Consider the following 132,621-nt stretch of genomic DNA (forward strand, 5'->3'; position numbering starts at 1 on the left):
AAAAAAAGCCTGTTTCTTGATGACACATCCCTGATTCAGTTGATCCGGAAAGGGAAAGAGAAAGAAAAAAAAAAAAAAAAAAAAAAAAAGAAGCAGGAGGTTTCTTTGCCTGAACCTGCCAGTGGAAATCTGACACCGTTTGGTGGTTACAGTGAAACGCTTTATTAAACTTCAATCGCTCTTTGAAACCGAATGGTTTCGATTGCCACACGAAATGAAACTGCTGTCGTCTGCTCGCTGCTGGGATGTTGGCGAGACAATCCATTGAAAAATGCACTGTGGCTGCAGAGAACAGATAGCACCGTGTTTATAACCAGTAGCCTGATTTTCACCTTAAATAAGCACCTGCTCCTCCCACTGCCTCCCTCTTTCAACCTGTAAAAAAAATATAATTTAAAATAAACCACAAAATTCCCAAACAAATCTTGCTTAATAATAGTAGTAGTCTTGCTTAATAATAAAACAGATGGTGCCCCTACAGAAATGGTCTCCTGCCTCTCACTCACCCTTTTTCCAGTGTAAGTTTGGCAAAACTTTTATTGCTAATATGAATAATTTCTCTTGGAAATGTAATAATCTGCTAATACGTAATAATTTGTTAATATGTAATAATTTCTCTTGGAAATGTAATAAATTTTGCTAATATGCAATAGTTTCTCTTGGAAATGTAATAATCTTTGCTAATATGTAATATTTTCTCTTGGAAGGCCTATGGAAAAAGTGTAAAATATCCTTTTCACTGAATTTTTTTTTTTTTCATAGAAGTCAGCTGCCATTTAATGTCTTTTTTTTTTTAATCTGCCATGACATTACACCAATACCTGCCTAGGACCGGGCACTGCACAGAAGAAATATTTGATAACAATTTACTTTGAAAATCAGTCAGTCTGAAGGGTCAGGAAGACAGAGCACGCACAAAATGCTGGATAACTGAAATAACCACAAGCTCAGCAGAAGCCAGGGCCTTTCCAGGAATTTTGGAGACCACATCTGGGCATGCATTTGTCAAACTTGTGTGTCCAGGTGCCTTGGCAAGGGCCTTTCTTGGGGTCTCAGCAGCACAGAGCTCTGAGCATCTGATATGGAAAAAAACCCAGAAAACAAAAAACAAAACCAACAAAAACAACAAAAAAACCCACAAAACCACAAAAAAACCCCAAAAGACCCCTCAAAAAACAAAGAAAAAACAAAAAAAAGCCCACAAAAGAAAAAACAAACAAACAAACAAAAAAAAAACCCACAAAAAGAAAAAACCCAAAAACCAAAACAAAAAGACAACAACAACAAAAAAAAAAACAAAAAACAAAAAAAAAACAAAAAACCCCCCTTCAAAAAAAAAAAAAAAGGAAAAATCGGGAAAAAAAACCAAAAACCAAAAAGCAAAACAATCCAAAAAACAAAAACTAAAAAAAAACCCCAAATAACAAAAACAACAACAAAAAAAAACCACAAAAAAAAACACAAACAAACCAACCCGCCCCAAAAAACAAAAAAGCCCACAAAAAAAACCACCAAAACCCAAAAACCAAAAAAATCCAAAAAAAAACCAAAAAAAAAAAAAAAAACAAAAAAACACAAGCCCCCCCGAAAAAGAAAAAACAGGGAAAAAAATAAAAAACAAAAAAACCCAAAAACCAAAAAACTCTAAAAACAAAAACTACCAAAAAAAAACCCACAAAAAACCAAAAAAAGGAAAAAAATACCAAAAAAACCAAAAAACAAAAAAAAAAACCAAAAACATTAAAAAAATATACAAAAAATAACCCACAAAAAAAACAAAACAAAGGAAAAAAAAGCAAAAAAAAGAGAAAAAAACCAACAAAACGCCCCCCCAAAAAGAAAAAGCAAAACAAACAAAAAAAAACAAAACAAACAAAAAAAAAAACCAAAACAGATAATGTTCAGCAGTTGTTAAGTGATGCCACCAAATCCTGCAGCATCTGGAAGCTCCACTGAGGCCGCTGTCCTGACAGGGGCAGCTCCGTCCTCTGCATTGTCTGGGGCTTGCTCTGTTGCAAAATGAAAATGTGACACTGACAAAAGCTTTATTGCAGGTCCGTGAGACAAAAGCTGCAGCTTTACAGACAGCCACTGCTTTTGTCTGCGATTTGACACCAATTACAGCTTCTTGCCCTGTTTTCTGCCTCTCAGACAGTTTTTGAACTGCGGCATTGTCTTGTGTTTCATCTTTCCACTGCTCGGTTTCCTCATTAGTCTCTTGAACTGTGCTGAGAGCTGGAATAATTATGATGATGCTGAGTCCTCCTTTCAGCTGCAGAAGGGCATTGGAGGGCTGAAAGGGAGTGAAATCCCTCCCAGGGAAATCGTGCTGGTTTGTCCCTCTCACACTTTGGTTATATGAGTGGGCAAACCCCAAACTGAAAATGTGTATTTTTGGATGTGTGTACCAAAGTAAAGGTTTGAAAGTCTTCGTCTACACAGGGACAGCAAAACTAGGGAGCAAAACCAGAAAAATATCTTTTTATTGCTATTCATAGTTGGTGCACCGAAGTCTGGCACTTTTTATTATTAAATTACCCTTTAAATAGTTTTTTTTTTCATATTTTAGTCCAGACAAAGAACAATCTTATGAAATCAATGTCTTCAGAAGAGTTTGTTACACTGGGACAAGAACATATTCCTGCAACACAACATCTCCCCAAAATTGTCCTAGCTGTATTCCATAAATAAAGCAATAGAAGAAAATGGAAGGATGTACTCTGGAGAATGACTTTTGGACTCTTTTCTACTCAAGAGGGTCCTAGCAGGAAACTTTATTTGCAATAATTGACTTGAACTCTATTGAAGAGTACTGGAACTCACCAAAAAAAAAAAAAAGAAAGAAAGAAAAAGAAAAATCAACATTTCCAGCTAATCGGGGCTCCTTCATCCTCCACCTCAATGAAAATTTTGATAAAAACATCAATAGGCCTGACAATAAATTACTCAGAACTGCAATTTTTTTTAAAATAGCAGGAGTCAGGATCACCTGGGCTATGTAAGAACCACTGTGTTTCCCAGCTCTGGAATTAGGCTCCTCAGGAGTCCCTGCTCAGTCACTTTGGAGCCAGCCCCGGGATTTGGTGGAGGCTGCTCAAGACTGAACAATTCCAGCAAGATCCTTTGGGCTCATCAATCAGCCTTTCACAGTGAAATGTTTTTCATCTGTTTGGTTCCAATCAGCTGTAATAACCTACAAAGGCAGAGATGAAAGCCCTGCATGTCAACAGAACAACTACTGCAAGTGTTTTAAAAATACTTACATTAACAAATGTTAGCAGAAGGCTTTCAGGAGGAAATATTTCTGCAAAAGGCACAAAATCGTGACTGCAGCTAAAGCAGGATGATTGGGCTGAACAGAGTTTCATTGCCTGCTCTTAGCAGGGTGTGTGCTGATGGCTGTAATTTAATTCTGGAGCCAAATCAAGGCAACTCATCATGATACATCTGCTGAGTTTTGAGTATGTGTGGAGCAAGCGTGTGTGCTTTCCTGAAAGCTTTTCCTAGAAGCAAAATGCAAAGATTTATGCATCTGTTTTTGTCATCTTTTGACACGGCTGATGAAAGCCAAGGCATAGCCCCACGCAGGAATTTTGGTTGGGGCATAGGTACTGGCAGAAGGGGAGAGAAAATATTGAGAACTTCCATGGTGAATTATGAGGCAATATTTGGCAAATAGCAATTTCCAGTCACAAATATATTTATTTTTTAAATGTCTTGAAAATTGTTCTTCTTTTTCTCTATTAACTAATCCCATTCTTTGTATAATAAAAATAGTGGATGAGTGAGTAGTATGAGTCCTTGATTATTTTGATGTCAACCAACAATGCAGATTTGCAGGTATTTCCCTTTTTTGGGGGTGGTTGTTGGTTTTTTTAAATTATTTGTACTGGTGGTAGCAGTGCAAATAAGTTTGGAAGTGACCTAGACAATAGAAGTAGAAGGACATTTTAATGTCCAGCCTATCATTACCTGCTGATTGCTTTTTCTCCACAGACAGGAAGCCTTTCTAAATGTCAGCTTCAGGCTATCTCAGCAGGAATTGGGGATCGTAATTAGACACAGCCATGTGTTTTCAGTTTGAAGAATTCAATTATTAGAAAATGTAGCATCAGAAAACAACGCAAAGGCAAGCATTCCCAAAAATGTGATGTCCTGCAGAGGAAGGAGGTGACAGATGTGACCAAGGCCAGGCCTGAATAAGTAATGCTCTGTGGAAACTGTGTGAACAGGACTTGATGAATACATAATTTCCTCCTAGCTAATGTTGCTCCCTTGCATTTTGGGTTGTCATTTTCTGAGCCACAATTTAGTTGCACTTGGAAATGGACCTTGGCTTTGATGGAGGACACATCTCCTGAGGTGCAGGACCAACACGTGGAGACCAGGGCAAGCCAAGGCAGCAGGAACCACTCATCTCATCTTTGCCAGAAAACAGGAGAAGGCACCAGCTAGAGGACTTGGCAATCAACAGAAAATGGGCAATTAGGGATAGCTAATGCACCTCTCTCTCCTCCTCCATGTGGTGTTAGGGAGGGCTACAGTCCTGACACTGCTGTGGCTGCTGCTACAAGATTTAAATCAGTTTGTATTTCATATTCCCTCAGATGAAAAATGGGCACAGCCCTGGTGGTGGAAGAATTTCAGAGCCATGTTAGGACTTTTCTCCTTCTTTTGTGCACCAATGACCTTGCAGAGAAAATTAATATTAAATGTTCAAGACACGACATAAAACCACCATCCAGGTGGGCTCAAAGAAATCTTGAAATGTTGGAGATTTCCAGTGCAAGTGGAGGCCAACCTGCAAAGATAAAACTTGTCCTTGATCTTGCTTGATTTCGCCCTCATGGCGTTTCTTAAACTACAGTAAACAAAGCATTTATGTTTTACAGGGTGCAAATTTCTGCGTCCTTCAGCAGCTGCTGCTACTGTTCCCAGCACAAGTTTGGCTATTTCAGCGTGTTTCTCCAGGCAAACTATAATAATAAAATGAATGTGCTACGTGTATTTCTGTAAACAAACACACATATGCATGAATCTAGTCCTATTAGCCATTGTGCAGGAATGTATTTCTCTCAATTGGTCTTTAACCATGCTGGGGATGAAGTGGTGGATCTGACAGGAGTCTCTTGTGTGTGTTTTAGCTGTTCCTGTTGCTGTTCCTCAGCTGGTGGAATATCTCCAGAGCAAACATTGCCAGTGAAATGGTTCCTTTGCATCCTCCCGAGAAGGAAAGATGAGGAAAGCTGACTGTTACTTGTTAAATATCAAGGAGACAAAACTATTTTTCCTCCTCTTTTGTCTCTTTTTAAGGAGGAAAGGAAAACCACCTTCACTGAGTGCTTCAGCCCCCTGTTTGCTAGGTCATATTACATTGGATCATAGTGCATTAATCTCCAGGATTTAATGGCACAGTTTCCTTTCAGCATAGGCAGTAGCTCCTGCCCATTTGGATAATTCCTCGCTTATTTCCATTTCACATTTTTCTTTCCTGCATTACACAGCACACCTGTTTCCCTGTACCTGAAGGAAGGAGCTGTTTCTCACCCTGCTTTCAAAGACAGAAGGCTGTTGAACGCCAGAAATTAGGGAGGCTGGCACGGAACATGGTCATAACTTCTCAGGACTTCTGCTGCTCAGAGTGACCCCAAGATGTGTCAGAAAGTCCACTTTTCCAGCCCAGCAGTTGAAGAAGGAGTCAGAGATCTTCAGTTCTCGTTCTCAAGGTTGTTTCTTGTTTCTTATCTATAAAATATTTTCTCCTGGCCTACTGAGGTCTGCTCAACAGGACAGGCCGAGGCCCTCTGCCTGTCCCAGGGCAGTGTTATCATTTTGTACTAAAAACTGTACAATATTTTCAATTACTTTCTAATACCCATTACCTATGTTAGACAGTGAGCTTCTACTTTAAACTAATCTTAAAGTTCCAGCGCCACAACAGAAGATGGAGGCCAAGAAGAAGGAGAAAGGCTGGACATGCTCAGATTCCTCCATCTTGCCCCCTGAACCCCCATTCTAAGAACCCCCAAAAAATCTACTTTTCACCCCATGACAAACTAACCATTATTCTACTTAGACTTTCATGGCTTGCAGATCCTCATGTAAGGTTGGTAATTTTTTTCCATGGGTCATAATCACAGTCACAGGTGCCTTGGGCTCTGTGCCAGGGTCTCTGAGCCCCCAGGGCAGCCAGAGGGATGTCCTGAATTCCAACAATAACTCCAAGTGACCAAGTTGAAGGTTGTTTTGCCTCACCTGGAGGAAGGAAGGAATCAGTTTGGAGGCACAAGGTTTGGGAAGACAAGGCATTCCTACATTGATATTCCACAACTTACTGACTACTTCATTCACAAAAGGCATTTTTCCTTCATGCCACTACAAAGTGAAGGGGCAGAGGAGAGGTCCAATCCCTCAGATATTTAAAGCTCAGCCTTTATTGCTCAGACATTCCTGCTGCCTTCTGAGTCAGCCTTACACCCATTTTGCCATGCAGGACTGACCATTATGCAGAAATTACCAGGTTCTTCAGCCTCGGGAGACTGAAAACAATTTAGCTACACTAGCACGTTGTTTTCCCCTCTGTAATTAAATATCTGCTGCGCTGACACTTGAAAGATCATTCACTTGCCAAGGAAGAGCAGTTCTCTAAAAATATTTGCAGAGAACTCGTTTCTCTGCTGCTCTGCAGTGAAATTTGTTATTTTTGCCCTGCTTTTCTTCTGAACCCTTCCACCCTCAAGACAGAAGACAAGGGGAAATCACATCTCCTAATTACAGGCTTTCTGTGGTGCCTGTATCATCCTTCATGCTGGTACATACTGTGCTAAAACAAACATTATTCTGTTAGCAAAAGAAGAATTTGAGCCGTTAACCACCTCACCCCATAATCTGGGGAGTACAGATTTGCAAAGCAGGCTGAGGGCAGGCTGAATTTGTGGAAAACCTGTTTGCCTAGAAATTAATTCTGGGGAAAAAAAAGCTGGTTTTCCATGCAATTGCTCATGCATTACTGCCATCTCGTGGTTCCTTCTGCTGCAGCTCTGCTTTGACAGCAAAAAAAAAAAGCAGGTGGGAAGAGCCTGCTAATCCCAGCAGAAAGACTTTGTGCTGTTAAACTCCTATCCTGCCAAATGCCTACCTGGCTGCATGAGTAGGCTGTGCTTAGGTCGTCTGCCAAAGCCTGTGGGAAGAAGATTTAGGGCAAAAAGGAGTCCTGTAAACACATGGATTTAGGGAACTTCCAAAAGGAAGTTTATCCTGCAAAGGCAGCAGTCCAGCTGTATGTTCAAACAGAAAATGAACAACAAACTACTATCTTCACCTTAGAAAAAAAAGAAAATCCAAACACAAAATACAAAATTAAAGAAAAATTTTAAAAAATCAAAACAAACAAAATCCAAACACAAAATACAAAAGCTAAAATAAACGGGCAATTAAAGAGTGGTTGGATTAGGAAGGGGGCACAAAAGCAATTTAAAAGCTGTTGGGGTAAGTGATTTGTGAGCAGCCTGACTGATTCTCAGTTTAGCCTCTTCCTCCTTCCCCAAACACCCAGAAGCTGTAAATGCTTGGCCCCCAGAGCTTCCACTGCTCAGAATTTCAAAAGCATGGAATCATCATCTCTCTTACAATGATAGGGGGTGTGTAATGGGATTTGAGCTGTGTGGGATCCTCCACTGGCAAACTCCAACAGAGCCAGATTACAGCTGCAATTCCACAGGTTTATGAATCACCTGCTGAAATCAATGGGACAACCAACGCGCTCAGGATTGCACACGTGCTGACGTCTCTCCCTGAGTCAAGGCTGCACGGGGGAGAATAAATTACCCAGCCAGATACAGCTGACTTATCAAGGGAGATGCAAGTTTGAGATTGGGGCATCTTGATTGCCCCAAGATGCTGAAGGTGCTGTTGGGACAACACGCAAATAATCCATTAAAAATCTTTTCATCTCTCAGGCTGGTTTGCGAGTTGTTGACATCAGAGTGTTGCTGCACAAATATTGTTTAAGACTGAGATGTGATTTCTGTCAACAGATTTGGGGGATAAACTTGTGCCCATACCTGACTGATGACCCCAGAGGATGTTCAAGTAGTGCTGGTGTTTTCATTTTGTATGGGCTGAATTTTTTTTGCTATCATCAAAAGATTTGGGAGTACATTTGCCATGCTTCCACCAAAGCATTCCACTATGCATTTCTCTGAAGACAAAACTTAGATTATTTTTTTTAACGACATTATTATTGGCAATAGGATAGAATATATAGAATATATAATACAATATAATAAATATAATTAATATAATATAATATAATATGATATAATATAATATAATATTATATTATATTGTATTATATTATATTATATTATATTATATTATATTATATTATATTATATTACATTACATTACATTACATTACATTACATTACATTACATTACATTACATTACATTACATTATATTATATTATATTATATTATATTATATTATATTATATTATATTATATTATATTATATTATATTATATTATATTATATTATATTATGTTATATTATATATAAAGTTATATATATAGTAATATATATATAATTTTTAATATATATATATATAAAGTTTTGCAATTTATGGTGATTTTTAGAAAGAAAATCTTCTCCTGGCTCATGCTTCACTTCTCAATTGGCTGAGAAGGCTTTGAAGTGTAATAGCTATGCACTGGCAAAAAAAACAAAAAAGTGATCTCTAGGCTTGAAATAGTATTTTGACCTAAAGGATTGGGTTTCCTTTTTGTTTGTTGGTCCAATGACAGGCCATTCACTGCCTTTCATGTAGCAAAAAGCAGTTTTCTGTACCACATAGCCATCACTGCACTGAACACTTATTTTGCTGCAGGTAGGAAGTCAAATGTAAGAACTTAATACCTTACAACAAGTGCTCTGCGCTCCCATGAAAAGGGGTTTGTTTTTTTTCAGTTTCTTAACATAATGTAATATTTCCCTTGACAATTTGTAGATTAAGCACCCATTTTCCTCTGGCTCTGAAGCAGAGAACGTGCAGTGAAGAAAAGGCAAGTCTGTAATTTTATGTTGAAATGTCAAGCTACTCTGGAGCTGGGTATTTTTGTTTGTTTTCCTGTTTCTCACTCTATATATACTCTTTTGTTGTTTGTTTTGTGTTTTTTTAATTCACTTCACAATGTTCTCAGGAACACTTCTTAGGAAACTAGGTGAGTTCCCAGAACTGTGTGTACTTTTTAGTTCCAGTTTGGACCACTGCAGCTCTTGAAACATCTGTGGATTGAACGAACCCTCTCCTTGAACCAGGAGTCAAATGTCAGTTGCAATAAATAAAAAATACTGACCTTGGGGAGCGGAAATAATACTGCATCATGTAATTATTTCTTAGGTTTTTCTCAAAAAATCTTTGTGGTACCAACTAAGAAATTAGCTCAAAATGTGCTGAGCTCCAAAATGCCATCAGAAAGACTCAACTTCTGTCTCAAGGAGTCTGCCTGTAAAAGAAACGGCTTGGGGAACAACAACTCTCCCCAGAAATATGTAGGGATATTCTGTAGCTCATGGCTGCTTCACCATGACCAAACTGAGCTGATTCTGCAGAAACTCCAGCCTGAGTGACTCCTGTGCTCATGACATCCTTCAAAGGACAGCTTTTTTTTTCCCAATAACAAACAATTACCAAACACAGAAGGCAGGCGTCTTCAGTTTGTAGGAGTGGCATTTCTCAGAGCATCTGCATGGATGCTCCTGAAAGCATTTTAGCATATCAAAATTGCACCAGGAGCCCTCGTGAGTGAAAGAATGTCACATTTTCCTCCTGCTGGTAATCACAATGGTGCCTTCCCCTGCCAGGCAGGTGATGCCACATGGTTTTGCAGAGCTCTGCAGCCTCAGATTGCAGAAGAGATGATCCTATTAAAAAAACAAACAAAACAAAACAAAAAAAAACAAAAAAAATAAACCACACCCAGGGAGTGGCTGGGGAAGAGCTGTAATGAGTCATGGACTGCAGCAAGGTACTTCCTGCCCATCAAGCCTGATGGGACAAACGCAGGAGATAAAAAATTTGAGGGCGAAATGAAAAAATATCGTGATAAAGAAAAAACACACTGATCATTGCAATTTTGTTTGGATTTGCAAAAATAAAGGTTAATTCAAATGATAATAACAGCTATTGGCATTTACGACGAATTAAATTTATAGTGACTACTGCATTCAGGCATACTTAAATAAAATTAATATCTACAGTTGCTTTCTATGTCATGTGTTGAAAAGGGAGTGCTTTGTTCTCACCTGATTTTTGTATGTTCCACAGTTTTTTGCCTTATGCTTTGCTGGAGGAGATGAAGGGATTGATTTGCAAGACATAACTTGCCAAGATTTGCAGAGACAAAAGAAACTGAGCTAATTATAAGGGCTTTGAAGGTAATTCAAATAATTCCTCAAACCATATGCTGGGATATCAGAGAGTAATGGCAAGCTGGAAACATCCAGCAAAATCCTGAGGCTGTTAGAAATGTGATACCACGCTCTGAATCCTGCCAGTGGCCTCATCTGAAGGTAATTTTGAGCAGCACTGAAACACCCCAGGTTTCACCACGTCCTTAGAGCAAGGATGGAAACCCAGCTTGTCACGTTTTTGAGTCTGTCTGCCTGCAACCCGGGCTTTCATTCCCCTTTCAGCTCCAGCAAATATCAACATTGTGCAAGGGATTTATCTAATCAAACCTGTTCAGCACATGCTTTTGATGTGTTTATGCAGGGGGCTGCCAGGTGATCTCACCTGCGCGTTCTGCGCGCGTTGGGGGTGAAGCTCCCCTGACTCACGTCCTATAAATCACATTTTTCATGCCTTCAGCTCAGCCTCCTGGGTGAGTTTAGCCAAAGTTTGTCAAGTGTGGCTACTGGAAGTGGAGCTGGCTTTAGGAGAAGGGGTGTGATTTCAGAGAGTGTTACGCAGCTCCGCATCACCATGCAGGTGGCAGAAGATGCACTGGCTTGTTGTTTCTGGAAAAGAGTGAAATCTCCTTTTCAGGGCAGACTAGAAAGTGCTGGTTTATTTGGATAAAAGAGTCATGGGAGGGAAACCCATAGATTATGTGCCATTAGACAGGCTGGTGTCTGTTGTGTGGAAATTCTGACTGTAAACTACTCTCATCATTGAGGAGAAAAACACGTAAATTTTATTCACTTCTAAAACTTGGGAAGATATCCAGAAAATGACTGTTGCAAATTTCACCTTTTATAAAAGATCATGTGTAAAATGTGTCTATCTATACTGTTTAAATTAGGGGACTTCAAATCTATTTATATACTCTTTTCCCAAGTAGCAAGTGATAAGAAATAACCTCAAGCTGTGGCTGGGGAGGTTTAGATTTACCTTCAGGAAAAGATTCTTCACTGAAAGGATGGCCAAGAATTGGAACAGTGGTTGGGTCACTATTCCTGGAGGGATTTAAAAGATATTTAGATGGGGCACTAACATGGGTTAGTGGTGTCCTTGGCAGTGCTTGATGATCCCAAGGGTATTTTCCAACCTAAATAATTTTATGGTTCCATGATTTTACACACAGGGCGATGGATACAGATAAAATTGTAATAATATTTTTTTTTACTGACTGCAACTCTGAAACAGCAAATGTAAAATTATGAAATGCCATAATATTTAGGTAGAGAGTACCTAAACCTCAAAAGTTTATATGGATGTGATGAATTAATCAGTTCACTGTAAATAAATGATTAGGCATGACAGTACTGCAGCCAGCTTTAGAGCATTACAAGAAGTAATTTGTTCAAAGAAATACATAAAGATATGTGTGGTTAAAAAAAAAAAAAAAGATAGAGATGCAGTGTCTAGAAATTTCCTTGGATACTCTCTTTCTGTCTTTGTCAGAGAGGGTATGAGGGACCACAGCATCAAAAAATATATTTATTTCCTTCAAGATGCTCAAAAGGCTTCTGAGGAAAATTTGGAATACAGTGGTGTTACTGAGACCATTATTTCCTGGAAAAGTGTCTCATCAGAGAAGAGAGTGTCCTGAGAAAAGCGTGTTTGAGACCACCTGGGGAACCTAAATACACAGGAGTCCCAAGAACCCTGCAGTGGCCACTCCACTCTCTGTCATATTTGCAAAGTTATGTCAGTCAAATAAAGTGCCAGGTGGCTGGGGAAAAGGGAATATCACACCCATTTTTGGAAAAAGAGAGAAAGGGAACAAAATTCTTGCCTGTCTTGGAGAGACATGGGATGGATGGATGGATGGATGGATGGATGGATGGATGGATGGATGGATGGATGGATGGATGGATGGATGGATGGATGGATGATGGATGATGGATGGATGATGGATGGATGGATGGATGGATGGATGGATGGATGGATGGATGGATGGATGGATGGATGGATGGATGGATGGATGGATGGATGATGGATGGATGATGGATGGATGGATGGATGATGGATGGATGGATGATGGATGGATGATGGATCGATGATGGATGGATGGATGATGGATGGATGATGGATGGATGGATGGATGGATGGATGGATGGATGGATGGATGGATGGATGGATGGATGGATGGATGGATGATGGATGGATGATGGATGGATGATGGATGGATGATGGATGGATGGATGATGGATGGATGGACGGGTGGATGATGGATAGATGAGGAATTTTTTGGATGGTCACATTCTGGGAGTGGCAGTTCATGTCTCAATGTCCAAGTGGAGGCCAGGAATGAGTGGTGTTACTGAAAAATCAGCCCAGGGACAAATATTGTTCAATATCTTCACTAAGGACCACAGAAGAGCCACCAAAATTATCACAAGGCTGCAACACTTCTCTGGTGAAGAGAGAATCAGTGTTGTTCATCCTCAGCACAAGAGGAGCTTGGGAAGAACATGCTCCAGATTTTCAGTATATTAGAGGGAAAGAAAGAAAGATGGAGAAAGATTTTTTTTGCAGCACATGTAGTGACAGCACAAGCTGCAGTGATTTTAAAGTGGAAGAGGGTAGATTTAGGCTGGATATAAGGCAGAAATTTTTTTTGAGTGAGAGGGGTGAGGGCACTGGAACATGTTGTCCAGAGAAGTCATGGGTTCATCATTATTGGGAATATTCAAGGCCAGCTTGGATACACCTTGAGCAACACAATCTAGGGAAAGACATCCCTGCCCATGGCAGGGTGTTTGGGTTAGCTGATCTTTAAAGGTCTCTTCTAACCCAAACCATGATATGCTTCTGTGATTCTGCCTGGCTTTTTCAGACAGCATATGCCTTTAATAGTATTCAAGCATTGCCTTAATGTTTATTATAAAATTGTGGTACTGCTCTGTGGTCAGTCAGTCAACTACATTGAAAATATTTTCTCTATGTTTCTCGAGCTTATTGATATTATATCAATAATATAATAATTATTTTCTCGATGTTTCTCAAGCTAGATATTATATCAAGCAGATGCATGGATGCAAATAATGATGTTAGCCAAATAAATGTTTGTAAATTACATTGGTTTTTTCGGTCTTTCTGAATTTCCTAGAGTGCTAAATGGACAGATTTTAGAAGCTTCAATATATTATTTTCTGTGCAATTTAATGGCATTTCAACAGGGGTAAGACAGAAAGCACAAACAAATGGAAGGATAATAATTAAAACCTATTTTTGTAGTGCATGTACACATATACACACATGCAGGTGTGAGGCACGTTATTTAGAAGTTCATACACTCATGCACATACTTTAACTGTAATATTATCTAAGAAAAATAGATCATTATACACATCAATTTTCAGGAGAAGTTGGTGTTTTCTGCCTTTGAAAATTTCAATCATGTGTCTGCCACTCAAACATTCACTTTTTTGGCACGTTTCTCCAGGGATGTACAGGGAAGATCTGAGGGTCTGCTGGCCTTCCCATAGCACATCTCCTCATTGGAATTGAGTATTTCTGCTGGAAATTAGGGTAAGTAGAAGAAATTTATTAAGCTGAACAGTTTTTACTGCTTTTGCTACCTCTGCAAAATTCTGTTTGCGCCAGCATTTTTCAAGGGAGGCCTCACTTGCCATTCTTTGTTTACTTAAAGTGCAATTATGGTTTACTTTCAGGTTTATGTGAGGAAAGAGCAAAACATTAAACTAATTATGTTAGTCATATATTGAAATAATATTGGAACACATTGTTCAGTGATGCTGGAGGGAAGAGGAAGAAGGGAGGAGGAATTTTGTGGAGCTGAGAAAGTCCCAAATTGCTTGCAGTAAGGATTTCTTAGCAGGCCTGTTCCTCTGCTTTCTCACTGATCACACCAGGAACCTGCTCCCTGAACCGGAGTTTTTATTTGGATATTTGTGTTTTTAAAACTCCAGCTCAACGTGTATTTGAAATTATTTTTATCTATGATAAGCCTCCAGGGTAGAGGACTCTTTTCCTTTCATATAAGAAAGTGTTGACATAACATCATGGATGTTTGGGAGGCTCTGACTCACTCTGCAGAGGATAATGGGTGGGACTTGGATTGAGACCAGAATCCTTTCATTGGAGAGGGTTTTCAGTCAGTTTGCAGTCTGGGACAACACTGTGAAAAGCTGTTGACATCTCACTGTCTTCCAAAAGCAAATTTGCCCCTGGATGAAAGGCAAGCTATCATATTAATGTATTCTCCCCATGTGCTCAGATTAGGTCAAGTCTAGCTTGGTCGTAGGAGATATTTATTTATAAATAATTTTTTGTACTTTGGATGTTTAGACTGCTCTTCTTGAAAGTAATATGGTGTTTGTAAGCTGTTTTCAGGAGGATTTCCATCCTTTACATGCTGTTTCCCTCCTCTTCCCCCACAGAAATCCCTTCCTGATCTAAGCCCTCTTGCTGATAGTGTCCCTCCTTCATTTGCATCCACCTGGGGCAACAATTCAAGTTGTTTCACTACCTGTAAGTGTGCCTGGCAATTTGAATAATCTCCCTGCACAGCAAACAGCCAAGGACACCCAAACCCTACTTAAGGTTTGGTTAATTAAAAGATTGGGCCCAAGCTGCTCCGAGCAGGATAATGGAGCAGATCCCATCTCCCTCTGTCTCTTTGGTCCATCACCAGTATCTGCACTGCTGGAACCACTCAGAGTCAAGAAGTCTGACAGAAATGAGCTTCACCTGCTGCCAGGGTTGCAGCCAGTTGGCACAGCACTATCAGCTGCTGTTGGGTTCAAAGCAACCAGCTCCAACCTGTTCTGGAAGGTTGCTCCCCCACTCCACCGCTGTCAGGTTGTTCTCCTTCTTCCTCTCTCTCAAAAAATGTCTTTTTCCCTTCAGCTACCTCTGATGATTTTAGGAAAACCTAGGCTTTTCACTTTCCACAGCACACGTGTTCTACAGAATAAGTAGCCTGACATCTCTAAATTCAGTTTTATCTCCACTCTGCTGTTGCAGGTTGCAGGTGAATTCAGCATAGAGATGCTGACAAGTGACACTGATGAATTCTTATAACAGAAGAGGCAATAAATACTGGAGGAGGTACACAAGAAGTTGTATACCTTGCAGAAATTGTTTTAAAAACATGAGCAGCCTCCGCCTAACCACACAAAGAGAAGGACCAAACTGCCAGGAAAATAGTTTGTGTGCTAAACTGACTTCCACAAGCAACATATTCTACCTTGGTCAAGCAATACATGAAGGAAGGGAAATAAGCTGCATTTTTATTCCATTAAAAAAATGAGGGAGAAGAGGGGTAGAAGGTGCAAAAAGCTAATTTCAAGAGGAGAGTCTGCAAGGAAACTTGGTAAGGAAGGCTGTGAAAATGGAATGTGAAATGTGAAAATGGCTGTGAAAATGTGAAATATTTAAAAATAGCAGATGAGATGGGATTCCAACCTCCAGAGAAAAAAAGGAAAGACATTTTGGTTATAGTCTTTGGAAATTAGGGCAGGACAGAAGATTCTGTCAGGTGAAACAATAAATCTGGTGTGAATTAGGAGGACTGAAAACTTAAACTGGGAGGACTAAAAGTAATTTGTGATAGGGAAGGGAAAATGCGTTTGCACAATGAGGAACAATCGAGAACAGATGGAAAGGGCACGTTACAAAACCGTAATATTTATTTAATTAACGCTCAATATTTATTCATTACTTTCACACCTGACAAGTTGTAACAACTTTCCACTAACTGGAGGTTGAGAACTTAAATAAAAATGTAAAACAATCTATGCAGAACTGTTTTTTCACACACAGAGACTCCAAAAACCTGTCATGGCATGGACCTCTGGATTTCTTTTCTCTCTTTGGCACAAGTATCTCTTTGTAGCCAAGAACCAGTGAAAGATAAAAATAATATACTGCATAAAAAAACAACAGGTTCACTAAAATCATACCAAAGCTGCTGCAACTACTTGGCTGGCAAACAGGATTCTCATTCAAACAGAAAAACTGTGATAGTTCATTATATTTAAAAATTAATTAGAAGTGTGGTTGGACAATCACAGCCTGTTGAGCTGGCACGTTTAAAGAAATTGCAGTCCTTGATCTGTGTGTTACCACCTCTAAGCAGAAACAGAGTAAAATAATTATTTATCCTTTGTGTTGATGTTGTCATATGAAATAAATTTCTTCATGCTGTGAAATCAGTAATGTTGCAAACATAAGCTTTTGTTGTTATGTCTGAAAAAAAATAATTTTGGAGAATATTTCCTTGGAAAAATAGAGACAATTGGGGAAGAAAAACAAACAAATCAAGTCTGACACATTATGCAATGCAGATTCCCTTGGGTGTCAATAAACATGGCAAAGCCAGGGAGGGTTTTATGGATCAGAAGTCTAAAGAACAAAGCTCAACATTGCACCTTGACAAAAAGTGTCTCATAATGAAGAAACTAAATTAAATGTTTCCTCCAGTGAGCCCCAGTAACCAAAGCAAACAAGGGAATAATAATGAGCCTTGGAAATATTACCCATGAAAGAGGATCATGTAGTTTCTTTGATGAAAATTGAAAATCACCCCAAATCAAACAAGCCTCTGCACATCGTCACACTGAGCTCTCACATTTTTGGCTGCAGGCACATTTCATATGTAACCTGGTTTGACAAGTTGTACTGGAAGAATGCCAGGGCTAGAAAATCTACCTCTTTCAAACTGCATAACTGCTATAAATATTAACTTTTTTGCTCTGATTTTTTCTTTTCTTCCCCATTGAAATACTGAATGTTGAGGTCCTTCCTTTCCTGGACCAAGCCTGAACACTCTTCTCCAAAACCCTTTGTCCCAGAGGTGAGCAGAGAATGATGAATGTTAAAATGTATATAAAACAAAACTTGACCTGGACAGCAAACTCCAAAACTTAATTTGAAGGCTGTGTTTTGAGGGCTGTCAGGATAAATTCTGCCTCTGCCATATTTTGTGCAGTCAGCTGAGTTCAGCAGAATTGCACAGGATGTATACAACAAAGTTTGCTCCAATAGCTTCTGCCATTATCTAACCTTCTTCAGTTTTGGGTGTAATCAGCTTACAGTCGATTAAATCCTGTGCCAGCAGATCCACAGAACCTCCAAATTCCTCAGGACAGCCTTTTTATTCCAGGTTATAAATATATACCCTGCGCAGTTGGGGATAAACATCTAATTTCCTAGCAGAGGTTTTCCAAGAAGTTCTAGTTCATGGAACATTTTGATTATTTGAATAATGATAATTATACAAAAGAGCAGTGCTGATGAGTGATGGACAGAGCAACACAGACTTTTGAAGTAGACTAAACTTTACCTTAATTGCCACTTCTGTTTAAATGGGAGTGCCATTTTGCTAAGGTTGGCATGTAGTTAGTATTTTCCCCTTATGTTACTCTCAAGATTTTAATATTGGGCTGCTTCTGATTACCCTTGAAATCAGACAAGGGGAAATGGCCTCAAGTTGTGCTATGGTAGATGTAATAAAAATTGAATGTTAATAAAAATTTCTTCATTGAAAGAGTGGTCAAGTATTGAAAGAGGCGGCTCAGGGAAGTAGGAAAAGGGACTTAAAATGTGGATGTGGCACCTGGGGCCATGGTTTAGTGCTGGGCTTGGTTAATGGTTGGATTCACTGATCTTAAAGGTCTTTTCCAAATTAATCAATGTTTTCATTCCATTATTTGATAGCTACTGAAGTTCGAAAAGAAGAAAGCAGAGGTGCACTAGAAAAGAGACTGTACTGAATTTGATTTTTCAGTGTTGTGGGTGAGTTCCATGGACACAAGAGGTCGGTAAAATTGAGTAAAAAAAATTGAGTAAAAAATCTGTATAAAACACTGAGGACTGAGAATGGTGGTGAGGTCTCAGACAGACCCCTCGTTTCCACAGTTGATGTCAGATTATTTTATTGCCCATGTTTATGTCTCCTTCTTTAGTGGTTTGGTCTCCCCATGAAGCCATTACTCTTCCCAAACAGTTTATAGAAATACTGGATACCTCACACAGTCCTCTGCATGAAGGTGACACATTAGAGATCAGATAATTTAACACCTACATTTTGGATCATTAAACCTTTTAGCAGGAAATTTTTTAACTTTGTTCTTCAACTGTGGGACTGGGGAGCAGAGCTGTGTCTCAAGTCACTGTGTCTGCAAGTGAAAACCACGTGAAAAATGCCATTTTACAGCACACTGCACTTGGGGAAATGAGCATGAAAATTGTATTTTATTTATGTGTTCAGAGGAAGCTCTTCAGAGGTCCGTGACTCAAGTCAAATCATAAGTAATTTCACCAAAATACCTCAGATTTCTTCAAGTCCAGCAGTCAAGGCTTCTCAATGAATGTGGAAAATTTAAGTGGATTCTGCTTAGATGTTCTAGTACCAGAAATCTTGAAGAAAAAAGGTTTTATCTGCTGGAGGAGACTAAGCAAGCAAAACAGCCCAGAAGCACTTGGGAAAATACAATGCTTGGATAAAATTGTTTTGAAAGGGAGCACAGAAAAAATGAGACTAGAAATCATTCTGCAATGTCAGCTCCATGACTTCTGTGTGCCTTCTGCTCGACAATTTTCACTTTTAAAGTAGTAGATGTAGGGTGTGGAAAATGTGTTTCTTTGGAGAAATAGACAATGGTAACTGAATTGCTACCAAAAAAATGAAAGGGAAAATAAGAAAGAAAAGAAAAGAGATTATTTTGGGGCCTGAGATTTGTGTAACGTACATTTTTGTGAAGTTGGCAAGACTTGTGGGTGCCTGATGATAATTGCAAGGGGCCCTACAGGCACAAGATCAAGCCAGGACTTACCCCTGTTAATCACAAAAGATGTAAAAGGACAAACGTGGCACTCAATTAAGGCAGGCTGTTGGAGAAGAGAAAACAGGTCACACAATTGGAAGATGCTCCTTTCCTCTTCATGCCTCTTGGCAAGGCATGGCACCACAGCAGGCAACAGTGGAAGATGCCCTAGAAAGGTTGCACCAGGTCAGCATGAATAAAATTAGGGCTGGGTTAAGAAAAGATGGATGCAGGAGTCAAAAAATCCCATGCCAGGATGAGTATTAATCACAAGACTGATGGTATTCAAACAATTTTGGGAGATTCAAAGCAGAGGTTCATCTTCTAGGAACAGAGCTGACAGATTTGTCTGAAGGTTGGATTACTCATAAAACTTAATAAATCATGGAAATGTAGGAAATCTGTCAGAACATAACCCACAGAACAAGAGGGTAAAAAAAAAGACTCCCCTGAAATGTCATGGTTAGGTTTTCAGAATTAGCTTTTCAACACATGAACTTGCATTCAAAGAGGGCCTGAATTTAGAGTACCAAGAGTTGGGAATCCAACCAAAACATCACCTTTGAATTTAGGGTTTGCACTGAGAGTTTTTCTCACAAATAAGAAATGGATCATTTGCCTTCCCTTAAAGCTGCAATGATCCCATCTCTGAATCAGCTGGCTGGAATCTGCTTCCAGTAAAGTCAGCAATGGAAGCCAAAATATCCAAGGAAAAATGAAATCAACTGCAAAAGAACAAAAAATCAGTGCCTTTAAAAGTAGTGCGGGATGAAGGATTTTTATTTTCTGGCCAAAAGGCTGTTGTTGAGATAAAGAATTAAGAATTAGAACCAGGAAGCTTTCAGAGCTGCCCTGAAGTTATCAGAGCCCAGAGTACCCCTCTTTTAGCTGAGATGCCATTTGGAGATGGATGAGACCTTACAAAGGTTCTCAGACCTGTAAATGGCATTAAAACTGGAAATGTGAGCACTCACAAGAGCTTGTAAGACTGTGAGCACTGCCAAATGTGTACCCAAACCTTCAGCTTAAGTCTTCCAAATTCAAGTCTTCCAAATTTAAGTCTTCCAAAGCTAAAGTCTTCCAAAGCTTAAGTCTTCCAAACAGGCTAAATTTGACTTGCAGCTAAACATTTCTGGTCAGCCTAATCATCAGGAAAGACAACTGGCTTTGTACAGAAAATCTATAAAAATAAAAGTGCAGTGGTAAAAGGGATCTCATGCAGAGGAAAATCTTGAAAGGTTGCATCCAAAAATCTAAGCCACTGGTCCTATTCCATCACCCTTGAAGAAAAGCTCAAATTACTAAATAGGACACAGCACTGGGAATTGTCTGGAATCACACAAGTTTGCATAAAACAAAGGAGTTTTGCTGAAATTTAGATTTCAGTATAAGTTCTTAAAACTGCAGTGAAAGAACTCTGGATTTGTGTAATAAGCCAGTTGTGTTCACAGAGGACACCTGGTGTAATTTCGTGTTTGGCACCCTCAGTCTGTCTTTACATATTCAAGTTCAATATTTATCATAACTCACTCCACAATTTACTCCACTCCCAGTAAAAGGAGAGGAGACTTCTCAATTCACTGGTGAGGAATAAAAAAAAATGGATCTTTAGGTGTAATAATTTAATCAGCATGCAAAATTGGCAGAAAATCCAACATTTGCAATGCTCTTATTTTGCAGTTCTGAAGCACCATGATCACATTTTTAAGAGACCAGTTCAAAAGATCTTTATTCTGGGGAAAAAAAAATCAGCAATCAGTTCAAGAATTAATGACATTTCCATGGAGGAAAAATTCAAAGTTCTGGAGGTTTGGTTTAACCTGTGAAGGAAGCGTTTACTCAGGGTTTTAGAAGAAAAGCAAAAGTGCAATGAAGGAAGATGATTCATGGGCGAGGAAGTGTCAAGCCTCCTCTTAGAAGGCAAACCTGGAATAAATTCATAGTGAAGAGAATTTGGCAGTGAGGAAAGCAAGGAAACAAGGCATCTGCAAAGAGGAATTTAAATCTCTACAGGCTGTGGATCAAAATTAGTTGTAGCAATACATTTAAGGGTGGAAGACATCACAGTGAGTTAATCCAAAGCTGTATAAAGTGTCTGTAAGACTCAAAATATCACTAAAAGTACGAAAATATGAAGTGAAGCTGACTCCAAAAGGGCATGTCCCAATGCTAAATAAATCATACAAAACTCAGATTAGCAGCAAGCCAGCAGGAATTTACCCATTTTGAGAGGTGAGTGAGCTATTTTGATAGCATTTCTCCCAAAGAGGTGTAAAGATTTAAAAAATCTGGCTGCCGAGTCAGAACATCGTAAATGGAGTTTATTTAGATATCTTGGAGCAGGATGTGTTTTCCTGTGCCTGTTAGCACAATACAGAGGATTAACCCAATTATAGCTCCTCTCACCTTTTTGCCCATGGGCAAGGGCAATGAGAGAACATATGAAATTAAATTTACTTAATATGTGAAAACCCAGAGTGTCTCCTTTTTCAGTTCCACCTGGGTCCATTGTGCTTGTATCAAATTTATGTCCACAAGGTGATATCTTGAGCCTTCTCTCTGAAAATTATTATAAAATTTACACATAAATCTACTATATTCTGGTGCTGTTCTTGCTCTGTGCTGATCCCAGGCTGGTTGAGTTGGAGGGAAAGGAAAAAAAACACCCTCTATGAGCTTTTCATGAAATTTATAACCAGAGAAAATTGTCTTGACTAGATAAAGAGATACAGTTCAAACTAAGAGTTGGGATTATGACACTACTAAAGGCAAAAATACGGAGAAAAAAAAATATGGCAAACAGAGAAAATAGCTAAGATATCTAAATAAACACTGCAGATGGTTCTGTGTCCTGCACAGAGGCACAGAGAGTTCATGAAATGGAAGGAGGCATCTGCCCATCTGTGCATGGATGGATTAAATGGGCTGGAAAGGAAGAATCAAGATCTGATGTTCAATTCCCGAGAGAAATTTTTGTCCATTACTCCCTTCATGATGGGCAAAGGTTCTCTTTAGACTTGGGATTTTCACCAATGGTGTTTCCTCCCTCTACAGCAGGGTCACCAGGGGTTTGTTAAGCACTAGGTTTTAGCAGATTGTCGAGTTTGCTCTGAGGTATGACCTGGAAAGAAAGTGAAATTGTCACTCATGGCAAGTTCTACTAATGCCACACAAGTGTTTTTATTTTCTTGGCACCTGGGCTTTTAGAGAAGGGAAAGTGAGGATTAACAAAATAAAATCAATTAGAACTCTGCCTATAATTAAAGATTACAGATTAATGTTGACAAACTCATCCCTTGAATTATTTCAGAAGAGTTACCAGAGGTCAAAACAGTAATAGTCTCTGTATCACACCATATCTTATCAGGGATTAATGTGCTTTCAAAGAAAAGTTCATAAAAGCCTCCTTTCATCCTGAGATTTGCTTCTAATCAGTTTCAATCAGATGAACTTTCATAACGAGTGCCCTTAGTAGTTAGACATTTTCCCAAACAACAATGGGTCATTTGGTCTAATTGCAGTATTTCCCTTGGTGCATGAAAAAAAAGGAAGCTTGCCATGACAAAAACAGAATTTTACTTAGTAACTCAGAGGAGAGTTTTGTTCTGTGGAAGTAAAAACAGGGTCTGGGTAGCACCAGAAGAAAGTGTATCATGTTTAAGATAAAAGTAATCTATTTTGTGCTTTCAGCACTCTTTCAGAATAGATTTTGAAAATTTATTTGTGGCATAGGTAGGTCTTAAGGAACGAGCTGTAAATGTAAGTGTGGCCCCACAGGATAAATACAAAACACCAACAGGAGTTTTTACATAGCATTCAGCCCAGGATTCCTGTGACCCAAAAATGGGCATGATTAAGGAAATGATGGAGACACAACAGACACCAATTTAATGTGAATCTAGCAAAGGTAACCCTTTGAAAACATAATTTAATGAACCAAGATGGTTAATCCAGGTGCAGAATGTGCAGTGTCCAGCCAGATGCGTCCCTATCAAGAGATGCACTGTAGGGTTAAACTCCCTTTTTTATCTGCTGCAAACAGACACGGTGTTGGGGAGAGTGGCAGGCAACCCCAAGCCCTGGGGAGAGTCATTCCATCTCTTCCCATCTCTGACATGCTCCTCAGTATTGCTCACATCTAATTTCACAGGAAGTGGTTGGACAGAGGATGTGTCATTCCAGATGCATTTGCACATGAGTAACTGAATCTTGTGACCTTGACTGGCATCCTTAGAAATACCAACAATAAATAAGCCCACATGTACTGCAAGAACACAGTTTGTTACCCAAGCAAATGCATTTTTTTTTTTTGAGAAGCATGGGCTTTTCAGCATCTACTCCACAGTCTATTGCATGAACAGCAACCAGAGAATGGAAAATATGTACTGCACTGTCATCCTGTGTTTTAAAGTCTTTTGTAAAGTATTATCATCTCAAGGTGGAGCCACAGTGACTGCAGCATGTTGACTGACTCAAGTCTTTCCAGCATGCCCTTTGTCTCATTCCACTTAACTCCTCTGATTCACTGCAATTTAGATTCTATTAGCACCAAAAAAAAAAAAATAGAATAAAATGTGCAGGCTCTGAGTCAGCCTGCCTGAACAGAACCATTTTCCTCATTGGTGCTTCCCAAGAACCAGGAGGTTTTGATTCTAGAACAAAACCCTAACCCAGTTCCCAGAAAGAGAGTGATCTTCACACTCATTTTCCCAGTGTGCTTCAAAAAACAGGTTTTTAAGTATATATATGCACACAGCACACATCCACATTCCCAAAAGTATTCACAGATCAGAAATTAACTTGACATTAAATCCAAAAGTAGTTACTGCAATGTAAGAGCAAGAATATGTATGTTGCAAAAGTGGGTTTAAACCACTGTAAATTCCATAATAATCATGTCAGTGGAGATGTAAGCTTTGACTTGGAAAACAGGATCACTCACCTTGAATTCACAGAATTTCATTAAAAGCTAAATTGGACTGCTGTGGGGAGGAGTGGGAATTGATCACAATCTGAACCTGAGTCTGAAGTACACAAGCAGAGCTGTGTCTTCTCTGGGGAGAATGTATTTGGCATTGAGTTGATTCTCAGCTTCTTTGGAAACCCTTCCCAGCCCACATCTGTAGAGATACTTTATATAAGAATACCTCCATAACTCTGGGGAATTTTAGAGAGCTGGATTTGTCATTCCTGGTTAACAGTGGACAGCACCATAAACGTCCTTGAATGTTGCAAGGAGTCAAGGTCATCTGCCATGGTTCATGTTGGGTCAGCACTGATTGATTGGAATCAATGAGGAATCAATGATCTCAGAGGCCTTTTCTAACCTTAAAAATGTCCTTCATACCTCCTTCCTCCTTCCTCCTTCCTCCTTTCCTTTCCTATTTCCTTTCCTTTCCTTTCCTTTCCTTTCCTTTCCTTTCCTTTCCTTTCCTTTCCTTTCCTTTCCTTTCCTTTCCTTTCCTTTCCTTTCCTTTCCTTTCCTTTCCTTTCCTTTCCTTTCCTTTCCTTTCCTTTCCTTTCCTTTCCTTTCCTTTCCTTTCCTTTCCTTTCCTTTCCTTTCCTTTCCTTTCCTCCCAAAAAAATTTAAGCCCAAACAAAAACAGACCTAATGCTAAGAAAGTAGTTTTACTGTGCACAGTCCACGGTACACAAATTTCTGTGACAAAAATGCTCATTTTGATATTACAGTGTGGCACATTGAGTCAGTAAGAAACATCTAGAAGTTCTCAAACATATATTTTATAACCCATGTTTTTAATAGCCCCCAAATGCTAATAGAAATATCATTCCCTTGCAACTCCTTCCAAAACTGTTATGAGATTGTATTTGATAGACTAATCCCCCCACCTTCTAAGCATTTAAATAGCAATAAAAACTCTTCTTTTTTTCCTTATAGCACGAAAGAGAACAGGACCACCAACATTTTTTGCCTTCTGGTCATCTGGAACCAGTGCAATTTCTTTCTCTCTTTTTTTTTTCTTTATCTTTTTTCTCCTTCTCTTGTGTTGAAAACTGTTGGAGTTTTACCACCAGCTTTTAAAGACTAACTTCACAATACAGTAGAAGAAAGATAAAAATGCAACAGATTAAAAGTAATTAAAAAAAATTACCTCACAAAAACCAGAAAGTTCACAGCTCAGGAGCTCCCTTCATAATTATATTCAGAGTATTTGGAAAAATGTGTGTATTAAATTGTTCTAGTTTCTATCAAAATATTGAAAACATTTATATGGTAACAGCAGTTATTTACCCCAATATTAAGGAATGTGCTGAAAGAGTCTTTAAAGGCAGCCAAATAGGAAAATTTTCACAAACTGAGTTCCTAGTGAATTAACAAGAGGAGGCCACATTTGCTTTAATAATCTGCAACATAGATCTTGAAACCATGCTGCCAACAGAAAATGGTTTTTTCCCTGTAAAAAGTGCAAACATATTCTGAGAGAATACCTTAAAAATTCTAATCAAATTTATTTTTAAACTATGAATGAATAGGAAATTTTATGACAGGGTGACTTTAGGAGCCCTAAAGATTTAAAACAGCAGATACCATCAATCTGGTTTTCCATATCTAGTAGTTTAAATATTTATTGACGCTGCTGATTAACACAATCTACTTTTAAAAATAGGTCCAAAATTCTGTTGTTCCTTGTCTTGTACTCTCCAAAAAATCAGTGGGGTTTTTGCATTTTAAGATGTTATTGGTTGGAAAACATAAGGTTTCTGCAGCTCTTTGTGGTGTAATTATCTATCAAAAAACCAAAACAAAATAAAAAAAGAGCAAAGAAAGCTGCATTTTCCTGTTTGCTAGTCCCACCCAAGGCACTTTTCTCACCTCTGTCCTATGCTGGAAATTATGACAGCTCACTCTGCCTTTGATGAGCAGGATAAAAGTGAATTGACGCAGAGTGCCACTCGGTTTCACGGCTATGACAAAACTCATGGCGTAACGTGAGCAATTACCGACAGCTTTTGAGTGCTGTGAGTAAACTTCTTGTTAGAAGAGGGTTTGTCCCTCCTGAGAAGCCAATCCTGCAGGCTGGAACCCCTCACTGGGTGTCCTGAGCCTCTGGTTATTTGTGCACCACAAATAACCGCGTCACCCCAGCGCCATCACCTCCAAAGGAAGCGCTGCTCTGTGTTGCGTTTGTGTTTCCCCCAGATGAAGGGAGAAATGATAAATCTGATTCCATGTTCTTATAAGGCTGATTTATTATTTTGTGATACTATATTATATTAAAGAATGCTATACTAAACAATACAGAAAGAATACAGAAAGATACTCACTGAACGCTCAAAAGATAATAATGAAAACTCATGATTCTCTCTCCAGAGTCCTGACACAGCTTGGCACTGATTGGCCAAAGAGTGAAAACAATTCACACCAGAATCAAATGAAACAATCACCTGTGGGCAGATAATCTCCAAACACATTCCAAAAGAGCAAAACATAGGAGAAGCAAATGAGATAAGAGTTGCTTCCCTTTTCTCTGAGGCTTCTCAGCTTCCCAGGAGAAAAATTCCTGGGTGAAGGGATTTTTTCAGAGAATGTGAATGCGACAGCTCTGGCCTTGCCAGCACCTGGAAATGAGGACCTGATGATTGGGAAACTCCTATGACCCAGGAGAGCACCTTGTCAAAGTGTCTGAACAGAGAGCTTCTGGGGAACAATTTCACATGAAAACTTGAAGTTCTGGAAAGATTTTCTGCCAAATGCCCATATCCTCTGTGGAACACAGTGATTTTTTGACGTTGTTGATTCAGAAGGCTGCTTGCTACCACACTGGAAATCCAGGTTTTGTGTTTCTCCCCCTACTAAGGACATGTTATCTCTTTTCCTGATTCCTAGATTCCTGATCCCTCCTTTTTCTTCCAAATGCCTGCTGTTTACACGAGCTGAAGATGAACAGAATGGCATCTAATCTTAACGTGTCAAATTTTTATTTATATTGTGGAAAAGGATTGTAGTTTTGGCAGCTGCAAACCATTGTCACAGGATCACAAAGCAGACATTGATTTCCAACAATTTACACTCTTCAAAGTGTGGTGGTGTAAACCTGGAATAAGTTGACTCAAATGGAACATTGTTGGGACAAGAGCATTGGCACCTCAGTAAAAGCTTGCTGCAGGTTAGACCCTAAAACACAGCCAGAAAAATGTTCTCATTACCTCTTGAGCTCTTAAGTGATCCAGAGGATACAGAGGTAGAAATAGTGTTTAATTTCTTTCCTATGCACACTGACAAATGCTGGCAACACCAAAAGTGCTTTTAAGGTTGGATCAATTTTTTTGTGCAGTTTAAAACATTTTAGTCTATAAAATTAAACTTCAGATGCTTTTCTGCAGGAAAATTTCCTTTCCCAAAAAGTCTTTGTTTTTATACTCTCAATCTTAAAGAGGGGCAAGTTGATCAAAATTTTTTAAAATCCAAATATAAAATGAATAATTTTGTTTCAGGTCAAGCAAATTGTGTGGGTTAATCTGCAGTGTTTTGCTCTTGTCTCAATTGAGAAAAACAAAAACATTTTGAGATATCCTGTTGCTGAATTCAAATTCAATCAGGAGAGTGCTTTTCCCATTAACTGCCAGGCTGATTCATAAAATTCAGAGAGGCATCCAAAATTCTCTCATTCCTACCCCCAGAAATGCTCAAGGGCCATCTAGGCTGAGAAGAACTGCACAAAAAAAAAAAAAAAAAAAAAAAAAAGTGGTGAGATGATCTTTAGAGGGGAAATGCAATCTGTACCTGGGCAGATTTGTGATTCTTGGGTAGTGTTGAAAGGGGTCACTTTGAAACCAGGCCAATGTGTGACTCAGATTCCCTTGGTGGGCATCACCATGGAAATTTTGTGGGTTTAGACATTCTGATTATTCACTTTGAAAGGAATTTATTTGCAGGCTGGGACAGGATGGCTTCCAGTGTCAGTCCTGTTCTTAAAACCCAAAACAAAGCAATAACCAAGGCTTGCAAACAAGCTGTCTCTGGGGCTCTTTTCAACACATACTTGTAAAAATCAGCATTCCAAGGGCATCTAATTTTGACGTGGGGGCCATGTTATATTCCTGAGTAAGGTGGGATGCCAAGGCTTTCTCAGAAGCACTGGCAGGAGATACAAGGGAAGCAGCATTTGTTATCTGTGCAGGAGGATTTCCACCACGTGGGAGGAACAGCGCTGCCATTGTCCCTCAACTGGCAGCAGAGTGCACCCAAAATGCAAGCCAGCAGGAATGCCACCTTCCTTTGGCACCGGCAGGATGTTGCTGCTGCTGCCACGTGGCCAAACACACACCTGTGTGTGTGTGTGTGTCCATCTGTTATGAATAAGAAGCTTGACTAGGCCAATATTCAAGCAGAAATCAATTTATTAATTAATATGGTAAAGTATGAGCAATACAGCGCTGGGTACAGTGGGGGAAGTTTTCCCTCCAACTGCACACCGATAGTTGAGGCTCACAGGTATTTATAGGGGTACTCATCAGCTTTCTCAGCAGTTTCTATTCTAATTTTTACTCATCAGTAGTTTTTATTTCTTAATTTTTACGTCACAATTCTATACACTATTGTGATTTGGTTTTTCTCAGGATGCAATCCAGAAAGGAGTATCCCCAGACGGTGGTGGTTTGGTTTCTAAAAGAAGGAAGACGAATCTCATCTGGTGAAGTCCAGCTTCCTAGATGTGTGTCCACCTTTTAATTGCAAGGACTATAAATCTCATAACAGTGATGTCCAGCTTCCCTTGGTCGAAACCATAAATCTTTGAGGTGATGTTCATCTTTCTATCTCATGATGTTTTTCTCTGCTTCAATAAGGTGTGAGATAAGCATATTTCTTTTATATATATTCTAAAGCTATAGTTTCAAGGACACAAGCAATATTCTAAAATTATACTTCAAAAGGTTATTATTACAGAACTCTTTAAGGATTAACTACAAGCAAAAACCAACATCTTTAACGCTTTAATTCTAATGCTCTTAAATTAACTAAGGTTAATTGCAAACAAAGAACAGGTTCATAGGTTTTCTTCCGCGCTTTATTTTCCTCAGTTATTATTAGAATCCCGAACTGTCCCATTGTTGGTCTCCACACACATCGCAATCACAAATACACGCGTTGCCTGTATGTGCCTGACACGGAACACAGCCTGGCACTTCACACACCCAGCCTGCTCTGCTCTCCAGGCAGAGGGTGGGAAGGCGAGCCTGGCGTGCCAGGCGGGCGGGAGCAGCCAGCCGCTGCTGGCTCTCTCACCTTGGAGGGCTTCTCTCACCTGCTTGCCAGGCACCACAGCAACTGCCAGCCACAGCCTGCACGCAGCCACGCGGAACGCTGCTGTTTGTGCCCCGCTGCCATGGGCTGGCAGCCCCTGCGTGGTGGGAGGAGGGCCTGTGGCTGCGCGCAGCTGGTCCTGGCTGATGGGCACCCACCGAGGGTACACACAGCCTGGGGCTGTGCCCACCCAGGGCATGGAGCCTGCTCTGGGAAACACAAATCTCGAGGAAATCAACCAAATTGTGTTAATTTAGCCACCGTAATTTAATTTATTACAGTGGCGAGGGAACAGCGCGCTTCTGGCTGTGTGAAATTTGGGTGTAAATGGAGCAGATTTAGGGCTGGTCTTTGCCTTCAGAGCAGACCCACAGATGGTTTCGGCTGCAAGGTGCTCGTGTGGGAGCAGTGGTGCTGCAGGTTCCTGCTCCCTTCTCCATTTCTGAGTCATCTTTGCCTTTGTGTCTCACAAGGTCGCTCACCTGTTGGTAGCACCTGAGCACACCTCTGCCTTTCTTAGGGACTAAGGAAACACACAGGGAGGTGTTACTGGCAGTCAGGTCAAGAATATTTGCTTCATCAGACTGAAGAGGAGAGAAAATATTTTTTTAAGAATAAAATAAGTCCATGAAAGTAGCATGTATACGTTTTTAAAACAGTGGCTCTGTTTAAAAAAAAAAAAAAAAAAAAGAGATGTCTTTTAAAAAAAAAAAAGATGTTACAGACATCTTTTCATGAAAATCCTTTCCCTGGGATTTTTCCTCCTGAGAAGATGGGAGGCCTCAGGAACAAAATGTAAACAATGGTTATCTGCTGCTGTGGAATGCAACAGGTGCATCTGTGATTGGCCCATGTTGGATGTTTGGAATTAATGGCCAATCACAGCCTAGGTAGCTTGGCTCTGTGTCCGAGCCACAAACCTTTGTTATTCATTCCATTCTATTCTATTCTTAGCTAGCCTTCTGAGATGAAAACTTTTCTTCTATTCTTTTAGTATAGTTTTAATGTAATATATATAATAAAATAATAAATCAGTATTCTGAAACATGGAGTCAGTTCCTTGTCTCTTCCCTCGCCTGAAAACCCCTGTGAACACGGTCACAGTGGCTCTAATCTTTTGAGACAAGATGTATGGGTTGGGGGATTCTGGTTTCTCTCTGTGGTGCTCAGGTGAGTGGCAAGGATGAAAATGTAAAAAGTAACATATTTTGTCTTTAGGAATGAACCCTGGGAGTGAGTGTTACAGAATGTTGTACTCCTCTTTAGACTTCATAAGAAACCCCTGACCTAAGTGTGCCTAAGATTTTTGCATGTACTGACAATTACATCTTCAGCAAAAAGAACAGTTCATGAGGCTGTGATTAAATCCAGAGCATCTTCCTGTCCATGCTGACATTTTAGGCCAGTACCAGCTTGGAATAAGGAGAACTTTCTGTTGAGCTGCAATGGGTAAATTAAACCCATGAATCTTTTTTTTCTTTTTTTAAATAAACCTGCGGTAAATGGGCAATGCTTTCCCTCAGGGAAATGTTCTCATCAGCTTGATTCATGGAAAGTTACTCATCTTCCTACTTAAGGGAAAGAATATGTATTTAATTCCTGAGAATAGACTATTACATCACATGAGCAAAGATGGTTTAACAGGAGGCAAAGCTGTGAGAACTTCCAAAGGCAGCAAAGTTTGCTATGCAATGAGATGCTCTTCAGACGGGTTTGTGTAACATCTATAGGAAATACTTCCCAATTAGTGTATTAAAAACATTCTTGTCCCATGAGATGACCTAGTACTACTGGCCTTTTCCACCGCATATCTTGCTTGAAGTGCAAGTTACAGCAGATATTCTTGCATTACTTAACTAATTGTCATCACTTGCTTGAGTCATTCCATTATATTATTTGTGGTGTCCCATGAAAGTCTTGTAAAAGTGCGCTTGCACATCATTATTACGGGGTACTGGTGCTAAACTGGGGAAGTGCCATGAGGCAAATGCTTAATAAATTGTTGACCTCTGAGAAATGCATGTTACAAACAGGTTATGTGTATTGGAAATATAACATGGATGAAGAAGTGCCACCTGAGCTCGTGTGCTCTGGTTATTGACAGAACAAACTGGTACGACAATAAGTTTTCTGACATACAGGACAAAAGCTGACACAATTTTTTTGGTGAACAAAATTCACTGTGACTGAAGCCTTTTCATGTGGCTGAGCACTGTTCTCACCTGACACTGCCCGCCCTTGTCTGATCTTAAACATGGATCAGAAAATCTTGCTGAGGGGTTGCCTGGAGTAGCAAGATCATCTCAACATAATATAGTTTTAACATAAAGGGTTTGTTGACTTCTAAGTGCATGATTGTTTTTCTTTAAAAAAAAAAAAAAGGCTTAAACTGGAATCTGCAGAAACTGGATTTTCCTCTGCCCCTCTGCGGCTTAGGAAAACTTAAACTGTAAAGGCTGTTAAAAAAAACCTACAGCTGCAAAGGCTAAAAGAATGACTAAGGTGTGGGATTAAGAGTAGGAAGTTTTCGCCCTTCGATTTTGCCTTATGCAGAACACTTTCTTAGTCTGAAGAATGAGAATAAACCTCTGCTGTGCCAGCAGCTCCTTATGTGTCTTCTGGGAAGTCATTTAGACACAAGCAGATCCAGCAACTTGGTTTGTTCTTGGAGGAGGCTGGATGTTACAGGGAAGGGGGAGACCTGTGCTGACAGGGTGCTGTGCTTGGCCTAAGAAGCCCTGTTCTCACAGGCTGGGTTTGTTAGGCTGAAAATAAAGTCATGGCAACACAGCCACACGTGGCACCTCTCCAACACGTGGCTCACAGGAGCTCGGGTCTGTCCACACATGTCTGTGTTTTTTAGCAAGTTTTTTGCTTTTTCTGGTCTGGCTGCTCGTGGTGAACATCTGTGTTCCAGGTCCACAGCTGACACATTTTAGTGCCACAGATCCAAACCTGATTTTCTCAAAGTCCTTTTCCAGCTGCGGCGTCACCCTGGAGAGGAGAGCCATAAAATCTCCTGGCTCCTGAAGGTCTGCTTGGTGTGCCCAGGACTGCTTCACACTTGAAAACACTGAGCTAGAAATTTCCTTCTCCATCCAAGCTGCAGAGCTGGACCAGTGGGTGCATTCAGCACATTCCTACCCAAACAGTCCCTGCCCAAAGCAGTGCTTGTGACAGCTTTTTCAACCAGAGCTTTGCTGGTTCATGTACTGGTTAGAAAAACAGACTGTGCACCTGATTAAAAACACAGTGGTCACCAAAAAGCAGGTTTCCTGTCCCTGTTTTATCTCATGGTTTGTCTTTTGTAGCATTTATTGCAGTGGGGATGGATATGAAAAAGGGTTGATCAGGTAAGGCAGAGCCAGAAGGAAGAGCATGGCATTGAACATGAGGATTTCTTATGAAAACTCAAAGTAAAAAGAAAAAAAAAAATCATGATATGATTTTAAAAATTCAAAAATAATAAAACAATTAAAAAATAATTTACCTGAAGGGGAAAAAAATATATGTGCTTAACTTAAAAAGTCCTTTAGAGGAGGGAAGACCTTCCCCTGCAAATCAGAGTAATGGGGATTTAATTGTGGCTGATGTGGATTCAGGAAACATCCTTCTCTTCTTCTCTGTTTACTCCCACCCATCTTAAGAAATTTCCAGCACAGTTAATCACCTCCTAGCAATCTGCACTGCAGTGGGAGAGTGGCCCTTATCTTGGAAGGCAAGACACTAAGTAGAGCAATATGTTCTGCACTCTCATGTCAGAATTACCCCTGGGGTTTCTCCCTCCCTGTCAGGTGGCAACGACAGCTCCCCCTTATCACACAAGGGTATGGGAAGGAAGGATGCTTCTTCTGTTATCTCTGTTATTACTGAATTCATAAAGAAGGAAGGAAAACTGACACCACAGGAAAGGCCATTCTGGTTGCAGATTCTTATGACAGTTTGCATTTTTCCTCAAGAAGAAGCTACCAGGAAAGGTGGCCTAATGTGGGCTAAAGTCTGAATAAATTTGGGGTTTCTTTCCTTCTCTGTCCTGGTCATTTAAACATTTAATAGTTTAATACAGCAATAGAATCTGAAAAATATACAGAATCTGTATGAAGAATATAAGTTTTTTATGTCCCTTGCTGTATCATTATTCGGAATATCACTGTGGTTATTGCAACAAAAAGGTAGATTTTCTTTTCCATTTGTAACTTGGCAGAATAGTGGATAAATATTTATTACATAACATAGAAACCAAGTCTCCAAAGTTCTTTAAAACAAATAGTTGCTGATGGAGTGCACGCTGCCCAACTGATTTTCATGTCCAAAAAAAATTCATTAAATGGATTTCATTCATTTTTATGTTAATTTTGTGTTCCAACTAAAAAAAATATTTTAAACAGAGCTTGCAGATTTCTCTTCTTTTCTTCTGATCGCATCACATCTAGGGTCTTTCTGCACACAATATTGTTCATCAAAGCACAAACACTCCTGGGATAGTCAGATTCAAACTGATTCAATTCTTGGTGAAGGAAAAGGAAAATCCAACCCAGAAAGCACTGAGTAATCTAAAATTAAACAAACAATACCTTGACATGGCAAAACTGTAATTCTTTCTTGACAAGATTTCATTGGGCTCTCGTTCTCCAGCTAATATTAATGTTTTTCAATTACATTTGCTTGGTCAAAATATCAGACAGACAAATGCATTAGTTCCACATATGTGGGGATCCTGCTCTGATTCCTAGGGACAGCTAGACTGACTCTCAGCTAATTGGATCTCGTGGGTGGTTTTATCAAGATCTACTTCCAAATAATCATCTAGACAACACCTAGTCTGACTTTGGTGGGTGCATCCCCTGAGCCATCAGCTGGCTGCAAAGATTTCTGAAAGGAGCAATAGGAATGAAACAAAGGAAGGAGCGTGTAAAACTTGCAGAAAATCTTTGTATCTTCTCATTTAGTATTATGTCATAGCTATGACAGTAGTTTTCCACCTCATTCCTTAAACTGCTAATTAATCATTCATCATTAAACCCACTCAGGAGCACTCTAAGAAAGGACCTGTGACTCTTCTGGCACAAAAATGACAAACAAAACATCCTGTAAAAAAGAAAAAACAAAACTCTGACTGGAGACAGGGGAAGCCCTACCCCAAAAGGAACAATATAATTAGATCTCTTATTATGGTGTGCTTGTGTAATTCCACCAATGAACAGGAAGGAAGTGCAGGGTAAATAGCAGCTGGCAGCCACTAGATCTGGATATTTGATGTTTGCTCCCAAAGAGAGCAGCAATGGCCCAGGTGCAATAAATGAGAACAGCTGGGCAGCACCCCACATGCTGTTCTGCTCTACTTGTGAAAAGCATCTGGAATTCAGCAATTTTGCATTTTTACAGAGTTTGAAATTAAGGACAGTCTTAATGGAGTCGCTTTCTGAGAGATTTTTATCTTCTACATTATTATTTTCTGCACAGCACATTTTTCCCTTTTTTTCTCCTTTTTTTTCAATATACAAAGTCTTGTATGAACCTGCATTTGACTGAGGGGGATTAGTCAAAAAAGGGGCAAATTTATGTCAATGTGTTTCCCAGTTGGAGCAACTGTGAATCCTCAAAGATGTCTCTATGCAAAATAGAAGAATAATGACATACGCTGCCTAATTCTTGGCTTCTCTGAATTAGTGCTGTTGATTTGGGATTCTAGGCTGAGCTTTTTCATGTCCAAAAATTGAGCTTTGTGTGCTTGAGCCTGTGAATGAAACAGAAGTCATGCCTGTTATTTTCAGAAATATTTCTAGATCTGCAGTGTCTGAAGAAAGAAACTGAAACAAAAAAAAAAAGTGCAATAACAAGGTATTACTCCCTTTGAAAGTATTCTTCAGCCTCTTTGTGGAGCAGGTCTGTGCACTCTATTAGTGCTTTTGGCCCTAATTATTTATGCCAGCTGTTTGTCCAGATGAATGCACTTACCAAATCCCAAAGGAGAAAAAATTAGCCATTTGCTGAAAATCTTTAATTTTCCTTGTGTTTTTGTTGTGTGTGACAATTTCCAGGTCCTTCTAGAAACAAGGATTTTGATGTACATTTCCAGGATTCCCTCCTGTGATAAGATTCCAGGTAAGTTATACATAAAAAAAAATCTCAAGGAAATTCAATGTTTCAGTGCTTTTTCATGCAGTTGCTATAATCCTAGAATAATTAAATGTTCCTTGAAGCTGGAAGCCTGCAAAAACGTTGCTATGCACCAGACATAATTTCAATTACAGCTTGGTCTTCCTAGTCTCCATAGTTTGTCTTCTAAGCTGTAGTTTATTATGCTGTCTGCTATTTTTTTTTTTTCCTCACAACTAGATCCAGCTTAATGTGCTGTAATTAGAGTGTTTGCCATTTAAGGGCTGGAATGAAGAGCAGCTGTGGACTTCAGGTTTGTCTAGCTAGAAGAAAAGGAGGCTGAGGGACAACTTTATGCCCTTGTCTGTCTAGGCCTGTAAGAAGCAAGCCCAGGGTTAAATATGGGACAGAAAAAGGGCAGAAATTCTCCTCAGACTCCCAGAAGTGCAAGGAGCTGAGGTTTGCTGTTAATTGACCTGACAGATGCAGGCTCATCCTGGTTATATTTGCCCATCATCACCTTTGAACCAAAGCTCACAGCACAAGAAACACCTGAGCAGGTTGTGCATAATCCAGTCCAGCCCAACAAGCAGTATTGCTGGTTTATTTCTGGTTTATCCCTGATTATCAAACCCTTACAAAGTGTTTTTACCTCTGCAAGATGGTGAGCGTCTTGCAGTGGTACAAACTAAAAATCACTTCACGTGGACATTGAGGAGCATGAGTGAAAGAGCTTCATGTAACTCAGATAAATAAATCATGCCACTTCCTCGGAAGGAATAATTGTCCCAACAGTGTGGACATTCACAAAATAAAACATCAGGGACGGAAACACTGCAGAAAGATATGAAAGATCCCATGAACTAAACCCCCCCGTTAAAAAGACACAAGACTCTGATGGTCAGAACATTCATCCCTTGAAAACAACCCATGCAATCTTATTATAGTTAAATCAGTAATTGATCTTAAAGTTCTACTGTATTTGCATGTAGAGAGAAGATTTCCAAATTTTCTCTGTCACAGAGTGCTGATAGTTAAATTAGGATGTTCTGATTTGATCTTTTTCATTTTCACTTCCAAAATAAATATATTTTAGAATTACATGCAGGTATTGAACACACCATTACTTTTTTATTTTCTTTTTTTTTTTGTTCCTTGTTTCTTTTCTTTTTTTTTAAGTATTTACTTCAGATTTTAAGGCAATAGACTAGACTTAAGGTTGAAAACATGGATTTTTTTTCCAAAATATTCAGAATTCCTGCCTGTCAGTATGAAAGCCAATGGGAACTGATATTTATCAGCTCACCTGACAGACTAAGTTATGTGTCTTTGACCTGTGGACGAAAATGGAATATATGGTGCCTCTGCTTTTTGAACTTGAGAATTATATTGTCTAAGCTTAGATCTCCAGCTTAAAAAAAAAAAAAAATGGACACAATATGGGGTTCAAAGTGTTAATAAACACAAATTTGGAGGAAAAGTAAAGCTCACTGGCAAGCGGGAATGACTGTCATTTTATCTGGGACAATGAGACTCACATTATCCCAAATCTGCTTCTGCCTCAAACTGGTGAACTTCAGCAGCACTGGAGTTTCTCTGCCACTCCCAGAATCCAAGCTGGTCGCTTCCTCAGTGGAAAATTGTGGGAAAGGGTTTGCTTTTCCCTTTTGGAAATCTCAAATCTCTTGAGCGCGGTGCTAGGAAGCCTTGCGGCTCCCGAGTGACACCACAGACCTTGCTTGTCCTGGTTTGACCTCATTTTCTGCCAAAATCCTTCTGCTGTTTGCTCTCCAGGTTCCTCCTGGCTGTTCCCCGAGCCACATTTTGGGTGCCAAACGTGCTCATTTCTCAGCATGCAGGGTTGCCGTGATGAACCACAATACAAAAATTTAACAAACTGAAGGCCCAAGCCCTCATGTTTTCCAGGCCTGAAAGAAAAAAACCAAACAAACAAACAGCACTTAAATTCTGACACAACCCATCCAGAAGACCAAGAGGAGAATCAAGGAAATAAAGACCAGATAAATTTTGGCTCAAAAAGGAGGAGTTAATGTTTTGTTCCCATTTGACTGGAATAAGGATACCCTGGGCCTGAGTAACCTGGTTTAGGCCATGGAGTTCCTTTTGTTTGGAAATAGCTGTATTCACAGGAAATATCTTTTGAGAAGTGTTCAGCAGCCATTGTACTCTGTAGAAAACAGCTATAAATCCTCTAAGCCTCATTTTGATTTCCTTCCACCAGTTTTGGGTGCCCATGCATGGCTGCAGCTTCTCTTTGGTGTTCACAAGGCCCTAAAAGCCAACCTTTCATTTCTTTGAGAAGATTAAATGAAATGAAATGCATTTCATGGCAATGAAATTTTACATTTGTATGCAAAATGGAGCTTTTTAAGAAAAAAAGACAGCCGCCACTTTATTTTGCAGATGCATGCATTACAATATAGATTGTTTTAGTAATGTTGGGATCTGGTTAGTTAGTAATCTTCATACAATCTGGCTCTATCAGTACCTGCCATGAATGATCACTCTCACCATTTCAACAATGTGCTCACAAGAAGGCCATTTTCTGGCAGCATTGTGAAAAATCTATTCTTTTAAGCATGAAAGGAAAAGATCAGCAAAATGCAACAGCCTATCTGCCTCTTATTCTTCACTGTTGTGAGGTCTAAGCCAACAGATTTCCTCTTTTCACAGTATATTTTAAAGGATAGTTGTTGGGAGCCAGATGAGGTATTTTGGTTTTTTTTTAAATACTGTACCTCCAGGTGTTTAAGGAGTTCCACATTCAGGTGAAAGAAAGCACATTATTGCACAACAAACCTGACAAATTCCTTTTATTTGCTTTAAAAAGAGGCATTTGAAATCCCAGATAAATTTTTTAAAACCAATAACAAAAACAAACAAAAATATTCAAAATTACAAAAATTTAAAAAAAAAACAAAAAGCCCCACAAAAAAAACGCCAAAAAACAAAAAACAAAAAAAAAAAAAAAAAAGAAACAAAAAAAAAAAACCCAACCAAATACATCCAAAGGTGAATATCATTCATGTCAGTGAATTATGGGGAAAGTTGTGTGCAAATATGCAATAGAAACATGTGCTGTGTAGGTGCCCTAAGGCCTAAATCTGCACCCCACAGGCAATCAAAACCAGCAGCACCATAAACTTTTCCCTGCACTTCAGGTGCATTTGGATCATGTCATGTGTGGTGTGGCCTTGGTTCAAAATAGTAGCAATAATGTCCTTAATTAACATTTAGCCCTGGAGGGGAAGCAAAAAAGCTGTCCCCCGTTACCAAAATTGAAAAAATAACATTCATGCCTCTACAAAGGTATTTGTGCTTTTAGTGACTTTTTATATAGCAAAAGATGAGTTAACAGGGTAAGAATTCAAGTTATACCTCAAAAAAAAACACCTGGCAAATGACTGGCACATCTAGAGCACACCACAGTATTTAAATTACATTTGGCTCGTCACCCTGTCCTTTGCAGCTGTTACGGCACAGAGGAGGATAATTAAAAGCAGCAGATTACCATGGTATTTAACGGACTGCTGCTGAACTATTTGTGTGTTTGTGATCCAAATGAAAACTGTTGGGCAAGTTATGGCTTTGGAGCAGGAAGCTGTTTATGAGTGACAGTGAGTTTATTGAGAGTGTTTATTTACCTGGTGATCTGGGGCAAGAAGCAAAGATTTCAGGACACTGAGAAGCTGTAGGGATCATGGTGTAGTTATGTTAGGAATGTACTTTAAGCAGAACAAATTGTGTCTTGACTAAAGGAAAATAAAGAATACATACATTACCATGCCACACTATCAGCTATATCAGCTGAGGCTCTGAGTCACCACATACAAAAGTAAAAGAAAACTGGTTTCCAACTAAAAAAAAAATAAAAAAAAAAAAAAAAAATAGAAAAAGTCATAGGAAGGAAAGAATTAAGGCAATGAGTTGTGGTAATTTGACTGCTTTTCTGATGCACTGAGCTCATCCCACGGCTCAGGTACAGACAGGTTTGCAGGCGACTGTTACTGCTATTGATTGGAAATTGCTGTCTCGACTATGAGCTACTGTTAGTCAGCTTGGAGTTAAAAGTGAACCAGCCAAGGACAGAGTGTTTACCTGTTATGAGAAGACTGTCTGAGAATCATACTGTTTATAAAAATGTGCCTGAGAACCAAGTTATTTACAGAAATAGACTTGGAAACTGCTGCTTTATGGCTGCCTTTTACTTTTCCATCAGCTGTATATATTTTCATGGCTTCTTTCTTTAAGCCATGTTTGAACCAAGTTCTCCATACAGGTTCATTTCAGGACTGCAGGTGACGCACAGCAGAGATTCCCCTTCAGCCTCCTGTGATGTTGCTTGCCACTTTGTATGTCAGCACACAAATGGTGAAAAATCGATTTTTTTTTTTTTTATGTGGACAACCATCCCTCCTTCTTTCCTAGCAACTGTTTATGACCACATTCCTGGAGAGAAAAGCAACCTTTTCAAATGTGATGAAGACCTATTGTGATTTCCCCTAACCATGCCAGGAACTACATGGAAATTCAAAGACTTTTATCACTTTCTAGTGTAGTCCAAATAGATAGTGGTAAGTAATGTCTGGTTAATGTGTATAAACTGAAAAAATAAGAATTCTTTGGAGTTTCCATTCTGTCTTCCCTTATTTTGATCATCATCTAAAAAACATTTTGTCTCAAGCTCATAAACACTTCACATTTCTTCTGTCCTAAAATCTCGGGTTAATTGGAAGCAATTTCAACCCACCAACCACTTTAACCCACCAAGTGTTCAGGTATTGTGTATTAGGTTGTCTTTTTCCTGAAATACCTTGAAACAAGTATGATTTTGAAGTGTGGCTTGAAATCTTTATGTTTCCTTATCTTCTGAAGGCAGGAAACACATTTGCGTTAAGCGTTCTTGCAGGTTTTTTTTTTTCCTTTTCCATAAAAATGTAAGTAAGAAACTTATTTTTGTTACTTAAGATAAATCATATCTTACTTAAAACAAAAAACAATGGCTCTCACTTATGCACCTGTCCCCAGAAGCTGAAATTTAAAAAACAGTGGGTGAGAAGTTGTTTCAGCCCTGTGATCTGAAAGCTCCAGAGCAGTAGAAAACCACAGCAATATGAAAAGTGCCAACATCTGAAAAATTCCTGCAATAATGGCTAATGAAGCAGATTTTTGGAGTTAGTTAGAAAGCACTAAACAAGTGTGAGCTCTCTGCATTGTGAGTGGCAAAGATTTCTTCCTCTCCATGGCAGGGAGGAAATTAAACAGAGGAGATGGGCAAGGGGGATTTATTCCTCATCTTTCCTTTTCTGGGAAAAACTCAGGTAAACACCTGCAGAGAAAGAAATGACCACAGAGATAATTCCCCTTTTCAAAGCAGCATAATTACATGCTGTTCCTCTCTCCAGGTACATCACAATCAACAAAATCATCTACAGTGTCATCCAGGCTTCACAGGTGTAGAGAGCAAAAATAAGCAGTCAGGGAACCATTATAATATTTTTATTTTATTTTACGTGGTCTCACATTGGATATGTTTTGTTTTAGTGGGGTGGGGGAGAGACACAGGGGTGGCTGGATCAGGAGTTGGTAATTAATTATTTTTAAATTAACCATAAAAAACTTTTGTTTGGGATTATACTAGACGGGTTTTGTGTTTCTTCTCTACTCCATTGCTAACTAATTATACAGTAACTTTGGAAAGAAATTTTAAAAGTCCTAAATTTTATCCTAATGTAACGCTAAAAAATATTTTCACTTATGAATTTTCTTCTAAAGAAGTTTTTCAGGTCATTTGGCATAGAGATGCATTCAGAAACAGTATCTGCTTCCCCACCCACAGCAATACCAAAAAGCCATATCACATGAAATATCAGCTTTCTTCACTCACAGTGTCTGCCAACTAAATTCACTCAAACTGTGAGAAAACTTGGGCCAGATTCCAAGATCCCACATTTAAAACCTTGGTGATGCAAACCATTGATCAGAAGAAAAATCCTCTAACCATATGAATGTATTCTTTTGTCAGCAGATTTATTTTCACACACTTTTATTAGATGTTACTCAAGGGAACTCCTAATGTCAATAATAAATACTGAGGGGAAAAAAAGTACATTTAGCCTATAGAATTTAGTAATTATTGGAACAAAAGAAAACAACTGAACTTGAATTTAGCATCTGCAAAATTCACATCTATAAGCTTTATGATAGTTTCTTAATATTAAATAGGCCATAACATAAAGAACACTAAAACTCAAATGGTATCAAATAGACCAAACAGAGCAATAACCCAGCAAAAATATTTCTGTTCTGCGAGGCTCTGTGCTTGAATAAAGGGAAATTATTACAGGGAAATTAGTGCAAATCCACCAATTCACAGATGTGCGAACAAAGGGGAAAAGAGAGGTTATGGATAACAGATAATTATTTAAATACAAAACCTCCTCTTAATAACAGAAGCAATCTAACATTTCTTTTCCATGGCAATCAATCTTTTACAATTAAACCTACCATCAAGTACACATGGGGGAAAATCCCTAATTACACCACAATAAGGCATCACTTTTGATTTATTCAAAAGTGGTGTTCAATATGATTTATTCGATGGTGTTTGTTGGCTGGTCATTACATTTCAAGGTTGCATGTTCATTTTTCAGTCGGGCCATGGGGGAAGGATAGTTTCTAACTTCAGATTATAACCGAATGCCCAGAAGTTTTGATCCCTCATGTCTTCATCTTGAGACCAGATTTCAGCAGCCAAGACAAGGATTAATAACTAAGGTGGCTCATAGGAGTGGTGATCACTGATCTGAACAAAGATGCTTTGGCTTCTCATTTTATTCCTGTCATTAACACACCTTATAATCACAGACCTGACATTTTCCTATTGAATTTCTCTATTTTTTCCCCTTGGTCATGTCTGTGTAGCCTGATCAGTGTGTTCAGCTTTGAAGTGAAGCAGTGAATCATATGTGTGTTTATTGCCAGAACAGGCCAAGGGACTTGGTGCTGTGCAGGATTTAAACTCCAAGATTTGTACTTCTAAAATGCATGTATGCAGTTAATTAACATCCACACTCTGCAGTGGAAGTCTGTTTCTAGGAATCGGAGCATGAAATCTAAAAAGTCCTAAATTTTGACTTAATGTAACCCTAAAACATATTTTCACTTATGAATTTTCACCTAAAGAAGTTTTTCAGGTCGTTTGGCATAAAGATCCATTCAGAAACAGTATCTGCTTCCCCACCCACTGCAACACCAAAAACTCCATATCACATGAAATATCAGTTGTCCTCACTCACAGTGTTTGCCAACTGAATTCACTCAAACTGTGAGAAAACTTGGGCCAAATTCCAAGATCTCACATTTAAAACTGTGGTGGGGTTCTCTTAGGGGCTTCTTGTTTCAGTTTTGGGACTTTATTTGTTTGTTTTTATAGATGTCTTTCTTCAGATCTCCCCACTGGGCACAGGGGCTCAGGGTGGGAAGTTGTGTGAACACCTTTTACAGAGCTGATAATGAAAAGCATTAAAAACATTTACTCTAAGTAGTAAACCAACTGATTCTGCTTTTCTGCAGAGCCCAGGCTGAAGACAAAAAATGCCAAACTGCTTTGTAAGCACAGCGTAATGATCTAGGAAATGATAGCCAGGAAAAGCCTCTAGTTAGTGCCCAGAAAATCCCTAATAGGCAGCAAATTAACCAAGGTGAGTACTTGGAAATCTGAGGAAATCTAAACTTTTCTCTGACTGCGATCAACAAAAGCTTGAGAAGTGTCTTCACAAGAAGTCCTCAACACCAATACTACCAAACTCTATCATGTTTTTCTTTCCTTGCAGCCTTTCCCCTTTAGCCCAGATTCCTGCTATCAAATACATGCATTCTGCTTGGGAAAGGGTAGAAATGTAAAGCCATGCAGTGCTATATGCCTGCTGGGAATCTACCATAATCTGATTTAGATGAAGGTTCTGGAGGAAGCCAAAATTTTAAGTCTCTCTGCAAGTTTTCAAAGGATGATACTGAAGATACTTAGAGCCAGTCCCTCATCACAAAGCTGAATACTGTCCTGCCTGATATTGTGAGCAAATTAAAAATTTTTAAAAAATGGTGTTGTGAAAACAGCTTGATTTGTTTTGCACTGATAAACCTTTATTTGCAAATATTCCAGTGCTGCCAAGGGATTTGGTAGCATTATTCTCCTGTTATTGATCAGGGATATTAAAGCACAATGGCTCTTTCAGCTTTCACCTAGCAGAAATACTTCTGCCTGGCCTTTTGCACTTCTTCTTCCTTTAAGAAGCGGTGATATTTACACTTGGTATTTTTCAAATTTTAACTCAATCTCCGAACTCTCTTTGAAGTCAAGAGGCTGAGTTACCAATTAAAATTAATTGCTCTACCTTGGCCTGCATTATTTTATGGGGATTATGGCAAAGCAGGCAGCTGAAACCCTTTGAGAGTGGAGGCCAAATGAAGATTCTCTGCTGCTCACACACCAGAGCTCGGCGTGCCCTGCTGGGAAAAGCATTCCCACGGCCCACATGAATTGCAGGCAGCCTCCCCCTCCACAGACGTGTGGAGTTAATGGCTTTTGGGAGAAAACTGGCCTGTGACAAGCAGGGATGAGGATCCTGGGCTCCTGTGGGAAGCAGAGGCAGCTCCAGTGAAATCATTGGCAATTAGCCCCAGCGCTGCTCGTCATCACCATGAAACAGCCAAGTCAAACTCTGCCAGCTCTTCAGTTGGGTTTTGCCAGCTTTTTGTTCCACAGATTTTGTTTGGCTCTACCTTCAGAGATTGCTATTCTGATCAAATATCTTCTCTTTCTTCCAAAGAAGATGCCTACTTTTCTCTTTTTTTTCCCCTTTCCATTCCCATGTGTTGTGGAGCAGTACGTACATTCTGGAGAAAAAACCTTAAAGCTCATTTATTTTATTGCCATTGTGTATTTGCAGAAAAGGTATTTCACCTCTTTTTTTTTTTTTCTCTAAAGCTCTCACATTTAGAAGTATACAGTTTAGCAAAAAATAGTCATGTATTATACGTATTTTGACTACAGTGGAACTACAGGGACAATCATAACATTCCTTGGATCTGACTGTTCATAAAATCACAAGTCTGCAAATCAACTCTATAAAAGTCATTAGCACAACATCTTGTGCAATCCTGCAAGGATTTCAAGGAATATGCAAAGAGACTGAAACCTGTATCTGAGCTTTTTGAGTACATCTGTGATGACTTTAAGATCACAATCTCATACATGGCAGTGCATGTTTTCTGAGTGCCTCACCACACTTCCTCAGGAGCATTTCCTCACAAAGTGACAGGAGAGAAAGGGGAAGGCTCCATTATTTTCCCCAGCTCCATGAGGTCTGTGGAGATTTCCCCTTTTCTCACAGAGCACATGGTCTCTACCAGATATTCAGCACAGGCCCCATTCACCTCACACCCCAGAGGTTCATTTTGCCCGTCAGGTATCAGGTCTGTATGCAAATATTAATTACCATTCGAGTCCAAGCACGTTAAAAGATAGATTTGCACCCAAGTTCCTCCTCAAGTCAGGGAATATTAGATATGTTCCTTTCTTTGGCTGTGGTTCTCATTTCCTGGTGTTTACTGGAAGTTTATGTGATTTACGTGGTGATGTGAAAACAGATCATCATCAGAGGTCATCTGCTGCTGGAAGTGCCTTTTAAAATACATTTTGACAGCCAGATTGTACCCAAGAACAGAGTTAGTTTTGCACCACAAAAGAGAGTCATCTAGACTGAAAAAAATGTGAGGAAATTTACACTTACCAATGTTACTGTGTTCTGAAATGGATAAAATCAGTTTCATTTAACTAAGGCTCCCATGATTCCTATTAAGAAGGGAGGAAGAAAAAAATCATAATAAAGGTTAACAGCCACAAAACCTGTTTTTAATTCTTTTCCAAACCCACAGCACTTATCACCTCCATCAAGTGAGAGACTCGAGCAACTCCTGTTTTCCCCTGTGGGTAGAAAAAGCCTCTGCAAGCTCTCCCCATCACAGGGCTGACCCACACGCGGGGAGAAGGATTTCCCAAGCACTTGGGGTAGGAGTTTTGAGATACAAGGCTTTCCCAAGAGGCTGGGATCATAGGTCTGTTGATCAATAGGGCACACCTGATAGCAGCTTTTGAAAACTTCCTCCTGAGATAATTCCTGTGACGTCTGTTCTGATCCTGCCACGGCTGCAGCTGGGATTGCAGGGCAATCCACAGCCGGGACATTAAAGCAGGCTTTGTTTTGTGTGTCAGGGCAGATAGCCTTATCTCTGCACAAAACTCTGATAAAACTGAGGTGGGTGATGGATACAGATGTCTTCACTTCTAAACCATTTAAAAGCCTTTTTTTTTTTTTCCCCCCCCCAGAGGCAGATCTCAGCAATCTTCTTTTCTTAACCAAGGATATGCACTCCCTCTGTGTGTGCAATCCCTTTTCCAGGGGTAAATCAGGAACCACAGGGCTGCAGTTCAGATCCTAAGTGGGTCATTGGCAAAGTGAATGCCTCGAGAAAGCACTTCCCCTTTGTTGGGAAAGCCTCAGCTGCCCTGATGTGCAGGGAGGTGTTTTCTCCATTTGGGGAAAGAAGAGGGAAAAAAAGACAAAGACAAAGGGAAAGACTGAATGAAAAAAATGAAAAGAGGAAAAGAGAAAAGGAAAGAAGGGGAAAAGGCAAAAATGGGAAAGATGAAAAGGAAGAGGGAAAAGGGGAAAGGAGGAGATGGAGGGAAAGGAAAGGAAAGGAAAGGAAAGGAAAGGAAAGGAAAGGAAAGGAAAGGAAAGGAAAGGAAAGGAAAGGAAAGGAAAGGAAAGGAAAGGAAAGGAAAGGAAAGGAAAGGAAAGGAAAGGAAAGGAAATTGTCAAAATATTGTTAAACTGCTTTCTGAAAGGAAAAGCAAGCTCAACAACAAGTTGGAGTTATATCTGGCACTCAATAGCTGAAACACCAGTAACAATTTTACAGTGGTCATTTTTTCCCCTGAGACATCTGCATGGTCAGATAGATTCTTCTTCCCTCCCAGAACAGGATTTACTAACAGACAAGTGCAGTCTGGCTCTGGGGCAATGTCCTGCAGGGCAATAAATATCAAGGCAGTGTTGCCCCCGTGGTGTGATCCCCCCTGTGCCATCCCCAGACTCCCCCTCCTCCTCCTCCTCAGCCACTCTGATAGAGTGCTTCCACAGGGCTTTTGGTGCTATAGGAACTCCCCTCTCAGACCGCATGAGACATTTTAAAACATACAATATTGTCAGACACATGGAAGTCACTGTAAAGCAGACTTCCATGCCTCCATCCACTGGTAAAGCTGAATTTTATAGCAGGCTTTTACTTCCACTAATAGGAGACCTGCAAGGAAAGGCTTTCTCCCTCCTGGCTGCACCTTTTTGGGCACAAGGTGGAAGCTGTTCCCTGAGATGTGATGGGAACAGGCTCACTGATAGCCTTGGATGTGCGAGCCAGACTTCTGTGTTCCATTACTACTGCAAGCCATTACCACTTTTCAGCTTTGAGGAATGCCCCTTCCTTTTATTTTTAACAGAAGTAACTCCCAAACACAATAAAACAACATATGCAAACTCTCCAGTCCTGCCTGTTGCCCCTTCCTACTTATTTCTTCTTTTTGCTGGATGCCTACAGAATGCTTTGCTTCTGCTTGTAAACTTTCGGGAATTTGTTTTCTCTGTTTTCTTCTTCTTTTGAGGAAATGTTTTGTATTTTAGATGCTGGACACCATATTTTTATGTGAAAAGAAGATATTTCTTATAGATTACATCAATGAGGCCTTAAAAAGGACGTTTCCCATCCTCTTTCCTCCCCTTCTGCACTTGAAGAAGCTCAGATGTCAAGACCAGAAAAACAGTGTGATAACGAAAGGGAGCAAAGGAAGCACATGTGTGGAGCAGCACCTGTAATTCTGAGCAAGAATTCTTCTGGCTAATTGTGCCAAGGTGGGCTGTCACCCTTATCGGATGCAGAAATACCTGCACCAGGTATTTCTGGAAAATCAGATCATTAGGAAGGAAAAATATATTATAAAATATATTTGGTAGACAAGGTGAAGGACCCACAGGCATTTATCAGGTGCTGGCAATACCTGATGGCAGATGGTTTAACTGAGGCTTTACTATCCAGTAGAATTATGATAATGCCTCCAGGTTTGATGTTAGGAAGCCACAATGAGGTGTCAAAAAAGGTACTGGAAGGCTGCCTATTTTCCACACCAAGAAATCAGGGGGAGTGTGTCATATTCTAAGTATTCCACTTTGACAGAACAATTACTGTAGATGCACCACACTGGTTCTTTTCCTTCTCTCTTCACTGAAAGCACCATGTAATTTGCTATTTGATTCATAATGTGAAATACAAAGCTGTGTTCCGTGTCAGGTACATACAGGCAACGTGTGTATTTGTGATTGCGATATGTGTGGAGACCAACAATGGGACAGTTGCAAATTCTAATAATAACTGAGGAAAATAAAGCATGGAAAAAGGCCTTTGAACCTATCCTTTGTTTGCAATTAACCCTGGTTGATTTAGGAGCATTGGAATTAAAGCATTAAAGATGTTGCTTTTTGCCTGCATTTAATCCATAAAGAGTTCTGCAATAATAACCTTTTGAAGTATAATTTTAGAATATTGCTTGTATCCTTGAAACTATAGCTCTGGAATATATATAAAGGAAACATGCTTATCTCACACCTTAATAAAGCAGAGAAAAACGGCTTGAGAAAGGATGAACATCAACTCAAGGATTTATGGTTTCGACCAAGGGAAGCTGGACATCACTGTTATGAGATTTATAGTCCCTGCAATTAAAAGGTGGACACACATCAGGAGAGCTGGACCTCCCCAGATTGGATTCTTCTTTCTTCTTTCAGAAACCAAACCACCACCACCTGGGATACTCCTTTGAGATACATCCTGAGAAAAACTAAATCACAACAGTGTATAGAATTGTGACGTAAAAATTGGGAAACAGCTGATGAGTAAAAATTGGGAATAGAAATTGCTGAAAAAGCTGATGATTACCCCTATAAATACCTGTGAGCCTCAACTATCGGTGTGCAGTGGGAGGGAAACCTTCCCCCACTGTACCCAGCGCTGTATTGCTCATACTTTACCATATTAATTAATAAACTGATCGCTGCTGGAATATTGGCCTAGTCAAGCTTCTCATTCATAACAATAACTGCAGGGATTTCTCAGGTTTCTTCAGCCTCTTTCAGTGAGGAGAGTGCTGCCTCTACCCCCTGGAGCTGAGCACAAGGAAGGAGGGATAGGAATCCATGTGGGAAGGGGGGAGACCTGCCTGTCCTGCCATGGATTTGTGAGGTGGATTTTTCCTTGTAATTTGGTCGCAGCAGCCTCTGGCGGGTTTTAGGGAATAGCAGTTTGCTGTGGAAGCACTCGCGTTAGAACAATCAGCATCAACTCCCAGCTGGAAAATGTACTTAAATACAAAACTGCTTTCCAAGCCTAGAAAATTACCTCCTTTCTCCCCTCACACCTAAGTTTACCATAAAATAAAAATATCTTCCCCAAACTATGGTTTTTATTTCCTTTTTGTGCTGGGGATTTGCTTCAGGTAATGTCTTGTTCAGAACACAGTAAAAACAAGGGGCTGCAACAGAAAGTGGGGGCACATCTGGCCCCTGCTTTGAAGGTTTTGCCAACCAAATAGTGAAGGCATGTGCAAAAAAAAAGTGACATTATCCCAATTTTATAGATTAGAAGCCAAGATGTAGAAAGATTTTTTTTTCCCAATATTAGCAAGGAGCGGGGGTGAGTGGGGATGTAATTCATGACCCATGGAGGGAAAAAAGTATATATATATGTATGTATATGTACATATATGTATATATTTTTATATTTGTGTGTATATGTATATATATTATATATATATGCATATATATCATATATATCTATATGTGTGTGTATATATATTATATATATGTATATGTATATATATATATGTGTATATATATTCTTTCCCAATATTAGCAAGGAACAGGGCTAAGTGGGGATGTAATTCATAACTTATGGGGGAAAAAAAAATAAAATGTATATGTACATATATGTATATATTTATATATGTGTGTATATATGCATATATATTATATATATATGCATATATATCATATATAGGTATATGTATATGTATATGTATATGTATATGTATATGTATATGTATATGTATATGTATATGTATATGTATATGTATATGTATATGTATATTCTTTCCCAATATTAGCAAGGAACAGGGGTGAGTGGGATGTAATTCATGACCTAAGGGGGTAAAAATTATATATATATATAGATATATATAGATAGATATATATAGATATATATAGATAGATATAGATAGATATAGATGTATATGAATGTATATGTATATATTTATATCTATATATATGTGTATATATATTATATATATGTACATATATATATTATATATGTATGTATCTATGTATCTATGTATCTATGTATTTTTTTTTCTTTCCCAATATTAGCAAGGAATAGGGGTGAGTGGGGATGTAATTCATGACCTATGGGGGGGAAAATTATATATATATACGGATGTACATATATATGTGTATATATATGTGTGTATATGTATATATATATGTATATTTTATATATATATATGTATATATACATAAAATATACATATATATATGTATATATATATGTATATTTTATATATCTGATATATGTGTGTGCATATGTATATATATGTGTATATATATGTGTATATATATGTGTATATTTATATATATATATATATATATATATGCACCAGACTCAGTCTTCTGTTTCAGCTTTTTCTTTTTTTAATCCAATCTTGCACCTCAGAAAGGAAGTAAAATAATCCTGATTATGAGCACAAAAGTGTGGGCAAAACCCCGCCAACCATTTCCCTGCTGCATTCTGCATTTTTAAAAACATTATATGCACGTGTTTTAAAAACATTTTTAAAAACATTATATCCACGTTTCAGGCCTTATAATTCCGAGGGGCGGTGGGAGGAAGGGGGAAAAAACAGGAGCGTGCTGAGCAGTTGTGTGCTATGAGAAAAATCCACAGTGCATGAGCTCTCCCTAGTGGGATCACAAATCTCTGCAGCAGAAAAAAAAATTCTGCTTGCACTGGGTTTGCTCCATTACTTCCCTCCACTGTGTATCCACAGGGGTCATTTCCTGACAATTAATTATTTGCAAGGAGAACTAATGGTTCAATGAAGAAAATTAATTTTGAGATTCTTTCTGTGACCCTCTTGGACAAAATCATAGGGGTTTTTTGGGAGGGGTCGGGTTTAGTTTTGGGGTTTTTGTGGTGTTTGGTTTGGTTTGGTTTTTTGGTTTCATTTTTGGGGTTTTGGGGGTTTTTTTTCATTGGTTGGTTGGCTTTTTGGTGGTTTTGTTGTTATTGTTGTTAGTTGGTTTGGGTTTGGGGTTTTTTTTTTTTCTTTTTCGTTGTTTTTTGTTTGGAGGGGGTTTTTTGGTTGTTTGGGGTTTATTTTCTTTTTTTTTTTTTAATTTTTCATATTTTTTCCCTTCTGTTCAGTAGGAAATTCAAATTCGTGTGCTCTTGCAGTCTATCAGCTCTACTCATTTTAAATTTTTACAATTTTTGTTCACATGAAACAAACACCTTGTGAAGCAGAAACCCCCTTGCTCCAGTACACAACCTTACAGTAAATAGCAATAATACAGAGAATAAAAAGCTCTTTTATAATATCAATAATAGGGGAATGGAAGCTCTTTTCCAGCACTCTGCATCCAGGAGTTGAAAAATGGTTGGAATTGACCATGATTTTAGATGAAGGATTATCCACATAAAGCAACGCAGAGACAAATGAACAAACCCCTTGCCACTCATTAAAAACCTTCCTGGTTTTTTGGAACTGTGCTTTATTGGTGGCTCTGCAGAGAGCATGGTTATCCCTTTCTAAAACCACAATTATGCATTTTTGGGGGATGTATTTCCTTCCAGAGGATGAAAATCGAGAGCTGCCAATTTAAGGCACACATTAAAATTAAAAAATTAAAATTAAAATTTCATTTAAAACGCACATTAAAACTAAAAACAAGACACATGCATTAAGCACAGCAGAGGATGAGCTGATGATGAGAGGGGCATTTCTCCATCTCCTGGAATCATCCAGGAAATTCAGGATGCTGTCCCAGAGGAAGCTGTTGGACTGCATAGAATTCCCTGGGAGGAATGTGTGAGAGGAGCTGCACAGAATTCCCTGGGCTTTATCCTGGATGAGTTAATGCTCTCTCTGGCTTTAAAACCCTGAATGTGTGGATTACAAAACCATATAAAAATTGGGAGAGATTTATTCCTAAAAGTTATTTATTGCACCAGTGTGCTGAAACAGCACAACATTTGCTCTCCCAAAAATGAAAAATAAAGTAGTTTTAGTAACCACATCTAAACATGGGGGGTTTGGTTGATTTTCTCTGTAATTGGATTAAATTGTATTTTTTTGAGATCAGGCCTGGACTTTTTGTGGACAAATTTTCAAAACTATGAAGACACTTATTTTCTAAAATATACTGAAATCGGATGCTTCAGGTAACAAACCTATGGCTGTTTCTTAAATAATCAACCCTTTTATATGGTAGCATTGTATTTACCATAAACCTTCAATTTAAATAATTAATCTGCTACTGCATTAAGTTACTTGAAGAAAAGTTTGAATTTTACTGAATGAGTATCTGCATTTTTTTCCTTCTTTTCATCCCCACTGAAATCTCTTCAGCCATTTAAAAACAGCATATGCACACAAAGCAATCAAAAAATAAAAGTTATCAGTTTCCAAATATATTTCCTTATAAAATCAAATTCTACATCAACTCAGTGAAAATCAAGGTCCAGTCAAGCACTTTATCCTTTATGGTCAGGGGAAACTGTCCAATTGACTTGAAAGAATTTTGAAGGAAGTGCTGGCTTTAAATTAAATTATTATCTTCTTTGATATCACTGTAGCCTGGAGAAGAACTTTTAGATATTTTCTTTGAGAGCGAACCAAAATTTTCCAAGGCCTGAAAAACTGCATGTGACATGATGTTCAGCTCAACACCTTATCACATATTTCACTCTCCTCCTAAGTGGGGTGCTGATTTAGAAATAAATCCTCAACTTCACCTTCAGCTGCTTCTCTACCCTAAATTTTCCTCTTTCTTTTACAAGTAAGAACAGTGGTAAAAGGATCCTTTTGTTATCATTCCTTCCTATTCTATTCTTAGCCAGCCTTCTGATGAAATCCTTTCTTCTATTCTTTTAGTAAAGTTTTAATGTAATATATATCATAAAATAATAAATCAGCCTTCTGAAATAACGGAGTCAGATCCTCGTCTCTTCCCTCATCCTAATACCCCTGTGAACACCGTCACAGAAAACATGTTTAAAAGGCACAAAATTTTGCTCTATCTGTTGTATATAACAAATCTTTGAACTGCAATTTGGGATGGCTCATAAGAAGTACTGACACCAAAAATTCAAAAGGACATTTGTGCATCATTACAAAGACAGGAAATTCTCCTCTGGGGAAGAAACAACTCATGTATTTTGAGGGGAAGTGGGTTTTTTTCCTTCTTTAGTTCATATATGGCACATAACCCCTTTGGCAGAAGGTACAGGATTTATTATTAGGTATTTTGTGAAATATTATTAGGTATTTTATACAATATTATTAGGTATTTCATAAAATATTAGGTGTTTTAACTCCTGTGGGTGCAGAAGAGGGAGGAAAAGATGGAGAAAGCCTTTGGACATCCTGACTTTGCTGTGTGTTTCTTTCCAATGCCTTCCTACCAGATAAAAAGTCACAACTGGTAAAAATATAAGTCACACCTTCATATAATAAAATAACAAATATATAGTAAATAATAATAAAATATCACCCACACCTTGACTCATTCTAACCAGCTGCTGTGCCAAGGGCACAGGAATTTGGCAGAAAATAATTCCCCCTTGCTTTCCAGCTGGTCCTCAGAGGGGCTGGGTATGGCTGGGCTTAATTTCTGATTATAAACAACTTGGCACACACAGAGTCTGGTCATATCCACTGAGAGCTGTCACAGGCAGAAATTCACAAATACAGTGAATTTATGGTGGTTTGCCAATGTAACCTCATAGATCTGGCTGCGTTCAATCAGTGTTTGCATGATCAGGATCCGCGAACAGTGCAGGTGATTAAGGTGATAGGAAAGCAGCTACAGGATAAATGCATTTACTGCAGAGTGTTGATATCCACCATGACAGAAAATACAGTGACAGGAATCTATTTGTGACACGTGGACAGACAGAAATATCATATAATAACATAAATGGATATTCCTGAGAGTGCTCCAAGGCAGCTGGAGGTGCCAAGCTCACCTGAAGGTGTCCTTTTGTTGTTCTATCAAAAGAAAAAAACATTTGCAGCAGTATTAAAATGCAAAGGTTTCTACGTTTCTGCATCCCACCATTTCATTAAAATATTAAATTTCCACCATTTTTGTAAGTGTAACAAATTATCATATCTAACACATACTTTCCAATTAGAAGAGGAGTTGTTTAGGTAATTTTTCCCCCAAGAAACTGCCCCATTGGAGTTGGTCCAAAGCTTCTTTGCCACACTTCTTATTATGTCTCCTTGTAGGTGCTCTACTCAAAAATAAGGCTAAACAGTATTTCAGGAACGTGTTAGAAAGTTAGATTATTGGTCTAAAATCTTAGAGAAAGGGCAGAAAAAAATACCTGGAGCTACATAACCACATACAGAAGTTCTAAAAGTCACAAATATATCAAAAATACATTAAAAAAGCAAAAAATCTTTAGGCATCACCTTCAGGAGAAGAGGAGAGACGCAACACAGCCATTGACTGATTCCAAGCAGGCAGAGGCTCCCACTGTCACCTCCTTGCAAAAACCCCATTAAAAAAAATCCACGCTTCACAGGAAATGGAGTCCAATTTTTTTCCCCTTATATTGCCATAAGTGAAGTGCACCCGCACAGAGGGGTTGAAATGTGTGCTGTACTCGCAGAAGGCTTGCACTGGGGAAGAAATAAAGAAAAGAAAAACAAAAACAAAAAAAACAAAAACAAACAAAAAACAAAACAAAAACAAACAAAAACCCAGGGAAAAAAAAAAAAAAAAAAAAACACCAAAACCAAAGCAAAAAATAATAAAAAAAAAAAAAAAATAAACAAATAAACCAGCAGAAAATAATTCAGAGTCTGGATTTATGGGACCACAGCAGAAGGAACTGCCTGCACATTTAACATATGTAAAAGCGATTTTTTTCAGCTGGAGGAGCCTGGCAGGGGACAGGGGATCATTTCTGATGCACAACATAATGGAAAAGAACGTCTCAGATGCTGGACCAGGACCATGCAGCCCGGGGACAGCTGGTGGGACAGGCATTCCTGCCCCTGTGTGGGTGCACACATCCCACATGTGCACACCTGCACGTATTAGGCTGATTTTAACTACATAAAACGGAAAATATGCTTGCCTTTCCTGTTATTTTTTGAGTATGTGCCGTCTTTCTTGGGACTGGCAGGGCAAAATAAATGTTGAAGTGTAATCTTGAATAAGAAAAATGCCTGAAAAAGAAAAACTCACTATCATGATTCACGGGGAAAAGGGTTACTAAAGAATGCTATGCTAGGAGAAGGAAAAAATGGACATTAAAGGTAGAGAGGAAACATATTTTTGGTACAAATCTGTTTTCCTTCTCTTCAGTCCCCCCTTCCCATCCTTTTTCAACACCTCAGTTTTAATTTTCACCCTGTGTGTAGCCCATGAATCAGCTGAAATGGAACAATGCATTTTGTTTTCTCTCCTCCTCCCCATTCATTAATAAATGTCATCCTTCACTTTTTTTTTATGGGGTACTTTTTTTATACTTTCCAATTAATTATACGTAAGATTCTAGTAAAGGTCAAAATTCGCTTGAGGGCTAAAAATTTATAATTAAAATAAAACTAAAAATCAGCAATTTTTTTGGGAATATCCTTCCAGTGTCTGGCTCCTTTTCCCTATCAGGAAGAGGAAACAGCATCCAGGCACCCTTAGGAAACAGGGGACAGCAATGATGGGAAATTCTGGCCCTGGTGAAATCAGAATTTGCTTCTCCCTGTTTCATTTGCACCAAGCATTTCTACCCTTCTCTTACCTATGGTTTAAAAAAAAATAATTGTAATTTTTATTGTGTCTCACACTGAAGAAGAGTGTGAGACATCTTAATAAAAATTACAATATCTAATAAAAATTACAATAACTAATAAAAATTACATATCTAATTGCCCCAGAACACTGTTTTGGGGAAAATACCAGATTTCTAAGTGGTGGTGGTGGCCTCCTCTCCTGTTGTTTGCATCCATTAACTCAGAAAGGATGGCACAGAGCGCTCAGCACCTCTGCAAATGCCTTTTCCTGCACAGCCACCTCCAGGCTATTTCCCAATTAAACAATCCATTGCAATCCATTGGCATCCCCTGTCCTGATATTTGGGGTTGTTTCCCCCTTTTCAACCCTCTGGCAGGGTAATATATTGCAAGGACATGAATAGCTGGAAAAATTGTGAAGAAAAATCACTTCTTCACCGGGGTTTATGTGAATTTCACTCGTCACATCCAAAGGCTGAGACCAAAACTATTAAAATAATTGCTTAGAGTAGCTTTTTTTAGGTGCACTAAAAATGAGACGTGGAGGAGGGAAAATTCCATTTTTTTGCATTTTTTGCATTTTTTTTTTTTTTTCATTAGGGTCTGATGCCTGTCCTGGGCTGCCTGGAACAGGAATCAGGCCCTGGAACATCATGTGCTGCTCTTCATGGCATGGTGGACACATGTGATCACAGCCTGTCCTTGTCACCACGCCAGAGAGGTCAAGCCAGGCAGGAATGTCTTCCAGACCATCAGAATTAAATATATATATATAATAAAAGTCGTATTCTGCATGTTCTGCCCATCCTCTCTGTCTTGGTTATTTCATTTTATTTTTTTTAAATTCTTAAAACCCTGCATGTCAGACAGGACAGCAAATTTAGTGTAAAAAATTACAGGCTTAAAAAATTACAGATTCACGAGGAGAGGTGGGAATAGCTTCTCTTCAAGTCATTCTTTCTCAATTAGCTCAATTTTGAGGCAGGGGATTGCCTGGATGGCACAAGAGAGGTGACTTGAGAAGGAGGATCCTCTCAGCTCTAATGATGCAATGTACCCTAAATTTTTGCTTTGTGCTGTTTGTTTGTACCTTTAGGAGAAGAAATGTCTGCTTAGATTATATCCTTGTCAAACATCTGCCTGCCAGTGCTAACTTTCTTCGCTGAAATTATCCCATAATTAGGAGAAACTGCAGCAATGAGCCCTGATCCCTTCAGACCCAGCCCCAGCAGATGCTGAGCACCTCCTGTGAACTAAACAGCAACAGGAACCATCAGCACTCAGTGTTTGCTGTATGAGGCTCTGTCCTTTCCTGGGTAAATGGAGACGCCATTCAGCATTAGAAATATTTATTAGCTGCCTTTCTGGTCGTTATGAAGAAGTTAGGAGGAATGGCGTTTCCCAGACCATGATGCCCAAAAGGAACAAGTTTTCAGAAAACAGCAGGAAGGAGGTTTGTGTGTGTGTGTGTCACAGACATCTTTTATGAAAAATCCTTTCCTTAGGATTTTTCCTCCTGAGAAGCTGAGAGGCCTCAGGAACAAAATGTAAACAATGGTTATCTGCTGCTGTGGAATGCAACAGGTGCATCTGGGATTGGGCTCATGTTGGATGTTTGTAATTAATGGCCAATCACAGTCAGCTGGCTCGGACAGAGAGACACAAACTTTTGTTATCATTCTTTCTTTTGCTATTCTTAGCCAGCCTTCTGATGAAACATTTGCTTCTGTTCTTTTAGTATAGTTTTAATGTAATATATATCATAAAATAATAAATCAAGCCTTCTGAAACATGGAGTCAGATCCTTGTCCCTTCCCTCATCCTCGGACCCCTGTGAACAGTGTCACATATGTGACCAAGTGAAAGGGATCATTCCAAAGTCTTTTCTGCAAGAGGCTGAACATATACATAATCTCCAGACTGTATGTTATGTACTGGCCCATCTAGCTCTCTGCTCTGAGTTCCAGCCACGTGTTTCTCAATTCCTCTGAGCTGTTTGCTTAAAGCCACCATGCAGGTGGCCAGTGTTATCACCCCAATGTGGGTGGACATTCCCTTTTGTATTCCATATGGTATTCCATAGAGCATTTCAAAAGGACTCAGCTTTCCTTTAGCCCGAGGTTTAGTTCGAATTTGCAATAGTGCTAGTGGAAGAGCTTGGGGCCAGGGTAGATTAACTTCCTGCCCCAGTCTTACAATCTGCTGCTTAATCAAATGATTCATTTTCTTACCTGGCTACTTGATTGGGGCAGTATGGAGCGTGAAGTTCCCAGTCTATGCCCAGGTGGCCACTATTCTGTTGCACTGCTTTGGAAATGAAATATGATTCTTTATCTGAGGATATCGTGGCTGGAACTCTGAAGCGTGGTATTATTTCTTGTAAAAATAATCTGGTCACCTCTTGAGCTTTGACAGTTCTGGTGGGGAATGTTTCTGGCCACCCTGAAAATGTATCTAACAATACCAATACCAGTAAATACTGATACCCCCCTTTCCTTGGGAGTTCTGAAAAGTTAATTTGCCACTGCTGTGCAGGCCCATGGCCTCTCCCAGTCTGACCGAGTTTCGGCTGGGGGTATTTTGGGGTTAGTCTGGAGGCAAGGATCACATTGTCAGCTGACCTGAGTGATAGTGGCATGTAAATTCCTGACAACGATACAACGATTGTTTCAATCAGGTATATGTTCTAGAAAGCCTATGGAAACTACTACTTAAAAGTCAACACTTCCTTTCAATGCACTCTGTATCAATGGCAGCCTTGGTCATTTTGGGAAAGGAGCCACACTCTATAAAAAGCTTTTAAGTAGTTAGGCCCTAGTGTGTTTTCTAGTGCTCTTCCTTCACTAGTAACCACGAAAATGGGAAGGGATTACTAGCTCTCTTTCAATGGTAGCCCACCCCTTGCAGTTGTACGTCTCTTTTGATTAGTATTATTGTATTATGGCTTACCTTTGAGGAAAATCTGTACCTCACCCTTTGCTGCTTACTTTGCCTCTCCATCCACCAGCTCATTCCTTTCCTCCAATTTTAAGCTCACTCTCTGGTGTGCCTTAACATGCTTTTTCAGGCAGATGAACTGCTTCCAGCAGCCAGATTGTCTCTTCTTTCCCTGTGAGGTCAGCAGTTCTCCCTCCTTCCAGATGGCTCCAGGTGCATGCACAACTCCGAATGCACAATTCAAGTCTGTATAGATGTTTATTTTCTTTTCCTTTTGCTGTTTCTAAGGCGTGGGTCAATGCATTTATCTCAGCCTTCTGCGCAGAGGTCCCTGTTGGTGAGGGTCCAGACTCTATTACCTCTCTGCAGGTAGTCACTGTGCACTTTGCAATGTCGCTTTCCACTGGCAATGTAGCTGCTCCTGTCAGTGAACCAGGTCTCTGCATCATCTAAAGGAGTGTCCTTTAAGTCTGGGTGGCTGGAGTAGGTAGCAAAACATCCCTAATGTGCATTGCTCTGTCTCTGGAGGTGGTGGGAAGGGGATGTGTGGATTTTTTTTTTGGAGTGTTTCTGCAGCCAGAGAAAAGTGATGGTGCTGCTGTAATTTAAGTTTCGCCTGGTGAGCTACAGGCACAATCAAAAATACAGAGATGGTTTGGTGCCCTCCTGACTGTGCCCAGCACGAGGGGAAGGGAAGAGGTTTTCCTGGGGTGATCCCAGAGGGAAGTGAAGAACTTTTTGAGGCGTATATTTGAGGAATAAATAATTTGAAGTACAGTAAGAACACTACTCCTTTCCCCAGGCAGTGGTAAAAGGGGAATTATGGAGCGGGGGAGTGAGGAAGACCAAGGGTCCATGGAGCTGTTACATTTACAAGCAATCATTATTTGTCTTTGCAGCTCCAGCAGCTCCAGGTGTTGCTGCTCCAGGCCCATGGAGGGACCCTGCCTGTGGCTCTCAAGTAAGATTTGTTATTTAACGTGCTCTGGATGTGTATTTATCACACTCCAGAGAAGTCTCTGGATCTCTTAGCCCCAGACAGGGCTGTGGAGTGAGGGGGAAACAAAATGGTTGCTTCTTCTCCCCTCTTTTTGTCATCCTTACTGGAATTCCATGGGATATTTAGTTTTGTAGCAAACACCTTATGATTGCAAAAATCTGTTGCAGGAAGTAAAAGAGGAAGCAGGAAACACCTCCTGAATAAATTCCTGTCTCTGAGACCCTCCATCCCTGTTCTCCTCACACCTCTACCCCTAAATGTGTGGCAGTTCCACCTCCACTACCCTTAAAAGCACAGAATCTGGGACAGAATTGGACTGTGCAGGTGTTGTGTTCTGGGAATGTCACGGTGAGGGAAGATTGGACGCTCAATATGAGTGACCAGCAAGCTTCATTTATTGATGAGGGCATCAGATATTTATGCACAACAAGTAATAAGCTCATACATATTCTGTAAGCCAAGCAGTCTGTTGGTTATACCATAGATATCAGCTCTTCCTCATTCTTTGGAACTTACATCTCCTTTTCCTCGTGTCTCTCTCAACCTTATCGTACCACAGCTATGCTCAAGGCCACAGTGTTTTGCAGCTGCAGGGACTCAGATTAGCTGGGTCCTTGTCACATAGCTATTTCTCCACATGGGAATGTTCCAAAACCAAGGACATGGAGTTCACAACCTCTCTTTGGAGGTTTCTCCTGCATTGTGGAGGTGTCCAAGGCTTGGACTGAACCTGGAGCAGCCTGATCTGTGGAAGGTGTTTCTGCCCATGGCAGGGATGGAGCTGGATGAGCTTTAAGATCCTCCCCTCCCAAACCATTCCGGGCTATTTCTTTTAAATTATTTAAGCAATAATAATAATTTTGGAGGTGATTTCAGTGCTGTCCCAAAGCCCAAACTCACAACCAGCTGCTCCTTGCTGTTGCAGTGGTTTGGCCCCCTCAGAGAGCCGCCAATCCCTGATGGAGAAGAACCAATCCCCGCAGGAGGAGATGCAGAAGCTGAGCCAGGGGCTGAGTGAGGATCATCCTGATAAGTTTATTTTCCCAGGAGAGCTCTAAATTGCTGGGAGTGAATCAACAGCAATTCCAGTATTTATGACATAGTGAGAACCTCTCTTAAGTGTTCCTTTCATGTTGATTCCAAACCAGTCAGAATGAAAAAGCTGCCTGAATCTGTTGGTCTTTAGTTTCCTTTTGGAAAAATCTTCAGCTGAATCTTTCAGCTCTTTTAATACTTTAAATATTTTGTTTTAATATTTTAAATAGCACTTGCACACTTGTGCTCTCCCTTCCCCACCCTGCTTTTTTCTTATTGCCTGTAGTGACTATCCCTGAAAAAATGCTGTGAAATCCAAACTGGCCTTGGATTTCAGCTGATTTATGGCTTCTTATCTTCTACAATTCTGATTTCTCTAGACAGAGCAAGAAAATGAGAAGATGAATGCAAAACTAGAGCAGCTCCAGCACCATGCTGTGTAAGTGTCCCCACACCCTTTTCTTGGGATAATGTGCTTGGGAATTCAGTGTTTTCAGTGGGATAAACTGGATCCAACCAGCTGGAGTTTGTTCATCCAGAATTAATCCAGAGGTTGAGTGGGGAAGGTTGCTCTTCCCTAGCACAAACTCAGCATGGACTTGTTCCCACGTTTCCAGGTGCAAGTTGGATCTGCAGAAGCTGGTGGACACTGTGGAAGATGAGGAGCTAAAGGAAAACGCGGAGGTGATCAGGAACCTGCAGCAGGTGCTGGCTGAGCTGCAGGTAAGGCTGAACCCAGGGAGCTGTGACAACAATCCCAGGAAATCTGGGATTCCACTCCAACAGCTTCCCTCAAGGAGCCCAGCAATTAAAATGTGAAATGACTCTTGAGATCCACTTCAAAAATGTCCTGGTGTGCTGTAATGCTGCAGAAAGGCCACTTGTGCTGCTCCTGAAGGGAAGGGAACGAGGAGTCTACATGGAAAAACCTGACACAGGAGCTTGGCGTGGATTTGCAGCCCCTAAATTTGATGGAGTGTTCAAAACTTTGTGATTTTTATGGACAATATAAATTGCAGGGCTCTGAAATTGTTAAATAGAAGCTTCCAGCTTTTTGTCTAATGAAGGAATTTCAGTTCTCCCTCACCGGACATTCCTCTGTTCTCTCCTCCTCCTGTTCTCTCCAGTGCTGGAGTTCAGGGAAGATTTCAAGGATAGTTTTTCCCAACTAGACATGGAGGAGTTTCCCCACATTGCTTGAGGAGAAGGATGATGGCCTCCTCTTTCCAGAGAGGCTCTGGGCAAAGGAGAATCACACTGTGCTTTGCCATAATGTGCCAACAGACTGTTATTCCCTTCATTTTATTTCATATTTCCCTTTTCACCCAAGTTTTCTTCTCTCTGTCCACCAGAGCGAAAGCGCTGCCACCACAGAAGCTGCTGCAGAGCAGGATTCTGCAGGTGTAAGTGAGGGGCTCAGCAGTGCACACCTCACTGGGGCATGGTTTTATCTCCTCACCACTTTTATCTGCTCCCTCCTGCTCATTTTCTAACCCAAATGCTTGATAAAACATCACCCTTGTCCGTGCTGTTTCAACCTCAATATGTTCACGCTCAAGAACCTGTTCTCATTTCTGAAGATTTGATTTTTTTACATAAAAATGAATCTGAAGTGCTCTGTGGAAATAATGTAATTCAGGAGCTCTGGACTGGCCTCTCCTCATGGCTGTGTCTCCTGCAGGGAGCAAAGTGGAAATCCAAGAGAGGCTCTGTCTTCAGCATCCAACACGCCCTGTGTCACAGGGCTTGCAAGGGTTTTTCAGGGTGAAGAGAGAGGAGAGAATGTTGACCTCATGTTCAGAAGGCTTGATTTATTATTTTATGCTATATATTACATTATTACTACACTAATAGCAATAGAGAGAAAAATTCTCAGAAGCTAACTAGCTAAGAATAGAAAAGGAAGGAATAAACAAAGTTCTGTGTCCAGGCAGAAAGCAAGAACAGCTCTGCCGTGAGTGGTCAGTAAATCCAAACATCCACAGGAGACCAATCACAGGTGCACCTGTTGCATTCCACTGCAGCAGATAACCATTGTTTACATTTTGTTGCTGAGGCCACAGCTTCTCAGAAAGGGGAAAATCCTAAAGAAAGGATTTTTCACAAAAGATGTCTATGACAGCCCTGTGCCAGGCACAGCTCTCCAGGGAGCTGCTGGAGCTCCACAAAGCCCTGACTGTGAAAGAGGCTATGGCCAAAAAAAGGCCTCAAAAAGATACTCAGCTTGGGCCCATTGAGTCCCAGTACCAGGTAAAGCTGAAATCCTCCTTGCTCAGTTTGTTTTCCCCAATGGGGAGGGAAGGGAGGAGGTCTGTCCTCAGGAGCCTGTTCTGGTTTGGGTTTATTCCATGAGCTGGGTCACTGTTGTGCTGGGATCTCTCATCTATGGAATGATTCAGTCAGGATGTAACCCCAGTGACTCTGTGCACTCCAAAGCTCCAGAGTGTGCTGGGCCAGCCCCTGTGACCCTCACACTGCTCTGAGATGAGGTGGTTCAGCAGCCTGCTGTGAAGGAACTGGGTTTTTCAAGGTTGCTTGGCCGGTCCAGCTTTTGTCTCTGCCCGGTCACACGTAGGACGGCTTTGGGACAGCCCACACTCCAAAGGACCAGTCTGCACTCCTCAGATTTTCAGTCTTCAGTATTGTTTATTATTTCTTATCTACAAAATTTTCTTCCAGCCTGACAGAGTGTTATAGTGTGTTCATTAAGTTCATTTAATTCCTCCCCCATTTTATGTATCTGCTCCTCCCCGTTTTGTGTAAAATGGTTCTGCCCTCCTCAGTTTTCCCGTCACAGCCCTGCCAGTTCTATTGTCAATCTGTTAGGTTATATAATTCCTCCTCCCTTTTTTCCCTTATATGTATGCTTCTTCTCCTCCCTGGGCCAAGCCAATCACCCCCCCCCCACTCCACCTGGCATTCCAGAAGCTTCTCCTCTTTGGGGGTTGTGGTTGGCTGTGGTCCCGGGACCCCTCCCATACCTGGTACCTATTGGGCTCTCCACTATGTCATTTGTGTTAAGCTCATCCCCTCTTCTCCCCCCACTGGTCTTCTGTAAACCCCTCCCGGGTCCACTCCTTCTCTTTAAAACCCTTAAGCACCCTTTGTTCTTGGTCATTCACTGATACATCGTGGGCTTTTCAGTAAACCAAGTTTAGCCCCCCCGGCAAGTGTCCAGCTCCTTCCTTCTCGTCGTTTAGCAGCGATCCAGGCCGCAGCCAGCACAGCCCGAGGCCTTACGGCGCCGAGGGGCGCTGGCCGACCGTGCAGCGAGGTGTGGGCCTTACCCTCAGCGAGCCGGACTCTGACCTCCTCTGCTCTAGAAGGCTGAATACATGTAGCTGCAACAGAGGTCTGACCAGCACGGCAGCCAAGGGCACTCTGACCTCCCACTGGGCAGTCGTCTATTTTTATACTAAAAACTACATATATCATATTTACTTTTATTTCCCAATACCTTCCACCCATATTAGCAAGTGCACCTTCACTAAGGACCAATCCCAAAGTGCCAACATCACCACAGAAAATGGATGACAAGAAGAAGAAAGAAGAAGGACAAGACACACCCTGATCCCTCCATTTGTCTCCACAACCCCCCTGCACCAAAATCCTAAAATCTGTATTTTCACCCAGTGAATAATTAATTCTTACACCATTTATCCCCAAGTGATTCTCTCATCCTCAGACAGGTGGTACATCCCGTGCAGGGTCAAAATCCAACCACCAAGAACTCCTGGCAACATTCCAGGATTTCTGAGCCCCCCAAGGGTTGTCTCGGTAACTCTGGACATCCGGAGTGATATCCTGAGTTCCCACAGTTTCTCAGTCTTAAAGCTTTGTCTCAGGGTGTCTTTCCAAGGGATCTGAAATTGGAGATCAGCAACTTGCAGGAGGAAAAGGAGGAGCTGGTTCTTGCTCTGCAAATAGCAAAGAAGGACATCAACCAGGCCAAGTAAGAGGGCTCTGCCTGCAGCCCTGGGGGTTGTCAGTGTGTCTGCAAATCCAATGTCTTGGACTTCCATGATCTGTAAAAACTGTTTTTTGGTGTAAAAATGTCCCTTTAATGTGCCAGGAGCTGCAGAGAAGCCTCCTGTGGGCTTTCAGCAGCAGCAGAGGTGGCAGAGGTGACATTTGGATTTGTTGCTGCTCCTCTCCAAGCTGAGCGAGCGGCGCCGGAAAAGGCTCCAGGAGCTGGAAGCACAAATTACTGAGCTCAAGAAGAAGCTGAATGAGCAATCCAAGCTCTTGAAGCTGAAGGAATCCACAGAGCACACGGTATCCAAACTGAGCCAGGAGATCAGGGTAACAAATAGGCACCTCTGACTTGAGCCAGTGTGGGCAAAGCAGCTCCCAGGTAGGAATCCCAGAAATCCCTGACAGGAATCCCAATCAGGAATCCCAGAAATCCCTGACAGGAATCCCACTTAGGAATCCACTTTCTGTTTATTCAGACTGCAGGTTTTGGCAAGATTCTTGTGGCTACATGACCGCAATAGGCAGGTGACTAGTGAGTTTTGGGAGGAAAATAAGTCCAAAGTGTCTTCTGGCAGTTCTAATTTATTGCCTCAGTCAAATAATTTGATTCCTCTTCAATTTCTCTAAATTGTGCCTGTGTTGATCTTCCTCTTATGCCAAAAAAAAAAAATTCCCTGTATTTTAGCCCTTTGAGAGTGTCCTGAGTGTGGGAGCACAGCAAGATTTCCCATCTTCCACTCCCCACACCTGGCAGGCACAGGGGCAAATGGAGGTTGGAGCTCTTTAGGATGTAAATCCTGGATAATTCTTCCAGCCACTGGTGTCTTTCAGGAAATGAAGCAGCAAAGGGTGCAGCTGATGCGTGAGATGAAAGAAGACACTGAGAAATTCAGGCAGTGGAAGCAGCAGAAGGACAAGGAGGTGATCCAGCTGAAGGAAAAGGTGATCAAACAAGCCCCTCACACGATTCCTCCCTCCAAACTGCTGCTGAAAGGTTTCTTTAACTGGGAAGTGTCTTAGAAGAGCTGGGAATGCTTTGAAAAGAAGCTTGACTCATGTGGCTGCCACTTTAACCACTTGGACTTGTTTGTGCCCAGAGATCTTCGAGCTCTTGCCACAGCTGTGCCTCTGCTCTGAAGCAGAAAGCAAAATCAGTCAATATTTTAAGGATTTACAGTTATGGGGTTTGGCCTCAGCATGGGAGGTTTTTAAACTTCCAAAGGAATGTTGGCTCTGCAGGTCAATAAAATCCAGCTGCTGAGTGCAATGGCCAGCAAACACCTGGAGTGCCACAGCAATTCCTGCCCCTCACTGCCTTGGGGTGCCCAGGCTGGAATTTTGGGGCTGCAACCTTTCTTTTGTCATGGAAAATGTGACTCTTGCAGCTGTTTCTCCTTGCAGGACCCTAAGAGACAATATGAGTTCCTCAAGCTCCTCAACCACTGGGTTTTGGGGGTTATTTTTCCAGAGCCGGCTTCAAATGAAGTTGAGGTTCTTGTCAGCGCTGAGGAAGCTCAAAGATAGCTGGCAGGCCAATGATCCCTGGCACAAAACAGAGGAGGTGAGGAGCCAACATCTCCTGGAAATCCCAACCAACCCCTAAATTCTGCCAAGTGGGGCTGGAGGAAGGAACAGGATACACAGAAACCTGTGAAAGGAAGTTTAGAGGCTGGGGAAAAAATAAATTCTCTCTGTAGAGAAACCCCCATTTCTGCTTTTGAGGGATCCCAGCTAAATTTGCTCCTTAAGGGGCCAGGTGGCTCTGGGGGCCAGGCTCCTGTGGCAATGCAGATGCCCAAGGTAGGAAGTGGGGAATGAGTTTGGGTGGTGCATCTACAAGGTTGCAGTTCAGAATCCTTTCAGGACGGCTTTGTAGAAGAAATTCATCTTCAGCCTCTCATTTTGGGTGTCTTCTTCTGCCTCCAGGCATAGCAGGAGCTTTTCTTTTAAAGGAGGAATGGCAGCAAAGGAAATAAAGGCAGGAATCCTTGAGTTAAACCAGGATTACTTGAGATTTATTAACCTTGTGCTGTCGCTGTCCCAGTGTTTGCCCTGGGCTGGGAATCCCTGGTGTTTCCAGCTGTAGCAGATGATTTGCAGTCCCTGTTCAGCTCCTAGTGGAATCTTTTCCAGGCAGCAGCTGCCAACAAACACTTCAAGAATGCCCTGCAGAGGCAGAAGGAGGTGGCAGATAAATTGAAACAGAGCCAAAATCAGGGCACGGAAGGAATTGCTGCACAAGTCGAAGTGGGTAACAGTGGTTTTGCATCCCTACACTGGGCAAACTGGGATTTGGGGTGGGTGCTGCTGGCCTTGGTGGCTGGAGCACAGCAGGAGGACCAGGGAATTGCAATGGGATTAATCAGAAGGATTCAGTCCAGAAGTTGAGCCCAGCCACTGGGTTTTGGGGGTTATTTTTTCAGAGCTGGCTTGCAAATGAAGTCGAGGTTCTTGTCAGCACTGAGGAAGCTCGAAGACACCTGGCAGACCTGCTGGAGGACAGGAAAATCCTGGCAAACGAGCTTCTTCAGCTGAAAGAGAAGAAAGATGCTGGAGAAAACCCCCATCCAAAGCTGTGGGTAAGAATGAAATTCCCCTTTTCCCATCCCACTCCTCTGGCTGTTCAGCAGTACTGGATTCATTCTTCTCTCTCCTTCTTGACCACCGTGTTCCCTCCGAAGGTGGGGATGGATCCCATCTGGGATCCCTTTCTGGGAGAAAGGGTTAATATTTTTATCCTCTCAATGTCAGGGACAAGAGGTGCTGAAGGAACTTGTTACTTAGTAGAATTTGGGAAATTTTTTTTTCCCTGAAAAGGCAGGCAGGCTTTGGGACAGGCTGCTCAGGGAAGTGCTGGAATCACCATCCCTGGAAGTGTCCAAAAACCACCTGGATGTGGCACGTGGGGACACGGGTGACCCATCAGTGTTGGGTGAATGGTTGGACTCATCGTTCTGGGAGAGCTTTTCCAACCTCAAGGATTCTGAGGGATGCGCGAGTGGCTCACTCCACTTAGCACAGGCTTCTGGGGAGGAACAATGGAACAGAAGCTGTGGGGAGACGCCTGGAGGCTTTCCTGGCTGGAATGTCTGTAAAAGTGTGATTTCCTCCCCTGTTGCTGCCCTGCATCCCTGTGTGCTGCGCTTGCAGAGGCGCACGTACTGCCCGGCTGAGCTGCAGGCTCTGGACACGGATGTCTCTGTCTCCAGCAGATTGAGAGCCTGCAAACAGAGATGGAGCTCAGGTAAGGCGCTGTCCCAGTGCTCATCCACACAGACTGGCACTGCAATGATGAGGGAAAAGCCTTTTCGCCCAGTACAAGAGAAGTTGCATTGCTGTGCTTGCTTAACCAGCACCCTAACCCATCTAATTGTTTTAGAGCCACTGCCGATCAAATTGAGGTGAAAATACAGATGCTGAAAATCTTTTTCCAAAGCTTCAAGATTCAAAATCACCTTTACAGTCTGAGCCATAGTGATGGACAAACCTTTTTCCTCTGCATCTGTGGTCTTTAATCATATTTACACTGCCTGTCAGCAAGGAAAGCCTTCCAATGTTACCTGGAGCACCTTTGGTGTTTGGTGGAATGGGTGGCCAAGCTCTGTCTCCACAGATGAAAAACATTCCCCATGGAAAATTGTAACTGAAAACAGAGCTGAGGTATAATTACACCAAGAATCTGCATCTTTATACACAGGGTGACATCTGAAGTATGTCTTTGTTTTGTACAAGCCCAAAAATGCCAAATTTGATACAAAAATCCATTTTTACGCAACCGAGAATTTCCTATTCTTGGGGTTCAAAGGATACTTCAGGAAGAAATTTGGCCACAACACCCCATCCATCAGAGGGATTTACAGCAAACTGTAAAAGATGGAGGAATGGTTTTTGGTATTGGCCAAGTATCTACTGGCAAACTGACCAAATAAGTTGAAAATGGCTTTTCAGGGGGTGAAACCCCCAAACCCTTTTCAGTGGGTTTTCCTGGCTGAAATTTTTCCAAAATTTGGGGAAAATACTCAGGCACTTAGACTGGCTGTTTTGAGCTGTCAGTGAGCACCTCTGAGGGAAAAACCTCCACTTCTATTTGGGAATGTGGAGTGGAGGCAGAACTCCACAGGGAAGCAATGCAGGCTCCAGGTGCTCTACTGAGCAGCAAAAAAATCTCAGTTTATACTATTTTGCTTAATATTCTGGGAACATGAACACTAGCCCAGAAACCAGCCATGTTTTTTTCCTGTGTTGTAAACCCAAATCTATGGATTCTTCCCTAGGAGTGCCCAGATAGTAGGTCTGCAGCAGAAACTCCTGGATGCAGAGAATGGAGATTGGGCCAAGCAGTGCTGGGACAGCATTGCCACCACCCTGGAGGCCAAATGTGCCCTGAAGTATCTCCTGAGAGAGGTAAACCCTGCATTTTCCTCTTTTTTCTCTGAAAACAAAGGCTGTAAGTCTGCTTAGCCACAAATAACAGGAAGTGACCAAAGGAATTTGAGTACAGCCTCTTCATAGTGGATGAGGTTTATCAAAGTAATCTATACTGGGGAGTGAAATCTGAAAAGCAGGGAAGAGGGGAGTGGAATAGATGAGGGTCTGGAGATGGCAGCTAAATGCTTGCACAGGAAAGGGGGAGGCAAATTTGAAAAGTGAAAGAGAAGAAAAAGTATCTAAAATACTTCCTGAGCAAGCAGGGAAGCAGTGGAATTGGTGTCAAGATGGGAAAAAGAAAAATTGGGGTATTGTGGGATCAGGGAAAGAGCAACTGAAGGACAGAATTACCTGTTGCTCCCTGGTGCTTGGAAACCAAAGGAGAAGGAAGAAAGGAAAATACGCCAAGTGCTGCAGGAAGGGAGGTGAATTCAGAACTGTGAGCAAGACCCTCAGCTCCCTGGTTTGCACTTCCAAAGCGTCTGCCTTTGAATCTCCCCTGGTTTCCTTGGTGCTGAGGGCTGCTCCAGCTCCTGGTGTGGCTGGAAGTTGCAGGGATGCTTCTCCTCCACACTGCAGCACCTGTGCCAGCAGGGAATCCCTGCCCCAAGCCATGCCTTGCCCTTGTTTTCCAGCTGGTCTCCTCCAAAGTGCAGCTGAGCAAACTGCAGAGTGTCCAGGCCAGCTGCTCTGATGTGCAGAGGATGCTGATGGAAGAGAGAAGACACATAGCAGAGACAGAGTTCCAAAAATCAGACTTTGGTGCAGGAACAGCAACACCAGGAAAAGGTGAATCACAGCTCATGGAAACCTTTGAGTCTGATCTCCAGGTCTGCTCAGAGAGGAAGGCAAAGGGAGATGTGCTGAAGTGAAGCTGGTGCTGAATATCAGCTCAAATTTTGTTGGATTTTTGCAGATGGTTCATTCGAAGCCAAAGAAATCTCTATATTTATCCTGTGCAAATTGGTTTATTCAGTAACTTTCCTCCTGCTCTAAATGAGGAGGTTACACCTGAGCACAGGATCACTTTTCAAATAGATCAGGGTGGAATCGTGCTGGAAGTGGCAGGAAATTTCCCTGAGCCTGGACTTTGATGCCAAGTGCTCCTTTCAGGAATTCACCCCTGTTTATTCCAACTTGCTTTTAGGTTCTGTGCCTGCTCAGACAATTCCAGCAGAAAGAAGCAGCAGAGAAGAGATTGGAAGATTCCTTGAACGAGCTGGAGAAACATCTGCAGGAGCGACTGCGGTTCCAGGTGCAGAGGCTGGGGTCCTTTGGGATTCCTGGGATTAGGAGAAGGATTGTGTGTTCCCTCTGCAGAAGCCTGCATGGGGTGGTCGCTGTACAGGCTGGAATAACCCTGGGGGGGGGGTTTCTCTTATTTATCTCCAATGAAATAAGTTTCCTCTTGTCCTGCAAACTGGAGGAAGAGCTGGAAAAAACAAGGGAGATCTGTGAGAAGAACCAGGAACTCCTCTGGGAAAATGACACTCTGAAACAGGTAGAGCCTTGTACAGACGCCAGAGCCTCATGGCAGCTGGGTTTGATTTTGCAGAGCTAATTCTTGTCCCTTTTGCCAGAAACTGCTGCTCCTCCCAGTTTCCAGTGGCCAGAAGCTCCAGCACATCCAGCAAAGGCCACCTGAGTCTCCAGAGTTTCCTTCTGGTTGTGTTCCACCCAAAGTAAGAGGCTGCACAGTTTGTGTAGCACCTGAATTCTTGCCAGAGTTCATCTTGGCTATTGATAACATGGTTTTCTTTCTCCCAGGCTGCTTTTACCAGGCACTTCTTCTACTCATGGAAGTTCTGCTCATTGAAGTGGCCCCTTCAGTCCTTTCCAGGAGACTCAAATAATTTACATTAGTTTTTTGGTTAAAAAAAAAAAGCAAACAAACCCCCAACCCTGTATCCTCACTGTAGTTCTGACTCTGCATCCTCCTTCACAATCCAGATTGTTTTTCTCTAGCATTCCCAGTCTTCAAATTATGGAGCAAGGCATGTGTTTCACAGCCAACTTTGCTGCTTTGCATGGAGCCGTATCGTAGTGCTGTAAAGAAGAAATGATTTAAAATTCTTTGGACAGGAGTGTGACACTTTTTTTTTTTGTCATGTGATGCATCAACAATTCAGACTTTCAAGGATTTGTCACCAATAGTTTAAATTGATTGAATTTTCAATCCTGATAAATTAGATCATTTTTTTCCTCCCTCACCCCACAACCTTCTTGGCCGCGAGGGACTCTGAAAACCCTAATAAAACCCTATTAACATATAATAATTATCAATATTATTAATGAAACAGAGCTGATTTTTGGTGGCCTAGCCCCTAGTGCTCCTGTGTTGCAGCCCTAGCGCTGCCAGCAGATGACAGCCAAGCCCCAAGCACCCAGCCCTGAGGTGGATGTGGAGGAGTATTGTCGTTCTCATAGCTCTAAAGTCTCATACCTTTTTGTTGACGTTCTCACAGGCAGGAGTGTTGTTCCTGCTTCTTTGTCAGGGCTCCTCCAAGGCTCTCCCTGACTGGCCACCCCAACCCATTTTTATCCCAGTTATCTTCATTAGCCACAGCTGCTGCCCAATTAAGGACATCACAGCTGCAGCCCAATTAGAACAACTAGGATCAGGGCAAGGCCATTTATACAATACATAGATTTTACTATGGCTCAAAGGCCGCCTATACAGTACATACTAAGGTTCAATGGCCACCTATATTTCCCCCTTTTCTTTTAACAATTATACAATTACTATACATATAACCCACAATGACTCAAAGGCCATGTTTCTTCACAGCTCTTGGCTGTCTTTACCTCTCCAGCTCTCAGGCTGCCACAGCTCTTCAGGCTGCATATCTCCATCACATCGGGGTCACCACTTACTGTCATCATATTGTTGTTATGATATTTCTAGAGTGCCATACCTTCTGGGTGGTTTTCTCACAAGCAGCTCTTCACAGCAGTGTTGTTCCTGCTTCTTCATCAGGGCTCCTCCAAGGCTCTCCCTGACCAGCCAACCCACCCCCTTTTATCCCAGTTATCTTCACCAGCCACAGCTGCTGCCCAATTAAGGACATGACAGCTGCAGCCCATTTAGAGCAACTAGGATCGGGGCAAGGCCACGTAAACAATACACAGATTTTACCATGGCTCACAGGCCATCTATACAATACATACTAAGACTCACAGGCCACCTATACAGGAGCTGCTCTCTGACCCTGGGGAGCTGGAGGGTTCTGACTGGCTTCCTGAGAAAGCAGGCAGAGGAACCAGGAGAAACCTCATGGGGATAAGATCCAGCTGCCCTTTATGCAGTGTCTGCTAGGGAAGCACCTGCTGTGTGCAGGGGGTGGGATGGAGCTTGAGGTGTGGCGTCTCCACTGTTCTCAAAGTGGCCGGAACGGGTTATTTGGGTGCCTGGGGATATTTGGGACATTCCCACAGACACAGCAAAGGTTGTCTGCAGTCAGCAAGACTTTCCTGGACAGGTTTTCCCTGTCCAAGTCACCTTCTCCTATGTTCTGTCCTGCTCCCATGTTCTGTCCTGGGTCTGAGCTGGCCACTGCTTTAGGGACAGCCCCAACAGCAGCCAGATCCATCCAGGGAGCCAATTTTAGGGGGAAAAGCAAACAAAAAAAAAAGGATGGCCTGTTGTGGATCCCTGTTTCCTTTGGGAACCTGCAGCTTGCAGTCCTGACAGAGCCTCAGCTTCCATCTGTCTGTGTCAGTCTGGAGCTTCAGCCTGTGGCTCAAAAAATTCCTGAGGCTTTTGGGATGGGGACTCCCTCTTTTTGTGGAAGTGTGGCACAGAAACTGGGATCCTTTGGCATAACCTCCAGTCAGGCACTGAGTAGCTGAAGGTACTTATCCTGTAGATCTTGAAGATGGGTCTGTAGGTGGAAGGATTTTATTCTGGATATTAGGAGGACAGTTATTCCAGGATGTAGCAAAATGCAGTGAAACGGCAGCAAAATGCAACAAGGGCAGCTTGGGGGTGTCCCCGTCCTTGAGATGCCACAGCTGGCAGGACCTGGAGCCTTCTAGGAGCATCCTGGCCATTGGATTCCCCTTCCCTCCCTCACAGTGCTCGTGCAAGGGCCTCTGTGGGAATAGGCAGTGTGGCTGCAGGAGGCAGAAGTTGGGATGCTCCACGGCCCCGTGCAGGAACAGGGAGCAGGGCCTGGTGAGTGCTGCTGGCTCTGGGGGGCACAGGGGCTGCAGGGCCTGCATTTGGGCAGCAGCAAAGCTGGAGAAAGGGATAATTCCCACACGAGTCTAGTTTGTCCAGGCAGAGCATGTGCACTTTGCTGAAACTCTGTGAATGTCACTAATTAGTGCCCCTCTGGTGACTGAGGAAAATTTTCCGCTGCAGGACCAGACTCTGCCTTCAGGACAGAGTTTTGGAGATTCACAGCAAAGATTTTCGTGTTCCTACTTCTCATCCACAAATCTGAGGGTAAAAAGTTCAATTTTTCCTTTTGGCCTAAGTAAATTAAAGTTTTGTCATTGGCTTCAGACAACACAAAACCCTGACTCATTCCCAGATTTCTTTTTGAGAATGGAAGGGATGGTGTGGGGGAGGAGGTTGTAGCAGGAGGAAGGTCCATGAGAAATTGATGTTTCAAGTGGGAATTTTGCTCTTGGTCTCAGAGATGTGGAGCAGGGACATCCCACAGTGCTCTAACTGTTGCCTATTTCGTGGAGGCCTAGTCTGAGCTGCAGCATCCTGTACTGTGGAAAACTTCCCAACTGGAGAGCAGGGGGCTGTGGTGGGAAGGGAAGGGAAGGGATGGATACTCTGCAAGAGCTTCACCCTCTGCTGCCCCTCAGGAAACCACAACATGTGAGGAGCACAAAAGGGACTCGGAGGGGTCCTTGAAGCTGGAAAACCCCACGGAGGTGAAAGTGTCACAGTGGTCACAAGGGTCTTCAGAGTGAAGAGAGAGGCGAGAATGTTGACCTCATGTTCAGAAGGCTTGATTTATTATTTTATGATATATACTACATTAAAACTGTACTAAAAATAGAAGGAAAAGTTCTCAGAAGGCCAGCTAAGCTAAGAATAGAAAAGAATGAATAACAAAGGAGCTCTCTCCGACTCTGTCCCAGAGAGAGCTCAGTCCTTGATTGGCCATTAATTGTACACATCCAACATGGGCCAATCACAGGTGCACCTGTTGCATTCCACAGCAGCAGATAATCATTGTTTACATTCTTTTTCTGGGGCCTCAGCTTCCCAGAAGGGAAAGTCCTAAAGAAAGGATTTTTATGAAAAGATGTCAGTGACAGTGAAAGCAGAAGAGAGCTTCTCCCAGCCTGTGTCTATCACTCCAACCACCAGGGTATTCCCAGGGGAGAACAGAGCTGCTGACTGAGGGTCTTGGAGGGAGATCACCCCAGAGGAGAAGCTGCTGCTGGAAAACTCTGCACAGCTCCAGGCAGCTCATGTGGAAGCTGAGAGTGTGCTGAAGTCCTCAGTTCCCACACTGAAGTGATGCCACGAGCTTGCCACGTTTTCCTGCAGCACCTTCAGCAAGGAGAGAGGGGAAGTGAGGAGTTTGCAGGATAAAATCCTGTCTGCCCACGTTCAAAGTGACCTCTCTGACCTGGCACATCTCATTTCACCTCAGCTAAACAAATCCCCTTATCTCATATCTCCCACTATTCCAACTGCTGTCTGTTCCTGCTGCATCTTGATATTTTGTCAAAAATTTTGTCTTTTTCCTGACTTGAGTAAAGAAAGCAACCCTTGAGGTTGGCCTGGCACTTGGTGTCCTGCTGCCTCTGGTGGGTCACCCCAGCTGTGACTAACTCCAAAGATTGTCCCTTGCTTTCCCCCAGGTCCTGCTGGACCTCACAGAGCAGGAGGTGCTCCTGAAGATTCCCAGCACTGCTGCCTCCCGAGGAGTCCCGGGAGAACCAGAATCCCTTTGGGAGGATGAGGAAGGGGATGGTGAACAGAAACATCAGCTTCTTCTCAGGCTGCACCCACATCAAGGAGTAGTTTACCTGTCCTAGAGCTTTTCCCATCCCTTTATGACACACTCCTGGTGACTTTTGAGGGAGTTGGATTCTCCTGCTGGAGCAGCAGCTCCTGCCCTCAGCAAGGGAGCCAAACTGCTTCTTTCTTTGTTGTGTGTCTGTAAATATTTGCGTGTTGGGGCCAGGGAGGGGTAAGAATTTTTCCTCTGAAATTCCTGGAGTGAATGGAGGTGATTTTCCAGGTGGGTGTTCCCAGCTGTTTTGCCGAGAAAAGAAGAAAACCCCACAACTTTGTCAAAGTTGTAAAGTTGGTGTGTTTATTACAGCACTGGACGCATGCTGAGATTGCTCTCCTCAAAAAAGGCATGCGTGCCTCTGAGAACTTCAGGTCTCTTTCTCTCTCTCTCTCAAATACATATGCATACAGTTTTACAATAGGTTCATACATACTCATTTTTATGGGTTTCATGTGACTTTTACCATTAGTTCCTTTTTATCAGAAAAAATTCTGAGGTCAGGCTGACTTGCCCTTACAGCAGTCCCTGTCTCTCTCTATCGTCTTCTGTCTCCCCCTTTTTTCTCTGTCCTTCGCTGAAGTAACTTCACTGAGATTAGGCCTTGCAGTCTGGCTAAATAACTATGGTTTCCAACCACAGACTCAACTCAAAAATGTACATTTCAGCTAAATTAAAATGGATTTCTATCCTGGAAATTTTTCACTTTGCTTCATTCCCCCCTTTCCTAAAAGGAGGAAGTAAATTCTTTTACTTCGTACAAATTCCTATGACAACAAGTGTACTTTAGTGCTTTACCATGTACGCTTGGTAATGGATAATCTTAAACTTATTCTAACTAATATTAACAAAACTACAGTAGGATGACACAACTTATTAAAGATTCCATTTGCAGTTGGTGACCACCTATAGATCACATCTTACTAGTGATGATCCACATTTTATTTTAATCAACTGGTGGGATGTCACTGGGGCCATATACAAAAAAACACACTCAATAATCTTAACAAATTACAAATACAGAAATTAGAATGATTTCTACTAGACAGAATAACATCATTGCTATCAATTTTTCCAGCAGCACAGGCAGTTCTCAGGCATACACACCCTTTTCCAGTATATACAAGCACAGTTTTCTGGTCAGTGACTGGATGAATTTCAAAGTGACAAATACTCTGTTCAGTGTCCAAACACACATCCTGAGCATTAATAGTATTGCTTTCACAAATGAATCCCATCTGTTGTCTAGTAATGCAGGATTCTAAGTTTTCTGTTTGCCACTTTTCATTCATCTTTTGTGCCCACACTCTATGTTCTGAAGGATAGAGCATTGTTTTTTCATGGTTTAATCTTAGTGCAATGATGGGATGGATAACATAAACAGTGGCATTACGTATGGTAAGCACAAAGGCAGTGGCCACATTAGAAGCAGGATCATAGGTGAAATTCACCATAGTCCCCCAGGATTGAAACTTCCTTTCAAAATCAATTGCATTATCCCACACAATTTTCCGAATTTCAGCTGGAAAATTGCCTTCACCCCCTTCCCGTATGATCAGAGCTGCTGTTGCCTGCATCCATAACTGTGCTTGTATACAACTAACAGCTAAAGGCACATTATCTTGAACTGTACTAAGTGCTTCTACTATTAACTTGTGGTCTTGGTCCCCAGCTGTTTCTTACTTTGGCAGTGCTTTTGAAATCTGCCACTGCCCAGTTCCTAATGCCAATAGAGATGATTGTAAAGGCTGCTTCAATTTTGCTAGGTCACCTGCTGCAGTGGCCAGCTTATTCATCAGTATTTCTGAATCAATTCCATGTAAAAACTCTCAGTCCTGTCCTTAACATCTCAGTAAGATCCTTTCCTTTTCTGCTCCTGAGGTATACTTATCTTTGCAACCACATTGTCTAGCTCTTAAAGGATGTTTTTAGGAAGGAGGAGCAGGCTGGTTGGATTTTTGAGATGTTAATTTGCATTAGCAACTCAACACATTTGAGAGACCATTCTGGATTGAACAACAGTTGTTGTTCACCCACATTCCTCACTATGTAGGGACCTATTCCATACACCTCAGGTTCAAGTTTGGGTTGGGTCTGAACTATTTGATTACTAGTGTGGGTTGTATAAGGTCCTGCTGTTGTAAAAAGTGCAGTGTCTATTTTAAATTTAAATGAGAGCCTGATAGCATCCTGAGCCTAAAGATACTTCTACAGGCTGTATCAAGGTGAAATTACACCAACAGTCTGATTCACTTAGGCTGTCACAAACCTCCTGGTGTTTGTATACACCAGGAGAGGTTGAGACACTAATTGCATCTGGTCTCTCATAAGCCGTCCCATTGACCACCCAGAAACTTTCTCTTCAAGTTTCCGCAGATCTCAAGTTCCTGCCGCTCCTGCTCCTCATATACCTGATCCCCGTGAATTACAACAGTGGATGGGTTTAGATCTTTTATCTCAGAAGGTTTTCCCATGGATCCAGTATACTGATTAAACTCCTGGGACCAAGGCCGTTCAGCATCGCTTTGGACAGAGGCACTCTCTAATTCTAAGACTCCAGTTATAATTATATACAAAACAATTCTGTAAATAAAATTTACAAACTACCCCCGGCCGCAATATACTCATTCTGTCTGAGTAGGCTTAATCTCAGTTCATTGTCTCCTGGTGTCACTCTCCAAGGAGCTCCTGGGGCCTTCTTCACTCCAGAGTGATGGATCCAGGCATTCTGCTCCTTGATCTTGATTGTGGTGAAGTGCTTCTCACACTTGGAGAAGCACTTGGAACATTAGCTAAGGACCGCTAATGTGTCTTTAGCTTTCAGTTGTATACAGGATTTTTTAAGGCAAACTGTGTAGGTCTTTTCTTCATCCTTTCCATAGGTTTCAGACAATTTACCACCTGTACATAGATTTTTCAGCCCTACAGGAGGTGCACAGGGTGTGCTCTGTCCATGAAAACTCTGCGAGGCATCCTAAGCACAGGAGCTTAAACTTTTATCTCTACAGTCCAACAACTCAATATTTTCCTAACTGCACGTGGCTCATCCTCCACTTTGTGTTACATTTAGGATAAACAGACATTTTTCTTTTTTAAATGTACTTTTTAATAAGGAAGCAAGTTCAAGACTCTGCCAAGAAGATGTTAAAGCAATTTTGGTATTCCACCTGTCCTGCCCATGCCCCAGCAGATCGTTAGACAGATATCCATCTCTCTGAGATTAATTAGAAGTTAAATAGCTGAACAGCCTAAGGATGATGTCCTCAGTTGTGCAACGAAGCAATCAGGAATTATTGTCCTGGTTTCCACCCTGTTGAAGCCTGTCTGTCTTGAGGTGGCAAATCCAGTATTTTCCTGGTAAATTGCTGTTTTGTTTCTTTTCCCACACAGGTTGCAAAGATTGAAAAGGTTTTCTCTAAGGAAGACATTTTGACCTTTATTATCACTCATTCCTGCTGTTCAGACCTGACAGAGTGCCTGTGAAAACCAGAATGATCAGAAGAGCAGAACAAATATTTTTCTCTAAATATTTTCTGCTTAGAAGCCTGTGTAGCATTCTCATGCTAATACTGAGTTTTTGAAACAGAAGTTCAGATGTGTTATTACTCCTGGAGGGAAGAAAAAAAGCCAAAGTAATATGGTTTTTATGACTGAGTCTGGAACAATCTTATGAAATCTTCATCATTATCAAAGGAAAATGGAGTGTCTGAAGCTGGAGTTCAGAGAGTTATTTATTTTACTTGCTTTTATAAATGTATTTCTCTTGATACCCTGAACTGAGGAGGAGCATTGTTTTTTCTGTTTGATTATTGTTTGACACATTTGTAAAAAAACCTCACTGTGTGTGAGTGATTCACAGGCTGAAAGACAGGCATGTATTGAAATATACACTGACATATGTGACAGGAACCACAAATATATTGAATTTGCAGGCAGAAGTCCTTTTTGAGGCCCAATGTCATCATGCAGCTTCAGCAGGATTGGGTAAGGGTAGAGTCCTGCCAAAATTTGAATTATCACTGCAGATTAACTGGTTGAGTGTCAGAATTTCCCTCTTAAATGAGATTTTATATTTTTTGGTGACAACTCATTTATAAATTGCATCTTCTCACAATGTGAAGACTGCTGATTGCTTCCAAGACAATCTAACTCTGTTCAAAGGGTTCTGCCAGCACCAATATGCCATCAGCAGGTCAGGCTGGTTTCTTTCTCTAGGAGCTGATAATTTATAAATTATCTAATTTATAAATGGATAAATTTCTCTAGGAGCTCCATAAATGTGAAAAACCTTATTTCCATGAGCTCTGTTGTCCTTTCCATGCTGACCTCTCTTGCTCTTTTAAAATTTCCTGTGGATTTTGTGCCCATGAAGTAAAACAAACAGAAAGGAGGTGGGAGGGGGAAAGGCATGTCAGGACCTCTTTGAAATGGTGACACCAGCCAGATTTTCCAACCCAAAGGTGGCCTCCCACTGTCTGCAAAACCTTCTGCTGTGTTATGTGACCAGTGACAAGGGCAGGAGGGGGTCCCCAAATGTCCCAGCAGCCCGGTGTTGTGGTGCTGTGGGTCCCAGGTTGAGGTGAGAGACGAGAATTTGACTCCAAGTTCTCAGAAGGCATAACATAATATAATATAATATAATATAATATAATATAATATAATATAATATAATATAATATAATATAATATAATATAATATAATATAATATAATATAATATAATATAATATAATATAATATAATATAATATAATATAATATAATATAATATAATATAATATAATATATATCATCTCATATCTTCATAATATATTTATAATATATTTCTATATAATATAATTATATTTATAAATATATACATATAAATAAATTTATAATAAGTATATTATAAATATATATTGTAAATATATATTATATATTATATACTATCAAATATATGTTATATTATATTATATTATATTACATATTATATTACATTACATTACATTATATTATATATTCTATACTAAAACTATAGTAAAAAGAATTGAGAAAAGATACATCAGAAGGCTAGAAAAGAATGCATAACAAGAACCCGTGACAGACTCAGAGAGTCTGACACAGCTGGATTGGGATTGGTCATATATTAAAAACAATTCACAATCAAAGATGCACTTGTTGATAAGCAACCTGCAGACCACATTCCCAAGCAACCAGATAATTTTTGTTTGCTTCTATTTTTTTTTTTTTTGAGGGTTCTCAGGACAAAAATGCTGGTGGAGGGATTTTTCAGAAAATGTCAAGGTGGGCATCGTGGGCTGCTTTCGGTGTTGAGTTGTGCCAACACCACTCTGGCTCACCAAGCCTGAGTTAACACCTGGATAGTGAGGCAAAGGTCTGGTAGATACGGTGCCAAGCTGGCTGGGAGACATGTGACTTGCAGTTATATCACTTTACACTGTAAAAGTCCAAACTCACTTTCATTTATCAGGTTCTTTAGGTATTTTCCTCCTTGGAATGTGTGTGTGTGTGGAGTTTCCTCCCTTGGGAAGGGGACGCCACTCCAAGGATCCTCCTCGAGGTCAAGAGGAAGGGATTTCCCCACAGGGGTTGATTGGTAACTTACATCAATCTCTACTCACCATTTTTAAATAGCACCTTTAATATGATGGCTTTAATATAATTGCTTTGACCTGGTGCACTGTACAACACAACACACTGCTAGTAATCTTAGCTTTTATACCACGTATTTAAAAATTCAGATTAAAACTTTTAGTCTAACAATTTTGTCACGATAATTTGTTTTATGTAAATACATCTCATTTGCCATCTTTAAGTCCTGCTGGACAAAATTCCTTAACCTGCTGGCAAAATCTGGGGCTGAGATTGGATCCAGGTACCCCCAGGCTCCTCTTTGGGAGGGATTGCCAGGGGGTCCTTGTAGAGCTTCTCTAGCATCCCTCTTGGATCTGCCTGGATGTATTTCCCCTTAATGTTTCCAGCAGAATTACATTTTGTTTTCTTCTCTGGGACTGGAGTGTCACACACTTGGGCAGAGGGGAAGTAACAACATCCTGGAAGGAACATTATTTGCACCAAGATATGGAACCAAATAGCCAGGTGGTAATAATTTTCACCTCGCTTTTGCAAGATGTGTTTGCTCCAGTAAAAAAAGAAAATCTATGCCTTTCTTAACTGCAGCATGAATGATTCCAGATATGTCCATCTTGGAGTCAGTTAAGTCAGTTAAATTATTTTTTTTAATATTGTAAGTATAGATAATTATCTATACACATTTATTTTTCTGGAAGACGGTTAGCAATGCCTTGCCATCATCATCATTTTGTCAAAGGTAAATATTAATGTTTTTTCCTCAGCTGAAACATTGTCTCCCTCTTCTGCTATGCAGGTTTGGTCCCTTGCTTCACATTGCAAAGGCCAGTCTGACAAGTATTTTAGCAATTTATTTTCTTTACTGAATGGGGATTGAGCAGCAGTCCTGTTAGCAAAGGTGTACTCTTTGTGTCCTTTTACTGTGTCTTCCAGGCTTGCTGCTCACTCTAAAATACAAATCCATGATGACAAATACCTTACCCTTTCACTTTTGTCACATTACCAAACTGGCTGTACAGCAGATTTTTGACGTCCGATTGAAATTTCTAAAGGCAAAGCTCACCTTTTCCAACCTTTGCACAAAATTCTTCTCAGCATGCGCCTAAAGTGTCCCACAAAAGGTCTTCATTTAGGTGTACATCAAACTTTAGGTGTTTATCAGAATTTAGGTTTTCATCAGAAGTGTTCATGACAATCTGCTTTTGTGGGTAACGCCTTCCATGCAATGACTGCACAGATTAATTTGCTGCAGAAACAGCCTTAGTTGTGCTGTAATGGCTGATAAAAATTAGCCTTTCTTCCACTGAGTTAGGTGCATTTACTGAACCTCTCTTGCTTCTGAAAAATAACCTGTAATTTTACAAATTTATTAAGTTTCATTTGATCTTTCCCAATTAAAATATCAAAACCAGACTTAATGAATAACCAAAGCAACCTTTAAAAAAGTTCCTTAAATGAGGAATAAAAATGTCATTATTTAACCAAATAATCAGTGACTTTTTCCCTATGTGTCTGCAGACATGGATACGGAGAATGCACTGTCAGGAGAGACTGCTAATTGGTTTTTCTTAATTTCTGGTGGTTTTAATGCTGTCTTTAACCAAAGCTTCTCAAAGAACAGTGAAACTTCAATCAGATCTACTCTGATTGAATATTATTAATTTCCCAACCAGAAATTAATTTATTTCTTGAATAGCAAGGTTTCTGTGGGTCTTGGTGAGGTGATGTGCCCATGGATATTTTTATGTTTGCATACACACAAATATCTATGCGTGTATTTTCAACTTCTGGTAAGAATTCCTTTCATATCTTCTATACATAGGCAACAGATGTTCCAGATTAACTCAGGCTCCTGGAATTCAGATGCACTTGACAGGAACTGGACTCCTCACCAAGTGATCATCCACAGTTCTGTGTCTGGAAGTCATTTCACATCTGCTGCTTGTATGTGCTACGGCATGACTCAAACAGAGCTGCAGAAATTGGGCTTGCAGCTTAAATGATTTAATTTGATTTCTTTTTCCCCCCTCATTTGCAAGTCAGCCTTGCTCCATTTAGTAACAAATGGCTACACTCACATTCAGCCATGCGGCAAAAGCAGTGACAGCCAATGCAGAAAAGGCACTTTTTTTCTTCCCTTTAGATAAGAAAGTGCAGCTGGAAAAATAGAAAAAAATGACATTTCAGGTTCTGGATTAGGACATGTCTGTTTTCTGATGGGATCTTCAGGAGCATGGGCTCCTGAATTGTTTTTCCCTTCCTCCCCAGAATGAAAGCAGTGACAATTTTCTCTTTGGAAGTCTCTCTGCCGCCCTTCAAAACCAGCTGCAAAATGTGGGCATTTAGAAAGAAATGACTTGCCATTTGAAGAAACACACAACCCTGAATCTCTGTGTTGTTAATTTGCTACACTCTACCAAAAAAAAGAAAAAAAGAAAATAATTTATTGAGTTTCTTATCTTGAAGAGTGTTGAATGTTGATCTGACTGTTGTTCATCTGAATTCATGCAATCCATGAAAAGGAGTCTTCTTCCCCTGCCAAATGAGATATTTTCCTATTTCTACACTTTCAGCTTTCAAATTTCAATAGTTTAAAAGTGCATTATTTCTAAGGCACTCCTTTTCTTTCTCACTCTCTCTCTTTTTACTGCATCACCTGTCATGGACAGGCACTAAAGCCACAGGAAAAACAAGCACTTCCACCAACCACTATCTCTGCTTGTGCACAGCACTGTGAGAGAGAAAAAACGGGGGGAAAAAAGGAAGATAAATCCTCCCACTGCTTTGACTTTCATCAATAATTCAGGGCGCTAAAATGATTCCATCTAGACCTTGTGTATTTGTTAGGTAAACCTGGTAATCCCAGTCTCAGGCCTTTGTCTTGCTGCCTGACACCTTATAACCTTCAGCAAGAAATATGGGATGACTCCCCAGGCAAGGGAAGGGAAGATTAGTAATGACTTACATTGAAGGTATTCTTTTTCTAACATTCATCTTTTCCCCCACTCAATTTTCGTATTAAAAGTGAAAAACTAAGACAAGGGCTGAGGACTTTTCTACATTCTCTCCCTGCATGCAGTCTCTGTGGATGGCTGGACATTCCTCAGAGGTAAAGCTCCTCAAAAACATTTGATTCTCCATTTTTACCCTGAAAAGTCTCCCACATCAACAGAAGAAATAAAGGCTTCCTGCCATTACCTGCATGCAAATTATAAATTTCAACCATGACATGATTAATAAATCAGAGTCTTTGGGCTGGAAATCCTGTGCCAATGGGCTCACAGTTCATGTGCTCCTAATGTGGTGAAAAAAACAAAATAATTCTTCCGTGATTTCTGCTTTCTAAAATGGATTAATATATCAGTGTACTTACAATCAGCGCAAGTAATGCTTACATGGTTTTTTAGGTTAACAGTTGGTTATTGATTTTGATACTAGGAAATATAGAGGAAAGTTAATTGAAAATGTATTGATGACAAATGATTTGGATAATGTAGGGATATATGGTTTAATAATTTGATTAAAAAAGTCAAGATAAAAAAATGAATGCATAAAATGGAATTTAAATATTAGTTCATAGTAAATGGTAAACACAAATTCTAAAGTATGTGTTTAACTCCTCTCCCAGCCAAATTAATGAGTCTTAATTGCTTCTCTGCATTAGCATGTGAGAAATGTCAGCTGTGTATTTTAATTGTAGTTTTAAGAGTGAGCATTTGTGGCTCAGGTCTTGTTATAAATCCATTTTGAGTCCTGCAGGAAAGAATTTTTTTTTTTTTAATTAAGCCATAGATTGCAAGCCACAGTTACTACAATACAAACTAAAGAACAGATTATAGCATAAATGTAAGTAAACAGCTGTGGAGGTACTAATATTAGGAAAAGCAGTAGTATCGCACAATTAAATGCTGTTTATGTAAATGACAGTACCAAGCAAATAATTTGTAATACCACTATTTTTCAGTATAGATTTTATATTGGTAGCACATCTAAATAAGATGAAAAATGTTATCTCTGGGAGCTGGTGGCTGAAATAAAATAAACCTAAGAACAGAGAAGCACTAAGTATTGCCAGGTGGAAAATTTATTTTCTATTGTAATATAAATTAAAATTGGTCATTTGGGGGCAGGGGGGAAACTGTTCCAGAAAAGGCTCAGTGAAGAAAAGCTCTTAATATAACCAAGATCTAAAGGCAAATTACAAAGAAATTTTGTTATTTTCTCTCTCTCTCTCAAGGATGCCTGCCCCCACATTGCCTGATGAATAAAGGGAAGGAGAAACTTCTCAAACTGTTACTTTAAAGAGAAATTTACCCTTGTTGAGTCATGTCACCTCTGTCAGACGCACAAGACAATCAGGAACAATGGGACCTAATGAGAATATAAAGTGTTAAACCTTTGCTCTCCTTCCACCAGAATCGATTTAAACTCGTGGGTGGTGGGGGGGACAATTTTATTATTGGTTTCTGTAGGAAAAGTACTATATTGATAAGAAAACAGATTCTAACACTGCAACTGACATGGACCACGAGAGAGATGTGGGAAGTGCCAGGAATTTAGCTTTGAAAATGCAGCATGAAAGGTGGTGCTTCACCACTTGATGTCACTGTAGCATTTAATGTTAGTAATTCCTTGCCCAGTTTTAGTAGCTGTTGTTGTATCTGGATTTTGGTTTTTTAATTATCATTTTCATTGCAGTCATCGCCGCTGTTTTTAATCAAGAATGAAAGGTAGCCCTCAATTCTAACAATTAATCTTGTTGAGTATTGAATAAACAGCATAAAGTCTTGGGCAGCAAACTGTAATGAGCTGATTCGGGGATGGGTGGAACTTGCACAGTTCAAGGTCTGGAAATCTGTCAAATCTGCTACCGTAGCTGTTGGTGAAACTGGTCAAGTTTCAATCCTCTTCCCTTTACATCCACACACTCTTCCCCCTTCCTGAAATAGGTATGTCCTGACGCTGAGGCCCCTGCGCGGATCTTTCTCTCAGTGACAGGCAGCAATCAACATTTTACATAAAACAGTTTTATTTGACAACTATTCAGGAAACAAACTCATTTCAGGCAGTGATTGCTTCCATGCTGTGTACACAGAATATCAGATAAGAGTTTCTGGGTCTCCTGTTGCCCCCAGGTATTAGGAAAATAGAGGAGAACAGAGGAGAGCAAAACAGAGGAAAATGAGGAGAGGGAGAAAGAGAGGGAGAGAGGGAGAGAGGGAGAGAGAGAGAGAGAAAGAAAGAAAGAGAGAGAGAAAGAGAGAGAGAGAGAAAGAAAGAAAGAAAGAAAGAAAGAAAGAAAGAAAGAAAGAAAGAAAGAAAGAAAGAAAGAAAGAAAGAAAGAAAGAAAGAAAGAAAGAAAGAAAGAAAGAAAGAAAGAAAGAAAGAAAGAAAGAAAGAAAGAAAGAAAGAAAGAAAGAAAGAAAGAAAGAAAGAAAGAAAGAAAGAAAGAAAGAAAGAAAGAAAGAAAGAAAGAAAGAAAGAAAGAAAGAAAGAAAGAAAGAAAGAAAGAAAGAAAGAGGAAGTGACCATGTTCACAGGGTTCTTAGAATGAGGGAAGAGACGAGGATCTGACTCCATGTTTCAGAAGGCTTGATTTATTATTTTATGATATATATTACATTAAAACCATACTAAAAGAATAGAAGAAAGGATTTCATCAGAAGGCTGGCTAAGAATAGAATAGGAAAGAATGATGACAAAGGTTTGTGCCTCAGCTCTCTGTCCGAGCCAGCTGACTGTGATTGGCCATTAATTAGAAACAACCACATGAGCCCAATCCCAGATGCACCTGTTGCATTCCACAGAAGCAGATAACCATTGTTTGCATTTTGTTCCTGAGGCCTCTCAGCTTCTCGGGAGGAAAAATGATAAGGAAAGGATTTTCCATAAAAGATGTCTGCGACAAGAAAGAAAAGAAAGAAAAGGAAGAAAATAAATAAATTCTCTAAAATGATAATATCCTGAAACTGAGGCTAGCAGATGAGAGCATGCACTACCAGCCAGACGCACACATCTCTTGATGCCCATGTGTAGCCAGCTGCAAAATTCCTTATCCAAAGGCTGCACCCACACAAATGTGTCTGGGTGATTGTCTAACAGATGTGTCTCTGCTCCTTTCTTGGCTGCCTTTCCAGGGCTGCTGTGGTGGGGTGACCTTGGCCAGCTGTCAGGTGCTCAGCGAGCCGCCCTCTCACTCCTCCTCCTTCTCCTCCTCCAGCAAATCAGCTGGGGGAAAATAAGATTAGAAGCTCACAGGTCAAGATAAGGACAAGGAGATTACTCACCAGTTACTGTCATGGGCAAAACATGCAGAAGATTAATTTAATTTATTGCCAGTTAATAGCAGAGGATGATAAAATCACCTTCCCCAACACCACAAATTGCTCTGGTGGGAATCCCTTCCATGAGGTGCCATTCCTTTAGGAGCTCCACTGTGGATCCCCACAGGCCAGGACCCCTCCAGGGGCTGTAATTTCCTTCAGGACATATTTCCCTGCTCCTGCCTGGGCTCCCCCAGGAGCTGCAGGGGCATTTCTGTTCCCCTGTTGTCACAGACATCTTTTATGGAAAATCCTTTCCTTATCATTTTTCCTCCCGAGAAGCTGGGAGGCCTCAGGAACAAAATGTAAACAATGATTATCTGCTGCTGTGGAATGCAACAGGTGCACCTGTGATTGGTCTCGTGTGGTTGTTTCTAATTAATGGCTAATCACAGTCAGCTGGCTCGGACATAGAGCCGAGCCACAAATCTTTGTTATCATTCTTTCCTATTCTATTCTTAGCTTAGCCAGCCTTCTGATGAAATCCTTTCTTCTATTCTTCTAGTATAGTTTTAATGTAATATATACAATAAAGTAATACACCAAGCCCTTTGAAACACGGAGTCAGATCCTCGTCTCTTCCCTCAGCCACAACCCCCTGTGACCAGGGTCACACTCTGTTCCCTCCCGTGGGCTGCAGGGGCTCAGGGGCTGAGCTGCCCCAGGGCAGCGTCAGCTCCAGCCCCCACAGCAGCTCCCTGGCTGTTTGTCTCACATTTGTCCCACTGCTGTCCCTCACAGCTGCTGAGCAGTGTTTTTTACCCTCTCTCTCACATGTTGTCACAGGAGCTTTCCCCCACAGCTGCTCCGTTCCGGAGCTGTCTGGCACAGGGGCATCCCCCAGTCTCGTCTGACAGGAGCCACTCCTGCAGCCCGCTCACCACCAAAACCATCTGTCTTTCTGGCCTCCAGTGTCTGCTGAACACACACGTGGCTTTGTGCTTCACCCCCATTGATCTCCAAGTAAAATACAGAAATGGAGGCTCAGGCTAAAATTTGTGATGCACAGATTGTGTGAGCAAAGTTTCATTACACATAATTTTCCTCTTTTCAGTTTTCCCTTTAACTTTTCAGTTTTCTCTTTAACTTTTCAATTTTCCCTTTAAACTTTTAACTTTGGCAGTGCTCTGTTAAATTCTGACATACACACCCATGCAAGGGAGGCTTGAAGGCCAGCAAGGTGGCTACTGTTCGATTCTACTGTTCAGTTTAGTCCCATTTCTAAATAAGTGAGTCAATTCAGCACTGGCCAAGATACAGCCTCTATAAAACTGGTCAAATGGGTCACAAACAGAAATAATTAATGCTGATAATTACCTTACACTGCTGTATTGAGCCAATTAACATACATCCCAAGCCATGTTAAGGGATGTTACCTTTACTGAGGAATTTTGTCTCTTTCACTTAAATTGTAAAATTAGTTCAGGGTTTTAAATTAAATATGAAATCTAGCCTCCTTGCCTGTGTTTTAATGTGTTGAGGATGGATGTGCTTTTTTTGCTTTTGCTCTTAAACTTGTGTATTACCTGAGGCCACGATATCTTTGGTGCAAGTAAGCTTGAGAATGAAAATGCTGATGGGAAAATGCATTTCTTTTCTTTCTTTCTTTCTTTCTTTCTTTCTTTCTTTCTTTCTTTCTTTCTTTCTTTCTTTCTTTCTTTCTTTCTTTCTTTCTTTCTTTCTTTCTTTCTTTCTTCCTTTCTTCCTTTCTTCCTTTCTTCCTTTCTTCCTTTCTTCCTTTCTTCCTTCCTTTCTTCCTTTCTTCCTTTCTTTCCTTTCTTTCCTTTCTTTCCTTTCTTTTCTTCCTCTCTTTTCTTTCTCTCTCCCTCCCTCCCTCCCTCCCTCCCTTCCTTCCACCACTTCCTTCCTTCCTTCCTTCCTTCCTTCCTTCCTTCCTTCCTTCCTTCCTTCCTTCCTTCCTTCCTTCCTTCCTTCCTTCCTTCCTTCCTTCCTTCCTTCCTTCCTTCCTTCCTTCCTTCCGCCACTTCCGCCACTTCCGCCACTTCCGCCACTTCCGCCACTTCCGCCACTTCCGCCACTTCCTTACGCCACTTCCTTCCGCCACTTCCTTCCTTCCGCCACTTCCTTCCTTCCGCCACTTCCTTCCTTCCTTCCTTCCGCCACTTCCTTCCTTCCTTCCTTCCTTCCTTCCTTCCTTCCTTCCTTCCTTCCTTCCTTCCTTCCTTCCTTCCTTCCTTCCTTCCTTCCTTCCTTCCTTCCTTCCTTCCTTCCTTCCTTCCTTCCTTCCTTCCTTCCTTCCTTCCTTCCTTCCGCCACTTCCGCCACTTCCGCCACTTCCGCCACTTCCGCCACTTCCTTCCTTCCGACACTTCCTTCCTTCCTTCCGCCACTTCTTTCCTTCCTTCCGACACTTCCTTCCTTCCTTCCTTTTCCCTTAACAGCATGAGATGAAGGAAACGGATCAAAGCTCTGAACCACGTCAGGCATTCCTGACTCACAGAGCAGAGTTTATGAGAATAATGTGTGCAGCTGTGACCCCTGACAGCCCCTCCTGAATCCTGCAGGGAGCCACAGTGCTGGTGAGGTATTTCTCTGAGGAAATGCAAGTTTGGCCAAGCTCCTCCTGGGCTTCTAACTCTCTGTTGTAAATTACTTTCATACAGAACCCACAATGCAGCGTTCAGCCTGGGAACCTCTTTTTTTGCCAAGATGTTTTCAAGACAGACTTTATTATTATTATTATTATTATTATTATTATTATTATTATTATTATTATTATTATTATGCACGGATTTGGAGCTTTTCCTTGCGAGAGGCCTCCCTGCTGTGTGACAAATGTGTGCTTGCTCAGCTGCAGGTAATGCCACACCACCCTCTGCAGAGTGCAGGCTTTGCATTTCACCCTGTCCAGACCAAGGCTGCTTCTTCTGACAACTTCTGCCACTTTTCCATGCAGTTATGAAATTAAAAACCTGGGCATTATGCTCTCTGGTCCAAGTTATCCATCACAAAAGCTGAACTTTTTTCTTTTTCTTTTCTATTTTAATCCTGTCTTTTGTGAAGCATTTGGGTAGAGTGGGTCTTCTGGGTGCAGTGAGGGATACTAACTGGAGAACAGGAAGGATTGGTGAGATAAAGGTCTAAATCTCTTATTTCAGGATACGATGGGTTTTTTTTCTGTGTTAGACCTCTTGAGTCTCTGTAGGCCAGGAGTGGGTGATGATTCAGGCTCATGCAGGTGCCCATTCTGGAAAGCAGCTGACCTAAAAACTGTCAGGAGTGTTTTGCAAAATCCTCTTTGTGCCTGCAACCAGTGTTTTTGACAATGATGTAGAAGTCTGCAGCAAACAAACAAACAAACAAACAATAATTCATATTACTATTTTAAATGAATTAATGAAGGAATGAATAATAAATAAATAAATAAATAATATTTATTAAGATTACTATTTTAAATAAATAAATATATATATAAATATTTATTCAGATTACTATTTTAAATAAGTATATATATATATATAAATAATATTTATTCAGATTACTATTTTTTCCCTCCTCACATGCTGCACCAAGGCAGAGAAGCTACCAAATTGCATGAAAATTGTGACTGGTATCTCCTATTTTTTTTTTAAATTTGTTGAAAAGTCCCAAAAAGGCATGCAAACTTCAGCGCTGTGAGTAGTCCTATTGATAACAGAATGGGTGATATTATTTACTGATCAAAAACACTTCAGATTTATACCTTTTCTCTAAAGATAAAATCATTCTGAAAAATACAGAAGTGGGAGCTTATTTTGTCAGCCATTCACTGTATTGAGAAAATGAGCACAAGGCATTTCTGGCATTTCTGTTTACATGTTTTGTTCACTCCCTCCTGGGAACCTTGTGCGTTTATTATGGCTTAACTTCAGGCCTGCTATTCTAACCTAATGATAATGAAACTTGGCCGTGACTGGTTCTAAGGCCCAAATTTTTGCTGCAAGGAAGAAAGAGTAGCATGAAAAAAAAGTTAATTTTTCTGGGAATTCCTTTCAAATAGATAATAACTTAGGATTGTGGCATTCATGTGAAAACTGGAAACAAATAAAAAATCCATGCTATAAAACATGTTCTATTTATGAACTGGTATCTTTTTATTACATTGTTTATAGATAGAAGAGATAAATCTGTGTAGCTAAAAGCTGTGTGATTATGCCACACTGTTTTCTGCTACTTGATTTCAGCTCACCCACCACCCCATACATATACACAGAAAACCTGTGTGTTTCTAAGGTAGAAAACACTAAACACTAAATGTATTTATTTAGGGAATTTGAGACAAAAAGTGTTTCCTCTTTGCAGCTACTCAAACCTTACAAGCAGGTCGTAAATTTATTTTCAAGCTGCATAAACATATCAGGTAGGAAAGACTGTTGGACTGCTCAATTTCTGTGTAAAACAGAGATGGTGGAAGATCAGTGCAAAAATGAACCTGACTGGACAGAAAGTTACATCTTAGTTAGACAGGAGTTTGGTGTTTTGGTTTTTTTTTTTAAGTAAATATCTATGTGTAATTAGTTAAGAAATATTTGACTGTAATTTTAGCTGGGTTTGATTTAGATCTGTGATGGCTGAAAGTAGAAAATCCTGATAAATTACCTCACTGCACCTTCAGAAAAGAACTCCAAGGACCCATACCCCCTAAAACTCAATCAATAGCTGAAGAACAAAATTCAGAAAAGAGTGTTTTAATGGTCACCATATAACCAGAGATGAATTAGATGTCATCAAACAGGAAAGGTATCTTGAGAGAGTTGAGGAGTTGAAGGCTTATGCACCCCAGAAAACTTGATTAATACACTGTAGGTGCAATAGGGGAACCACTTCATGGGTTTGTACACCACAGAAAACTTAATGGTATTGGTCTAAGTTGGACTGAAAATTTACTATTTATCTGTACAAAACTTGGGGTATCCATTAAACAAAGATAGATGAAATCTTTTGGTAGTAATTAAAACACACAAATTACTTATGCCATCATTCAATAGGCAGACCTTTGGTAGTGTCTATAAAAAATCTTGCTTGTTTTACTGTAAATAAATACCTGGAAATGGCTGGATTTTTGAAAATGTCTACAGTGAACAAATTCCCAATTTTAACTAAATTTGTTTTATTAGGAATGTTCATCTAACAGCTTTTTGCTGTGAGATTTAAAACTCTTTGTTTCAGATTTCTCACTCAGCCGCCTCCTCTGTCTGCAGTCTCTGACAGAAATAACAAAAACTTATTGAGACTAATAAATTAAAGGGAGTAGATATTTTTATTCTTATAATCAAGCTCTGGATGGCTCTGCAGCTCATGCAAGGACATTACCCTGCTTGACACTGGAAATGTTCTTATTTCTCACTGATACCTTTGAGGAAATCATGCTGCTGTGCCTGTAAAAGTGGCAGCTCATTTACCAGAGCTCTTGATGTTCTCATCTCAAGGCCAGCTCCAAGCAACATCTGCTCCTGTGAGCACACTTAATAATGCTTGAGAGACCCTGACATGAACAAAGCTGGTTTTTTGGGTTTTTTCCTTTTTTGCAGCCCTGGAATATGGCATTCTGTACAGCAGGCCTTGCACAGGAGCTGCCCTTCACCCCAAGCTGCCAGGGAGATCAGAGGAGGGGAGCAGAACAACAGCTGCAGATGTGATCTCCTCAAAGGTTTTTGCCTCATAACTCATCCCAGGCTGGGATGAAAACAGGTGGAGGAGAAGAAAAAATTACAACAGACATTTAACTTATTTACTTATTTGTTTGTATGCATTGCAAAATCACCTTTTGCTGTTGTTGCCTTTTACATCAGAGCAACAGTGAGTGAACAATTAGCCCCTGCTGGTTTACCCAAAAAAATTCTTCATGGAGATCCCTATAATGGGGATAATGGTTTAAAAGAGATAACAAAACTTTCACTTCTGAATAGCTCTGAGCAGCCAGGCTGGTTTTGTTAGTGAATATACAATAAGTAGATTTGATTGTTCATGGCTAGGATGGAGAAAAAAATTCCGTTTGGGTCAATATATTGTAGTTAGAATTAATCTCAATTAATTAGAAAAAAATGTTGTAGTACTATACTCTTATTATCATAATCATTTTTATTCTTATTTTCATCATCATTATTATTATTTTCATTATTATTCATTATCATCATCATTATCAAAATAAGTGTTTCAGTATAAAGTAAGATATATAGCTGGAAAACCAATAAAAACTTCCTTTTTCTTTCCCCCTTTCACTGAGAATGCATTCTTTGGGGGGCGGAAAAAAGGAAAAAAAAAAGTGTTGAAAGAGAACAGAAGTCTACAAACTTTTCACTGTCCCTAAAATCCTTACTTCAAGACCTTACAATCTACACCAGTGAGATGCTGTTCTATCATCCCAGTTAGGCTTTTTGTACATGCACAGTAATATGAGCTGTGGAATTATTATTTCTCAGTGACAAAATCTCAGGAGACCATTTCTTTTCATAAAAATAAATTTTACTGACAAAATTACAACACATACATTCATTCTCTAATGACACTGGAATAGAAAACAACGGAGATTACAATTTTCTTTCAAGGAGTGTAATATTTTAACTTCATGATTCATTTTTCTGTTCCAGAGGGAGACAAAAGTAAACTACAGGTTGTTCTCAGAGGCTCACCTCATCATGGAATAACTGGATGTGATATGTGTATGAAAATGCATTTTCACAACTGCAAATCCATGGAGCAGCTCTGTTATCTCCCTGAATGCTACAGCCCAGTGTCATCTTCCAGCTTAGATCAGACTTTGTGGCTTGGGCAGTCTGACATACTCCTAAATATGAAGCACCAGAAATCCAAATCAGTATTTACTTTGGGAGCAATCAACACAAAACATAACAAAAACCTCCAACATTTTTTTCTGTTTCGTAAAACTTTTTAATTAAACTCTTTTTTATGCAGCCTTTGGGTCACACAGGACAGCAATGCTGTGAATAATAATAAAAGATGTGCCAGGAAGAAAATATTGAATGCAAATAGAAAAACTGCCAATCGGTGATTAAGTAAGAGTTCTAAGTGAGATTAGAACTGACATTGATTTCTGTGGTGGGTTGACCTTTGCTGGCCCCCAAGTGCTCCATCACTTCCACAGGAAAGACAGGTGAGGAAAACAGGAAAAAAAATTAAGATAGAGACAGATTATTTATCTACTTTACAGGCAAAACAGGCTTGACTTGGTGGAATTAATTAAATTTCCTGCAAATTAATCGTAACAGAGTAGGACAGTCAGAAACAAAAAAATTATTAAAAAACCCCAACCAAACAAAATGCCACAAACATTAACAGCAACAACAAAACACCCCTTCCCCCAAAAAAACAATTTAGAAAATTTAAAAGACCCCACACACCCCCACCAAAAAACCACCCCACATTCAAACACCTCTACCCCTCTATATCTAAAACCCTCAAAATTCTCCTTATGAAAACCCAGGAGATGGCTTCACATGCACTTCTTGTGCCTGTGTACATATTCACCTCCTTCAGTTTATGACCACTTTAAAGGCCTGTATTTTCACTGGGATTTCACAATTGCATATTATAAATGCATTAGAAGGGTTTAATTTTCACGAACTGGCATTGTAAAAGCCTTCTCTTAACACAGGTATTTGTTACTGATATTTGTAGGTTTGAGTATTTCTTTTTTTTTTTTTTAAGTGTTTTGATTAGCTGCATAAACCAAGAAGCATTCAACTGAACAAATCCTGTTGCAAAAGGAAGCACTGAGAACATTTCTGCTGTTCTGTTTCAAGGCCACGTTGAGGATGTTAACACCCTGGCACGCCACCTACATCTCAGGAATTCACGGCTTTTAAAAACAGGTATTTGCAGTGCTGGAGTCAGAGTGGGAGGATGAACGCATATGGCACAGAACTGTGATTATCTGAAAAGTTTCTGGGTAAACTAAACCTATCTTTCGTGCAGTGGAAGCACAGATGAAAAGCATCAGGTTGCTGCACCCCCTCCTAAGGAGAACAAGTGTTCCTAAATAATGCCCTTTCCAAGTGAACATCCTGCTGGGCTTGGGACATACTGTGCCTGCTGAACAAATTGTTTAGTTTTATCACCACCAACTGGATTCTTCAAAAAAAAAAAAAAAAAAAAAGAAAAGAAAAAAAAACAAAACCTGGAGTAGTTAAAGAGTCTTTTCTCTTGTGCATTCAGTTTGTGACAAGGTGAAAAAGCCATGACAACCTCAGTTGCTCTAATTAAACGCACACCTTGAAATAAATATTCTCCATCTGTTTGACTTGCTCATCAAGGCAGGCAAAACAGAATGGATTTACGGATTTCACAAACAAATTGGTGACATTTTCTGAAATTTGTGCATCCTATCTGTGCAGCCAGCAAATGGTAAACAGGAGTCACAGCTGCAAGGAGTATGGAATCATCCACTGGAGCAGGGAGGGAGTAATTTCCCACAATTTATTCCACTTGGTTTTAAAAATACTGCACATTTTGTTTCCATAGACATGAAATGCACTTGCTACAAAGTCAGCAGGACTCTGTCTTCTCAGAATGAACTTCTGCAACCCGAGATGGATCTTCTGAGCCTTATCTGGACCTACAGTGATGAGACTCCACTCAAACAAAATTGCAGTTACACAACAGAGAGCAGCTGCAGGCTGGCACAAACTACTTGATTATCTGATTTTTGAGTCTAATTATTATATGATAATATGATATAATAGAATAAATTATTTTTGGAGGTGATATTTTGAAGGTGATATCCTCAATCAAAGGGTGTTTTTTAAGCTTTCTCTGTCAGCTTAGTTGGTTTTGGTAAGGGGAAAACTGAAGGTGTGCAAAAAAGGACATCAAGGAGACCCTGACTGAAATTAGAGTTTAACCAAGAATTTCTCTGCTCTTTCCCAAGGTCTTGCCTACCATCCCTACTATGCCTGAAGTGAGAAAACAAAATGTTCTTTACAGCTGCATTAAAGATGGAGATAGGAAGACATGTCTCAATACAGAATGTTCATTTAGGAAATGAAGATATGGGGCTGTGAATCAGCTGGCTTTTCCTTTTTTGTTTTTAGTTTTGGGGGTTTTTTTTATAGTAAATTGCACTGTTATCTGATTTATCTTACTGGGCCTGCTTCTGGCGATTTTAAGAAGTGCCCAAACGAATTATTCTTCTGAACTTAAACTGGAAGTTGTGGTGGCTTCTTTGTGGTTTTTGCTCAGTGCCATGTACAGGTTATGCTGACATAGAGAACTCCTTCATGTGAGTTACTGGAGGATTACATTTTCCCTGTTCCACAGTTTCCCTTAACTTCAGCCCAGGAACTCCCTGTAACCTAGTGAAACTCCAGAGATATGATTTATTTGCAAATAAAATTAAAACCAGCTTTTTGGCAGAAGAGGATGTGACCAGTGCTATGCATCATTAAACACAATGGGAAATGAGGTGAGAACAGCACAGAGGAAGCACACTATAATTTGTCTCATTTTCACTGGGTTTCTTGAATAATTGTGAAGCACTGCAACATGAGTTCCCTGAGGGACCAAACAGGGAAGGAGCTTTAACTATTCCTGCTCTTTCTTCAGCTTTGTCAAGACAATAAGAAATTTAAGTCCAGGAGTGAAATTTTTAAGTAAAGTACCCATCTTAAGGTGCAGAAAAATGTCAAAGGCCTGACTGGATAACTGATAATGAGAAGTGGATTCCACTGGTTTTCATTGCAGTTAAGTGTCCGAGCACTGAAAATCCAATTAGACTAGAACAGGGATTTTGAATGAGGCACTGATGGTTTGCAGTCCTCGGGTAAGAGAGTCTAAAACGCATAAAGGCAAAACAGTGTGCATGCATGGGCCTGTTAATGGTGGGAGTGAAAACCTGCATTCTTAAATGTTTTGGGTGTTCAGGGCCACATCACCAGGACCATAAATGCCCAGCTGTGATGTAACTCTCCTCAGGAAAATCACAGCTACGTTTGTTTTCCTGGAGTCAAGATGTTTCCAGTAGGAGCAATTTATCGACTGTGCTGTTTTATTTTTGTTAAAATGTACCTATCCAGCAGCTGGTATGTGCTGAAGAATTGTGAGGCATCTGCTTGGATTCGGTTTTTTTTTTTCTCTCAATCAGTAATTAATAATACCTCGAGCACTGGTATTACCATGCAATAATACCATCAGCTTAAAGCTTCTTAGCTCCCAGATGTCCTTGAGTGGGGGATGCTAAGTCCTCTTTGTTCTTCTAAAACAGAAGCACAGGATGGTTGGGGCTGGAAGGCATCTCTGGAGCTCATCCAGCCCAGGCTGGGTCACCAGGTGACACAGGAACAAATCCAGGTAGATTTGGGATGCTTCCAGAGAGGGGTACTCCACAACTTTCCTGGGAAGCCATTCCAGTGCTCTGCCCCTCCAAGGAAAGAATTTCTTCCTCATGTTGTTGTTTAGTTTATTGCTCCTTGTCTTGTCATTGGGCACCACTGAACAGAGGCAGGAACTGCCTTGGAGACATTTATATGCAATAATTAATTCCTTCACAGCCTTGTCTTCTCCACACCTTTATTTACCACATCCTTCAAGCTTATCAATTCCAGGATGCATCGAGAAGGAACCTCCTTCCTTTTGATCCGGCTTGAAAATACACCAATGTTAAAAACATCAATCACTTGCTTTTTAAATTTTAAAATTTTAATAGTAATAAAATGGTTCTAAAATAGTAATGCAATTAGAGTAATAATAATTTGGACTATTTGAATTAGGACAATATAAGACAATAATAGAAAAGGAGTTATGGACGTCTGGGTACCTTTTCTGGGCAGCATAAGAGCAGAAAAAAAGGACCCCTGTTAACAGAGGATTAACCCTTAAAAACAATAACCTCTTGCATATTCATACACCTCATACATGATGCATAAATTCCATTCAAACACAGGATTCTGTCCGGTCTGTGTCAACTTCTTCCTCTTAATCCTAACAGCATCTTTAGGGTTGAGCAAGGCAGGAAGAAGTTCGTTTCTTCTGATAATGGGGCAATAAATTCCCTTTCTCTGAAACATTCAGGTGTCCTGTGGCTTTTATCTCACTATGAGTCCTTTCTTTCCAAAAGAAATATCCTACATAGCATAGTTTCTATTTTAACATTTTGTTACAACCTAAAACTATATTTACCACACTACTTAAAGAGAATTAATACACCATTACTTTCTAACACAACACATATAATATCCATTTTAATACTGGTGAAAAGCCAATCACAAAATACCCATTTTTCACACCGAGATTCCACACCAAAGAATGTGGGATCTCAGCACCTCAGGATGAAGGTGCAGAGTGACCGAGACCACCCTTGGGGGGCTCGGGAGTCCTGGAATGTTGCCAGAAGTGTCTGGTGGCTGGACTTTGATCCTACACAGGAGATGACACCTGTATGAGGACTGGGAGGATTTCACTGGGGTGAATGGTGAAGGGATAAGTTAGTTAGAGTATAAAACACAGGATTTAGGATTTCTGTACAGGGGGGTCTAGAGAAGTAAGATGGAGGAATTGGGGCGTGTCCTGTCCTTCTTCTTCTTCTTCTTGGCCTCCATCTTCTGTGGCGATGGTGGCACTTTGGGATTGGTCTTTACTAGAAGTGCACCGGTTAATAAGAGTAGAAGGTATTGGAGAAAAATCATAAATATTGTACACGTAACTTTGGGTATAAAGATAAGTGACCACCCCGGGGGCTCTCAGTGTGCCCATGGCTGACTTGCTGTGCAGACCTCTGTCGGGCTGAAAGAAAATCTTTTAGATAAACAATTAATAAACACCGAGACCGAAACAAGATCAGAAGTCTCTCCTCATCCTTTGAAGCGCGGGCTGTCCAAGGCCACTCTGGGCCTTTCCAGGTCTTTGAAACAGCCGAGAAACCGAGCAAGTGGCATCCCTGAGCTATCTCCGAACATAAAACAGCCGGGAGAAACAGAAAACCGACAAGCATAAATCAGCGTAAATCAGCAAAGAGAAACATTGAAAATCTACAAAAGAACACTCGCCTTGAGGCAAACTCTCCACATCCCACACCCCCCAACCCTTGTGCCGAGCATCCCAGGGCCCCACAAGCCACCTGGGGCACGCCGTAAGGCCAATAACACCCTGCTTCCTTCCACCATGAGGTGTGGGAATCCACAAAACCAGAGGGTTTGGGGAAAGCTGCAAAGGCAGGCCTCAGAGACAGCGGGACTGTGATTGGAGCTAAGCAGCAGCCATGAGATAGCTCAGCAGAAAAATTATTTAAACTGTAGAAAAGCAAGGACAAATAGAACAATGATCTGTGTATTAACGCTTGTCTGAATAGCTCCCTAAGCTACAGAAAAGTTTATCTATCAAGATATTAGGAAGTTTGAAGCTTAATAATGGAGCTCTGTGCATTGTGTTTTAAGGCTTACAAGCAGGTATTGTATTTGAAATAAGCAAGCATTGTTTAACCAAAGGTACCTGTGCTTACAGTGGTTGGATAGAACTACTGTCAGTGTGCTTTTGCTTTGTGTGATTGGTCAAAAACTTATAAAGTGAGTTGTGACATTGAGTTCTGTGTCTGCTGCCTGGGATGTGAGCTGCTGGCATCTTCCCATTGCCATACCCATGTAATGAGAGTGATGCTGGAAAATCAAACAGCTCGAGGCAGTTCCTCAGCAGCCCCGTCCCGTTTGGGATTTGTACAGAGACCCCGGCTGGCGAAATGAGGCACTTCTCTAAGAGCTGAAATGAGGGATGTGGGGCTCCAGGGGCTCTCCAAAATGCAGTTTATTCCATCCAAGGTGTCACAGCAGCCCAAGACTGTGCATGACAGAGCTGTGCCCACAGCTGTCAGCTCCAGCTGCAGGCAGGCCTGGACACCCTTTGGTTTTGGTTACAATGCATTCTATACTTTTCTTTTGGTTACATTGCATTCTATACTTTTCTTTTGGTTACACTGCATTATATATTTCTCTTTGCTAAGCATCTTAATACAGTAGAACCAATCTACACCTTGTTATCTATAGCCTGTCATAACTACTATAATTACTGTTACTGTTCTCCAATCACTAAAAGTTAGTATATTACAGTTTAAGTTAGAAGTTGTTATTCAGTTTTCTTGCAGTGGAAAATCCTGAGACCTTTTTTCTACTTGCAGCTTTGCTGGCTTGTTTGCTGTGCTCTCTTTCTGCTTGATAAAAACATCTTGTTTGAGGTGAGTTTATCCTTTGCTCTAAGCCATAAAAACCCCTTCTAACTAACATACCCTTTGCCTTCTTGGTTATGCAGTAAGACTGGCTCAGCAATTCTTTTCTTCCATATCCAAACTTGTTTCCCATATCTATTCTTTCATCAGACTCTACATTTAAAAATCTTTCTGCCAAGCACACTTATCTGTGAGACTTTCTTGTCAAACTTTCATCCTTCCCAACACATTTCCACAGGGCAGGAGCCGGGAAGGAGGAGCCGCAGCCGGCCCGGCCCCGGACGGACGCGCTATCCCGCCCCGCCGCCGCGCTGCTTCCTTCCGCCGGGACATGGCGCAGGAGCTGCGGGGCATGGACGGCGACGTGGAGGACGGCGAGCTCTCGGGCTCCGACTCGGACATGCCCGGCGCCGGCTCCCCCGCACAGGTGAGGGCGGGCGGCGGCTGGCGCGCCGCGCGGGGAGCGCCGGGCCGGGGGGACGGCGGTGCGGGAAGGCCGCGGGGGCCGCGCCTCAGGGGGTTTTCGCGCCGTGGGGCGCTCATTCCCGGGCTGCTGGCTTCTCCCGGGGCTTGTTGGCCTCTCCCGGGGCTGCTGGATTGGCTGTCCCTGCGCTGGTGGCTGTCGCTGCGTTGGTGGCTGGCTGTCCCTGCTTTGGTGGCTGTCCCTCCCCGGTACCGCCGGGGCCTCCCCGCGTGGTGCGCGGGAACAATGGGGGCAGCGGCGACCGTGAGGGCGAGCGGCCGGGGGAGCGCGCAGGAGAGCCCCGAGCGCTGCCGGCTGCCAGCACCAGCACCCCGCGGCTCTTCGTGCCTGGGTAGAGAGACCAGCGCTGTCCCCTTGTCTCTCTCTGTGTCCCCGTTGTGTCCCCTCCGTCACCAGCCGAAGTCCCCAGGACAGGGAGGAGCTGCAGCCGGGCCAGAGGAGGCTCCGGCACGGGCACGGGGATGGAGCAGCTCTGCCGGCAGCAAAGGCCGCCACGGCTGCCATCGCTCACCCGGGCACCAGAAGCTTCGGCCCGAGCTCGGGGCGGCCTCGCGGGGCCCGGAGGGGCCGCGGCAAAGATGGACACGGACAATTGCCGAGGGCCGCGGGGACGGCGGCCGGGGAATGGCTCCCGGTGCCGGAGGGCAGGGCCGGCCGGGATCTTGGCAATGAGGAATTGTTCCCTGGCACAGGGTGCCCAGAGCAGCTGGGGCTGCCCCTGCATCCCCGGCACTGCCCGAGGCCAGGCTGGACACTGGGACAGTGGAAAGTGTCCCTGCCGTGGCAGGGTGACACTGGATGGGCTTTGAGGTCCTTTCCAACCCAAACCAGTCTGTGATTCTCAGAGGATATGAGGAACTTAATGTGTGAGGAATTTTTACTAAGAGTGTGAGATATTCACAGCAGTGTACAGACAGAGAAAGATTTCAAAGATCAGTGTGTGACACTGTATGCGTAACATATTTTATTTTCTCCAGTTATTTTGATCTCTGCGATGTCGCTCTGAGAAATGAAGCGCAGAAGTTTTTTACAGAAATGTTCAGTCTTTTTTTATTGATGCTGTGTTTGGGGTTGTTGCATTACACTTGAAGTTAAAAGTTTGTATTTCATAACATGGTAAGTTGAATACTTCCCTTTTCTGACTGGAGGAAGAAGAAACAGCACCGTGTCGATGAAAACAGTAAGACTAAAGAAAGAATTTTCATTTCACCTGAAAGTGAAGGAAGAGACCTTATTTTGAAAGATAATGGGACAGCATATAACTTTATGATAAAAACTCAGTCAGGGAATGACTGGAATTAGGAGTAAAAGCATTTCTTGAGTATTTGTATATCGTAAGACATAGTTAAACCATGGTGTCTTGTTGGTTTAAAGGAGGAAAAGTGGGTGGTTCTGTAAAGGTTCTGCTGTCCCCAGGTTGGTCATGTGCTGTCGTGACTGAGGGATCACAGAACACTCTTAGTCTGAGCACCATCCCAGTATTGTGGGTGTGATTGTGGGGTTTATTTTTTGGTCATTTGGTCTTCTCACTTAAAACTGCAGAGAGATTATTAACATCTCTGGTGTTACACAAAGTTCTGGTTGGTTGCTGTGTTGTTCTGGTGTTTTCCTGTTCTTAGAGCCTGCAGCGCGTCGTGCCCCGTTTGCGCATATTCACCGCTTTTCCAGTTCTGTGGTAATTTTTGCTCAGCGAAGTTTGCCTCAAGGGGAAGGGCAGCTCCTGATGTTTTTCTGTGTCAGCCGTGCTCTATTTCATGCTCATGCACTCAAAATGCAGCAGTTTCAAAGGATGGTCCCGTGCTGTGGCCCAGGAGATGCTCATGGAGGTCTGCTTGGCCACAAGGGCCAGAATTACATATTTTAGCTAATGGACGACTTGATAGCTCTTCTAATTTTCATTAATAATGTGTTTCAATTTGCTTTTTGATTGCAGAAGCTGCACGCTGGCAGTGATTCCTGCAGGCCCTTCCAGAGCAGCCTCTCATCCTGTGCTCCCAGTGTTCCTTACAGGACCACCAAGAGCCTGGACTCCAGCGAGGAGAGCGGCTCCGACTCCGACGACGACGGCTGCCTGTGGAAGAGGAAGAGGCAGAAATGCTTCAACTTCTCCTCTGCCAAACCCGAGCCCTTCCAGCTTAGCCAGAGCCACCAAAAACAGACTGCTGTGCGCGGGAAGAAGGTCAACAACATCTGGGGCGCCGTGCTCCAGGAGCAGAACCAGGATGCGGTGGCGACCGAGCTTGGGATTCTGGGCATGGACGGTTCAATTGACAGGAGCAGGCAGTCTGAGACTTACAACTACCTGCTGGCTAAAAAGCTGATGAAGGAGGCCCAGCAGAAGGAGGCAGAGACTTTGGATAAGGAGCTGGATGAGTACATGCACGATGACAAGAAGACGTGTCCAGCAGAGGAGGAGAACGGGCAGGGCTTCCTCAAACGGAAGAGGCCTGTGAAAGACAGACTGGGGGAAAGGCAGGAGATGAAATACAAGGGAAGGTATGAGATCACAGAGGAAGATTCAGAGGAAAAAGTGGCAGATGAGATTGCTTATCGGTGAGTTAAAAAATGGTGCATCTTCACTAAGTATTGGTGGTTGCTAGAAAGAAGAGGGGGGAAAGTTCCCCTGCTGCTAAATGAGGTGTCACACCGGATTGATGCCTCAGGTTTTGGCTTTTATATTTCTCAGATTCTGTGCTGCTTTAGTGCGTTCTTCTGAGCTTCATATTAGGGGATGGTGAGCTCTCTTCACAGAGTAGGGAGACAGAACAATTCCTGCTCTAGCTGGGGACCAAGAACAGGTGATCCAGATCTCAGGCCCAAGAGCATAAACAGCAGTGGAATGAAGAAAGAAAAACAAGCAGGGTGGGACTGCATGGGCTGGAGCTGTAATTGGACAATTAACATCAATGTGAGAATGGAGCAGAGCTTATAAAAGTTAGAGACCCTGTGACTGGTTGTCCATTTTTGTGACCATTTTGCCTTCACCTGGGGCTGTGGCCCTGGCTGGGCTCTTGTGCTGCCAAGGCCATTGAGGCCTTTTAATAAATCCCTACTTTATTCTTTAACTCTGTCTAGACTCTCTTCTAGGTCAGCCTTCTCAAGGCATAAAGATGACAAAAAGCATTTCCAAAGTCCTGGGATAAAAATGCATCACTGTGGCTGGTGATCTTCAGAAACATCCAAATAATACTGCCTGTTTCTTCGAATTATTATGTTTTTATTTACAGAGCCACTGGGGTAGTTTGTTATTTAGGAGCAGGGCAAGGAAAAATACTGTTTCTCGTTATACAGATTTAGTAGTGGCTTTTTTTGGGAAATACCCAGTGGTGGTTTTGAGTTTGACACTAATGCACACATGCTGTGGTCACAAAAAAAATCTGTTGTAAACCCTTGAAACTAGATAACTTGGGCAGTGCAGTGTTTTGGATGGAGTTAAACTGCCATGCTCCTCTTTAAAGTGGTGCAAGGGACGAAAATTAGGTTAAATGGGAAATAAGACTTAGAAGATTCACTGACAGCTGGACATTTAAATAAAACTTGAGTTTAGTGGTCATAGTTGTTTTTATACATGTGGTATTAGTACAGCAATAGTTATTAATGCTGTTAATAGTTCTGGGTAGTTCCTCATTTCTTAATTTGAAAAGTTTAAACATATTTCTTGCAATAAACTCCTTTTTGTTGTATACAGCTTCATTGAAATAAGGCAGAAGCCTCTTTTTTCTAATTGTAGTAGCAGTGGCACTGAGTTGTATCAGTAGGCTTCTGTTGTAGTGTAATTTTTTTGTTGTTTTGTTTGCTTTTTATAGATTATTGTGGATCGGTCAATAAACTGATTTCTTCTGTGTTACATAGGTTTGACTGAAATGGCACATGATACAGGGGAACTTTTATACTTCCTGTTTTGTCCAGTTGCTGATTGAACTGTAAAAAGTTAATTTTAACTGTTAAATGCACAAGAAGCTTTTATATTTTGATTTCAGAGGTTTATGCAGGTCTTTGCAGTTTCTTATTTGGTTTGATACTTCACATGTCAGTAGAAGGAAAATAACCACTCAAGGCATTTTCATTGAAACAGGTTTTCAAAATGCATGCTTCAGGGAATAAACATGTTTCAGAAGCTCAGTATTTTGAAATCTGATTCAGTAAACCATTTAAACCCATTTGAACGCATAGACTCTTCTGCACAAAATGAATTATTCATTGTGGAAGTTCCACAGTCAGTTATTCGCAAGGAATTATCCTGACAATAAATGTGCCTCTTTTTTATTTTTATTTTTCCCCTGTCTGTTCAGACTTTGTGAGCCAAAGAAAGACTTAATTGCTCGAGTAGTGAAAATAATTGGGAAGAGAAAAGCCATCGAGCTGCTGATGGAAACAGCTGAAGTAGAGCAGAATGGTGGGCTGTTCATTGTGGTAAGGAAAATGTCATCCTGTGGGTTTGCCAGGGATGGGCAGGGCAGCAGCTCTTCACTCGTGGAATTTTCACACTTGTAGAATTTTCACACAAGTTTCTCGTGCTGGACATGTTCTCCTGGAGTTTTGTGGCCTTCCCTTGCCATGAGACTCCCCTAATAAACATAAAAAAAATAATGTGTATAACCCCTAAAAAAATGATCTATGTAACCTTCCAGCAGGATTTGAGCAAACAATAAGATGAATGAACCTGGAAATTACCCAGGTTCTTGTGCTGAGAATGGTGTCTGACTTGCAGGGATAATGTTGTGTCTGTTACTGTGCCTCTCCTTGGAATCTTTCCCTCATCCCTGAGGATGAAGGATGCTCAGGTTTGGATAAAACCCAGCATTTCCAACATCCCAGTTTCAGAATAACTCCCAAAAGGAAAACTGTTAGCTTTATTAGGGAACCACTGGATTGTGTATCAGGAGAGAAAAGCTGAGCACTGATTTCTGTTAAAAATAGTGTTAAAAAACCCTATACTCCTTGGTTAGGTTGTCTGTTACTGTTCTTGTTAAATAATGAGCCTCAGAGGGAAAAACACAGTGGGTAAGGAAAGCTGTGGTGAGGAAAAAGTGGGCAAGAATGAGGAATTCCTTTCACTTGATTACAATTTTTAAGTTCCATCACTTGGAAGTAGAGAGGAGGCAAAAAACAAGTAGGGGAGCACAATAAAATAAAAACCCTAAATAAAAACCGAAACAAAACAAAAAAAAAACCACCTTCCTCTTTCAAAAAACAAAAGGCAACAAATTTCAGCTAGCTAGTTGTGTTAGAAGCATTCCATTGTCTTGAAAGTTAAATTAAAAAGTGTTCAACAGAGGAGATGAAGGGACACAACTCCTGGTGGCACAGGTTGCTTTGGGAGCAGATCAGAGTATACTCTTTGAAAGAAGGCAGATCACAAAAGGCACCATGAAATGCAGGTGATAAAAAGATGTTCACATGTGCTGTTTCAAGAGCCTACTTAAAACCTGACCATCCCTCTTGGAATTTTTAGATTATATAGTACATTATTTGTCAGGAAATGATCACACTTTGCACTGGTATCATCCACAGTGCTGCAAAGTATACTGCAAATTTTAATTGAATAATAATAATAATTAGCACTTGTAATTTACAGAGGTTTCAAAGCTGAGCCCTCTCTATGCAGTGCTGTTGCTGCCCTGAAAACTTCTGGGTCGAACATGTGGTGGGGAGGAATTTTAAAGTACAGGTTGTGTGTTTCCTGTGCTTCCAACAGAAATGCAAAATCCTGCAGCATTTTTCAAGTTGTAGCATTTCTGAGCACAGGAAATTATAAAAAAAGCCTGGGATTAACATAATTTTGTTATATTTGTTTCAGACATTTTACTGGGCCTATGTGTTAGGAATGCTCTGAGTTTTTAACCTACTGCATAACTTGCTGCAGATCGCTGTGAGAGTAGTTAGAATATTGTTTGTATTTTGTTTCTTCACTACCAAAATCAGGTTTAGTGTGTAGTTTTAATAATTTAACATTATATTATAAGGGAATTTTTTTGTAACTTCATTATTTTCCTGTCCAGATTTAGCAGGTTGATTGTTGACGTTCATATGACTAATTCAGTTACAAATGAGAGACAGTCTGGGCTATTTTCATCTGGTATTTGACACACCAGAACTGAAATTGGCTTTATTCTGCCTCAACACTGAGTGTTGCCTTAGAGCTGTTTTTTTTTTTTTGTCAAAACTTAGCATTAAGCTTGCTATTCCTAATTTCCTCTCTCCCTATTAAGAATGGCACCCGGAGAAGAACACCTGGGGGTGTTTATTTAAACCTGCTGAAGAATACACCGAGCATCAAAGAAGAAAAAATCAAGGTAAAAATGTCAGGAGTTCAAATGTACATTCTCATTTGGGTTTGTTCTTCCTACTAGAAATGTCATGACTGAAGCTCTCTAACTTCTAACAAGTGTAACTGGGTATTCCATTGAAACCAGGCTTTCACATTCAAAAGACAGGCAAAAGATAAAAAATCTACTCAAAAATTATTAAATTGCCATTAACTAAGCAGGTAGAACTCATTTTTGCGTGTTGTCAGTCTCAAAAACCTGTTGAGGAAGATGAGGTTGTGGAGTCTGGCAGAGGTAAATATTAGATTTTCCTGGTTTGTAGATTTCTTTTCTTTACAGCAAAGCTGTCTACATTGTGTTTCTCCCCTTGGAGCTTTGTGTCATTGTGCATGGATTGAGTGCAGGTCTCCCAGCAGATTATTTTTGTCCTGTATACTGCCAACTGTGGCACCAGGCAGAATTTCTCATTAAACCAGTTGATGGTCTGACCCTAATCTGAATTGCTCACTGGGCTCATCTGTGGTGCTCTTTAAATCAGTTTTGTAAGCTTGTAAATACTATTTCTCTGAGATCTTTTAACTTAGCGTAGAAAATACCAACTTTTTTTTTTGTGGCGTATGCTACTTTATTAAAGGAGTTTTTGTTAGAGTTTTTATTTTGCTTATAGGTGGGTACAGGTAATTCTGTAAACCTTTCCAGAGTCTGCTGCTGGGAATTGAGAAAAAAGTCAGCTTTGTGTCAACATTGAAATTGTTTGAAGAAAATAAAACTCCAACATCCTTCCATAGCTTGCAGTGGTCAGAAAAAATTTTTAAAAGTTGCAAGGCTGATCACTTTACACTCTTAGAAAGTAAATACTCTGTTTTACCCCTTTTCCTTAAATGCAGTCTTTTCTCACGCTTCTGCTCTCAATAACAAGTGGCTTAGTTAAATATCGACCAGTATCTTAAATATTTTCTTTTTATTACTTCACCTTTTTTTTTAGGAAATACCAGTAAAATGAATATGCAAATATATTTTTGCTGTTTGCTTCTTTTCTTTCAAGGAAATATTCTATCTGGAAAACCAGAAGGAGTATGAAAACAAGAAAGCTGCCAAGAAGAGGAGGATACAAGTTCTGGGGAAGAAGATGAAGAAGGCCATCAAGGGGCTTAACCTGCAGGAATATGATGATGCATCTCGTGAGACTTTTGCCAGTGACACAAACGAGGCTCTGGCTTCCCTGGAGGACCTGCAGGAAGGGCACCACGAGGCAAAGATGGAACCTGAGGATACTATTGAAATTGATAATGCCCACGATTTGGAGATCTTTTAGTTACTAGTAATATTCTTGATAGCAGAGTCTCTGTAAAAACATGTTAAATGAGGCTTTCTTGTAATCCCGTGACTTCTTGTTTTCAGAGCATGGGGAATACTTGATGCTGAAGAGCAGGAGGTAATTCTTAGCTAAATTTAACAGCATGAAAGACTTTTAATTGTCCTGTTCCTTGTTTGCTGAGTCCTCAGAAACTGTTAAGATTTTTCTAGATAAGAGCCCTGCGTCATACGAAGTGTTTTTAGTCACATGTTAGGTTTAGGAGTTAAGGCTGTGTGTTTTAACCAAATACTTCTCATTTAATTTGCTGGAGTACACAAAGTCATCAGGTGAGCAATGCTCTTTACTACACATGAACAGAAAAAATGGAATAATTTTAGTCTTGATATAAATGATCATATATTCTTAATGTGGCAGTGTATTGACAAAAACAGTATTTATAGGATTAAGACCTGTAAAAACAGATTGGTTTGTGAAATAATTTTAGTGGTCAGTGACCTTTGAATAACAACTTTGTAAATAAGCAGTATTGAGCAGTGTATGCTTCAGATTTCTGCAGTATTTTTAATCTTTTTATTCCAATGGTGATTTGAGCTTCCAGTCTGTTCTGTCTAAACATTTTCCATGATTAGACACACACCTAAGTTCCATGGATCTTTTTGTTTGCAGACAGACACAACTGAAAGCCTTCAGAGTAGTGAGATTTTACTGAGCTGTGTTCCCTTCAAAGGTCTGTAGACTGTACATGGAGATATAAACCCTTTACTTTGCAGTTCTTGTTTCTGTCCTCCTCCTGTGTGCAGTGAGATGATGTTCAGCTTTCAGAAGATCTGGAGTTTTTCTGTGCTGACTCTTGCAGGGGATATTTTTTTTTTATTATTTACTTGATGCAGGAGGCTGTTGTGTTGTTTGTTAGTTCGGCCGAAAACAATTTTTATGTTGAGTGTTGTTTTTAATATAGCTGAAGAACATGTGCAGCACTGATACCTATGTCTAAAGTATTGTGTCACTAATAAGTTGTGGCTTTTTTTGTGAGTAGACACTATTCAGCCCAACTTTTGCCCATAAATTTTGTTCACCCTTGAGCCCTTGAGTTTCAGAAGGAAAGTGTGTCACTAAAACACATCATCTGTTTATAAGACTGAACAATTCAGTACTGCCAAGAGCTGGCATTTAAAGTATTGCAGCATTTGAAGGAACATTTCTTACACATAACAGCACATTCCATTACCTGCCTTACTAAACCTGGGTTTTCACTTTTCTGCTTTTTATCTGTTCACATGTCAGAGCTCCTAATTGTTGAAAAGTTAATCAGATGTGCAGCATGCCTTTGCTGGTAGTAGTTGCTCGTGCTGAAATAACAAAAATTCTTATTTTTTCATTAATTTTCCTAACCAGTGATGGTCAGAGTAAAGTGGTAACTCCTGTGTGAGAAACAGAATTTTGTGCTGTTTTAATTGCTTTGAGACTGTGCCATTTCATCCTGGTTTTGGGAACTGCTTGGGGATATGTCTTATCTCTTTTCTGGATAGAATCATCAAATTGTAACGTTGGTTTAAGCAACTTTTTTATCGTTACATAATTTGCACTGTGTATTTTTTTAATGTTAATATTTCTAACTTTGATTTCCCAGGCAAGGGGTACTGAAACGGTGTGTAAAGCGTTGTCTTTAACAAAAGGGTGATACAGGCATTAAGCAATTGGAGAGGGCAGTGAGGATGGGGAGGGGTCTGGAGAGGGGGCCTAGGGGCTGGGGGCACTTGGAGCTGCAGGAGACTGAGGGGAAACTCCTTGGGGTCTTCTAAATCCTCAGGAGGGGAAGATGAGGGGCAGGCACTGATCTTTTCACTCTGCTTGACAGGACCTGAAACCTGAGGGTGGGTCAGGGTTTTCAGGTTTAGTTTGGGTATCAGGAAAAGGTTCTTCCCCCAGAGGGTGGTTGGGCACTAGAACAGGTTCCCCAGGGCAGTGGTGAGAGCACCAAACCTGACAGAGTTCAGGGAGGGTTTGGACAGGGTGGGATTGTTGGGGCAAGGAGCTGGACTGGGTGGTCCCTTCCAACTCAGCAGATTCCATGGTTTAGTTCCTGTTACCACTGCTACATCTGCAGTTTATTTTCATGAGAATGCTATATTTTTGTCAATAAGAGCTACTTTGCAAAAACATCAGGTTACAGGACAAATAGAGAGCAGGAGGTGTTTTCCATGTGCCTCCAAAGAAAAAAACACTTTTTTAACAACCTTTATTTAATCTTCTAGTTTTATGCTTATAAAGATATGTCCAAGAGATATGTCCAAGAGACCAATCCAAGATCAGATAAATCTGTACTGCAGGCATTTCTCAGGAGAGAGCCTCCAGCACAGCCATATATTATGTTCCTTATATTCCTCGGATCCATAGCACGTTTTCATACCTGATTCCCACTCTTTCGCATGACTGTCAGAATCATTCCACAGTTCAGTTTCCTCACAGTGTCCAAGAGACCTTTCCTTACGTCATGGTTGTTCTCTGTTTTCCCTGTCTTTCAGCAGAGTCCTTCCAAAAGCCAAGCCAGTTCAAGATGATGAGCAGCCGAGTCTTCAGGCTTGGTCCACCAGCAATCTTGTGTTCGGTATCAAACAGGTTGCATTAAGCAGCACCAGTTTCTGTGTGGTGCTGCAGTTGAGACGGAATTTCTTTCTCAGCTCCTGATTTATCACCTTCAGTCTTCCTCGGCTGATCCCTGCACAGGGATCTTGTTTTTATTTTTTTTTTTTTCTGGGAGCAGATCTGTGTAGATTTTGGTAGCTGGTGTTCTGCAGACAAAAAATGCAAGCAATACAGGTTGGGGTTTGAGCTCTTCAGGTTTCTCTGATGAGCAGAGGTTGAGGCATTATTTTTTTCTGGAAATAAAGACTCTGTACTGCTGGTACAAACACCACCCTCCATCCCATAAACTATACCAGCATAATGAGCCATCTCTGTTATATCCAAAGAAGATGCTGAAAAAATGAGGGAAATGTGCTTTGGTCTGGAAACACAAAGCTTGTTTATAACCAAAGACCTTTTGCTACCTTGCATCCAAAATTCCAGTGATTTTTGGTACAACTGGAAAACATTAGTTAATAATGATTCAGTTTAACTGTGGATCTTGAAAGCATCATTTGAAGTATAATTGCAATCTTACAGATTCTCCTTCCCCTTCCAAGTAGGTGATCTCATTAAGGTGTTCTTATGCTCTCTGGGCTTATTAACTGCTGTTCACCAAAATTCTCAACCAAGCATGGAATGACGCAGTTCAAGGTATAAAGGTGATGGGAAAAGGAGATGATTGTATTAAATATGACATTTTGAATTCCTTGTATTTTTTCAGAGTAAAGGTGAAAGCATAGACTGAGTAATAAAGACAATTCCTGAGGGTTTTTTTTATATTCTGAATTTTATCAGTCATACTTTTATCCCCTTAACTCAGACCATCCTATGACTCAGGCAACTCTGTCAAAGGCAATATTTAAAAAAAAAAATACACTTATTTCAATGTATAGATGAGAATTCATGGCTCCAGTGCATAGAGGCTTACATGGTACCCTACTCCTGCTCCTCTTACTGGTCAGCAGCACCTCAGAGATTCAAGCCTTTTTCTGAGCCACTCTGGGGCTTCAGTGGATCTGGAAATATCCATCCAGTCTTGGAGCTTTGGCATCACAATTTCTGTAAGGGATTCCAGGAATGTGGCAGAGACAATTTCCTGGCACCACCTCCTGGATTCAGCAGGCAGCTGGAAAACAAGTGGCTGTGACCTCTTGGTGATCCTGCACCTCATCCTTCCCACCTTACTCGTGACCTGCCAGACCTAAGAATTCCTTGCAGAATTTCTTTTTTTTATTTAAAAATTACATATTTGAAAGTTTCTTGTCCCCCCCATCTGCAATGTGGATAGATGCCACTTTTTCAGAGCTGTGGGAGGAACACTCAGCTTTAATTATTACCTTTAATATTGCCCAGCCAAACGCATTTCTAGAATCACAAACATCTGGACCTAAATACTGACAAAAATGAGGAATGTGTATCTGAAGGGAGACTCTACACAAAATTTACCTATTCTAGATGCCTTTCAGGCTGTTTGGCTTCTTGTTTCTTATTTTGCTTGACCAGAAAGATTTATTTAGTTATTTAAAGAAACAAAAACCAAACAACAATTTTGTATCATTACATACATACAGAAAAAAATACTATCTTGAAAACTTTTCCCCAAATAGAATTGAAAACTTTATAAATTGAATAAATTTAATAAAAGCTTTATTAATTGAAAAATTACTAGTGACTCGGTATATCAGCATTGTTGTTTAAGACCTAATCCCTTTGATAGGTATTCTCATTTTTCTGTGGAAGTTGCACTTTTTTAGTTTTTGAATCTGAATTTTTCATTTGTTCTATTGCTGATTAATGGTGTTTGGGTTTTGGTTTTCTCCCCCAATGGATAGTACAGCTATTTACAGTCATTATTTTACATTTGATGTTTAGTTACCACTGATGAGTTTTGTACTGCTATCATTTCAGCCACTAAAATATCTTTATTCAACAGGCAGAACTGGGGGAAATAGATCCTGGAAGACCATTCTGTCTTGGAGCACCAGGAGAGATCTTACCACAGAGATGAAAGAAATACCTCAAAAAAAAAAAAAAGCTTTGAGAAATGTTAATTGATATACTCATACATTCCCATTTCCAGATGTTGGGCAACTGTGATTGCTTTTCCATTTGGAAAACTCATGAGCTGCTTTTTCCTCTTAGAAAACAAACTGGTACAGAATAGTATGTAATATTTAAAAGGCATACAAAACTGCACCAAACTGTTGCGTGGAGTACTTTCTTGCTAAAGAAAAATAATTTTAAAACCCCACCAATTTGTTGTTATGCTGACATGCTTTCCTTGTTAAAGAATACGACAACCTAAAATATTTAGTACTCAGGGTTTTGGTGGAAAATCAGTGTCTTTGTAGATGTACAGGAGTTACGTAGCAGCCCAGTCTTCTTGTTTTTTCCTAAGTAGTGTCAAATCTAAAAAACAAATTGCATTTATATTTACTTAGGAAAATATATAAAATTTATCTTGCACTTGTTGCCGCTCCATTAGGAACTTCTGTCATGGAAGATAAAGATCTGTGGTTGACACAGCCTTCTTTTCTACAGAAGTTACTTCTAATATTATTTCCATGCTTTAAGAACAGGTAACACCTTCTGGCAAACCTTATTTAATATATCAGCATTATTTGGTTTTTATTTTTAATGTCATTCCTCTGAGCTGTTTTCTGCAAACTGCCTGATTTCTTACCTTATACTCCCCAGTGAAAGGCACTGAGGGTGAGTTTCTGTGCCAGAACATCCCCAGCACCTCTCAAAGGATTGGAGCTTTTTGCAGGCTTGGATGCCCCAGTTAAGCCAAAAGAGCGCAGAGCAGATGCATTCCTGAGCACCACAGCTGCAAAGTGCAATAATCTGCAGTTTGAAGAATGATGGAATGAGAGGATCAGGGAGCAAAGGGATTCCATCTTTGAAGAATGATGGAATGAGAAGATCAGGGAGCAAAGCAGGTAAAGAAGGGTCTGGTTTTCAGGATTCCTTACCTTGAAGATTGATTTTCCTGGGTTCTGACTGCCTGCCTGGGCTCTCAGGAATGCTGTCAGCAGCCAGCTCCGGCAGTGGCCTCCAGGAGTTTCCTGTAGATAGGTCCAAAAGCATTTATGGGATAATGTCCATGCCAAGGGCCCTGGCCCCTCGGGACTCCATTTCCTCCCCTCCTCCTTGCTGCGGGTTAGTTTCCTCTCTTCACAAATTAAAAGAGGGAGTGAGATGTGAACCTGCTGCAATTTTCTCTGCACAGCAACCCTGCAGAAACTGGAGGGGTGTATGCATGTGAGACAAGACATAAGCTAATTCTTGGAGCCATCTCAGCAGTTACATGAGGAGTTCAATAGATGAGATTAAAGCAAACATGAAAGAGGCTGTTTATGTAATTAACAGATCACTCGGCTGCTATCTACAAAACCAAAGTCCCTGCCCAAGTGATAGCCAAGAGAGAAATCAATAGGTTCCTCCAGCAAGCCCTTAAAAAAATGGGGAATTAGAATAGAAACAGAAATAGAAATAATAGAAATAGAAAGAAATAGAAATAGAAATTAGAAATAGAAATATTTTTGTGAAAATCGTCTAGTTCAACTGCCTAACCATTCCAGAGCTGAGAAAATTTAAACCCTTTTATTCAGGCTATTGTCCAAATAATTAGTTTTAAGGCCGGGGTCAGGCATGGGGTATCCATCACCTCTGTAGGAACTCTGCTCATGAACCTCCTCTGAAACAGCTTGGAGCCATTCCCACCCATCCTGACCCTGGATCCCAGGGAGTTCTGTAGCTCCCTCTCCACATCCCCTCCTCAGGAAGCTGTGGAAAATCACAAAGTCATCCCTCCAAACAGGACAAACCCAAATTCCTCAGTGTTCCTCATGGGACGTGGAACTCTGGGTGCTTTCCGGTGCCTTAATATGCTGCTTAAACTGTGCCAAACACTACACACAGAACACCCCATAATGCTCCTTTGGACTTCTGGGAGTGTTTAAGAGCTGCCAGTTTTATGTAAGGAAACTTAAGCCTCCCAGCAGTGAAAAGGAATTTATAACAATGCTAAACCACCTCTGTGAAATGACTTGATTTCAGTCATAAAGCAATAAAATAATTAGGATTATTTGATTTTTATGAGGGAATGAGTTTAAGTGGGAAAAGCAGAATTTTCTTCTTTGAGAATGTAATTACTTGCAATTTTCAGACCAGCACACTTTCACTGTAGTTCAGAAACTCCTAAAAAAGACATAAAGTAGATACAAGAGCCTTGATACTTCAAGGTGAAGTAGGTAGATGTTAACAGCTCAATTTGTAAAACCTTTAGCCTCTAAATGGAGAACACCACACAGTAGGATTTAATAAGCCTCTTTCAAAAGCCTAAGAATTATCTACAGACTGCAGTCCAGAGTTGGTTGTGCTGCAGGAAACAAGGCTGTGCCACAGTTTTCTTTTGCTGCAGCTTTAATTTCCTTACAGGTCTGGTTTGCACAGGCTAGAAAATAGAGGAAAAATATTTCCATTGAAACACAACCCAGTGATTCTTGGTGGGAGGAGTAATCTCACTTGAGATATTTCACTCCTACTCAGGGCACGGGAAGAAGGCTTTAAGAGCAACATGTGAGAAAGTGTCGCCTGTAGTTTCCCTACTCCTTGCATGGGAATTTCTGCATGCCCACAATTCCCTCCAAAATATTCCAATTTAGCTCTGTGATTGTCCATAATTCCTCTTCCCCACACAAGCACCACAGAGCATTTGCCCCATTGGTCTCCAAGGATGATCAGACTTCACCAGCAGCATGCAGACCCCTGGGCTATCCTAAATGTTTCAAGGCTATCAGAGCAATGGTTTCTACCCTGTTTATTGTGCAGTATTTTGGAGAAAGAGAGTTAGACCTTCCAGGAGGTGGAACTCAGCCTCACCTGGGAGTGAGCTTCCTTCCCATTAAAGGAAAAAAGGAAAAACTTTAAAGGTCTGTGGGCTGAGAGTATTGGAATTTTTTCAGAGATAGTTCAGGAGATCTGAGAGAAATTGGCTGGTTCTTCTTAAACTGAAAGACAAATAGGAAAGAGTTATGTTCAGTGACTGGTGGCTCAAGCTGAAGATGTGGGAATGGCACCAAACTGAACAGTTGCATCCCTGAAGGAAATCCTGTGCAAGTGCTGGATAATGTCTGTGAATCAGGAATGCAAGGGGAGGAAATCTGCATCTGGTGTGTGCTGGGAGGACAGGCTTCCCCAGAGGAAGAGTAAATGAAGGAAATAGCAATTTGATGTCTGAGAAGTTAAGGAGATGTTATCAGCAGGATCTGGAGCCAAACTCAGCAAGCCCTGTCATCTAAAGTCCTAAAATCACTAAAATCCAAAAGGAGGCACCCACCATATCCTTGCCTCAGCATGGGCAGGAAAAATTATTTTATTTATATGTATTTATTTAGTTACATCAAAAACTAATCTAAAAAAATTCTGACAGAGTGTGCCTTCTCTGCCTTCCTCTAAGTGTTGCTCCTGCCCAAGCATTCCCTAGAGGAGGACGGGCACAAAAATATCTTTTTGTCAAAAGGAGCTGGCTGTGGGGTTGTTTGCGCTGCTTGAACATGCTTATCAGACACCAACAATAGTTACTCTTAAGAATAATGAAAATAAAAAAGATAACACATTACCACTGCTTTCTGTTTCCAAGCAACTTCTTTGAAGGTATAGTTTTACAATGTTTGTCTGCAGAGCTACAGTTGTCACCTTTATAGCTCAGTCAGGTAATTACAAAGAGTTACCGGGGAGGAGGAAGAAATAATGAATTTTCTATCCTAAAGCATGCAAACACTACTTGCAAGTGAAAAAGTTTATAGTAAATAAATCAGCTGATACATAAAGGGAGTTTTTTTTAGATTTTTCAGGTATCTGTGAGCAGGATAGTCCTTTTCTACTTGGCCTTGGCAGTTGATTCAGAGTGAGGCATGAAGTTTATCATGCAGGCTGGATAAAAAATAAATTACTTCCTTATTCTTTCTTGGTTGTTTCTATACCCTCTATTTCTCCAGCAAAATATCCTTCCATATTGTTACACACGAGAGGAAGTGGTATTTTGCCAGGGGAAATCACAGGCAAGAAAAAATTAGCTACATCCTGAAAGGAAAGGCAGGGGAGAAATAAAAAGATTTTGTTGCTTTAATTCTTTATCCCAGAACTTTGGAGATGATATCTTGCAAGTCCACTATTGCCTATCTGCACGCATATTTTCAGAGCTACGTCATCTCTGTAAGATGTTCAAGCAATCTTTGGCACGAGGCCTGAAATAATTATTCAGATATCTTTAAACTTTTGGAACCAGCAGAGTACTGTTTGAGCCTTCGAGAAGTTTGGGAGATGATGGACAGATTCTCAGAGTTCTAGAAAGCACAGGAGGATTCTTTTGTAGCCAGCACATCAGAACCTTGGCTATTACCTTGTTTGCATTACACTACTTTCTTTGTAAGGAGATATAGGAAGTGCATTATCCTTTAAAAAGCTCCGTAGTCAAAAGTTGTTTTTCCCACCCACAGGCTACTACAAGGCAGAGCACCTTTCATTCATGAGATAAGGTTTCTGTCTGCTAATTCCAAAATGGTTTTTTATCAGTAAGAATATTAGCTCAAGCTCTTTTGGGTGCCCTTGGCAGCATTTAACATCGTTTGCCATTTCAACAGTGCCCAAGAGAAGCAGAAAGTACCCACTTTTGCAAATGGGTACAGAATCAAGTAAGAGCCTTCTGTGAAATCCTGTCCTCTGCTGAGCAGAGAAGATCACATTAAAGTTGGCATGGATGAGCAGTCATTTATCCCTGGGTGGAATTTGGCCCTTTGTGAGATGCCATTTGGAATTAATACCTAAATCTCTTAAACCATGAGGAACTAAGGTTCAGGATTCCAAAAATTCTTCATGTGCAAGGCAGCCGATTGTCAGTGTAAAGTAATTTTATGTGTATTATTGTAAAATAGTTTTATAATTATGCAATTTTAAAAATATGGCCCTGTAGAAAATTACCAGAAGATCTGAAACCTACAAAGGTGTCACTTAACAATATTGATTCTCTTCTCATCCTCCTTCGAGAAATTTCTAAAGGTAATAAGATTTTAAATGTAGTTTTTTGTAGTTTAAGCAAGAAGCCCTGTATGACCAAGAAGCACGTGCCCTCAATGCAAAAATGAAGCTGATTTGGGGAAATTGCTGCAAACAGTGTCCATCTGGTGACAGCTAAGGCAAAAATTCACAGTGAGACACTCATAGATCATGGAAAGTCTTATATTTTGAGCCTCATCTGGCAGAAAAATAAAATGAAATAAAATACAGGACCATGAATTTACAAGTATACATATAGAGCTGAAAATAGTTGCAGGTAAAAAAATAATAAAATAACGAAATTTTCTATTCTTGTTATAGAAAAAATAATCCTATCTTTAGTCCGTGCTTTGTTAATTTAGTAGCTGAGGGGACTGCTAAAGCTTCCGCCTCCCATCTCCACCACAGGAATTGTGGTCCTCAAGCTGAAAGATCAGATTTTGTGCTGTTGGGTCTTGGCTTATCTCAGCTTTATTCCTTAACTCATGCTGGGGCGGTGAGCTGATCTTTCAGAGAACTTGCCAGCTGAATATTAGAGGCAAACACAACACATTACTTTAGCCACTGAAGCCAAGTGGAAATAAATAACTTTTAATTTTCTGTAGCTAATTCCAGGGTGCTCTTGCACCATTTGTAGCAGATGTAGGAGAACTTCAAGAAGTATTGTCCTATAAGCAAATTTATTCTGTGAAAGGCAGTTATTAATGAAAATTACAGGGTGAGATCAGTTTTGCTGAAGTAGCCAGCATCTGTACAATAAAGCTCTGCACCCTGGTATAGATCTTTTTTTCTGAATAATTAGTCCTGCACATACCTGTGCAGTGAAAAAGGCTTATAATCATGTTAGTGGTAATTTAAAAGCTAAGAACCTGCCAGTAATGTGCATTTCCCTTCAGAAGCGAGAAGCAGCATGGCAAAATTAAATAGAGCCATAGTTAAAAAGTAGTAAAAAATAAAATAATAAAAAGTAAAAAAATAAAACTCCCTAAACTTTCAGAACTGAAATTCTCCTATACTTGTGGTTACAATGTTGTATTCATAAAGCCCAGAACTAGAAACCTGTGACCAATTACACACTGAAACTTCCTTTTCACATTTTGGCAAATCTTTACATTTGTTCTCAAATATTTTTTTTTTCTGAGATGACTTCTTGAGTGCTTGTATAGTTTTCTGAGGATCCACAGTCCCACCTAACTTAGGACCACAAACAGCTGGGCTGTGAAAAAACACTGCTATGACAGCTTTGAAATGGCAATATTTTTCCTCTGCCAAACGAGATTTTGGACAGTTTGACAGACACAGCTAAAGCAACACTTACAATGAAGAGTTTTCAACTATCAACTTCAGCAGCCTGAGCAAGCCTCCTTTATTGTGAATCTCCAGAGAACTCATAAAAAACACATACAGAATTTCCACTGCAGAGATACTGTAAGGCAGTCTTACATATCTAAGAAATGAAGTTTTCTTCTGGGCTTAGGAGGAAGACTCGCCTTAATTGCATTGAAATTGTTATGTGGCTTACAATATTTTCCTTATGTCAGTCCTCTGTACCAGAAATCCCTTGACAGGTTGAAGTCATCAAAATTCCTAACTCTGAAACAATATTCACAAGGTTTCTCCACGAATGTGACTTTTAAAGAATAACTCTACAGCCAAGATGCCAAACTTTCAAATCATAATTAGTATGTTGCTAAACCATAAGGCTTTTGTACACCCATGTCCTCAAAGTATGAAAACTGGTATTTCCAAAGCCTGCAACACCCCTAGAACAAACTCTGACACTCCTTATCTTTGCAGCCATGTAGAAGAGGCTATTGGAATAAAACTAAACATAAGGGCATGTCTGGACCAGAAGTCTGCTGCATGTTTATTGTATTTTATTAGCACTGCCACCCACAGCAACTCCTGTGGCAGAAGACAAAGACTGTTCCCATTCTAAGATTTTAGTGTTTTTATGGTCTCACAAAGCAGCCTAACCTACCCCAACTCATTCCAACAGTGCTGAGAGCAGCTCTGCAGGTGGGGTCTCACCTGAGCAGGGCAGAGTGGCAAAATCCCCCCTCCCCTGCTGCCCACAATGGGGTCTCAGCCCAAGGCACGTTTGGCCTTTTGGGGTGCCAAATGAATATTTTGTGTTACCTCTATGAATAGAGTCAGTTTGGCACCCTGAGTCCTGTGAGGCTCAATGACACCTGTGTGATGCTTTAGACATAAATTGCTGACCAGCCCTGGCAATGGGGTCAGACCTTCTCCTCTCTGAGAAGCACTTCAGGAAGCCTGGAGGTTATTTTTGCCACTCATGACATTGCGGGTGTGTCGCCCTGATTTTTTAAGATTTCAGCAAACTTTTTCACACACTTTCTGTAATTAACTTATTGTTTTGCATTCTTTTATGGAGGAGGAGAAATTTGATGGACTGCTGGTTTGTCCAGCGTCATTGGAGAGGTGACGCTTTCACCCTCCAATCCACTGTCTCTTTTAGAAAACTATAAATGTTAGAATCAGCCAATAAACTCCCCTTTTTCTTCACCTTGAGAGCAGCGGTGTGTGCGCTCGTGTTGTTTCGTGTCCTGTAGTGACACAGGTGGGTGTCTGATAACACCAAGGTTGCGGCTTGGATCCCTCTATGCGCCATTCACTTAAAAGCTGGACTCTGGCAATGCTTCTGCATCCCTTCCAGCTCAGAATTCTGTGCATGAGAAACGCCAGTCACTTGTTTTTAAAATATTAAAAGTTTTATAGTAATAAAATGGCTATAAAAATAGTAATACAATTAGAGTAATAACAATTTGGACAAATTGAATTAGGACAATATGAGACAATGAAAGCAAAGAGTTAGGGACGTCCGGGTACCATTTTCGGGGCAGCACGAGCCTGAAAAAGGACCCACGTTAACAGAGGAGTAACCCTTAAAAGCAATACCCTATTGCATATTCATTTTGTCCCTCATTACTGTAGACAATATATGGCATGAGGATTTTTCTGGAGTGAGGCAGCACTAGGGCAGTTTGGAGCAGGCTGACAACGATTCTGCTGGTGAGCACCCACATCTGCACCAGAGGGGCTGGGAAACCTCGGTGCAGGCCAGATGTTCAGCCAGCACACGGGGCTCCCCTCAACATCTGGGCTGCTGTTTCTCTGCCCAAATTAGGTGTGATGCCCAACAAACACACACAAAGGCACTCACCACGTAGTTCCCAGGAGAGGCTGAGGAATAAGGTATCTGTAACAGCAACAGAAAAAACAGTGATTTTGGGTCCCTCTGTGCTGGGATGGGCTCCTGCAGCTGCAGGTGAGAGCTGATTCAATTAGAGTGACCTAGGACACAGCTAAAATCATGGGGAAATGCTTCTGCTGTCAAAATAAACACTTCTTTTCAGCAATTTCAAAAAATTGACTAAAAACCAATGAAGTATTAGAATGTTAAGGTGTAAGATTACTAAGGCAATGTAGTTTATAAGGTGCATGGACTCAGGCAGCACATACTTGTATTTCAGTCAGCAGGACTTCCGTCAGCCAAGCACAAACTGAATTCCAATGTGCTTGAGAGATACCTAATTTTCAATACAATCTTGACCACAAAAGGCAAAGAAGCTACCACATCTTTCACCTTAGAAGATACTGGTATTTATTCCCATTTTTTATTTAGGTTTTCTGAAGGACACTGTCCTGGAAAAATCCTGTGAACAATCTTGTTTTCTTCTTTGTTTCTGCCTTTGCTGTTTTCTCCCCAAAGGAACACAGGCCAGTGCTATTGTGGGAGCAACAAGTGCACTGACAAACACAAATTTCTCTACAGACAACTTGTCAGACAAATTACTGCTACAAATAAATCTATTACTGAACTTGCCAATTTACTTCAGGGACTGAAAAGACTTTAACTATCAGCTAAAAAATATAAATTTTAATTCAGTTTATGCAAAAGAAAATAGAAGAATTTCACTAATAGAATTAAAAAGCCAAAATTGAGAAAACCAGGAAGAACTGTTTAGCAGGGCAAGCCAGAACCACCTTATCCATCTACAAGTGCCAAAAATGGACACTTTTAAACTAATGATATATGATCCCTGAATGAAAATGAAGAATTTCTGCCTTCTGGAGAAATACCAGAAATGTCCTGTTTGTGTAGGATGCCAGGACAACCTTTATGTTACAGCAGGGCTGGGCCTGGCATGAAGATACTTCCCTAAACACAAGAGATGTCAAATATCTTTGTAATATTTACTTACAGAATTGGCATTGGTTGGGTTTGGCCAAGGTCTACCACCCCCAGGGCCCCTGAAACAGAAGAAGAATGATGAGACACAGAACCACCCTCATCCTCTGACCAGCTCTGGGGTAAAAACTCTGAATAATCTGTTTCCAGAGGAAGGAAATGGCTTTTTTTCAAGCTAAAGTGTGTTTACAAACCATAACTACACTAAGTTAAAATGCAAGAGCAGAATTTTTGTTGTGGCACTGCTATTCAGTCATTTGGTGAGTTTATTAATTTATTGGACTCGATGATCTTAAAGGTCTCTTCCAACCTAGAATTTCTGTGATTCTCTGATACACTTCATACATGATGCAGAAATTCTATTTAAATACAGGATTCTGTCTGGTCTGTGTCAACTTCTTCCTCCAAATCCTAACAGCGCCTTCGAAGCGGGAAGAAGTTCGTTTCTCCTGATAAGGAGCAATAAATGCTTTTTCTCTGAAAGATTTAGGTGTCCTGTGGCTGCTATCTCGCTGCGAGTCCTTTCTTTAAAAAAAGTATCCTACATAGCATAGTTTCTATTTCAACATTTTTTTATAACCTAAAACTATATTTAACACACTACTTAAGAGAATTAATACAGCATTACTTTCTAACACAACACATATAATATCCATTTTAATATTTGCGAAAAGCTAATAATATATGCATTTTTCACACTGTGCTTTCTGTGAAACCTTGTGTGAAGCTGTCACCCAGGCTGCTGCTGGCACAGCGGCATCAGCACAGCGCCCAAGGGAGCGCCCTGGTCTGTGCTGCTTCCCTGGGCTCCTCAGGACCCGGGCATGGTGGGATCGAGGTGCACCTCCAGGGGCTGGAGGGCTGTGACCCAAACAAACAGAGTCCAGATCAGCCCCCGTGTTTGCAGAGCTGCCCGTAGCCCTCGCTCTGCACTCAGCTGCAGATCGGAGCCGGCTTCTCCTCAGCCCGGCCCCTCGGTTCGGTGCGGCCATCCCGGGGCACGGAGCTCCGTCAGCTCCCGCAGCTGCCCCGGCCCTATCCGCAGCTGCCCCGGCCCTGCCCTCGCCCCTCAGCGGGGCTGGCCCCGGTGACCCGCAGCAGCAGCAGCAGCAGCAATAGCAGCAATAGCAGCAATAGCAGCTGCAGCAATAGCAGCAATTGCAGCAGCAGCAGCAGCAGCGCTAGCCCGGGCGCGGCGCTGGCCCAGGTGCCCGCCGAGCCCGGCTGTGAGGGCAGGAGGGGCAGGGGGAGCCCGAGGCCCTGCCCGGGGCGTCCCTGGCTTGGGGAGACGGAGCCAAGCTGCCCAAGAGGGACCCCGGGAACGGCTTCGCCAGCGAGGGGCTCCGGACGGGGCAGAAGGGGTCGGTGGGACGGGGCACAGGGGGCTCCGGACGGGGCACAGGGGCTCTGGACGGAGAGGGGCTCCGGAGCCCGCGGGGGTTGTGCTGTCGAGGGCAGAACCGAGGGCGCGGCTCTGCGGCTGCAGCAGGGCAGGCGGGGCCCGGCCGCAGGGCCGGAGGGGAGGCGCAGCCCCGGCCCAGCCTGGCCCTGGGGTTCATCCCCGCCGATTCCCCGCGGCTGCTTCAGGAGCTCCGGTTCCTTCCACCTGAGGAGCCCGGCAGCACCAGGGAGGGATTCTGTGGAGAGCTGCGGCACAGCAGAGGCTGGGAGACGGCAGCAGGGCCCAGCGAAGGAGAGCTCGGGCCTTTGCTGTGGGGCGATCCCGCCCTTACGGATCCCGGCTGGGCTGTGCTCCCACCCAAGTGTCTGGGGCTCTCTTGGGCACAGGGACTGAGGATCAAAGCCTCGACCTCCCACACCGGTGGGGATAGCGGGGAAGCCTCTGGGGACACCCGTGTGCAGCCTCTGTGGCCGGGGGCTGCTGCCAGGCCCTGCTGGAGCAGGCAGGGCAGATGCTGGAAATGGTTGTGCCAGCTTCTCTGCCCCTGCTTCATCTGCAGGGACCCTTCCCTCAGACTGGGCTGGGCCGGGGGAACGCTGCCAGCAGCCCTTGCCCCAACACCTGGGACCCTCTCCTGACCCCCTTCCCCGTGCCCCCATGCATCCTTCTTGCATGTGTGAAAGGCAACTTCCATTCTGTGAGAAGCTCCAACACCAGCACGGCTTCCCAGAGCAGCACCATGTCCTGACTCTAGCTCAGGCCAAGCCAGCTCCCTTGCTCATCATCTCACATCACTGTGAGGCCCCCAAGCAGCAGGGAGAGCAGACCACTGCTTGGGTGTGTCAGGAGCTTCAAGGCTTTGTACTGTAGAGTAGATGCCTCCTTCTCATGGTAGGAGCTGAGCAGCAGACAGGGCCCCCAGCAGTGAGATCCCGGCAGAGCAAGGCTGCCCGCACTGTGCAGCTCCTGGTTCCCAGCACCAGCTTGGAGGTCACTGAGGCTTTTCCTGATGACTCACAGCCAAGGAAATGAGGTGTCCTCCTCCTCCTTAGTGCGGAAGAGCCCTTTGTGCCCGAGTTGGATGTGCAGGACCTTCTCTAGAGTCTGAGGTGTCCCATAGTCTGAAACTGTCCCTGCTAGGGAATGTCCTGCACCATTCCTTGGGTCTGGCAGCCAGAGAGCCTCAGGATCCCTCTGCCCACAGGGAACGTGATCTTGTGGCTGTTGGGGCTGATAGCTCTTGTTTTCTGTCTCCAAGGACAACATGCTGGGGCTGATAGCTCTTGTTTTCTGCCTCCAAGGTCAACATGCTGTGGGCCAAATAACAGGCAGGGCAACCAGGCTCTCCCCAGCTGACACTGCGTTGGTGTGCTCCAGGTTTTCTTGGCTGCTGTCCACAATTTTTGGGACCTGGAAGGGCCACAGGTGAGGGTGGTGCAGCCTCTGGAGCGCAGCCTTGTCGTCGGCTACCATTCCCATCCCTCTCTGCTGCTGAAAGGTGGTTTCAGGTGTACCTGGGCTTGGGAGACAGGCTGGGCTCATGGGCCCTACAGACGCCCAGGGCAGGCTGGTGGGCATGACTGGAGCTGTGCTGGGACACCAGAGTGTCCCCTGCTCGGGGACACCAGGAACTCTCCAGAGACAGCCCTGCCCTGTTTAGATTGTGCTGGGTGGGAGCCCTCCGTGGGGGTGACACAGGTGACACTGCAGCCCCATGTCCAGTGTATGTGAAATTTCAGGGTTCCCTAAACCGTCTGTGCTCACCCCACAGCCATCTCCCCTGCAAGACCTCCTGGAGAAGGTTGCCCTTCCACCCCTACTACTACTTTTGGGTGTGCAAACATAATAAACATAGTTGTACTTAGTAATTATTTAAGAGTTGATAATGACAATGTTCCAGATGTGGGTGAGTTGAAATTAGATATTTTCACTCCAGAAAGGACTAAATTATTTTCTAGATTATTTTTCTAAATTATAATTTTCTAAATTATTTTTTCTAGCAGCTGTGGAAGTTAAAACCCTCCAGAGCCCCAAACTCTCTAGATCTCCGTAAAAACAGAAGAGAGGCTCCCTGGCTGGCAGGAGAGCAGCATATTTGAGAGACAAGCAGGGTGGCAAAATCTAGTTTTCTGAAATTCTGTGTGCTACACTTGCCCAGAGATGTGGAGCACATCAGCTTCACAAGCACTCACCTTAACTCAGAGAATCTGGGAAACTCACCATGCTTGCTGTTACCTGTCACATGCCAGATTAGACTTTGGGCAAGTGTTTAATTTTCTTTAAGATGTTTAATTTTGCACTGACTCACACAACAGGTTTGCTTTTCTCCCCTGCCTCTAAGGGGTCAAGGATCTGTTAACTAAGACTTTGAGTTGTGATTAATATGACAAGTTCACATAACTAGCCTTTGAAAACAAAGCTGACAGTTTCATAAAACTAATTACAAAGTCTCAGAAGATGGCAATAATTGATGTATTCCCTAACCATGCACTTACAATGTGAATTAAAGTTGTCCTGTCACAGGAGCAGCCACAGCAATGCACTCTCATGTACTAGTAGGGTTAATACCTCTGTAACTTCATGGCAAAAACCTTTTTTTACCAAAAACTAGTACTTCTCTATAAGCATAAGCCCTCTGTGCTAACAACTGGGCTCATCAGCAAGGAGATTCTGTATTTACACTAGCCTGTTCTGGAGAAATGCAACTTTTCCAGTTTTGCATGGTGTCTTTTAAAGTGAGCCCAACCTGACCTTCATGCGGCACTGTGTAATTGCGAGTTTCTGCTTCTCCTTTACCTCGCACAGCTCCTCCTCCCCTCTCTCTCTTTCTCAGTGTCTTGCAATCACTGTGGGGAGTGATTCCCACCACAACCAACAAGCCGTATCACTGCTTCTCCCCTGCGGGCAGCTCTGCAGTGCGGGTGGAAAGCTCCCTGGGCCATTCTCCAAACGCCTACCCCCCGTGTTTATCTTTGCAAACACATCTCCCTGCCTGGCTCAGCGTCTGCCTAGGCAAGGCAGGCTGGAGGGTGCTGGCTTGGGTTATCATTTCGACGATGGAAACCAGAGCAGGGCAGTTTTTGTGATGGTTCTCTCTTGCTTCTGCTTCTCCTGCTCTGCCTCCCCTGCCTCAGCGCTCCTTGATCTTCCAGACGGTCACAGGCAAACGTTGTGTGTCCGTGTCCCAAATGTGTTTATTCGTCTTATTTTGGCTTCTCCTGGAGAAAGACACCCTGCAGAACACTGAACAAAGCTTTCTAAGAAAGTTTTCATCGTGAAAGATTCAGCAGAAATGAAAAACAAGCTCTCCGTTCTACCTGAAACAACTGTTTAAAAAAATGCAGATTTTTTATGTAATTTCATTTCATATACTCATTTAGCTCAAACAAAATTGATAGCTCTCTCTGAATCCTGGTAAGACACAGTGCTAAATCAATATTTTTAAAGTACTTTTTCTAGGAAAGGCTTCAAGTTCTGCACAAGGGAACCTACAAAGTGCAGTGTAGTCATACTTAAGTTATTGCTATACAGAGCAGTAGCTGGAATTTGCACAGGGACCATGCAGCAGTCACGGTTATCATTTTCACATTGCTGAAGCCAAAAACCAGGGAGGAGTATTACTATTACCCCATCTGCTCATGTGAGGAGTCTCCAGATTTTGTTCTCTTTCTAAACAGCTGCAGACACCCCCGTGCTCTCTCCTCCTACCATGGCTGTTACAAAAAACCCCATTTCTATTAATTTTTTGTTGTTTTGCTTGGTTTATTGAAAGCTCAGACTGAAGCAAATTCTCTTTTTGGTTCTTCTTTAGCAGACATTCCCAGGTGAAAACAAACAGACAGTATTTTCTCATAAGTACTCAGGTTAGGTGATATAAATTTAAATATTTTTATATTTTTCTTCTTTAGGAGAACAATATCTGAATCACTGAGGTAACCCTCAGACTATGGACACATATGCAGAATGTATTCACTGTGTCGACTTTAAAAGTAAATCTGGTATAAATACAAATTTTTATATATACATAAAAAAATCTGTTTAGCAATACAAAGTTTGCAACAGCAAAAATGGCTCATTTACTAGAAATTACAGGATCTATACAAATTTCCCAAAACTTAAATCAGTGCACAGAGAAAACCTTTGCTATTAAATGGTGCATGTTGGAAGGCTTTTCTTTAAAAATGTCTCAGTTATTGAAATGCTTTCCACATTTTGAGGAGATGAGTCCAAGAGGTGCAGTCTGTTGGGTCTGTAAGTTGTGTACAACCCCCTATACACAATTTATGCTGACTGCAAAAAAATTAGTAAATTAAAACGAATAAATTGCAGCTGCAGTGGTATTCTGAACCCGTGTGGAAAGTACTTGTGATGTATTTTAGAGGTGTGTTAGAGGCAGGGCTGAGTCACTCGGGTAAACACCACATTCCTTTTTTTGTTGTTGTTTGTTTGTTTGGAGCTGCCCTGAGTAAAGAGGAACAGTGCTGATATTCAGTTTCATCAGCCCAGGTACAGTTTGAAGACCCATCATTTACTCACTTCCCTTTTCAGACTAATCCAGCAGGAAAAATTCAATCACACAAGCACCAGAAAGAAACCTCAGATATAAAGAAAATTGCAGGAAAATCTGAGAGCAGCAACAATTACTTATTTCTTTAGTCTTGTTGTTGAAACCAACACAAGTTTATTTTCTTTTTTTTTTTTTTTTGAATAATGAGATATTAATGGATTCAACTATTATAATTTTATGTGCATAGGAAATGCTACATCTTTTTTTTTTTTTTTTTAATTAGGTGGAAGCAGCAACCTGAAAACACAGACTGGTGAAAAATAAGCATGGAATTGGCAAGATCAACATTTCGTTTTTCCACTGGGTAAATACAAGAAGAAGACTGATCTGGCCAGCTGCTTCCACTACAATATTTGTCTCCATTAATATTTTTTACCGTATTAGCGAATCTGGTCTGCTAAATAAGCATCATTTAGTTTAATCTCATGTGGTAGACCAGGAAGCTAAAATGCAGTGGTTTCAATAACAAAAAGATGAATCTTGAGGCTACTGAGGGGGAAAAGAAGGCCTCCTTACAAATAGTTTTTTAATACATCCTTTTGATTTGGGAGGTGAAATAGAACACATCACACCCATACCTCTGTCGGGAGAGAAAAGTGCTTTGCTTCAGGCAGACAAATATAGTGGGGTGGGGAAGGGATGATACCACAGTTTTTTATAACAAACTGAAAACTCCTTGATTTAAAACCAAGCACCAAACTAAACTCTGGAAGCAGACAGAACCAAAGCCAGCACTAAACACCTGCAAAGGGCTCAGTTTGTCCAACAATAAAACCTCCCAAACTTTGTCTCTTGTACTGCCTGTGAACACAGATCCTTTCACAGCAGTGCCAGCTGCGGTGTAAAATTACCCTGGGTTATAATCCTACTGTGCTGACAATTTTATGTTCCAGCAGGTGCTGTACAATTTTTTACCAGCTGCTATCACTCTTGTAACCCAGCTTTTTTATTTTTCCAGTGGAAAAGGAGCAAATTCTAGTAAACAGCAGGGAAGGAAAAACCAGAGATAATGCTTTGTGTCAGCAAAGGCACCATGTGGGAAAAGCAGGAGCTCCCAGCTATGACTTAATTACTTTAGTTATGTACACCCCTGTGATTGGAATATATTCTTTTGGCAGTTTGAAGGGCTTCACCTAGCAGGGAAAATTTGCAAAAGGATTCCCGTTCTTCCTGAAGAATTAATGTTCGGTCTGAAAGTGAGTGCCTCTCACTGGCAGCAAAACTTCAGGAGCCTCAATGACATCCGCCAAGGAATATGAAAATGTAGACTCCAAAGGTGGGCTGACTCTGCCTGAGGAATTGCACTCTGAGTCCTGAAACTCGCAGAATCGTGGAATCATGTCCCAGTTAGGTGGGAAATGAGCTCTGAGGTCATCAAGTCCGGCCTGTGACCGAACACCATCACACTGTCACCCAGACCATGGCGCTGAGTGCCACTTCCAGCCTTTCCTTAACTACCTCCAGGGACAGTGGCTCCACCACCTCCCTGGACAGCCCCTTCTGCCCTCTCATCCTGTACCCTCTCATCCAGGAGATCCCTGGACACCACATTCCTCCAAAGCAGCCCCACACTGCGTGCTCAGGCAGCAGCAGGAGCCAACGTTGTTTTCTAAAGCACAGCGAGCAGCCTGTGGGTGAGAGAGACGTAAATTCTGGGTAGGAAACGTGGCACAGCAAAATTCCTTATTTATGAGGGGTTTATAGCTGCAGCCGGACACAGCCCAGGGGTGCCCGGGGGCCCAGAGGCCGATGGCCCCGGGGCTGTGCCGGCCTGGGGCGGCAGCGGGAGCGGGGCAGGGCCCGTCCCTGGGCCGGCCCTGCTGACGCCGCACCTCGAGGGCTGCGGCACCTGCGGGCCCTCACACGGGCAATGGAGGGGCTGCGGCGTGGCCGGGGCGGGGAACGGAGCTGGGAAGGGAATGGAGCCCCGGGAGAGGCTGAGGGAGCCGGGAAGGGGCTCGGCCTGGAGCAAAGGAGGCTCAGGGGGCCCTTGTGGCTCTGCACAGCTCCTGCCAGGAGGGCACAGCCGGGGGGGGGCAGCGGGGGGGGGGACGCGGGCTCCGGGTCCCTTTGTCCGGAGCCATGGGCGGGAACGGGGGGCGGAATGAGGGGCGGGAACGCGCGCGGGGCGTGGGCGTGGCCCGGCGGGGCGTGGCCTCACTGGCGCGCCCGCCGGCCGTGGGCGGGTTTTGAATTTAGCCCGCGGCAGAAGGCGGCTCGCGATTGGTTGGCTTGCGGTTACGTGGGCGGGAGGGCCGTGGGGGCGGTCCGGCGGGGCGGGCGTGCGGCCATATTGGAGCGGTGCGGAGCCGGCGGAGGAGGAGGCGGTGACGACAACGACGGCGGTCGGTTCGTCCGTCCGTGCGTCCGCTCCGTCTGTCCGCGCGGCCACCTGTCCGTCGCACCCCTCCTGTTTCCCTGCCCTGCCGGTGTCCTCCCTCCAAGCCCGCGCTCCATGGCCGAGTCCACGGCGCCGCGGACCCGCGGCCCAGCCGTCGCCGCGATGCTGCAGAGCCCGGCGCGCATCTCCCGCATGCGGGAGAAGGAGGAGCTGCGGCAGCTGAACGACCGGCTGGCCGTGTACATCGACAAGGTGCGGAGCCTGGAGACGGAGAACAGCGCGCTGCAGCGGCAGATGATCCACCGGGAGGAGGTGCGGGGCCTCGAGGTCACCGGGCTCAAGGCGATCTACGAGGGGGAGCTGGCGGACGCGCGGCGGACGCTGGACGACACGGCGCGGGACCGCGCCAGGCTGCAGATCGAGCTGGGCAAGCTGCGCGCCGACCACGAGCAGCTCCTGGACAGGTGGGCCACAAAGAAGCCGGGAAGCATCGGTGGCACGGCGGGATGGAGATGGGGATGCGGGCGGAGCGGCGCGGGAGGCACCGGCGGAGCGCACCCCGCCCGTCCCGCCGGGGCTCCGCGGCCGGCAATGAATGGGGGAATGAATGAATGAGGAGCAACGGGCAGCGCTGCCGCCGCTCCGCCCCGGCGGGAAGAGCCGGCCCCGAGCGCCGCCCCTGCCGGGTGCGAGCGCCCCGGACCCCGCAGCATCCGCGGGGTGCTCCGGTGCGCGCGGAAAAAGGGGGGAGTTTGGTCAGACAGGTTGGGTATCAGGCAGGAGTTGCTTACTGTGCGCTGGAACAGGTTGTTCAGGGAGGCTGGAGCGTCAGAAATGAGGTGAAGTGCTCTGATTGCTGCCCGGAGTAAAGGAGACCTTAGAGCACCTTCCTGTAACTAAGGGAGGCTGCGGAGAGATTTTTGACAAGGGCGCGGGGTGTTAGGATAAGATGGGAGCGGCTTTAAACTGAAGAAGGGCAGGTTTAGATGGGATATCGGGCAGAAATTCTTGGCTGTGAGAGAGGTGATGTCCTGGCACAGGTGGCCCAGGGAGGCTGTAGATGGTCCCATCCCTGGAATTGTTCCAGGCCAGGCTTGATGGAGCTCAGGACGGTCTGCTTTAGTCTTGGAACTGGGGACTGGACGGGCTTTAGAGTCCATCCCAGTCCCTTAGAATGTGATTCCATGAGTGTTCACCTCGCCCTGCACGGACTGAGGGGCTGTCTTGAAGGCTCAGGCTGCTTTGGGACGAAAAATTGAGCCTTTCTCAAACAGATTAACTTCATAATGTGAAAATACTGACTAGGTAATACATGGATCATGCTTGAAACCAAAGGGGACTGTAATTTCTGTGTGCCCTCCTCGATGTTCAGATGTTACCAAAGGTAGAATTTGTGTCCGCACATCCCCCGGATTGACGGCTTTAGGGTACATTGCCAAGATCCCTGTTTTTGTCGCGAACTGATTTTGAGGCACTAGATTTTGCTTCTTAAACACTCGGCTCCATTAATTTGTTTATTTGGTTCCTTGTTTGTGTTTACCTTCAATTTGATTTTTGTGGCTGCTGCAGTTTTAGGCGTTTGCGCTTTAGCCTTGGAATCAGAAGGTGTGACAATATTGGGATGGGGGGTAAAAACCTCCGGAGTTGTTATTCTTCCTCTGCTACTGTGTCTTAAATGCCCTCTCAGCCCTGATGTTTCGTGATGAGGAAGATACTTCGTGTGTAACCCGCACATGGATGTTCTCCCGCGTCTGCAGACACCTCTGATATTTCTTGGACTCTGTTATTTATAAAAACCAAAACCGTGAGCTTCTAATTAGTGAGAGTGGTTATTCTGGAGGTTCTCTCTTGGTGCCTCACGAAAGTCTTAAATCAAAGCAGTCATTGACAGTGATAGGGGAAAGCCTTCTGGTGTAGCCACTGACAGGCACCAACATTTCTTGACTCCGGGGTCGAGCCAGGAATTTCCATCTCTTAGTGATTTTATTGAGGAAGGCACACTCTTGCGTCAGCTTCTCACATAGACGCCGTGCGTGGGACTGGGATCTAAACGCAGTCTGTGGTGGATTCCCTTTT

General features: G+C 41.6%; 2 protein-coding genes and 1 pseudogene across 3 annotated transcripts in view; all 3 read left to right on the plus strand.

Moving 5' to 3' along the window:
* Positions 1 to 57,826: 57,826 nt before the first annotated feature.
* On the plus strand, positions 57,827 to 75,185 carry LOC134432562 (chromosome-associated kinesin KIF4-like; annotated as a pseudogene).
* Positions 75,186 to 100,570: 25,385 nt separating this feature from the next.
* On the plus strand, positions 100,571 to 109,975 carry PHAX (phosphorylated adaptor for RNA export). Its single transcript, XM_063179814.1, has 5 exons — positions 100,571 to 100,685; positions 102,676 to 103,295; positions 105,035 to 105,155; positions 106,955 to 107,038; positions 108,057 to 109,975. The coding sequence occupies exons 1-5, from the start codon at positions 100,590 to 100,592 to the stop codon at positions 108,324 to 108,326; spliced, it is 1,191 nt and encodes a 396-aa protein (XP_063035884.1). The 5' UTR covers positions 100,571 to 100,589; the 3' UTR covers positions 108,327 to 109,975.
* Positions 109,976 to 130,513: 20,538 nt separating this feature from the next.
* Positions 130,514 to 132,621, plus strand: part of LMNB1 (lamin B1) — a 22,642-nt gene continuing 20,534 nt past the window's right edge. For both annotated transcript variants that reach the window (XM_063179887.1, XM_063179888.1), the window contains exon 1: positions 130,514 to 131,009. In XM_063179887.1, the coding sequence (XP_063035957.1) occupies positions 130,660 to 131,009 (350 nt within the window). In that variant the 5' untranslated portion in view covers positions 130,514 to 130,659. The remainder of the gene's footprint in view (positions 131,010 to 132,621) is intronic.

This window comes from Melospiza melodia, chromosome Z (genome assembly GCF_035770615.1).
Source record: "Melospiza melodia melodia isolate bMelMel2 chromosome Z, bMelMel2.pri, whole genome shotgun sequence".
NCBI lineage: Eukaryota > Metazoa > Chordata > Aves > Passeriformes > Passerellidae > Melospiza > Melospiza melodia.

What these genes read in the sequence shown, in the direction of transcription:
- PHAX (XM_063179814.1), top strand. Translation starts at nt 100,590, where the DNA reads ATGGCGCAGGAGCTGCGGGGCATGGACGGCGACGTGGAGGACGGCGAG. An exon ending in GCGCCGGCTCCCCCGCACAG is followed by an intron (nt 100,686 to 102,675) that starts GTGAGGGCGGGC and finishes TTTTGATTGCAG; the next exon opens with AAGCTGCACGCTGGCAGTGA. An exon ending in GCAGATGAGATTGCTTATCG is followed by an intron (nt 103,296 to 105,034) that starts GTGAGTTAAAAA and finishes CTGTCTGTTCAG; the next exon opens with ACTTTGTGAGCCAAAGAAAG.